Source organism: Crinia signifera, chromosome 2 (genome assembly GCF_055691185.1).
Source record: "Crinia signifera chromosome 2, ASM5569118v1, whole genome shotgun sequence".
NCBI classification, from domain to species: Eukaryota; Metazoa; Chordata; class Amphibia; order Anura; family Myobatrachidae; genus Crinia; species Crinia signifera.
In genome coordinates this window covers 47,950,153-48,094,331 of record NC_139218.1, presented here as the reverse complement: position 1 = coordinate 48,094,331, position 144,179 = coordinate 47,950,153, and the positions used below count along the sequence as shown (strand labels likewise).

At 45.9% G+C, this 144,179-nt stretch overlaps 3 protein-coding genes across 3 annotated transcripts; 2 read left to right on the top strand and 1 right to left on the bottom strand.

Moving 5' to 3' along the window:
• Nucleotides 1–24,570: 24,570 nt before the first annotated feature.
• Nucleotides 24,571–28,098, bottom strand: LOC146058392 (uncharacterized). Its single transcript, XM_083170675.1, has 3 exons — nt 28,080–28,098; nt 26,059–26,312; nt 24,571–25,206 (listed from the first exon to the last, which is right to left on the bottom strand). The coding sequence occupies exons 1-3, from the start codon at nt 28,096–28,098 to the stop codon at nt 24,973–24,975; spliced, it is 507 nt and encodes a 168-aa protein (XP_083026801.1). The 3' UTR covers nt 24,571–24,972.
• A 31,229-nt stretch (nt 28,099–59,327) lies between these two features.
• On the top strand, nt 59,328–115,854 carry LNP1 (leukemia NUP98 fusion partner 1). Its single transcript, XM_083171991.1, has 5 exons — nt 59,328–59,631; nt 81,129–81,389; nt 85,656–85,700; nt 106,586–106,678; nt 115,538–115,854. The coding sequence occupies exons 1-5, from the start codon at nt 59,473–59,475 to the stop codon at nt 115,622–115,624; spliced, it is 645 nt and encodes a 214-aa protein (XP_083028117.1). The 5' UTR covers nt 59,328–59,472; the 3' UTR covers nt 115,625–115,854.
• A 3,395-nt stretch (nt 115,855–119,249) lies between these two features.
• TMEM45A (transmembrane protein 45A) lies at nt 119,250–143,727 on the top strand. Its single transcript, XM_083171990.1, has 6 exons — nt 119,250–119,494; nt 131,756–131,968; nt 132,394–132,606; nt 134,106–134,290; nt 140,748–140,893; nt 142,778–143,727. Exons 2-6 carry the CDS (start codon nt 131,779–131,781, stop codon nt 142,869–142,871), a joined length of 828 nt encoding a protein of 275 aa, XP_083028116.1. The 5' UTR covers nt 119,250–119,494; nt 131,756–131,778; the 3' UTR covers nt 142,872–143,727.
• The last annotated feature ends 452 nt before the right edge of the window (nt 143,728–144,179 follow it).

The following is a 144,179-nucleotide window of genomic DNA, read 5'->3' as shown; positions in this document are numbered from 1 at the left end:
TGATAGGCTGTTGCCAGCGTTCTGACACTCCCCACAACCAGGAAGTTTGTGGGGAGAATATTTAGAAGAGAGCAGCGTGTTGAAAGGATTAAATGGGTTCACTGTGATGTGAATGGTTCTTAAACGGTATTTAAAACGGTAATCTACTGCAATGTGAAGGCTAATACCGTTTTAAATACCGTTTAAAAATACCGGTTCTTTAAATGACTTGGCAGTGGGAAAGCAGCATAAAGTTGATTCAACTATCTTGATCTGTGTGCCTCATTCATAAGCATATCCTGCAACATGAAGCAGCCGCGTACAGTACTGGCAGCTGAGTACATTTTATACCGCAGTCAATTATGCTTTATTAGCGGACTTTGAAATGTAGGGCTAAAGTCCAGATCTCATCCTGTGCTCGCTGTAGTCTTGCATGTTGTGGTTCCTTATGTTTAACTCTTGTATATCTTAAAATAACTTTCCTTTGGGGCCGATTCAGCCCCGTTCGTTAGATTCCAAATTCTGCCCAGTTTTCGATGGTGGGGGTCTGCGCATGTGCAACCCCCCTGTGCTAACGCCTTTGGCGAGTATTACACGCACCGTGGCATTCACTCAGTAAGGTTGGAAGGGACCGGCAGGTGTGGTGATGCCTGCTTGGGGCAGAAGGCTGGAAAAATCATTAGATGGTGGGTGACCTTCGAAAGATTTCTCCTCTTAGCAGCCGCATGAGAGGTGATGTGCTACCGTACTCACATGTTACAGAGGAGATTCACTTGGAGGGGGGCATTTGGCAGGGCGGCGGGTGGTGTTTACCTGTTCGCTAGCTCACACAGCCGCTGGCCATGCCCCCACAGCGGCCAAATGGGGACGTGGCCATGTCCCCTTGTCACTAGGCCATGCCCCCCAAATTCCGGCCTTGCAGCTTTCATCAGTTAAAGGAAAAAATGCCCGTGTGCACCCATTATCGATATGCCATACTTCTGCCATGGGTGAGTTGCTTTATAGAACGTGCTTTGAAAATAGTACACACACCCTTTAATGGATGCTCACCACATGTAACCCTGCTGAAGTTAAGCAGATTTATGGAGGCTGTCCAATTATGTAACATAACTACTGAGGTAACTGCTCTGGTGATTTCAGTAATGGTGACATTTACAATCCACTTAGGGCCTGATTCTGGTTCACTCACAAAAGCAAATGATCTCTCTAATGGACAAATCCATGTGCACTGCAGGTGGGGCAGATGTAACATGTGCAGAGTTAGATCAGGGTTGCCAACCCTCCCAGAATGGCCGGGAGGATCCCCCTCCAGGCCCCCCGGAAAGGTGGGCAACCCTCTCCCCCCCGCCCCACCTCATGTAACTGGTGGCGGAAGCTTTAAATTGCCGCGACTCACGGCTTTTCGGCGAAAGGGGCGGGCTAAATATGCAAATCGCACTTATTGCGGTATTTGCATTACTGGGGGCAGGGACTGATGATGTTTCGATCAGGCCCCGCCCCCAGAAGTGATGTTGACAGTCTCCTCTCCGGGGTTCTCCCAGAGAGGAAACTGTAAAAGTCGGCAACCCTGAGTTAGATTTGGGTGGGGTTTATACTTTGTACAAACTGATATCTATATTGCAGTGTAAAAATAAAGCAGCACAGAAACCAAGTAACACCCAAATGTAACTCTCTCTGCACATGTTACATCTGCCCCAGCTGCAGTGCACATGGTTTTGTCCATTAGTGAGAGAATTTACTTTTTAGTGTAAGCGGTACTCTTTACCTAGCACAGCGCCCGCGATTACAATCGCGGGCGTCGGGGGTAAAAAATCGCGGGCATCGCGGGCATCGCGGGTAAATCAAAAACGGGTGCGACGCGATGCCCGCGATGCCCGCGATTTCCCCATAGGGATCAATGTTAAAAGTCAGATTGGTCGCGATTTTAGCGTTAATTGGCTCAATGCCCGCGATTTTTACATAGGAAACAATGTTAAATGGGCCACAGAGCCCTAATAGTCCCCCTGAAGTGTGAAATGGCCCCCACAATTTTTAACGCCACCCCACAAACAACGTGAACCCGAAGCGTGGCTAACGCAGCGAGCCCGCGAGGGGCGGCGGTACGCGTCCTCCGACCTTTTCATACCCCCACTATCCACGTCGGCGTGGAGTTGAGAATAGAATAGTGTGGCGAGCGCAGCGAGCCACCGAGCCCGAAGCGTGGCGAGCGCAGCGAGCCCCGCGAGGGGACGCGGATACCTTCACAGTTATACGCGTCCCCTCACGGGCTTCACAGGTGTCCGTGGCAACGCGGACACCTGTGAAGCCCGCGAGGGGACGCGTTTACCTGTGAAGGTATCCGCGTCCCCTCGCGGGGCTCGCTGCGCTCGCCACGCTTCGGGCTCGGTGGCTCGCTGTGCTCGCCACACTATTCTATTCTCAACTCCACGCCGACGTGGATAGTGGGGGTATGAAAAGGTCGGAGGACGCGTACCGCCGCCCCTCGCGGGCTCGCTGCGCTCGCCACGCTTCGGGTTCACGTTGATCGTGGGGTGGCGTTAAAAATTGTGGGGGCCATTTCACACTTCAGGGGGACTATTAGGGCTCTGTGGCCCATTTAACATTGATTCCTATGTAAAAATCGCGACCAATCTGACTTTTAACACTAAAATCGCGACCAATCTGATTTTTAACATTGATCCCTATGGGAAAATCGCGGGCATCGCGGGCATCGCATCGCACCCGTTTTTTAGTGCATGCGATGGTCGCGATGGTCGCGATGGTCGCCGTGCTAGGTAAAGAGTACCGTGTAAGCCACTAATACACACACATGTTCGGCCATTGGGGATAAATAAATTTCGAGCAAAGTGTAAAAATGTGTAAAACAGCAGGTTACAGAGAATACACCTACAGTATATAAGATGGCGTATGTGCCATCTTACAAGTGTAGACAACAGTAAATTAAACTTATCAAGAACAAATAAATTATTCAATATTACACATGGGCAGAAGAGCGGCTCTCATTGTAATATACCAGAATCTCTTCTAAGACAGTTAAAAAGTAATCTGGAGCTGCTGCCAGTTGTTATATTTTGTAGTTTTCAGCCTCTGACATATATGTCCCGGTCCCAGCTATAAATGTATTTGACACGATGGTGGACTGTCCATTCTGCTGTGTCGTGCAGCAGGATAGGACTGTGAACTCAGAAATTCAGATTCTGCTGTTGAAACATGCACAGTTTTGCTGTCAGATACTAAGGGGCAAATTTAACTAGAGGTGAAAAAATTAAAACCTGCGCCCCCCACTACGAAGGAGTGTATGTGTGTGCATGGGGGGGGGGGGGGGAGGTATAGTCTATTAGTGAAATAACAATAATATCATTTATAGGAGTACTACAGATCCCAGCAAGCCTTTCCATGTGGGTACTTGGACCTATAGTACCGCAGAAATATTAAAATAAAGACAGGACACTGAAGCAGTCTGGCCACTGTACACGATCCTGGCCAGCGGTGTTCCCCTCTGCCAAGCCTGTCATGGCGTCCAGGGCATATGTCTCTCTTGTCCTGTCTTTGTTACGCCACTTGTACTAAGCCTTGGAGCTAGCTAGTTAGTGGTATTACATCTGCTCCTGCCACTGTTGACACAGTCTGCAAAAAATATCTAGTTTTGCACTTGCATTCAATAGACAGGGTGGCAAATTCTGTGATTACTTAATCAGTAACATAATAAGAGTAACCACTAGATGGCAGTGTGATGCCATACACTACTGCTGCACTATCACCTTGTGCCATACTTGCCTACCCTCCTGCATTCTGCAGGAGACTCCCTGAAATAGCAGCAATCTCCCTCTCTCTCTCATTAGTCTAGCAATCTCCCTCATTTCACCTCGCCCACATTACACTGTTACATTTTTGGGGTAAAAAAGGAATTAGAGACACTTCCGGTGGGCGGACCCAGCTGATGGCCGCATCTTAAAGAGCTCTCCAGCCCCAGACATATAGAACTGTCCAGAAAGGGCGGAAAAACGAAACGGAGGAGTCCCAGGGCTCTGTGGACCCCCGATTAGGAGATAGAGGTGGGCAAGAGGTAGATACCCGGCTCCCCACCACACAAACTACCCCGGAATCAGCGCTGAAGCAGCGCGCTATAGGAGGACGGGCGCCATCTTGGAAGCGCCCAGAACACACTGCCGGCTACTCACCGCTAAAACGCTGACCGGGTGAGTCCAGCTGACCTGACCAGACGACCGCTGGAGACTTGAGCGGCGACCCCACCACATAGAAGTGAAGGCTGAGCGGCGGAGACCGGGAGATCGTGCTCCGCTAGATCGCGGGCGCCATATTGGGAGAGGCGGCGGCAAAAGGCACACGCAGCAACCAGGCAAGTGACCAGAGGAGGGGGAGCAGGGACACCTCAGCAGGCTGGGCTTCCCAAATACCCCTCACCCGACCCCACAACTGCCCTAACCTCCCCACACCCGCTTAAGGCCCACGAACTTTGCTTGCAGAGCACAGATTCAGAGAGCACCGGACGCCATCTTGGTGCAGGCACACACGCAGATGGTATCTGCCTGTCAGGGAGAAAAAACGCTGCAAAGACTCTGCATATACAGTAAGAAGGCTCATACCAATCACTCTACAGAAATATACAATTAATACTAAATACAACAAACCCTGCAGTACTGACAGGCGGCAGTGCCATATCAGAACAAACTGCATTAAAAAAGACCAGACACCCAGAGGACTGAACACTAACCTCAGGGCTGCCCTGAAGCAAATAACCAGGAAAAAGGTGTTCTGACCCCTACATCGCTTCTCATAACATAGCCCCAGAAGACAAGAAACAGCACTTTCGTGCTAAACCTGAAGTGAGTCACAAAATCATTAAAACAAGCCTACACTGCCTCCCTGTGGAAAGTGGTGAAACAACACACCCATCAGCTGCCCCATCTACATTGATATAAAGGAAAGAGAACTATCACAGCCTGCGAAACTGAGCACACATGTCAGATATGGACAAATATGTTGGAAAAACGCCGAGAGGCGGGAGGAACGCGCCCTCTGTGAAAAATAAAGATAAAAGATCATCACCCGCGCACGAGCCTACCCCTCCAACTTCACCGGCTGACAAAAGAGCATCACGGGAAATAGGTCCCCCTACAGAGGGCACCTCCTCCATGCTACATGCACAGGAAATTGCGGCCATACTCTCACCCTTACTTGACGAGAAGCTATCTGGTATAAAGGAAGCCATAGAGTCAGTGGTCTCACAATTGGGCGAATACGGCTCACGATTCGAAGAAGCAGAGCAACGCATCTCTAACGTGGAAGATGACCTCATTGCTGCAAAGAACACGATAGCATCACAAGAATCCACCATACTAGCCATCCAAGATAAATTAGAAGATATGGAAAACAGGAATCGCAGGAATAATCTACGCCTCATTGGCCTGCCAGAATCGGTGAAACACCGTGAGCTACTACAGCTAGTTTCAAAATGGCTACCAGAGGAACTCAAATGCCTGCCACCTGCGGGCATGATACAGATCGAAAGGGCACACCGCATAGGCCCTGACAATCAAGACAAAAGGAGAAGACCGAGACCTGTTATCTTTAAATTTCTCAACTATCTGGACAAGATAACAGTGATGGAAGCATACCGAAAAATGGGAGACCTACAATACCAAGGTGAACGTCTGCTACTATTTCAGGACTTCTCCTATCAGGTGGCGATGAAGAGAAGAGAATTTGCCCCCATATGTACGTCATTGTTCGAGGCAGGAATCAGGTTCGCACTGCTGTACCCAGCAAAATTGCGCGTTCAGCGTGATGGAAAACAACACTTTTTTGACACTGTCGCTTCAGCGCAGAACTTTCTGGACTCTGTTGTGAATAATGCTTCTCACCTATCGGACGCTGACTGACTGTCGCTGACATATACTTGCAAGTATACACCCATAGAAATAGCGTAAAGATGTTGTTTTGGTTAAAACATTACTGGATTCAATCAGTGATACTTACTCTTGCTGCCCCCCAGGGGCATGTTACCCAGTTGGTGTCAATAGGACACAAAGTCCCCCCCCCCCCTAAACAGTTATCTAGTCAATTGTTATAGTATCGTTCACAACAGGCAAAGTTGGCCTGATCACTGGGTTCGTAAAAATATAAAAATTATAAGAACTGTTCGATATTTTCAAGGAATGCATAGTGGGTCACACTATAGGATTAGCTATAAAACTAGTTTCGTGGCCAGGCCCCAGCTCGCTGGGACTGGGGTCCCCACGGGACAGACGCTTACACGATTTGACATGATTCCCTTAACAGGTATTGGTTAAATGAGCGTACAAGTCGCTGATATGCTTATCACACGCACACATATACGATTCCTATCATGGAACATAGAGGGTTTGAACACTCCTCTTAAGAGGAAAAAAGTCCTGCAACACCTGAAACGTCTGAAACCGGATGTGGCAGTGTTGCAGGAAACACACTGGAGAGAGGGAGACCTTAATACTCTTAGAGATACTTGGTTCACGGAGTTTTATGCAGCCTCCTATACGAGTAAGAGGCGAGGAGTCCTCATCATTATCAACAAGTCCCTGAGACATGAAGTGATAGACACCCAGAAAGACCCCGAGGGACGCTATATGTTTTTGAAACTAAAAATAGAAGGTGAACTGTTCACCCTCGCAACAATATATGCTCCCAACGGCCCCAATACTGTCTTTTACACAAATCTGTTTGTCCAACTACAGGGCTGGGCTGAGGGTCCTGTAATCTTAGGAGGTGATTTTAATGCCACGCAAAAACAGTCACTGGATAGAAATAATAATACAAGTGGTGACATGCCACCCCCTGCCCTGGGTTTATTGATGAGCTCTCTGGATATTACAGACCCCTGGCGCTACCTGCATCCAGTTGAGAGGGACTACACATTCTACTCTCATCCCCACCACACCTCCTCGAGAATAGATTTTTGGTTACTACCCACACAAATGCTAAACAGGGTCAAAAACGCCCATATTGAACCCATACTGATTTCGGACCACGCCCCTACATGGTTTGAATTGGCCTTAACCACACCCACACAACACTCTTATAACTGGAGGTTCCCCTCATATCTGGCAGACTCCCCCGACTTTCAGTTAGAATTAAAGCAGCACTTTCTAAATTATGTCGATGACAACTTTCAACACTTAGACAACATTAACCTATTCTGGGCAGCGTCCAAACCAGTGATACGTGGACATGTAATATCATACACCTCAATCAAGAAGAAAAAACTAAACGCTAGATTCCTAGAACTGAGTACGGCTGTTTCAGACTCATATGAAGCTATGCTAAGGGATGACTCCTCAGCCAATAGACAATGCTACACCGACACCAAAGCATTATACGACAGTCTGTGTACGGAAAAAGCACAGTGCACACTGGACTTTCAAAAGCAGCGATACTTCAGGTGGGGAAACAAATCTGGCAAGCTGTTAGCTACCATTGCCCGTGGACAGCGCCCACAACACCATATAAATAAGATAATCGTAGACCAGGGACAACTCACTGAAACAACAGACATAGCGGACTCTTTTTTAAATTACTACAAAAACCTATACTCCTCCCCTAATGACCATCCAGCACTAGGAATGGATTTCCTTAGGAGGGCGTCGCTCCCAACACTAACTCAAATAGAAAGAGAAACTTTAACAATGCCCATCACAGATTTAGAACTAGAATCGACCATAAAAGGTCTCCCAAAAGGGAAGTCGCCGGGCCCAGATGGCTTAGGAGCAGACTACTACAAAATTATACTGCCACACCTCAAAACACATTTACTGTCACTCTATAATTCTATATTAACTGGACATGCCGCACCCCCTGACTTTAACCAGGCAAGGATCATATTGCTACCAAAACCAGGCAAAGACCCTACTCTGGTTGGCTCTTACCGCCCAATCTCCTTGTTAAATCAAGACTTAAAAATTCTGACCACCATAATGGCCCGCAGGTTGCAGGGGGTTTTACCGAAACTACTTCACCCATCCCAGACAGGTTTCGTTAAAGGTAGATCATCCGTACATAATATTAGGCAAGTAGTGGCGGCTCTAACCAAATCTCAGTCAGTGAAACAGGGGGGTTCACTACTAGTGAGCTGCAATGCAGACAAAGCATTCGACAGGGTATCCTGGCCCCATCTCTTAAGGGTGCTCCACACACAACAATTCGGGGTTAATTTTATATCTTTTTTTCGAAAACTTTATAGTAGTCCTACAGCAGTCCTTACTGTAAACGGTCTAAACACAGCTAACTTCGTATTAGCCCGAGGCACCAGACAGGGATGTCCACTTTCCCCGCTGTTATTTAACCTGGCCATTGATCCCCTGATACGGCTATTTCACCAACAGGGTGATTGGCAGGGAATAAAATGCGGAGGAACGGAACTGAAGGTCTCGGCATACGCCGATGACTTACTACTTTACTTCACTAATCCGCAGGAAGCATTCCCAGGCTTCTTAAAAACGTTAAGAGAATTCGAGGAAATATCAGGCTTTGTGATAAATAAAACCAAAACTAAAGCATTGGCATTGCACAGAGGGGCTAAATCTAGATGGCATAACGAGTTCCCATTTATATGGGCAGATAGATCTTTAACATACCTAGGACTGGAAATACCGGTGGACCCGACCCAATTATACACAGTGAATTACCCCCCACTCATAACAAAGTTGTTGACAGACCTAAAATCCTGGAAGTCCTTACCTTTGTCCTATTTGGGAAGATGCCACATGATCAAAATGATTTCCTTCCCACGGATATTGTATACCATCCAAATGCTCCCTCTTTTAATATCTGAGGCCGATTTACGTACTATAAATTCGGCAATTAGCAAATTTATCTGGGACGGAAAAAAACCCAGGATCTCTATGTTTAAATTGTCACAACATGTGTCTTTGGGAGGCATTAATTTACCGTGCATAAAAAGCTATATGTTGGCAGCTAATTTCAGATATGCAATTGACTGGATACATTCCACGAGCAACTATGCTGACACAGGGCTTGAGCAAGCAATGAGCCCGCAGGTACCACTGCCGAGTCTCCTTCACATGAGACCAACGGATTATCCACCTGAAATAGCAGGGAATCTATTATTCACCACGACATGTAAAGCATGGAGAATGACACGCTCTAGACTTAAGCTATCCACACACGACACGATATTCAACTCAATCCTTTATAACACTAACACTAATGGGCAGATAATCCAAAACACCAGACTGACCAGATGTTGTGAAGCAAAGGGTCTTAGACTACTGTACCAATTCATAGGAGATGGAGATGACCCCATCATGTCTTACCAGCAAATCTGTGATAAATATCCAGAGGTGAACCTGCCCATCTATGTATATTATCAACTGAGAAGTTATGTATCCAGCCAGGTTAAAAGAATCCCGGCAACTGACAAGAATGCTGGTATAGACATTATGATCAAGCATGCTCATAATAGACCGTGCACCACCTCCCTACTATATTTACATATAAAAAGATGCATAGATGTAGACACATTAGACACAGGCATGGCAAAATGGACCGTGGACCTGCCCAACATAACACTACCCTCCCTCCTGTCTGCCTTTGTAAGGTTAAATAAAACATTGATATCGGCCTCCTATATGGAAATGCAGTACAAATTACTGCATAGAACCTATTACACTCCAAAGCGAATGTTACAAATGGGTACTGCAGAAGACTCTTGTTGTTTTAAATGTAAAATGCCTGAAGCAGATACTCTGCATTGTATGTGGAGTTGTCCGGAGGTTCAGAACTTCTGGGGTAATGTATGTACCTATATTAAATCGCAATACAATATTACGTTTACCGCCACCCCTGAGTGGGCACTATGGGACATATACCCAACCCCCAACAACATCCGCCAATCAGCGGGGCAACGAATATTCCTATCTAAAATAGCTGCAGCGGTACGTAAAACCATCCTATCGCAATGGATCCAATCTAATACTCTATCCATACCCCTATTAGTGCCCCGGATATCCCATCTTTTCCAGATGGATTGGCTGGAGATGTCACTAAATAAGGACGCGAAGGCAAAAAAATTCTTTGCAATTTGGATGCCATATATAAAATCCCTACCAGAGTCTACAAAAATTAACCTTAGGAAGGCTGTCCAACTAACATCATGGTATAATCTAATGCTACTACAACATAATACACCACCCTTCTGAAAGAACCCTCACTTGTTACTGTAACACCATTAAGTGTGCATATCAAGATTTGCTGCCATAAAATGGTGCGAAAATGACCCACTATAAGGAAAGATGTCTATGCTACAAAGAAAACACCTGACACATTGTTGTTGTGATAAAAGCAAATTTATTTATTAGAAGGTTTCTTTTATTATTTGTGTAAAAATTCATGCAAATGATCTTAAAAAACAATGTATTACAAAAAACAATGTATTACAAGAGCTTAACAATTTTGTACTGTACAGTTCTTTAATAAAAAGTTTAAAAAAAAAAAAAAAAAAAAAAGGAATTAGAGACAGATATTTACATTGAATTATCAGTGCCATTTCCCAGTAGCTCTTACTAACTGCTTTGGGGCTCATCTACATTTGGATATAAGTTATTTTAAAAGATTCCTCTCCAGGGCCGGCTCTACCATTAGGCAGCTTTAGGCAGCTGCCTAGGGCACCAGGATCTGGGGGGGCGCCACCAAGTCTGCCTATCAAAAAAATCAATGATGTCTATGAGGATCCTTGTTGTACTTAATGCAGGTGGTGGCTGTGGAACCTCTTAAGACTTCACTTCCATATTTTCCTTGGAGCATTTTTCCCTACCTTGCTGCCCCCTCCTCCTTGTACTCTGTTGTGGGTGGCAAAGGGGGGCCTACAGGGAAAGCAGGAGACATATCCACCTTCCCAGGGGGCTGGCAGGACCACCTGATTTCTGGGAGCCTCACTGCCATTCCAGAATGTTAGGCAAGTATGCTTTAAGGGGTTGGAAATTGGGTATCGGTGGCAGTATGGGGGGGCAGTAGGTTGAACTTTTGCCTAGGGTGCTAAAAGCCTTGCACTGGCCCTGTTCCTCTCAGATGTAGCAGTACACAACCACGCTTCTAGGTGCCACGTTCACAATTTATTTTCACAATCTCTCCTTATATGGAACTAGACCACCTTTGGGTGGAGCCTGACACGCCCCCTTAATGGGGTGCAAAATTCTCCTGCAAACTATAATCTCCCTGAAATTAGTTTTCAAAGGTAGGCAAGTATGCCTTGTGCACAGGTTCTCAAACTTTGGGGTTGATTCTGTTTGACCCGCAAAGCTGTAAAATTTGCATTTTTGCAGGTCCTCCAAACGCCACCTGGCACCCACACTAATGCCTGCCCCCTCCCCTTGTACGCCTATTCCCCTGCATGCATGCAAATGGATGTTTAGCATAAACGGTAGTTGTTTCCAAGCACGGCGCCCATCGCATACCATACTTAGTGGTGTGCGATGCGATATTCATGTTAAATTAACAGGAGTGCTTGTACAATGAAATATCGCATAGCATTGCATGCCAGCAAATGGCATGTGATGCGATACGAGTTTTAATTGTACAAGCACCCTGATGGGTGCTTACAATGTTAAATGCCCCCCATTGTCAATGCCACCCCCCACTATCAATGCCAACCCGAAGCATGGTGAGTGCTGAGGGGCGGCAGTACGTGTCCTTTTCATACCCACACTATCCACGTCAGCGTGGTGTTGATTTTAGATAGTGTGGCGAGCGCAGCGAGCCCCGTGAGGGGATGCGGAATACATGTAAAGTGATCCGTGTCCCATCGCGGGGCTCGCTGCGCTCGCCACGCTTCGTGCTCGGTGTCTCGCTACGTTTTCCACACTATCTAAAATTAACTCCACACCGACGTGGATAGTGGGGGTATGAAAAGGTCGGCGGTCTCGTACCGCCACCCCTCGCGGGCTTGCTGCGCCAGCCACGCTTCGGGTTGGTGTTGATAGTGGGGGTGGCATTGCCAATGGGGGTGCATTTAACATTGAAAGCACCCATCAGGGTGCTGGTACAATTAAAAATCGCATCGCATGCCGCTATATTGCATGCGATGTGATTGTATAAGATGTACTACGATCAAAAGATTGGGCGCCGTGCTAGGAAACAAGTACCGATATACATCCATTCGCAGCTTGCATCCAGGGCCAAAATCATTCGATGGTCGCCCATTTCTACAGCGCTCGCAGATCTAAGACACCTCTCTGGTGTCTTAGATCTGCGGTTCCCTATACGGGAAGCAGGCGGGCAGCTGACATCTGCTGAATTCAGCTGCCCATCCCCCGCACCAGTGTCACCAGTGAATTACCATGGGAACACCCAGCATTTTAATGGGAATGCCCATCAAATTCTAGGCATTCCCATGGGCGCACCCATGTCCCGCCGCCTCACGCCCCCCACCTACACTGCTGTGTGCAAATGGCCGGCGAATAATCAATTCCCCATCGCTGCTCGCACAATGCGGCTGCACATGCGCAGAAATGTTTAATCCTCGCTTCCCTGTGCGAACACGCAGGGGAGCGATCAAACTGGAATCAGGGCCTTTATCCTCAGGATGCGACACAGTTCACGTTTTCAAGGTCACCTGTAGATTTTTTTAAAATGTGGCAGTTGGTGATACACAGCACTCCTGCCCGGTCACCTGGAAAACGTGGCCTGTGTGGATACCTGAAGACAGAGTTTGAGAACCACTGACCATTATGATGCCAATCGTTTGTTTACATATTTCTCAAGGTAATATTTGCTCATGTTATTTAAAGGCATAGAATGATTGCAGTTATCATACAGTTATCACTTGAAAAATGGCTCAACTTGATAAGGTGATTTATTTTTCTTGTTGGTATATTCAGAGCAGTTGGTGCGTCTGTTTTGATGTGTCTATTGAGAGATTAGCTTCTGTTCAGAATGTAAAATGAGGACTTTGTGTATTGCTAGGATTACATCTTCGGCTTCCAATGCACAAATTTCTGGCTATATGCTGTAAGTATGCAGCATGCCACAAATAGGATATTATTTTCTCTCATACCATCTGCCACATGCTACACAGCAAAGCAACTGATAAGCAACTAAATGTGTTCATTTGTATACATTTTCTGTAAAACATTTATTAATAAACTATACTAAACTGTCCTGGGGATACTGACGTGCAGAGGTTAAAGTGAGGGGGAACGGGGTGGAACTGAGTTCCACCACCTCTAATGGTGAGGTGGAACATTTTAACCTCCACATTGGCCCTGCACAGTAAAGCCCCGTACACATGGGGGAGATATATTGCTCAGTGTCTCCTTTTCATCAGCGACCAGAGATGGTCGCTGATGAGAAGGAACCTCTGCCGGGGGAGCCGCAGAGGTAATCAGCTGGTCGCAGGAGCAAGCTCTTGCGACCAGCGATTAGAATGGGGCTGAAAACGGGAGTGCACTTTATCGCCGGGGCACACTCCCATCACTGGCAATATGGTCGCCAGCGACCATATTCCCAGCGATTTCAGCCCCTATCGCCCCCGTGTGTACACAGCTTAATTCTCACAGAAGAGCATTCTAATTTGCATGGGGATGCCAAAAACCCTACCACCGGCCCAGTCTCTGCCTAATGGGGGGTGGGGAGGGGGTATTATTAGGTGGCATAGAGAAAAGAGTTCCCCCACCTCTGCATGACCACTTTACATATAATAGCAATAATAAATATACATGCACATACAGAAATGAATGTACAGATGTATGTATATATGAATCTGTTGTTTCAACAATAAAAAGTAAGACAAGTCGATCAGTGTCTGATGTGTTATTTCCCACTTACTAATGTGAATGTTTCCCATTGTACTTCTGTATTGGTCTGACCCATATTCATGTGTAATAAATAATAGGTGTGGTAATGTAATGTATAATAACAAGTATACAGTAGTAATTGTTGCAGTACTGTGGGCTATGAGGATCTGTGCAGATACACTGAGAAAATTCAGCCAATCAGCTTCCGGACAGTCTTTTCAAATTCAGCAGCTTCCCATCCCGCCGCATATAGATAGCGCTACAAGCTGCTGCCAGTATCGGGGGCACTGGGGCTGCCGCTCTCAGGTGAGACGTGGCTGTCAGACCCAGGCTCACAGCGGCCTGCCACCATTAGAGGGAGAACTCCCCTCACCTCCTGGGGGTGGGCAGAGAGTCGTGCCACACAGCCTAATTTCTCCGGTGATCCTGTGCTGCTGCTGGAAACAGAAGTGATGACAAAGTTGATGGTAGAGCAGTGACTTTCCCTCGCCATGAGCCTGGCAGTGGCGGCAGTTCCCTGTCTCCACCGGCTCCCTGTCCCCCAGCTGCTGAGAATGCTGCTCCTGTGAGGACCGACACATCCATGTGCCATGGCAAAGCTCAGGGTGGAACAAAAAGAGGGGGGTGAACAATCGCACTTGCAGTGTTTATAAGGTAACCCCTTGTTTCAATCAATACTCATAGACTTTATTATGTGGGGTGTGCTGTCACTTCAACAGTAATTTGAGCAATAACAAGGGAAGAGAAGAAAGACTGTTATGTACGTGACGCACTGTTAGGACAAGAAAAATTTAAACAATGTAACCTTTAATTGTTTATTTTAAGATTTGCGACATATAAAAACAATTGCCAAGGAGGCAAAGAGGAAGAAACAAAGTGTTTTTAAAAAAGGGGATATAGATCCTCTCAAATTGAACCCCAATGTCCTGTTCCCAGTGTAATTGCTAGATTAGGTATGTGTTGCTGTTTATCTTACAGTGTGTACCCACTCATGAAATGAACAAATCTGTTACAATTTTCACTTAATTAAGTTACTTTTGTTTAATATTAGTTTATAACACAGATTGCTCCCAAGGACTGTGCAGATAAATTAGGACAGCAAAGTAAATATGTCTGTTTGGTCCTTTTAAACATCAAAAAAGGGTTGCCGCCTAGTATCTGCACAGATATTGCGCAGTGTGTAGCACAGTCTTAAATAATAACAGACTACGGGGCCGGCTGGTAGTATACGTGCCGTATTTCACATCTAAAGTGTACCCGTTAGATCTGATATTGGGAACACAAATCGGCTGTTAGTGTTCTCCGCCATTTGTTTGGTTCCTCTCCGCAGGGAAAGTGGCTTGTACGTATGCCACTGTTCCCGGCTGTGCTGGTAGTGCGTCGGTGTCTGTGGGGAGATCACAGTCAGTGGTGAGGCTGTGATTCTCCAACTCGCAGACCCGCGTCGCGCTCCGTCACTTGACACTGCGCCTAACAGAGGGACGCACCGGCCGGGTGCTGTATTTGCACTGGCGTGCTGTAATCACATCTGAGTCTTGGGAGACCGTGGTCAGGTTCTGACCCCACAGCTCCTATCAGATGCGCCCTCTGTGAGTGGATACTGTAACGCCCTATACATCAATCAAAATACATTTCATGGGGGAAGGGGACATGGGGATATTTCACATACTAAGTGTGTCTGGTCAACGCGTGTGTCGCCACCAGCTTCATCAGGACCAACAGAGGGCGCATCTGATAGGAGCTGTGGGGTCCTGCGAGTTGGAGAATCACAGCCTCACCACTGACTGTGATCTCCCCACAGACACCGACGCCAGGGGGCGGATTGGGAATTAAAACCAGCCCGGGAAAAATCTTGAATTTTTAGGGGGTGTGGCCTATCAATATGGGGGTGTGGCCTATTCCAACAAGGCCACGCCCAATTTTTGCCGCTGTGAGGGGGGGGGGTGACAGGGGGTCTCCCAACACAGTAGAGTGGCAGGGTGGAAGAGGATGCAGGGAGGGAGGGGGGGATGGAGGGTGCCGTAGAATGCTGGGAGGGGAGATGCAGAGTGGCTGAGAACGAAGGGAGTGAGGACTTACACAGGGTGGCACAGGACGCAGAGTGTGAGGGGGCATGGTGGCACAGGATGCAGGGTAGGAGGGGGGATGCAGAGTGGCAGGGGATGCAGGGAGGGGAGTCACAAAGTGGTGGAGGAGACAGTGATGCCCATTATAGATATGCCATACACCGTGATGCCCATTATACATATGCCACACATCCTGATGCCATTATACATATGCCGCACACCGTGATGCCCATTATACATATGCCGCACACCCTGATGCCCATTATAGATATGCCGCACACCCTGATGCCATTATACATATGCCGCACACCCTGATGCCATTATACATATGCCGCACACCGTGATGCCCATTATACATATGCCGCACACCGTGATGCCCATTATACATATGCCGCACACCGTGATGCCCATTATACATATGCCTCACACCGTGATGCCCATTATACATATGCCTCACACCGTGATGCCCATTATACATATGCCGCACACCCTGATGCCATTATACATATGCCGCGCACCGTGATGCCCATTATACATATGCCACACACCGTGATGCCATTATACATATGCCTCACACCGTGATGCCCATTATACATATGCCACACACCGTGATGCCCATTATACATATGCCACACACCGTGATGCCCATTACACATATGCCTCACACCGTGATGCCCAATAAACATATGCCGCACACCCTGATGCCATTATACATATGCCGCACACCGTGATGCCCATTATACTTGTGCCGCACACCGTGATGCCCATTATACATATGCCACACACCGTGATACTCCATTATACATATGCCGCACACCGTGATGCTCCATTATACATATGCCACACACCGTGATGCCATTATACATATGTCACACACCGTGATGCCCATTATACATATGCCGCACACCGTGATGCCCATTATACATATGCCGCACACCGTGATGCTCCATTATACATATGCCCCACACCGTGATGCTCCATTATACATATGTCACACACCGTGATGCCCATTATACATATGCCGCACACCGTGATGCCCATTATACATATGCCACACACCGTGATGCTCCATTATACATATGTCACACACCGTGATGCCCATTATACATATGCCACACACCCTGATGCCATTATACATATGCCGCACACCGTGATGCCCATTATACATATGCCACACACCGTGATGCCATTATACATATGTCACACACCGTGATGCCCATTATACTTGTGCCGCACACCGTGATGCCCATTATACATATGCCACACACCGTGATACTCCATTATACATATGCTGCACACCGTGATGCTCCATTATACATATGCCACACACCGTGATGCCATTATACATATGCCACACACCGTGATGCCCATTATACATATGCCGCACACCGTGATGCCCATTATACATATGCCGCACACCGTGATGCTCCATTATACATATGCCCCACACCGTGATGCTCCATTATACATATGTCACACACCGTGATGCCCATTATACATATGCCGCACACCGTGATGCTCCATTATACATATGCCGCACACCGTGATGCTCCATTATACATATGTCACACACCGTGATGCCCATTATACATATGCCGCACACCCTGATGCCATTATACATATGCCGCACACCGTGATGCCCATTATACATATGCCGCACACCGTGATGCCCATTATACATATGCCGCACACATGTGATGCCCATTATACATATGCCTCACACCGTGATGTCCATTATACATATGCCACACACCGTGATACTCCATTATACATATGCCACACGCCGTGATGCCCATTATACATATGCCGCACACCCTGATGCCCATTATACATATGCCCACACCGTGATGCTCCATTATACATATGACGCACACCGTGATGTCCATTATACATATGCCCCACACCGTGATGTCCATTATACATATGCCCCACACAGAGATGTCCATTATACATATGCCACACACCGTGATACTCCATTATACATATGCCACACGCCGTGATGCCCATTATACATATGCCGCACACTGTGATGCCCATTATACATATGCCACACCGTGATGCTCCATTATACATATGCCACACGCCGTGATGCCCATTATACATATGCCGCACACCCTGATGCCCATTATACATATGCCCACACCGTGATGTCCATTATACATATGCCCCACACCGTGATGTCCATTATACATATGCCACACACCGTGATGCCCATTATACATATGCCACACGCCGTGATGCCCATTATACATATGCCGCACACCCTGATGCCCATTATACATATGCCCACACCGTGATGTCCATTATACATATGCCCCACACCGTGATGTCCATTATACATATGCCTCACAGTATGAACCTCTCTCTCACACTTTAGTTACCTTAAAATCAAGCTGGCTGGCACTTCATCTACTTCTTCCTTTCATTAGATGTGTGCTCCCGTGTAGCTCCGCCCCCTTCCACTCGTGTAGCCCCGCCCCTCAACTCCGTGTTGCTCCGCCCCCTTTCCAGTCCCTGCTGTCATGACTGATGAGATGACACATGAAAGTGGGTTGGAAGCCAGGGAGAGAGCTCTGTGCTGCCGGCGCTGCTGCCTCTAATGTAGTGTGACAGTGTACTGGCAGCCGGCAGCTACAGAGTCTGAGGACAGAAGCGGCCGGGGATGTACAGCAGGGAGAGAGCCTCCCTGCGCAACCATCCTCACAGTGAGTGCTTGCCACACACAGAACCGCGGGAGCAGCTGCGTGCGGTCGCACATGCGCACCAGCACTCCCGCGGCCATTTTTATTTCTGTAATAGCCGAGGCTGCCCGCAGCCATATTTGTTTGGGGCACAGTGCTGCGGCCACGGCCGCCCGTTAACCGCAGAGATTGCGGTCTGCGGCCCCGCCAATGGGGTGAGCGGCCTTTTAGTGACTATTAGGGGCCGGCCCACCGGGAAATGGCCCGGTTTCCCGGTGGTCCAATCCGCCCCTGACCGACGCACTACCAGCACAGCCGGGAACAGTGGCATACGTACAAGCCACTTTCCCTGCGGAGAGGAACCAAACAAACGGCGGAGAACACTAACAGCCGATTTGTGTTGCCAATATCAGATCTAACGGGTACACTTTAGATGTGAAATACGGCACGTATACTACCAGCCGGCCCCGTAGTCTGTTATTATTTAAGACTGTGCTACACACTGCGCAATATCTGTGCAGATACTAGGCGGCAACCCTTTTTTGATGTTTAAAAGGACCAAACAGACATATTTACTTTGCTGTCCTAATTTATCTGCACAGTCCTTGGGAGCAATCTGTGTTATAAACTAATATTAAACAAAAGTAACTTAATTAAGTGAAAATTGTAACTGATTTGTTCATTTCATGAGTGGGTACACACTGTAAGATATACAGCAACACATACCTAATCTAGCAATTACACTGGGAACAGGACATTGGGGTTCAATTTGAGAGGATCTATATCCCCTCTTTTAAAAACACTTTGTTTCTTCCTCTTTGCCTCCTTGGCAATTGTTTTTATATTTCGCAAATCTTAAAATAAACAATTAAAGGTTACATTTTATTAATTTTTCAAAGCTCAGGGTGGCTTATGAGCACTCAGAAGCCAAAGACAAAAGCATCTGGCTGGGTTTGTTTATGATCATCTGCACATGGGGGGGTCGGTTATGAATGTGTGTGCGTGGCGGGGGGGGGGGGGTTATGTTGAGATGGCCCTGCCGACAGGTGGTATTTGTTAAACTAGGGCTCCCTTTATTGTTAAAAGCAAGATGGAGGAAACTTAAAAATGCATTTTGGCCCTTTTCATGTGATTCCGAGGCATCGGTGCTATATATCACAGGTGATTTCCTGGGAGGCTCAAGGGGGATCGGCTGTAACTTTTCCCCTTGAATAAGTCACAGTAGTGGATGGAGGGCTTTAGGATTAAGGAGAGGCTAGACAGGCCTTTTGTATGAAGGAAAGGGGGAAATGCAGTTGTGTGTGTTTGTGCATATAGAATATATGTGGCAGATGTATTATCATACCCATAACGTTTTAGAAATAACGAGTCCTGCTCCTCCTGCATAATTAGGAGAAGCTGGTACCCATTAATCCTGATGTATTAAGCCCCTCCAAGCCGATAAGGAGAGCCATTATGTTCTGCCTTCACGGCTCTCATTATCGTCGCCCCCGGCAGCCCTGCGCTTGCGCTTTGTAACAGTCAGCTCCCTCTCTCCCCTGGCCGGCTCTCTGGGCATGCGCGAGATCTCGCTATTATTGCAAGATCTCCAGCGCTGCCCGGTCTCAGTAGCAGGGCTAGCATTGTCCCTGCAGTGGGGATAGGACATTGCTAGCACTGAGTTGGCGAAGCCACCGGGGCGATTTAACGCCTTGAAGGACGCGTTTAACCAAGTGGACTTGATCACCTGTCAGCCTGGCGTGTTGTGCCCAGTATACGAAGCAACTTTAATTGACATGCACATCTTCTGGGACTGCACCAATGCACAGTTGTTGTTGGATGCCCTAGAGACTGAATTCAAGGACTCCGTGCCCAGGAACTGTCTTTCATACCTTTCGGTACTGTATGGACTATTCCCAGGCACCCACACATATGGGGCGACCCAGGAAGTCTGGCGCCTTATAAACTGTGTTAAGGACACTTTGTGGTTTGCCAGAAATCGTCTCATATTGCGGAGGGAGAGAATGGCCGTTCAGGACTGTCGCAGGCTGGTTCACAGCCTGCTCAGAGACTATTCCATTCGGGATAGCCCTGAGGAGGAAGAGGACTAAACACCCCCTTCTTCTGGTCCTTTCCCCTTGTTTGGACTGTTTTGTAAGACTTTGGGACCGTGGCCCCTTCCCCCTCACTTCACAATGTCTGTTGTTTTGTTGATGTATTTCTATTTATTGCCCTCCCCTTATATGTGTCTGTCTTGTCAAAAAAGCTTCGGGCATGTGATTCCTCCTCCCTCACCCCCTACCCTACACCCATAGTCTTGTATACTGTTGTGTAAATGTTACCGTTAGAATGCATAGTGCATAGTATAGTCTATAGTGTGAGTTTATCTTGTACTGTATTTTATAATATGTACTATACTTTTTGCATGTGTACTGTGTTTTGGCTGTGCTGCGACACAGTATATGTGTGATATTTGTTATAGTCTGTTTTTTGCATTCTTTATGTACAATAAAGACCTGCTTTTTCAATCAAAAAACTTTAATTGACTAAAAGGACACACTTGTGAGTAACATATTGAATATAGAAGCCGTTTAGTTAGCAGCAGGGCTGGTGCAAGACACCAAAGCTCTCCAGGCGGGGGGGCGCCTTGGCGCTCACCCGCTCCTCTGGGGGGGTGATGCGCCGCCTCATCGCACCCCGGGGGGGGGAGGGTTTTAATGTGGCGCTCCATGAGTGGTATGGTGCTGGGTGATGCGGTGCGGGTGGGCCACCGCATCGCTCCACGGAGAAGGGGTTGCCAGGTGAGGGGGGGGGGGGGGAGTTGCTGCTCACCTCCATCCAGGGGGGACCTCCTGCTCCTAACTTCTGCTCAGCGACCATATTGCCAGTGATATGTGCTGAAATCGCCACCGTGTGTACACAGCTATAGCTACCTACCCTCCTGCATTCTGCAGGAGACTCCCTGAAACAGCAGCAATCTCCCTCTCTCCCTCATTAGTCTAGCAATCTCCCTCATTTCCCCTAGCCCACATAACACTGTTACATTTTTGGGAAAAATAGGAATGAGAGACAGATACATTTACATTGAATCATCAGCGCCATTTCCCAGCACTTTACCAAGTATAGAAGCTCTTACTAACTGCTTTGGGGCTCATCTACATTTGGATATAAGTCATTATAAAAGTTTCCTCTCAGATGTAGCAGTACACACCCACGCTTCTAGGCGCAATGTTCATTGTGAACATTGCGCCTAGAAGCGTGGGTGTGTACTGCTACATCTCTCTATATGTGGAACTCAACACGCCCTTAGGGTGGAGCATGACACGCCCCCTCAATGGGGTGCTGTGCAAAATTCTACTACCAACTATAATCTCCCTGAAACTAGTTTTAAAAAGTAGGCAAGTATGCTCTGACTGACAGGTGTAGCTCCCCTATTTGAATTTTGTACAGAAGTGCAGTCCCACCTCTGCAACTGCCACTGGCAAGGAAGTCCAGGGTCAGAGCATTTTGTCCCTCCTGGAATGGGTCATGTTGGGTGGTATGTCAGGGTTGCCTACTTCTGGGAGAAGCCCGGAGAGGAGATAGTGAGCAGCCCTGCCACCTCCCCCTGAAAAGCTGTGAATCATGGGAAATTGGCGTTGCTATGGGGGAGATGCGGGGAAGGGGAGATATCCAGCAGGGTTGCCCTGGGCAACTTGCCCACCTTTGCTGGGGAGGGGGGGGGACCCGATTTTCATGAGTCTCCCGGCCATTTCAGGATGTAGGCAACCCTGAGGTGTTTTAATATAGCTCCGGGCTTAGAGACATTACCATAGCAGCCAAGGAGCTTCTAGATATCATTTACCATGTATATTCTATGAAACGACGGCTAGAAGCTTATTTGTTGCCTTAGGGAATGATACAACTCCCTCAAAATCTCTAAATGATCTGATAGCAATTCTACATTTTCTACTCACATTATATTTTGTTGACTTAGTAAAACAAAATAGTCCAAGATACGAGTAACACATATGGAAAAGAGTTACACGGCATCATTCCCCTTTCACAGAATGCCTTTCCAATGTGGGTTAGCTTGTGGCAGACAAAAATAGACTCTCCCTAACTGCTGTCAGATAGAATAAACAGAACATGTCTGATGCCCAGACTCCAGTGTCACAGAAATCAACTAGCACCAATGTATTCAATAATGAGTTCAAGACACATGACTTAATATCAAAATGCTACACTCCTCTGTAAGCCAAAGTCAAGCTTGACTTCAAGGGGGCGTCTTAAGTTAATATGCCTTCTCTACGTGGTGAGAGACGGAACATAGCTTGGACAATGAATGTATAAATTAACTATTTTATGAAAAGTTCCAGAGCAGCCAAAGAAATATATAATAGCAATACAAATGAAATTAAGATTACTCAGAAGAGCCATGACAATAGACATTTGCATAACTCAAGGGTTACCAGAGGAGCCCAGAGGCTTAAGGGGCCTGGACTAATTTTTTTTTAATTTACATACCAATTTCCCAGATTTGCCTGCTATGCAATTAATGTAGGGTACACACCAGGACGACCACCATCGTATACGACCAATAGACGACCATGGAACAATTTCCCTTGGACTTCCCGGGAGCTCCCAGGCAGTCCCCAGCAAACGATTAGCAAAAATTGTGTTTGTCTAGATCCGATCCCGATGCGCCCGCGATGGTCGTTAAGACGGTCGGATCTCTGGTTTTTGTTTTTTTGCAAGAACACATGCGACCGTCGTCAGATTGACCTTTGAAATTTGAATGAAGGGGCTGGACTAGCAGAGGGGGATAGGAATAGCAGCAGCCATTTTAAACCAGTGTATTTCTGCTTTGTTACTAGTGAGGCTTGGTTTATACCTGCTGAACGCTGGACATAGCTATTTACACATTACTTTGTTTTGCCTGCCATTACAAAGTGTCTTTTAACCCTGCACTATGGAGAATGCAGTAATGGGTAGTCACCAGCAACAGTACCTGCTCTATTATGCAGTGCTGAAGCTCAGGCGTCAGAGAGCCCAGCGCAGGAGAGAAAGATCATGCTGGACAAAGCAGTGGCTACTTCAGCGTCAGACTCGTTCGCACATGCCACTGCTCAGGGACATCAGGGAAAATAACCCAGACGATTTTCGTAACTTCTTGAGGATGGATGATGCCACATTCCAGGAATTGCTGCGTCTGGTGACTCCCCACATCGAGAAGCAGGATACCAAGTATCGCATGGCTATCCCTGCTGAGGAACGGCTGGTGGTGACCCTGAGGTTTCTGGTGACAGGACGGTCTCTTGCTGACCTAAAGTTTAGATCCCTCATCTCCCCGCAAGCTTTGGGCCTCATCATCCCGGAGACCTGCAAAGCCATTGTGAAGGTGCTGCAGTACCAGTATTGCAAGGTAAGGATTAAAAATACACCGTACACTTTATTGTGCAAACAAAATATTTTTATTTATAATTTAGGCCTAGGACAGAAACAGGTTTTTTAGGCCTTTCATATGTAAAACATGTAAAATAGTAAATAGATTTATTGTGTCAACACAAATATATTATAATACCATATATAAAATATATTGTACAAAAACACACACTATATATAAACATTTAAGTATGTATGACCCAGTTTAAACTTTCCCAATAAGTACGGGCTACTGTGTGGCAGAGGATGTCTGCCGCAGATATGTAAAGGCTGCGGCCCACATGGCGCATGGCGCAGATGCAATGGTCCCGGCCCCATTGATGTGCGCCATACGACATGTGAGCAGTGGCCATCACATACCTGCAGCTGAGACCATGTCTGCCGCACAGTACCCAATACTATTGGCAAAGACAAAAGGGCAATAAATGGAGTTTGCTCTCCAGATTGAGGAGAATCCTGTTCTCCCTCTGGTAATGCAGGTACAGGTAGCAGCATATAAAAAAAAAAAAAGACACTATGGCCCTTGTGTGGCAGAGGATGTCTGCTGCAGATATGCAAAGGCTGCGGCCCACATGGCGCATGGCGCAGATGCAATGGTCCTGGCCCCATTGATGTGCGCCATACGCCATGTGAGCAGTGGCCATCACATACCTGCAGCTGAGACCATGTCGATGGTAAATGATAAAATAGCCTATTTTTTAAGACAGATCCTCAAAAACAGGAGACTCTGGATCTTCTATCAGTAAAGAACTGTAGAATTGACAGTACTGGGGGGGTTGAGAAGGCTGTGTAGGTGTTGACTGGGTATGTGTTGGAATTGTGCTCGACTGGCCTGGTACGGTGGCAGGCGGAGTAGGCACTGGTGATTCTAATGACAGTGGTGTGTCTGGTGCACTACCCATGCCAACTATTTTAGTGCCACTGTTGAGATACCCTAAACTGCCATTATACACCAACTCCATGCATAACTTTTCAAAAGTAAGTTGCTGGTCCGGAGCCATGTTGCGAACACACTCTGCCACATAAGTGAAGTAGTTGTCATGTTTGTCCGGGTTTCTTTGCAGGACTCGCTGTGCCCGCATCATAAATTCTTCGTGTGCTGCTGCTTCTCCTTTTTTTTCCTTTGCCACGCATTTTTTTGGCACGGGGGAGTGGTGGAGTGGGTTCCAGGGTGGGTGGCGGAGTGCGTGCCGGATTAGGAGCTTCGCTCGATGTGCATGCATTATCAGATAGGACAGATAGGTCTGGGGTTGCAGGTGGGTAGTCACCAAGCTGTAAAAAGATTGAACATGTTTACTAATCAATTCTATTTACTTCTAATTTCAGTTCCCTACCAGCGTGAATGAATGGAAAGTCATCGCAGAGGAGTTTGAACAGCGATGGAACTTTCCAAATTGCGGTGGAGCCATTGATGGCAAACATGTCCGCATAGCCCAGCCTATCAATAGTGGTTCCTACTACTTTAATTACAAGGGCTATTTTAGCATTGTACTAATGGCTATTGTTAATGCGAACTATGAGTTTATCTTCCTGGATGTAGGAAGGAATGGCCGTGCATCGGATGGTGGCACTTTCAAGGACACAAAGTTCTACGAAAGGCTCATAGCGAACACCCTTCACTTGCCGTCTGTCCAGGAAACTAAACAGGGGCTTAACTTTGTTTTTGTGGCAGACGAGGCTTTTGGCCTGCACGAGCATGTCATGAAGCCATATGCGCAAAGGGGCCTGAACCATGACAAAAGGATCTTCAACTACAGGCTATCCAGGGCACGGCGTGTTGTGGAAAATGCTTTTGGCATCCTGGCTAGCCGGTTTCGCATTTTCCACACTGCCATTAACCTGAGGGTGGACAAAATTGACTGGGTTGTCACGGCGTGCTGTGTCCTGCACAATTTGCTCCGCAGAAAAGCCACACAGCAAAGGGCTACAGGCACAGCACTCCAAGAAGACCAAGATCTGCCAGAGGAGGTAGTGCAGATATCCTCCTTGCAAACCCCAACACAACACTTCACAGGGAGTGCACGAGCCAAACAGGTGAGGGAAGAGTACATGGCCTACTTTAATGGGGAGGGGGCTGTGGATTGGCAGGAGGAATCAATTAGATAGCCCAACAAATAGACTCACCGATGCAGACTGCGAATTCTCCTCCTCCTGCGCCGTGACTTCTTGGTTTTCCTGTTCGACCATCAGGACTACTCCTGTCCTCATCGACTCCTGGCTGAGGGTGAACGTCAACCTGTCATAGTACCAGAGCGATGTTTGATACATCTCGTCGACTCCAGCACCAGACTTCTTTGCAGCCTCCACCTTCTTGTGTTCCTTTAAGAACACCGTGCGCAGATTCTGAATGCGTTTCCGCACCCATTCTACATTGGCCTCTGGGTGAAATGGGAGACTGTAGCGAGACAAGTCCTCCAAGGCTTGGGTTCTTTTCATTTTGTTCGAATACTCTTTGGATTTTGTTCGCCACAGGCATTCATGGGAACGATATTTCTCAATAAACCCTTCTAAAAATTCTTGTTCCTTTGCGTTGGACATTGGGACTGTAAAAAGATAAAACCATTTTAGTTGTTATAGTTATATCCATGTTTTGTTTCATATTTAAATTTTTATAGTTATAGTTATATCCATGTTTTGTTTCATACTTAAATTTTTATAGTTATAGTTACCAGTTTACCTATGTTTTAAGTATTTAAAATGTTAATAAACTTTTATGAAAACCACTATACATTTTATTGTGCAGATTGCTATTCACACACACAGGTGAATGGGGCCTAGCAGAGAGGAGTGCATGGAATACTGCAATGGTGGACAATGGTTATATGTATATATCTATATATACACAAACACAGGTGAATGGGGCCTAGCAGAGAGGAGTGCATGGAATACTGCAATGGTGGACAATGGTTATATGTATATATCTATATATACACAAACACAGGTGAATGGGGCCTAGCAGAGAGGAGTGCATGGAATACTGCAATGGTGGACAATGGTTATATATATATACACACATGGGGCCCACCCGAGCAAACAGTGACATGGTCGGGTGCACGGTTGACAAACCAGTGCTCTATACACACTATATACATTGGTGGCAACAGTGGGCATGCATAAGAGAGCATTGGGAGTGCAAACATACCAGGTTGTTGTTCTGGGAGATGAGACAAGAAGGAGAGTCCAACTGCTGCGCCAGCACTGTTTGCTATGTGGAAAAACATGGCGCCGGGGGAGTGTTTAGGAAATGCCACTCAAATAGGCTGGATCAAACGACGGACGCACCGACGGACGGACGACGGAGGCGGCAAAAAACACTCACGATCTGCATACGATTGACGGTCGGTCTGCCTGGGATTGCCGGATCCTACCTGCAGCACGTAGGACCAAAGATGCGACCAAACGAGTGGCGTGTACGCGCATCGGATCGGAATCGGATCAAATAAATGGCAAAAACACACAAAAGTACATACAATCTGCATACAACCGGTCGGAATTGGATCTAAATTGACAGAATCGTGCCCTAGTCGTCCTGGTGTGTACCCAGCATAAGTCGGATCCATTGCCCAGCCTTAATTGTGTGACACTACATTTTCAGTGAGAGGAGTGTGTAGAGGACATTACGGTACTCTTTACCTAGAACGGCGCCCATCGCGGTCATCGCGGGTACATCGCGGCCACATTATTGGGCACCCGCGATGCGACCGATGCGATCAATCATCGCGTCGGTCGCGATGTCGGTCGCATCGCGGGTGCCCAATAATGTGGCCGCGATGACCGCGATGGATCAATCATCGCGTCGGTCGCGATGTCGGTCGCATCGCGGGCGCCCAATAATGTGCCCGCGATGTACCCGCGATGACCGTGATTTCTGGCTGTGGAAAAAAGACAAGTGAAAAAAAGACAAAACACAGCAAATGACATGGCATCCCTCAATTGTGAAACAGTAAAAAATACAAAAATACATGCAGATTCAACCTAACACTTAAATGACATAGATAACATTAAAACCGCGCACATATCGCAGTGATTTAACATTAAAACCGCGCACATATCGCGGTGATTTAACATTAAAAGCGCGCACATATCGCGGTGATTGCGGGCACATTGCGGCCATCAGCGATCGTGTTGCGTGTCGGTTGCATCACGGGTGCCCATGGCCGTCATGTGCCCGCAATCACCGCGATGGGTGCGCAAAAAGAAACAAAATACAATAAAAAAAACACATCAAATTACATGGCATCCCTTAATTATAAGACAATGAAATAACACACGACACAGGTTATGAATTTTAAATAATAACTTATTTTTTTATTTTTTGAGAATGGGGGGGGGAGGTCATTCTTCTGGGCGAAGGTCATTGAAAGTTTAGGAGAATAGATGCCTCATGGGAGAAACTGCTTTACAACAAGGCAAATCGGAATGAGGCATACAAAAAATGGGGCTCAATATACAAAAAGGAACCATGATGCAAACATGCACTGGGTACAGAAGAAAATGCAAATATGCGGAACAGTCAATGGTGAAGGCGCAAAACGAGTACGGACAGCTCAAAGTTCAGGAGTCCGATACTGCGACCCTCAGTAACCGAAATTATGGCCTACGAGCTAAAAAGTTCATCTTGGAGCAAATAACAGAGTAGAACAAGGACATTGCTGCATGGCACAATAATTTAAAACCAATTAAAGCCAAATAGATAATTAATTTAAATCGCGCTCTTCACCTGGGAGGGGACTTTGTGTGCTCAACAGAGCACTTGAAATAGTCCCAGGCAAAGACGAAGGGTCTGTGACTGGTGGCAAAGGGGGCCTCGGCGTGTACATAAAAGGGGGAGGAGGAGGCGGAGCATAACCCAACGCACTGTACGAAGGGTAGTGATAGGGGTAGTGGGGCGTTTGGGCCGCTTGCCTTACGATCGTGGCAGATGGCTCTATGTTGCATTCAGCAGAGAGACTTCTCTCTGTTGCACGCATCATAGTGCAATATACCAACCTCTTACATTGCAGGCGCTGGTCTGTCTCCATGGTCCGCATTTCCACGGCAAGATTATTCGCAAAAATTTGACAATCATCAAGGGGAATTTGGGGTGTGAGGTTATCAGACTCACTGTAAATCTGTAATTATATTTTATTAGGTGTAGTAATTAATGTACTATTTTAGTCCGTCTGTACCCTCTTATTCTCCATAGATGTTTCTATCCCCCAAATCTGTGTGTATTTCCAGATCATATAGTATTAGGCTGTAGAACTCCACAGTAATTAATGTACATTTTAGGCCTCTTGTTCTCTGCAGATGTTTCTATTCCCCATATCTGTGTGTACCATAGTATTAGACTGTATATTGCCAAATATGGTCTGACAGGAAATAGCCAGGAAAGAACATTGCATGGATTCACCCATATGTTATGTCCACAGGGGGTGATCCAATTCCCCTGCTATCAACAGGAAGGTTGTTCACAGGGGGTAATCAGGACATAATGTAATCAGACTGTGTTTGTGTCTCTATCTTCAGTTCCTTTGTGTCAATACCAGACTTAGTGGGACCGGGCACCGCAGGGGGTGATCAGCACACAACGTAATCAGCTGGGTATTGTATCTTGTGTTGACACTCCTGTGCATATCTCTGGTCACTAGCAGACTTACTGGAACCGACCCCAGCAGGGGGGGGGGGGGCAGCAGCAGTAGCTGGGAGGGGGATATACCTGACTCTTGAATCCACCAATCAAGATCCACTACAAGCCCACTTTTGGTTTGTGCACCGTGGGAATTTAGAAGTTTTTAAAATTACTTGCACACATGCCAGGAGAAGAGATTTTATGGACTGTCCTGGACTAAGAGGTTGTGCTCTGTCTGGGTATCGTGTGGACTTATCTGCTATCACTGCTGTGTGGAGGAGTGATAGTTTTGTGCTTTGGAACTGCTGCTACAAGGACTGCCATTGGACTGCTACCCGATAACATTTATATGCTACATTTGCCTCTTGTTCCTGTCTTTATCTACATGTGTGTGCTGTGATAAAAATAAACCATATTTTGGTTTCATCTGCTCGGTGTCTGAGTGATTGAAGAACCCGTATCTTCACATTTGGCGGCGGCAGCAGTGGGATCATTCAGACACCAACCATCTAGCACAGAAAGCACAGAGAACAGAGGATCAGATCATATGTAAGGAAACGGAAAATGCACTAAGGTGAAGTTCAGCAAGTGAGCAGGTGTCAGTACTGTGAAAGGGAAAATGTTTCCAAGGAAAGAAAATCGATGCCTCAAGACCCCTGGAGCAGAGGAGCTCAGGGATGGAGGTTCTTCAGTGTATCGGCAGGCTGGGAAGCCGGATCTGTTATTTATTGTCAGAAAAATGCAGTATATCTGGGAGTACTGGGAAGAAGCTCAGCAGATGATCAGCGGGTGGAGAGTATCCAGCATACAGGACAAGTTGTGTTACCTGGGGGATGCATTCCTGCACTGTAAAGGTGAAGCCACCTCGTGGAATCTGCTGGGGGAGCCAGAGTTTGTAGAATTTACAGAGGAAGTGATTGCTACAGTTACCCAGATGCTACAAAGAGGACAATATTCTGAGTCTGAAGGACAAGTCCAGAATAAATTGATGCCCCAGATAGAACCAGAGGAAGGGTCCAGAAGGGGGCTACTGCAATCTGGGCAGACAACCGAGGGGTCTGCCACAGAATTAATTGTTACCGCAAGAGAAGGGTCGTTGTCAGGGGGGCCCCTAACTGCCCTTGAAGAAATGAGTATGGAGGAGCTGATAGCAGAATGTCAGCTGCGAGGTATACCCATCCGATCCTGCACTCGCGGGGAAATCCTTCAGCAGATCCTTCACGATCAGGGAGATCCTACAAATGCATTTGCTGATTATCGGGCATGGATCCTCCATTTCAGTGCACAGTTGAGTGTGTGGGAACAATTGCAGTGTCTGGAGGAGTGCTTCGTGGTGGCAGAGGAAGAGGCGATTGATCGCGGGCTCCTGGATACCCCAGCATGGCAAGATCAGTGTCACCGCGATGGGTGCGCAAAAAGAAACAAAATACAATAAAAAAAACACATCAAATTACATGGCATCCCTTAATTATAAGACAATGAAATAACACACGACACAGGTTATGAATTTTAAATAATAACTTATTTTTTTATTTTTTGAGAATGGGGGGGGGAGGTCATTCTTCTGGGCGAAGGTCATTGAAAGTTTAGGAGAATAGATGCCTCATGGGAGAAACTGCTTTACAACAAGGCAAATCGGAATGAGGCATACAAAAAATGGGGCTCAATATACAAAAAGGAACCATGATGCAAACATGCACTGGGTACAGAAGAAAATGCAAATATGCGGAACAGTCAATGGTGAAGGCGCAAAACGAGTACGGACAGCTCAAAGTTCAGGAGTCCGATACTGCGACCCTCAGTAACCGAAATTATGGCCTACGAGCTAAAAAGTTCATCTTGGAGCAAATAACAGAGTAGAACAAGGACATTGCTGCATGGCACAATAATTTAAAACCAATTAAAGCCAAATAGATAATTAATTTAAATCGCGCTCTTCACCTGGGAGGGGACTTTGTGTGCTCAACAGAGCACTTGAAATAGTCCCAGGCAAAGACGAAGGGTCTGTGACTGGTGGCAAAGGGGGCCTCGGCGTGTACATAAAAGGGGGAGGAGGAGGCGGAGCATAACCCAACGCACTGTACGAAGGGTAGTGATAGGGGTAGTGGGGCGTTTGGGCCGCTTGCCTTACGATCGTGGCAGATGGCTCTATGTTGCATTCAGCAGAGAGACTTCTCTCTGTTGCACGCATCATAGTGCAATATACCAACCTCTTACATTGCAGGCGCTGGTCTGTCTCCATGGTCCGCATTTCCACGGCAAGATTATTCGCAAAAATTTGACAATCATCAAGGGGAATTTGGGGTGTGAGGTTATCAGACTCACTGTAAATCTGTAATTATATTTTATTAGGTGTAGTAATTAATGTACTATTTTAGTCCGTCTGTACCCTCTTATTCTCCATAGATGTTTCTATCCCCCAAATCTGTGTGTATTTCCAGATCATATAGTATTAGGCTGTAGAACTCCACAGTAATTAATGTACATTTTAGGCCTCTTGTTCTCTGCAGATGTTTCTATTCCCCATATCTGTGTGTACCATAGTATTAGACTGTATATTGCCAAATATGGTCTGACAGGAAATAGCCAGGAAAGAACATTGCATGGATTCACCCATATGTTATGTCCACAGGGGGTGATCCAATTCCCCTGCTATCAACAGGAAGGTTGTTCACAGGGGGTAATCAGGACATAATGTAATCAGACTGTGTTTGTGTCTCTATCTTCAGTTCCTTTGTGTCAATACCAGACTTAGTGGGACCGGGCACCGCAGGGGGTGATCAGCACACAACGTAATCAGCTGGGTATTGTATCTTGTGTTGACACTCCTGTGCATATCTCTGGTCACTAGCAGACTTACTGGAACCGACCCCAGCAGGGGGGGGGGGGGGCAGCAGCAGTAGCTGGGAGGGGGATATACCTGACTCTTGAATCCACCAATCAAGATCCACTACAAGCCCACTTTTGGTTTGTGCACCGTGGGAATTTAGAAGTTTTTAAAATTACTTGCACACATGCCAGGAGAAGAGATTTTATGGACTGTCCTGGACTAAGAGGTTGTGCTCTGTCTGGGTATCGTGTGGACTTATCTGCTATCACTGCTGTGTGGAGGAGTGATAGTTTTGTGCTTTGGAACTGCTGCTACAAGGACTGCCATTGGACTGCTACCCGATAACATTTATATGCTACATTTGCCTCTTGTTCCTGTCTTTATCTACATGTGTGTGCTGTGATAAAAATAAACCATATTTTGGTTTCATCTGCTCGGTGTCTGAGTGATTGAAGAACCCGTATCTTCACATTTGGCGGCGGCAGCAGTGGGATCATTCAGACACCAACCATCTAGCACAGAAAGCACAGAGAACAGAGGATCAGATCATATGTAAGGAAACGGAAAATGCACTAAGGTGAAGTTCAGCAAGTGAGCAGGTGTCAGTACTGTGAAAGGGAAAATGTTTCCAAGGAAAGAAAATCGATGCCTCAAGACCCCTGGAGCAGAGGAGCTCAGGGATGGAGGTTCTTCAGTGTATCGGCAGGCTGGGAAGCCGGATCTGTTATTTATTGTCAGAAAAATGCAGTATATCTGGGAGTACTGGGAAGAAGCTCAGCAGATGATCAGCGGGTGGAGAGTATCCAGCATACAGGACAAGTTGTGTTACCTGGGGGATGCATTCCTGCACTGTAAAGGTGAAGCCACCTCGTGGAATCTGCTGGGGGAGCCAGAGTTTGTAGAATTTACAGAGGAAGTGATTGCTACAGTTACCCAGATGCTACAAAGAGGACAATATTCTGAGTCTGAAGGACAAGTCCAGAATAAATTGATGCCCCAGATAGAACCAGAGGAAGGGTCCAGAAGGGGGCTACTGCAATCTGGGCAGACAACCGAGGGGTCTGCCACAGAATTAATTGTTACCGCAAGAGAAGGGTCGTTGTCAGGGGGGCCCCTAACTGCCCTTGAAGAAATGAGTATGGAGGAGCTGATAGCAGAATGTCAGCTGCGAGGTATACCCATCCGATCCTGCACTCGCGGGGAAATCCTTCAGCAGATCCTTCACGATCAGGGAGATCCTACAAATGCATTTGCTGATTATCGGGCATGGATCCTCCATTTCAGTGCACAGTTGAGTGTGTGGGAACAATTGCAGTGTCTGGAGGAGTGCTTCGTGGTGGCAGAGGAAGAGGCGATTGATCGCGGGCTCCTGGATACCCCAGCATGGCAAGATCAGTGTCGCAGGGGGCGTGATGAAAGGCACCGCCTGCAACAGCTTCTCCCACAGCCTAGGGAAGAAGCTGCTCAGTGTTCTATACAGGGGAAGGTTATCCCCAAAATGAAGGAAGTGGGGCCTGTGAGCCAGGCACCCCAGGAGGAGCTGCACTACAGCTTCCCTTTTGCTGAGGTGGGAGATGCAGAATTATTAACCTGCTGCCAGGGGATCTATGAGGACTGCGTCCAAGAGGAGATCACCATGGTTAGAGGAGTATCCGACAACATCCAGGCCACAAGCATACCAGTCGCAGATGATGTCTTGCTTCAGGCTGCCCAGCATATTCAGCTGGGGAAGGAGGTTATCCTGGAGACTGAGGACTGCGCAGAGGAAGTGGCAGGTGAGACCCAGGCTTTTGAGGGGGTAGTACTGGCCTTGGACCAGCCTGCCCTGCAGCCACCAGCGGAATGGTTTCTGATGGAGGGTCCCTCCTCAGCCCTGAGCATTGAGACCAAATGCTGTACTGAAATTTGCCATGCCACTAGTTTGGGTTGGAGGGAGGAAGGATGTGACAGAGTGGCGGAAGTGCCAGGGCCAGAGCCCCTATATTGGCCTGCTGTTGGGCAGCTGTTCCTTGTGCAAGAGGGGGAGGTGGAAAGTGCTCCCTGCCCCATTATGCCAGAGGCAAAAGTAATAGTACAGGTTACAATTTTGCAGAGGGGGGGTACCCAGCATCTGAAGAGGAGGAAATGCTAAATCCCTTGTTAGTTCAAATGTATAACTTAGATTGTGATATTGCCCTTGCTGATTCTGCAAACCAGCCGCCTCTTCCAAGATGGGTTTGGTATGATGTCACTCTGTGGGACTCAGGTGGTACATCCAAACCTCAGATTCTCTGCTCTGCATCCCACTACAGGTTGTTATTGGTTCCTGAACAACTTGGTACCGGGACTAAAATAGTAGGGGAAGGAATGTGAGGTTATCAGACTCACTGTAAATCTGTAATTATTATATTTTATTAGGTGTAGTAATTAATGTACTATTTTAGTCCGTCTGTACCCTCTTATTCTCCATAGATGTTTCTATCCCCCAAATCTGTGTGTATTTCCAGATCATATAGTATTAGGCTGTAGAACTCCACAGTAATTAATGTACATTTTAGGCCTCTTGTTCTCTGCAGATGTTTCTATTCCCCATATCTGTGTGTACCATAGTATTAGACTGTATAATGCCAAATATGGTCTGACAGGAAATAGCCAGGAAAGAACATTGCATGGATTCACCCATATGTTATGTCCACAGGGGGTGATCCAATTCCCCTGCTATCAACAGGAAGGTTGTTCACAGGGGGTAATCAGGACATAATGTAATCAGACTGTGTTTGTGTCTCTATCTTCAGTTCCTTTGTGTCAATACCAGACTTAGTGGGACCGGGCACCGCAGGGGGTGATCAGCACACAACGTAATCAGCTGGGTATTGTGTTGACACTCCTGTGCATATCTCTGGTCACTAGCAGACTTACTGGAACCGACCCCAGCAGGGGGGGGGGGGCAGCAGCAGTAGCTGGGAGGGGGATATACCTGACTCTTGAATCCACCAATCAAGATCCACTGCAAGCCCACTTTTGGTTTGTGCACCGTGGGAATTTAGAAGTTTTTAAAATGACTTGCACACATGCCAGGAGAAGAGATTTTATGGACTGTCCTGGACTAAGAGGTTGTGCTCTGTCTGGGTATCGTGTGGACTTATCTGCTATCACTGCTGTGTGGAGGATTGATAGTTTTGTGCTTTGGAACTGCTGCTACAAGGACTGCCATTGGACTGCTACCCGATAACATTTATATGCTACATTTGCCTCTTGTTCCTGTCTTTATCTACATGTGTGTGCTGTGATAAAAATAAACCATATTTTGGTTTCATCTGCTCGGTGTCTGAGTGATTGAAGAACCCGTATCTTCACATGGGGTGCCTCCGGTACCGACCTGCAACAATGCCCTTGGACATTGCGAGCAGTGCTGGACAGCTGTCTTCTGGGACGCCTCCTCGGGATAGCGGGTGTAATGCTCTCCGTCATTGGAGTACTGTCCACCTCCGCAACTGTCGCAGACTCCTGCTCTGTCTCAGGGGGAACTTCCTAGAAAGGAAAAAAAAGGGCAAATGGTAATAACATGACATTTCACAGTCACTTACATGCAAGACATTTTACAGCAAATACTTACAACGTCCACACTCTCCGCTGCACCGGACGAAGAGGTGTCCTCCGTATCCGTTCCCCCTGTTCCACTCTGTTCTCTCTGCTCCAAGATGAACTTCATCCGCTCGTAGTACCATGATTTCGGCACGTAGACGTCTTCAGCATCGGCTCCGGAACTTTGAGACTGCCGTACTCGGTTAAACTCCTTCACCATGACTGTCCGCATATTTGTCATCTTCCTCTGTACCCAGGCGACGTCTGCATCAGGTTCCCGTTTGCGTATGAGAGCCACCATTTTCCGATATGCCTCATTCCTCTTTGCCTTGTTATAATAATCTTTATTTTTCATCTCCCAGAGGCATCTATTCTCCTTATACATTTCAATGACCCTCGCCATGAAGCTGTTGGTAAGCTCCCGCTTCTGAGACATTGCTGGAAAAAGAAAACACAAACAAAACCATCTATAAGTAATTGATGTCTATACGGTACTTGTGTGGTATCACAACTCCCATGCCATCTTATGTGATGCGATACCATTTTCCCAAAAAATCTTTGTGTATCACCCCCACTATCCACGCGCACCCGAAGCGTGGCGAGGTGCGGCGGTTCGCGTCCTCCGACCTTTTCATACCCCCACTATCCACGTCAGCGTGGAGTTGAGAATAGAATAGTGTGGCGAGCGCAGCGAGCCACCGAGCCCGAAGCGTGGCGAGAGGACGCGGATACCAGTGAAGCCAGCGAAGGGACGCGCTTACCTGTGAAGGTATCCGCGTCCTCTCGCGGGGCTCGCTGCACTCGCCACGCTTCGGGCTCGGTGGCACGCTGCGCTCGCCATACTATTCTATTCTCAACTCCGTGCCGACGTGGATAGTGGGGGTATGAAAAGGTCGGAGGACGCGTACCGATGCGCTCGCCACGCTTCGGGTGCGCGTGGATAGTGGGGGTGGTACACTGGCAAAAAAGGCATTTGGGGTACATTTACAAGTTAATAAGAAGAACAATTTAAGCACAATTTACCTTATTAGGGGAGAAACTTGGTGAATATAATTTGATTTCGGGACAAATCAACGATAACAGCAACTGCAATCCCCAAAAAAAAAAAAAAAAACCATCATTAATCAAAATTCAATGACATAGAAATCCACGCCCACTATCCACGCGCACCCGAAGCGTGGCGAGCGCAGCGAGCCCCGCGAGGGGCGGCGGTACGCGTCCTCCGACCTTTTCATACCCCCACTATCCACGTCGGCGTGGAGTTGAGAATAGAATAGTGTGGCGAGCGCAGCGAGCCACCGAGCCCGAAGCGTGGCGAGAGCAGCGAGCCCCGCGAGGGGACGCGGATATCTTCACAGGTAAGCGCGTCCCTTTGCGGGCTTCACTGGTATCTGCGCTCGTATACCAGGGAAGCCTGCGAAGGGACGCGCTTACCTGTGAAGGTATCCGCGTCCGCTCGCCTCGCTGCGCTCGCCACACTATTCTATTCTCAACTCCACGTCGACGTGGATAGTGGGGGTATGAAAAGGTCGGAGGACGCGTACCGCCGCCCCTCGCGGGGCTCGCTGCGCTCGCCACGCTTTGGGTGCGCGTGGATAGTGGGGGTGGTACACTGGCAAAAAAGGCATTTGGGGTACATTTACAAGTTAATTAGAAGAACAATTTAAGCACAATTTACCTTATTAGGGGAGAAACTTGGTGAATATAATTTGATTTCGGGACAAATCAACGATAACAGCAACTGCAATATCCAAAAAAATAAAAAAAACATCATTAATCAAAATTCAATGACATAGAAATCCACGCCCACTATCCACGCGCACCCGAAGCGTGGCGAGCGCAGCGAGCCCCGCGAGGGGCGGCGGTACGCGTCCTCCGACCTTTTCATACCCCCACTATCCACGTCGGCGTGGAGTTGAGAATAGAATAGTGTGGCGAGCGCAGCGAGCCACCGAGCCCAAAGCGTGGCGAGCGCAGCGAGCCCCGCGAGGGGACGCGGATACCTTCACAGGTAAGCGCGTCCCTTCGCGGGCTTCACTGGTATCTGCGCTCGTATACCAGGGAAGCCCGCGAAGGGACGCGCTTACCTGTGAAGGTATCGCCACGCTTCGGGCTCGGTGGCTCGCTGCGCTCGCCACACTATTCTATTCTCAACTCCACGCCGACGTGGATAGTGGGGGTATGAAAAGGTCGGAGGACGCGTACCGCCGCCCCTCGTGGGGCTCGCTGCGCGCGCCACGCTTCGGGGGCGCGTGGATAGTGGGCGTGGTACACAAGGGAAGGGGGCCATTTAAAAAATTAGGGTGGGGCTCTGGGGGCCATTTTACATAGTACCCTAGGTAAAGTTATGGTCCATTGGATTGATCTGCTTTTTTTGAAGAGAATTTCAAATTTTACACTGTAAATTAACATTGAAACGGTGGTTGCTATGTGTAAAAAAGGCATAGCAACATATGTCACCAACTGATAATCAGTTGGTGACATATGTTGCTATGCCTTTTTACACATAGCAACCACCGTTTCAATGTTAATTTACAGTGTAAAATGCTGGTTGCTATGTGCAAGAGTGCATAGCAACACTTGTCACAAACATAATATATGCAGGTGACGTATGTTGGTATGCGCTATTTCACATAGCAACCAGTGTTATCCACTGTAATTTTAACTGACTTACATTGGTTGGTATGTGCAATACCATATAGCAACATAAGTCACTCACTGATAATATGGTGACGTACATTGCTATGTGCTAGTGCACATAGCAAGCAGTGTTATGTGCAATTTTTGTTATACTGACATTGATTCCCCCTGGCCATCTCACCTACTCCTCTGGCCCACTCCAACTGCCCCTGGGACCCCCTCCTACCCTTCTTCCCCACAAGCCATCTGCCCCCCTCCTCTCACCCCCCCCTCCCCCCCCTTCCCCCTCCCCCCCCTTCCCCCCCTCCCGGGCATCGCGGTCATCTTGTACCGCAAATAGCACCCGCGATGCCTCAATGACCGCGATTTTCAATGGGGCCGATGAAAAACTTGAGGAATCAATGGCATCGCGGGCATCGCGGGCATCTTGTAAACCCAAATAACACCCGCGATGCCTCAATCACCGCGATTTTGCATGGTGCCGATGAAAAAGTTGAGGCATCGCGGACATCGCGGTCATCTTGGACCGCAAATAACACCCGCGATGCCTCAATCACCGCGATGACCGCAATTTTCGGCCCGACAACCGCGATGAACATCGTGGGCGCCGTTCTAGGTAAAGAGTACCGACATTACATAGGTAAGGGGCAATGTAATGGGGCGCACTGTGAACTGGAGGGCACTAAAGTGTCATAATCGCATTGTAATGTAGAGGGAACTATAAAGTTACATAATAAGAAATGGGGCACTTTAACACAGCATACTTTGACCTGTAGGTAACTCTAATGTGGCACAGTATGACCAGGTGGCACTGTCATGTGGGGACATTAGGGGCAGGATAATCTAACAGCCGCTGCCTCTTACCACCCCCCTCTGCCGGCTACCGCACTGATACTAATGGCATATGCTCCAACATATGCGATTTATATCGCCAAGGGCCGCTTTTGTGATAAGAGCTGCCTTTTGCAAAGCAGCCGGAAGGGGTGAGCGGGTCCCCGCGGCTCTCCCTAGGGATGGTCATGAGTTCATGACCGATGTTGAATAGTTTTCCCATCGATGGGGAGAACTAGATGGTTTCCCACCATCGATGTCAAGCTTAAACGACTAGCTTTGTTTCTGCTTTTTCCCCAAGGTGCCGGGACACGGAGCATAGCTCCGCCCCTGGCACCCACAAAGCCCCACCCCCGTATTTTGATTGTTTTAGTTAATCCAGTGGCGTTTTAGACCTGGTAATTGTAATTTGTTATCGCCACTATTTGTGGCTATAAAAATTTACAGGAAAGTATAAAAAACCGCATGCAGGGACATGTCAGGCATTAAGTGATCACACTAGCAGTTACTTTACTTCCGGCATTACTGGGCATGCATGCATGTACATTTGTCAGAGATGAACCCTCTCCCGATAATTGTTGCATTATATAGTCCATAGGCTACAGCGCTACTTGTTGAATCCTTTTCTATGCACTCATTATCTCTCACATTGATTATTGCAATAGTCTCCTCATTGGTCTCCAAGAACAGACTCTCACCACTGCAATTTTGAATGCTGCTGCTAGGCTGATCTTCCTAGCAAGACGCTCATTGTCTGCTGATCCGCTCTGCCAGTCCCTCCATTGGTTGCCTGTATATTACCTTATTCAATATAAAATACTACTCGCATATAAAGCTATTAACCAAACCACACCAGCTTATATCTCTTTACTTATCACAAAATATCTCCCAACCCGCTCTCTCCGCCTGCGCAAGATCTGCGTCTCTCTTCTGCACGGATCACTAGCTCCCACTCACTATTACAGGACTTTCATCAGGCTGCTCCCATCCTATGGAATGCCCTTCCATGCACAATAAGACTCTCTACTAGCTTCCAAACTTTCAGGCAAGCCTATCAAATTTAGGTACCACCCACATAACCCTCAGAGGCACTTATGTATTATATAGCTTCCCTTCTGGACTGCTATGCTATTACTGGTGCCTGTCCTTGTGTTTCCCTCCTATTTCCCTATAGATTGTAAGCTTGCAGCAGGGACCTCCAACCTCTGTGTATGTCTGTTTTACCCAGTTTGTTCTATCAGTGTTGTCAACATTTGTAAAGCGCAATGGAATCTGCTGCGCTATATAAGTAACTGTAAATAAATAAATAAATTATATTTCTGTGCCGGGTCCTAATTGTTCTTATGAAAATAAATGGATAACTAATTAAATTACTTGTATAAAGTTCATGTCGGCTTACACGTCTGCTGACATTAGCCCTTGCATTCCAATAGAGCATTAGAAGTGCCAACATGCATATCTTTTATCACTGGTTATGTACCACTCTGGGCGTGAGAATTCCAACTGATTATCAAACTGTACAAAGGGGGAATGAAGACACTGAGCCACATATAACCTCAAACACAAACCTCTACATGACTCTAGATCCAGTACGAATGACTATTTATGCTATATTTTAAGCTTTTTTTGCATATCTAATCTGTTTGTTTTTTTGTATATGATTAATGTGTTCATTAACACAACGTTGCTGTGAGCGATAATCACAATATCCTCTAAAAATGCCAGAATCAAGCACAGCAACTGTTCTTTTAGTATAGATAAATACAAATACAGCAAAGTCAATTCATTGAAGTTTAGTTAAATATTGCACCCAAAAAAATGAACAATCGCTTGCTTGGCAATTTTCACAAACATTTTGACAAATTCCCTTGGCACTCAAAGGGTTACGTTAAGAACTGACAAGTAATTTAGTATTATTCATTATTCAAATAAATGCCCTATATCTCCAGATATCAGACTAAAAACTCTCACATACAGTCCACAACTTAACCATTAGTGCTGACTAAAACATCTCTATGTTAGAACAAAATGGGCAAAACCATGATGCACTGCAGGTGGGGCAAATGTACCATGTACAGAGAGAGTTAAGGTCCATACACACTGGGCAATTATGCCCAGCGTGCATGTACAGCGATGACCGCTGTCATCGCCGGGGAGCTTAAAACCGTCCACAAAGCCGCTCATCTGCTGGTAATACCAGGAGTTGAGCAGCTATCCCGATCCTGATGCGCTCATCGCCGGGCCATACACACTGGGCAGCTTTGAGCTGAAATCCCCTCAAACTTGCTGTTTTGAGAGGCTTTCAGCCAGGGGCGTAACTAGAACTTAATGGGCCCCATAGCAAAATACTGAAAGGGCCCCCTCCCCAGGAAGGAGAGTGAAGGAGGGACAGCGAGGGGGATAGAGACATAAAAAACATAATTGGAATACTGTAATAGTTAGAAAATTCTACACACACTTATATTGCCTCAATAAATCCCTCTGGCCCTCCTACCACTGTGGGGATTTGGAAGGGTTTGGAATATTGCCACAATACCAGGGTAGCAGCAGAATGGATGGGACTCCAGCGCTCAGTGGGACCTGTCTGATGACTGCAAGTCACAGTCAGTGGACGGGGCCTCTAACGCTAAGCGCTGGAGTCCCGTCTGTGCTGCTGCTGCCCTGGTATTTCTGATCCCTGGCACTTCCACCCTACTACGACCTCACCCGCCCCGCTCAGCTCACCTGTCCAGGTCCTCCTTCCCTGCTGGCTGCCGTTTCATACTTGCAGCACGATCATTCCCTGAATTGCGCGTGGAGAGCGGGCAGGTGGGTGCCTCCCTGTCCAAAAACCCTCCACGCTCCTGCTGTGCTGTAGACTGCTCTGGTGTGACAGAGTGCAGGGGGAGCAGCAGACCGGTGGGTGAATCCCTGCACAGACTGCAGACATGCCGGCGCGGAGCTTCAAGTGTTCATGACGTCATGCAGCAGGATGTCAGCGTAAGCATTGTCTCCTTTCTCTGAATCAAAGCAGAACTCAGTGGCCTCATGGGATTTGTAGTTTATCGTTAACTGCCCAAAGTGTGACCAGTAAAAATAAACTACAGTTCCCATGATGCCGCTGTGCCTGCTTCTCTGGCTGGCTGGGTACCTCTGACAGGTAACTGAAGCTGCATCCCGGCGGCGGCCTTCACACTGTGGCGCTCTAAGCGGCACCCATGTAATGGTCGGGCTGGGCCTGCTGGTGTCACAGGGTGCAGGGGGAGCAGTGGGCCCTTCAAACTGCTCAGGCCCCATAGCAGCTGCACCCCCTGCACCCTCGGTAGTTACGCAACTGCTTTCAGCTCAAAATTGCCCAGGTTGTATATGCCTTTAGATTTAGGTGAGTTATTTTGTTTCTGTGCAGGGTAAATATTGTCTGCTTTCTTTAACACTGCAAATTAGATTTCAGTTTGACCGCACCTCACCCAAATCTAACTCTCTCTGCACATGCTCCATTTGCCCTACCTGTAGTGCACATTGTTTTGCCCATTTTGAGAACAAACTTGCCCTACAGGGAGGAAGCTGGGGACTACCCAGCTTCTTGGCGAAAGCTGGACACTACCCCAGAAATTATAAAAACAGGGGACGCAGTGCTAGGCTTTTTGCCTGAGGCCAAGTCCATCTGGCATGTAGCTCCACCCATTCTCAGGACAGGGATGCCTTCGGGAAGGTAGGTCCCGGTTTTTTAAGACACCAAAGTTGGAAGTTATGCATTGGGTAAAGTTCATTGTAGCAATCTCAGATTGGTTGATCCTGACTGTTTTCCATCAGGGTGGGGGAATCAATATTTGTAAACATGTTTAATATTGCCAATCCCACAACAATATGTTGCTGATGTATGGTGGCCTTAAGACATCTTACACCAACGACCACATTTGCAGAGCCAATTGCCCCCTCAGCGACCACTCCGCTCAATATCTGCGTCTGTCATCTGCAGGGATCACCAGCTCCCACTCACTATTACAGCACTTTCATCGGGCTGCTCCCACCCTATGGAATGCCCTTCCACAAACAATAAGACTCTCCACTAGCCTCCAAACTTTCAAGCGTTCCCTGAAAACTCACCTCTTCAGGCAAGCCTATCATATTTAGGTACCACACACATAACCCTCTGAGGCACTTATGTATTATATAGCTTCCCTTCTGGACTTGCAACTTGGTGGGACTGCTATGCTATCACCGGTGCCTGTCCTTGTGTTTCCCTCCTATATCCCTATAGCTTGTAAGCTTGCAGCAGGGCCCTCCTACCTCCAAGTCTGTCTGTTGTTACCCAGTTTGTTCTATCACTGTCTACAATTGTAAAGCGCAACGAAATATGCTGCGCTATATAAGAAACTGTAAATAAATAAATATATCAATGCAATATTTATATCGCCTCTCCCTTCTTGGGGGGGGGGGGGGGGGTCACTGGAATTTTTTTGGCAGGGGGGAGAAAAATTTCTAGCTACGCCACTGAGCCCAATGGTGACCATCAATGGTTGGGAATATGCCACTGGAAGTCTGTGGATGAAAGTAGATGCTAATGGTCAACAATGGTCATAACTGGTGTTGCTGAGTGCTGCTGCAGGGAACCGATGTTGGTTATCCAATTATTGGAATCGAAGATGTTAACCTATGTTGCAATCACTAATGTCAGCAGCCGACGTTGTATGTACCAATGGTTATACCTATGTTACAGGCTCCACTGGTGATGACCGAGGTTGCCGGTTCCGGTGATGGTAAATGATGTTGCAGGCAAGGATAGTGGAGAAACGATGGAGGTAGTGTGTCGACTGGAACCGATGGAGATTTTAGCAGGAATTGGCTGGAACTGAAGGAGCCAGGTGGTAAACTTGCCCCAAGTTCACTAAAAGGAAGGATTTCCACAGGAGCTCTGCACAGCATGCAGCTAGCCTGAGGACATCATTGCACTGGCAATTTGGGAGTGGTTTTCTGACTACCCTTATAGGAACTAGTGCTAGGTGATTGGCTGCAGTAGGCAGATGACAAACAGGAAGCGCAGGATTGGCTATGGATAATCATGTAATGGAATGTAAGATGGCTGAGCCCATGTTTGGATTTTGGAGGGAAACCTGGCTTGGTAATGACTGTCCAGAGACCTGCAATGATGGCGGAGGAGCAGAGTGCTGCAGGTAGCTGGGACCTGTTTCCGGTAATGGCAGAGAGGTGGCAGTGTGAACAGAGCTGGGGATTGCTGAGAAGGCATATTGAGTGCCGATCTCTACAACTTCAGTGCAGTGCTCTTGCTTTCTCTCACATGACATTAAGAAACCAAAACCTATCTGCCTGATTCTGACATCATCCAGCTGGGTCCAATCAGCCCCTCCCTTATTCCTATAAGTATGCTGGGAAAATGGTCTGGAGTTGTCAGTGCAATGGTGTCTACAGCCTAAGTAGCATCTAAGGATCTGCTCCTGTGTTATTCAGCCTCCAGACCAGTGCTATTGTCATCTCCAGCACAGCCTGACTCCTAGCAGTTCTTCTGCATTCTCTCCTGCTGATTCCAGTCAGTTCTGCTCCTGCAGTTACCACAGTGTCTATCTGGTTCACCATCGGTTCGCCATCGGCTCACCAACGTTGTCATCGACCACTGCGCTTCCCAGCCACCTACAGCTCTACTACCCGGTACCATCTTCTATTACCAGACACCCTTCAGAGAGTCATCATCGATTACAGCCACCATCGGTGACCTAACATCGAACAGCTATCATCATCGGTGTACTTTTTTTCAGTGACTGTGATATTGGTACTATCCCGAGCTACATACTTACCTGCAGTGCTCCATTGTTGTCTCCGACACGCCATCGATGGTCAATATCGGTTTTTGCCAAGTGAACCTCCAGAATCCAGATCACTGTGATATTGTGTTATTGAACATTTCTAGTTACTGTGTTGCTGGCTCCAGTCCAGACCTCATCATCTCAGTGATGTTTTGCTTATCTCCAGTCTTCTGATATTACTTACCTGTCGATGTGTGCAAAATTCATTAAACAACCAAGTTTTCATTTTACCTAAGCCTCAGTGTCAAGTCAGTCCTCAAGTGTGACGGTACCGAAGACACATCCCCTCGCATGTGTCCACTGCAAGGTCAATCAATGGTCGCCAACCACCAAATGATTTCTCCTGGGCTAGCAAAAAAAGTCAGACATTTATTTGTGTGTGCTAGGACGAAGACAGGGCGGCGGCTGACATCCTTTGATGTTATGCGATGGGTGACACCCGACCCCGCCGGAATAGAATCACCCCCTCTGTGAGAACAGCATAAGTGACCTTGAACGCAGAGAGAGAAGATGTAGCAGATGGCTGAATTTCTCAGCAGTAAAAGAAGTAGCGCTGTTATATCGCCATATACAGCCGAATATTTAGATCTTACCATTTACATTAATGGCAACATTTGCACTAAGACTTATCAAAAACTGACAGATTCGATGGCTTATATCCATGCAGACAGTTGTCACCACAAGACAATTGGTTGAATGGAATCCCAGGAGGCCAATTCAAACAAATTACGAGAAACCGCACTAAGAAAAGCACTTTTGAAGAACAATCAACAAAGATGAAAGAAGCATTTGAATCATGCGGCTTTGGACAGAAGAATATAGTATGGGGTCTAGAAACAGCAAGAAATATGGAAAGGGATGATTTACTTCAACCACAATCCAAAGTAATTGAGGAGAATGATCAAATAAAATTGGCATTTATTACAAAATACAATTCTCAATACCAAGAAAAAGTATTTAAGAAGAAATGGCCCATTTTAAATCAAGATCCGATCCTAGGAGAATATTTGCCGGAAAAATCATAAAATGTGAAAAACAAACTAGTGCCGAGCCTATGTCCTGGAGATTCATCTAGACAGAGCTATAATAGATCCATAGGCTTTTACAGATGTGGACTTTGTCTAGGATGTCAGAATATCCCTAATCGCCAACTGTCAAAATTCTAATCTGTCACCATAAATGGGCAAAAAACAAAAATAGGAGAATTTATTACCTGTAACACGTCTAATGTCATTTACACTGTAGAGCGTTCATGCAATAAGTTTTACATTGGACGTACATCAAGGCCACTCAAAATAAGAATTGGAGAACACTTGATAAACGTGAGACAGGGCCATTAAACTCATTCCCTTTCTGCATATTTCAAGAAATATCATTGTTCTGTTAATGAAATACAAGGTTTTTGGGGCATGTAATTAATGAAAAACACAGAAGGAAATAAAAATATACCAAAACTTTAAGCCAAATTAAATTAAATTAATTTTTAACTTTAAAACATTGACCCCTGTGAGATTGAATCAGGACTTTGAAGTCAAGTGGTTTTTATAATTCATCATAGTCTTGTATTTTATCTATTCTGTTTTTATTCAGTTTATAAATTTCATTATTAATTCTCTCTTTGTTTAAAATAATATGACCTACCGATGCTTCTACCCGCTATTTGATAAAGATGCGGGGAAGACTATTATAGCGGAATATGACTACCGGAAACCGTAGAAAGATTCAGACCTTACAACATAGAGACATGGAGACCAGACTTCTGGAATGACGCAGCATCCTGACTAGGATCATGTGATCCAGTGCATCATCTAGGAGGATCACGTGACTGGTGAATCACAACAGGAAGTACCGGAAGGCACATGACCGGAAGAAGAACAGCAGGCCATGGCAACATGTAAAGCGCATAATGCGCTATCAACAGAACATGGGAACTTGTTCTTTATACAGTATTAGTGTAAAGGAGGGATTGTTAGGAACTCCTGAAGTGAATATTGCCAAAAAAGATCCACAAAGGATCGAAACGCGTAGGTGGGAACTCTCTCTGCAAACACACCAGTGGGGACCCATTACAAGAAGGACGGAAAGGATTTTGTTTTCTACTTGGACCCAGAAACGGGGCCCAGGATTGTTCCTTGTTATTCAACACTTTCATATAATGACCGGTTTCCTCTAAATTAAGTGGCACCACTGTGTTTTTTATTATTTTGTGAAAATAAAGGATACCTGTTTTTATCATATTACAGTATCCCTATTCATTTCTTTTTCCTCATATGGGCTTTTTAGCCCCACCATATATTGGAAATTAAGGAAAAGAATAAGAGAATACACGAGGAGAAAGACCCATCCGATATGCTATTATTAAATAGCTCTATGTGAGTAATTTGATTAGGGGTTTTACCCCAACACATTGAAATCCACTGTGGTTCCTGGTACACCTCTGGGGGTGTGATGTGCACTTTCAGTATATAAAGCTTGTGAGTGTCTCTTAAAGGGTATAACACCCCAAAAAAAAAAAATAATATATATATATATATATATATATAGGAACAATGTCGCCCGGCACTCCACAAAACGTAGCTTGATTTAATTACCCGGTGCCTTTCTCTCTGGACCCGTGGGACCCGGTATATAATAGATATCGATCAGGCGGCACTCTCGGAGTTTGGTGAAAAAAAGGTGAGGTTTATTTCTCCAACATGTTTCGGGCTATTGCCCGTCCTCAGGGAGCAACCAAATACACTCTGTGATACAAATATATAGTGCAGTGCAAAACGAAAAAGCAACACCCCCTTCCGGTGAATTCCCGCCATATGACACTTACCAGCGGCTTCCCCAGCCTGTATCACCCTTTCCGCCATTGATACGCCGTGCTGCGCTGCGGGGAATCGTTCAGGGGCACACCATCACTTCCGGCTCTGTCAGTTCAGCCCTCTGACGAACTTCCCCCGTCCTGCACTGCGCTCCAGGCTTCCGGGTTCCAAGCCTCGTTGTGGATGCCGCTGTCAAGTGACAGCTACGCGAATCTGTGCAAATACAAAACCATACATTAAACATCTGCTTAAGACATCTGAATAATAATACCATCAAAGTGTTCTAAAAACTTTAAGAGGCTCAGCATGAGCCATATAAGAGGCCAGAATGATCTGACCATTAAAAAATGTGCAAGCAATTTAAAGACATACATACTTCAAAAAATACGTGAAAAATTATTATAAAAAAATGTTAAAAAGTACAGAATACAGATCATCTTGTTATCATAGTCATGAATACATTAGGATTATTAGATATATCATTTAATTTCTACTATATACCCAAGAGATCTGATATACAACTGCATGTTACCCAGATATTAATTTATTAAATGTAATTAAATTTTAATTATATCTTTTTTAAAGGAAGCTTTGTAGACCATGTTGTTCATTAAGGCCTCTGGGAGCAATTGCGTCTAATCTAAAAATCCATCTGGCCTCTGCCTGTAACAGGAGCCTACCCCTATTACCTCCTCTTATTGTAGGTGGGATGTGATCCACTATTTTTGAACGGATGCTAGCAATGCTGTGTTTAAATAGCGCACAGTGTCTTGCCACTGGTTGATCGCTAGTGCCAACACTCAGTGCCTGTCTAATTGCATGGCGATGATTTGCCATGCGTTCTTTGAATTGACACTCTGTCTTGCCCACGTAGTATAAACCACATGGACAAGACAGGAAATAAACAATATATCGTGTAGAGCAGGTCACCGAGTGTTTTATGGCTATTTTACTGCCATTATGGGGATGATTGATAGTGCCCCCTACCAGCATAGAGCTACAGGTGGTACACCCCACACATCTATAACAGCCTTTTGGGCGTGTCATAAAGTATGCTGGTGCCTTCTTCTTATTAAGATTGGTCACATCAACCTTTACCAGGATGTCAGCTAAATTTTTCCCTGCCTTTGGTGGCCACCGATAGGGATTTAAAAAGCTTGAAAGATTCCAGGATTATGCCAGCCTATAGAAGAGGGAAAAATTTAGCTGACATCCTGGTAAAGGTTGATGTGACCAATCTTAATAAGAAGAAGGCACCAGCACACTTTATGACACGCCCAAAAGGCTGTTATAGATGTGTGGGGTGTACCACCTGTAGCTCTATGCTGGTAGGGGGCACTATCAATCATCCCCATAATGGCAGTAAAATAGCCATAAAACACTCGGTGACCTGCTCTACACGATATATTGTTTATGTCCTGTCTTGTCCATGTGGTTTATACTACGTGGGCAAGACAGAGTGTCAATTCAAAGAACGCATGGCAAATCATCGCCATGCAATTAGACAGGCACTGAGTGTTGGCACTAGCGATCAACCAGTGGCAAGACACTGTGCGCTATTTAAACACAGCATTGCTAGCATCCGTTCAAAAATAGTGGATCACATCCCACCTACAATAAGAGGAGGTAATAGGGGTAGGCTCCTGTTACAGGCAGAGGCCAGATGGATTTTTAGATTAGACACAATTGCTCCCAGAGGCCTTAATGAACAACATGGTCTACAAAGCTTCCTTTAAAAAAGATATAATTAAAATTTAATTACATTTAATAAATTAATATCTGGGTAACATGCAGTTGTATATCAGATCTCTTGGGTATATAGTAGAAATTAAATGATATATCTAATAATCCTAATGTATTCATGACTATGATAACAAGATGATCTGTATTCTGTACTTTTTAACATTTTTTTATAATAATTTTTCACGTATTTTTTGAAGTATGTATGTCTTTAAATTGCTTGCACATTTTTTAATGGTCAGATCATTCTGGCCTCTTATATGGCTCATGCTGAGCCTCTTAAAGTTTTTAGAACACTTTGATGGTATTATTATTCAGATGTCTTAAGCAGATGTTTAATGTATGGTTTTGTATTTGCACAGATTCGCGTAGCTGTCACTTGACAGCGGCATCCACAACGAGGCTTGGAACCCGGAAGCCTGGAGCGCAGTGCAGGACGGGGGAAGTTCGTCAGAGGGCTGAACTGACAGAGCCGGAAGTGATGGTGTGCCCCTGAACGATTCCCCGCAGCGCAGCACGGCGTATCAATGGCGGAAAGGGTGATACAGGCTGGGGAAGCCGCTGGTAAGTGTCATATGGCGGGAATTCACCGGAAGGGGGTGTTGCTTTTTCGTTTTGCACTGCACTATATATTTGTATCACAGAGTGTATTTGGTTGTTCCCTGAGGACGGGCAATAGCCCGAAACATGTTGGAGAAATAAACCTCACCTTTTTTTCACCAAACTCCGAGAGTGCCGCCTGATCGATATCTATTATATATATATATATCTCTCTTTTTATTGAAGGATTTATGTATTTACTCTGGTAAAAAGACAAACTGAAAAAACGGTACTCTTTACCTAGAACGGCGCCCGCGATTAGCATCGCGGGCGTCGGGGGTAAAAAATCGCGGCCATCGCGGGTACATAAAAAACGGGTGCGACGCGATGCCCGCGATGCCCGCGATTTTCCCATAGGGATCAATGTTAAAAGTCAGATTGGACGCGATTTTAGTGTTAAATGCCTCAATGCCCGCGATTTTTACATAGGAAACAATGTTAAATGGGCCACAGAGCCCTAATAGTCCCCCTGAAGTCTTAAATGGCCCCCACAATTTTTAACGCCACCCCACGATTAACGTGAACCCGAAGCGTGGCGAACGCAGCGAGCCCGCGAGGGGCGGCGGTACGCGTCCTCCGACCTTTTCATTCCCCTACTATCCACGTCGGCGTGGAGTTGAGAATAGAATAGTGTGGCGAGCGCAGCGAGCCACCAAGCCCAAGCGTGGCGAGGGGACGCGGATACCTTCACAGTTATACGCGTCCCCTCACGGGCTTCACAGGTGTCCGTGGCGACGCGGACACCTGTGAAGCCCGCGAGGGGACGCGTTTACCTGTGAAGGTATCCGCGTCCGCTCGCCACGCTTCGGGCTCGGTGGCTCGCTGCGCTCGCCACACTATTCTATTCTCAACTCCACGCCGACGTGGATAGTGGGGGTATGAAAAGGTCGGAGGACGCGTACCGCCGCCCCTCGCGGGCTCGCTGCGCTCGCCACGCTTCGGGTTGACGTTGATCGTGGGGTGCCGTTAAAAATTGTGGGGGCCATTTCAGACTTCAGGGGGACTATTAGGGCTCTGTGGCCCATTTAACATTGTTTCCTATGGAAAAATCGCGGCCATTGAGGCATTGAACACTAAAATCGCGTCCAATCTCACTTTTAACATTGGTCCCTATGGGAAATCGCGGCCATCGCGGGCATCGCATCGCACCCGTTTTTAAGTGCATTCGATGGTCGCGATGGGCGCCGTTATAGGTAAAGAGTACCGAAAAAACATTACTATACGAGAAGAGTTGCTCTTTTTCTCCCTTTTTGTCATTTCATATATTAGATGGAGTAACCAGATTGAAGAAGGACATCTGATCCACCGGATTTACAGGGGAGTACTAGTCTCTTATTAGATGCTCCCACATTCATGTATTGAGATTATTTTTAGCTACATAATTCTATTTTTAGGGTTTTCAGGTGGTACCCTTTCATCTCAATTAGAATACAGGCTGCTTCCATTGCGCAGATAGATTTATACCCCATTTCTCTATTCAAGTAAAAGCATAGTTGCCTACCCTCCTGCATTCTGCAGGAGACTTCCTGAAATAGCAGCAATCTCCCTCTCTCCCTCATTAGTCTGGCAATCTCCTTCATTTCACCTAGCCCACATTATGTAGCTGTTACATTTTTTGGAGAAAAAAAGGGTACTTGTGTACTTTCACGGCTCCCATCGCATGCCAAATGTAGTGGCATGCGATGGGATGCGATTTTTGCAGGTTGTTAGCATTTTTAAAAATCGCATGCGATCGCATCACATGTGATCGCATGCAATTTTTAACCGAAATGCATCCAAATGCATTGAAATTAGTATCAAACATGTTCAATGGCCCCCAAATGTCATTTTTGAGGCTGTACCACCCCCACTATTAACGCAAACCCGAAGCGTGGCGAGCGCAGCGAGCCCGCGAGGGGCGGCGGTACGCGTCCTACGACCTTTTCATACCCCCACTATCCACGTAGGCGTGGAGTTGAGAATAGAAAGTGTGGCGAGCACAGCGAGACACCGAGCCCGAAGCGTGGCGAGCGGACGCGGACACCTGTGAAGCACGCGAGGGGACGCGGATACCTGTGAAGGTATCCGTGTCCCCTCGCGGGGCTCGCTGCGCTCGCCACGCTTCGGGCTCAAAAATGCCATTTGGGGGCCATTGAACATCTTTGATACTAATTTCAATGCATTTGGATGCATTTCTGTTAAAAATGCGATTTTTTCCTATACGATGGACATCGTGGGAGCCGTGATTGTACACAAGTACCAAAAAAAGTAATGAGAGATAGATACATTTACATTGAATCATCTGACTTTTCTTTAGCAAGTACAGTATCTCTTACTAACTGCTTTGGGTTCTCATCTACATTTGGATATAAGTAATTTTAAAAGATTCCTCTGAGATATAGCAGTACGCACCTACGTGTCTAGGTCTCTCCATATATGGAACTAGACACGCCCTATGGGTGGAGCATGACGCCCCACAATGGGGCGCTGTGCAAAATTTTACTACCAACTATAATCTCCCTGAAACTAGTTTTCAAAAGTAAGCAAGTATGAGTAAAAGAAGTAGCGCTATGTCATATCGCCATATACTGCCCAATATCGAGCACAGTTCAAGCACATGAAGCACACTCTGTCCTCATTACAATTTAAAGAGGAATAAGGGAGTGGCATGTAGTCCAGATGGGTTTATTTCTGCGTTCATCTATTCAAATCACACTTTACTTATAAATTCCTACCCAGACATACTGCATTTGTCATTTTTATAGTTATAATAACAAACAGAAAGAATGTATGAGATAGAAGTCCAGTCATTCATAACTTTAATGATCTGTTCTCTGCCAGGGCAATCTGTAGAGCGGAGCATGTATGTAAACCTGTTCTGTGTAGGAATGCAATTTCCTGTATAATGTATGTGTGAGCAGGGAGCATAATCTTAACATATCTTTATTGCCTTTAGCTGACAATTTTATGTCACAGAATTTTTTTAACACCAACTAAGGATCACTCATTAACATGGAGAATAAAAATTATGCCTAGCAAATAATAGGGGCAAAATTTACTGAGCTGCTGTGTTCCAGTGGAGTAAAACTCGTCTGGCTACGAATAGGATTGGGTCTGTTTTGTGTTCATAAAAGCAGCTTATTTGCTAAGCTTCCCCGTTCTCAGGATTCGTCTTTTCCGATGGTGAAGTGATTCGTGTTTGGCTGCTGAGTTTACCAGCAGCCAAACACGGCCGAACATGAAGCACTGACTGGTTCATGTGATGCTTCTGTATGTAAAATAAAAAGTTAAAATAAAAACAAAACAACGGCGTAGGTACCCCCCCTCCTAAGCATAATCAGCCCCGGACTCTTGGACCGGTCCTGGTTTCAAGAGTATAGGGGACAAAAATGTTGGGGGCCCCTTTATTTGTAAAATTGGCACCAGGCTCTGCAGTGGCGTAACTATGGTCCCGCAGACCCCGCGACAGCTTGGGGGAGCCATCTGTGGCAGGGACTGCTGGGAGCGTTGCTGTGCCGGGAGCAGTATGCCAGACTCATCACTGGTACCGCGCGAGACTCCCTTCTCCCTGCGCTCTCCATTGCGGTGTGTGGCATATTGTAATGGGCCCTTTTTTTTGGGAATGTGTACATTATTTTATATATATATATATATATATATATATATATACATATATATTGGAGTAACACATTTTTAAGGGGGTGGGGGCAGAAAACTTTCTTCTTCTTGGGGGAGCAAAATTTATAGTTACGCCACTGAGGCTCTGCTAGTCAGTAAGGTAATGCCACAACCTGGGACACATTTATATTGGTACCTGTGGCTGTGGCATTAACCCCCCAACTAGTAAGTCTTGGCCAGGGTTCCTGAGGGAGTGCCCTCTCCAGGACACCCAAGGCTATTCCCAGCACCCCTGGGTGGTGGGTGCCACGTTGATAAGAACCAGCATGTGGGGCATTAAAGGGCCCACTGATACTTGTAGTTACTCTTGTAAAACAAATATTCAAATAAAGGGGTTAGTACTTGTGGTTCTCCAAGTCGGGGGGTTAATGCCACAGCCGCAGGGACCAGGGCTTAAAGTGGTCAAGCAGAGGTGGGGGAACTCATTTCTCTATGTCACCTAATTATCCCTCCCTTTTCTACAGAGACAGGGCCAGGGGTAGGGTTTTTGGCATCCCCTGCAAACTAGAATGCTTTTCTGTGAGAATTACTGTGCAGGGCCAATGTGGAGGTTAAAATATTCTACCTCACCATTAGAGGTGGTGGAACTCAGTTCCACCCAGTTCCCCCTCACTTTAACTACTGGCAGGGACTGATATAAACATGTCCCCCGGCTCTGGCATTGCCTTACTAACTAGTGGAAACTGGTGCTGGTTTTAAAAATACGGGGGACCCCTACAGCTTTTGTTCCCATACATTTGGAACAATTAAGTATTTTTCTCCCCTGTACAGTATTTTTAGAACCAGTACTGGCTTGAAGAGATGACGCTGGTTATACCCCGTCTCTTTGGCCCTTATTCTGATCGGTGCGGCCAGAGCCGATTATGCGGCTAGAACCGTGCGTGCGAAACCCCGCCTTCCATACGGATCGCCAACTCCGTCCGTATGCGGTAAGAAGCTGGCCGAACGGACCGCACGTGTATTTTTCACGGAATACGCCTCCTCCATCTAAGGGAACCTCCCCCATCATTCGATGGTCGCAGATCATCGAATGCAGGACCGAGTGGTCCACCAGCTCCCGCAACCTCAGACCACATGGACATTTTTCCGTGCAAAAGCAGGGATCTGGGCGGGCAGCTGACATCCGGCGATGTCATATGTCCGCCCCCTACACGTGCGTCACGGCCGCATTACCATATGTACGCCCAGCGTTTTCATGGGAACTCCCATGAAACGCGGGGCGTATGCATATGGTAATGAGCCCAAATAGCCCTTCACGCCCCTCTCCACCCCCTGTTCGGAGTGTTCACATATCATGCGGGATTTGGCCGTACGCCCCGCTCGCACATGCGCAGAGACGCCTATGCACATGCGCAGACACAAAACATCGGCGGGCCGAACGCACGCGGATATATCCGCACCGACCAGAATAAGGGCCTTTGAGACCACGCCATTTAAAAATGTATTTTTTTTGAACGCTTTGTTTTACTTTTACATACAGAAGCACTGCTCAGATCTGACTAACCCGTGCATGCTTCTGCAAACTCGGCTGCGGAAAGCTGGTCTATTTGACATCATATTTTGAGCTGAATTCTTGGTTGAATTTGCTGATATGATTGAAAGATTATTTCTGTGTTGTCCTGTGCCTATATAAAGTCCTGTTGTGTTTAGCCAATGGTCTGTTGCACTTGTGTTTGTTTTTTTTCAAACACGTTTTATTGAAATGGTCACAAAGTATATTTCTTTACATCAAGGCGACAATTCTTTCCTTGTTTGACAGAAGTACACCACGCAGGGTGACCATATTTTTTCATTTTTTCAAAAAATTACAGACAAACATAAATATAAGAGAAAAAGTAATAAGAAACATGAGAATGTATAAAGCTTTAAACCTGTAAAACTGTAAATCACACATGATGCATTCATATGGTGGCCTTATCATGATTAGTGCGGATGTACAAAAGTCCTTCAATTGTAAGTCACTTCTGAGAGTGACTATTAGCCTTTAGGTCAAGTAATTCACCATTGTACTGCATCACTTATCAAATCATCCCATTAATATCAAAAGTAGAAAGTAAACTAAATAGGTCAGACAAGACAAAGGAAAGGTACGGGGAGGGATAGGTAGTGAGATATCTATTTCAAGCTTCCGAAAGAAGGTCCAGTGGTGGTGTTATATACTGCATGTGGGTTATAGGCTTTCTCTCCAATCAGTTACCTCTATACGGATTCTCATGAAGAGCTCAGTTGTCGTACCATATACCATGAGGTGTTTTCATAGAGGCGTAAAATATGCGTTTGGGTAGTGCTAGGCAGGGTCTCGATATAAGGTCCCCATTTCTTATAGAACCGCATTACTCCCGACTCAACATCAGGTAAGGTGGCTTGTCTTTCCATATACAAGGTAGTTAGGATTGCGTTTTTTGTTTCCATTATTGAAGGGGCTGATTTTTTTATCCAGTGTGTCATAATTAATCTCTTTGCTATGCCCAGGATTGCTGTCATGACCGGTAATAGGGCTTTTTTCCTACCTCCCCAATCCCAGTCCACCATTACCAGCAACAGGCATGCCGTAGGGTTTTTTATTACCTTTAGGTGGAAGGTGCTATTTATGAATGCTATCAGCCTATTCCAATACGTAGCTATCCTGCCGCACTGCCAAAGGTTGTGAAAAAAGGTAGCTCGTCTCTGCCCGCATTTAACGCAGGAGTCTGGCTCCCCAGGTATCATATGAGCCCTCTGTATTGGGGCTACGTAAGCCCTGTGCAATACTTTCCAGTGTACTTCCTGGAGAGATGCCGAATGAAGGTGTTTCATAGTCTGTTGGCAGTGCTTCAGGACTACCTTGCATTCTGGCATTGATGGAATATCTGATTTCCAGGCCGTTAATGTTCGATTCCATTTCTTTCCCCCCCTGTAACCCCTGCCTCCACATAATAGTACCTCAGCCTATAAATCCCAGTATGAGCCAGCGTCATAATGGTGTTAATTGAGTCAGTTTCCGCTCCCTCCGGGCCAGCCGGGGGCAGGGACTGAATCATGTGCCGTATTTGTAAAAACATGTAGAAATGGCTTTGTGGTAACTGATATTCTTCTATTAGATCTGCAAAAGACCGAAGGTGACCCCCCGGATCATAAACATCCCTGATTGCCGCCAAACCAGCTTTCCTCCAAACCAAGAACTGGGGGTTATCTAATCCAGGAGTAAACCTGGGATTGCCCCAGAGTGTTATAAAGCGAGAGACCTGGGGGGATCTTTTCAGTGTTTTATTTGTGTATAACCATGCTCTGTATGTGTCTTTAAATAAAATGTTGTTAAATATATCCTGCCTGATCATTCCTCTAGGAGAGTGTAATAGTGCTGTCGGTGAATATGGGGCAAACAATGCTTCTTCTAAAGAGCGATTAGTAAAGATAGAGTGTTGCCAGAACCAGTCCGTTATATAGCGGAAGCAAACTGCTCTCACTTGTGTTTTTTACTGTGATTTGTATTTTGGGGATGCCGACGGTGAAAAGACCAACCCTGCAGGGCCCTGACAGGGGGTCCATAGGCACCGTAAACCTCTCTCCCCTTACCTAGCCTTCCATTGTAGCAGCCTAACCCTAACTCTCCCTTCCTGCAGCCTAACCCTAACCCTAAAATCAGCAGTGTTATTTTTTTAAACAATAGTGGTACAATACTTATATAATATATACAGCAATGCGTAATGGGTTGAGAGTAAATACAATAATTGCAGCATTTTTAATGAGGACTAGGAGATCTGGGGATGCAATTTCAGATGTACTGTAACAGCAGTTGGTAATGTTAGGGGTTGTCTGTTTATAAGTGGTGGTGTGATGCCATAACATTGCATTGCGCATACGTAGAGAAGCAGCAACGAGCACAGCCACCATACTCCATTGTCTAAAGAAGACCCAGTTGTGGCCTCCATAGTTAGTGCCATGGTGGGAATCAAACCAATGTCCTCAGTTCATGGCAGACATGCTAACCATTTTACCATTAGGAATTGGAACCTTACCAATTAGGAAAGAAAATATATTGCTTATTCAGTATCTTTCCTAAGGCTCCATGAGGTCTAAATCCACCTCTGAGTCCACTGGGCTCTCAGTTGTTTGGTTTCGGAGTCTAAACTGCCAATCCAGTATTCATCAGCACTAATGATCGCCATCAAACTTGTCCAACATTTTGTGGCATCAAGTCACCCAAGCCTCCTTCTGCTCTTGAGGCCACCAGTATGCAAAAAGCCAAGCTGAAGTATCAAGTGTATGGATCCCAAAGCATTGAGTATCAAGTGGATGGATCCTGATGAGATGCGTATCTCCTTCTCTGACTGGGCAACGGTCACCCTGGTGTTCACCTTAACTAAGGCCCACATGGAAGCAACGTTGTCCTCCATGATGGTGGACATAGAATGGCTGCAGAGATACTTGTCATCCACGGTCCGTCTCCTTCACAGAAGTTTCAGTGGTCTCTGTTGAGCTCTTTAACGAATTTGTAAAGGAAGTGAACATTCAAAATACTTTAATGTGTGGCGCTGCTTATATACGTCCTGTGCCTTGGCATTTCATAAGAACTTTAGTCAGAGATTCCACTTCACAACCAGTCTGATTGTGTCTACTCTACCTATACACTGCTCATCTGGAATGTTATTGATCACCTTCCCTAGACTAGGTACAATTTATATACAGCTCCTAACAGGTGGTACTGTAGCAGCATACGCTTCATTCAACTGTGTGACAGCCCCACTAGGAGTACGCTAAGCACCTGCCATTTGAATTTGACTGAGTCACTAAAAAAAGTGTCACTGCTGATTACATTGTGAGCCAGATTACTTTTTATGCCTATTAATAACACGCAAATCGAGCGAGGGAGAAGGGAAGAGGGGCTGCTGTTTGTCTCTGTGCAGCACGTTTCATATGAAGTTTTATTTAGAACGCTAGTAATAGCTGTCACAGCAGCCGGGCACTCATCTGCGCCTGTTAAACCTCCATAACAACTCTGCCAGTTTCTGGCATTTGTCAATACGTCCATTCCAATTTTCATAGCCGCTGCCTCATTGAAATCATAGCACATACTGTACCTTGAAGGCATGTTCTTGTCTGCTTAACTTGACAGCTATCGACAGTTAGATGATGCAGCGGGCAGCAGGGAAGCTGGACCAAACAATGCACTTGCAGTTAGCACCCTTTAGGCTGTGTGACTTTGGAATCAATGTAATGGAAAGATTAAAAGACCTCTCCCAGCCCTTCTGATAAATAGATTACAAGGGATTGGCTTATATAAAGACTGTGGCTAGAACTGCTGCTTTGTTGGGTTTTTTTTCCCCTCCTTAAAGTCAGCTTAAGAGGGGGGTGGTTTAAAATGATCTAAACCTTTCACTAGCTAGCAGCTCTGTAGTTGTCAGGAACACTCCACAAGTTACCCTGGCCTTTCACGGAGCTGGTGGGAGATTCCCTGCTTTGGGACAGTCCTATATGGAATACGAGGAGGACGATGATGACATCCTCTTCGCCAAATGGATGAGTAGTTATTGGGGCCACAGCGGGATTGGTGAGCATGAAAAAGATGGCAGGAGCCACAAGAAGCGCCAGTCTAGTGCTCTTTCGGAAAGGCGAGCATCCCTTCCTTGCCCGGTATGTTCAGTCTATGCTTTCTTATATAGAACCGTCACACCGAAATGTCCAGGGAGCTAGCACTTCAAATGTTTATGTGCTTTTACAGCATAAAGCCCCCAGATCTGATAATTGTACCTAGATCTTATTTTCATTTGAATTAGGAACGTGGGACATGGAAGGCAACTAAAGTTTTCTCAGGCAACAAATTCCACCTCATATGTTCTTTTGGGTGACAAATGAAATAAAGTAGTTATAATGTCTACAGAAAATGATCCTGTTAGGCATCTGAGGAAGGCAAGTATAGTAGATGGTGAATAATGAGCTTGCCCTAGGAAAACCTGTATATATGGCTACTTGTATTTCATATGATCTGCTATCTATCACATGCATATTGGAATTCCTAAACTTCTATCACAACTGCAGAGACGATATAACATGTATATATAATATTGCTGCTTTAGTTTTTTATCCATCTTCCTTCTCAGACTGTGCTCGGAATATTTTATTCTCTATCTCCCTCCTGTACCGTGAGTGCCTCATTGTCGCAGTTAGGATCTGTCATAACAAGCTACATAACTTAAGCTGGCCATACATCTACAGATTGATTGTCAGATTGGGCCGGTTGGAACAAACACCTGGTAATATTTGAATGACCGTTTGGCAGTTTTCCAGCATTTCAAAGCAAACGGGCAACTGTCATTTGCTTTCATCCATTACCAGGATTTTGTTCCAACCAGCCAGATCTGCCAATCGATCTGTATGCCCAGCTTCAAGCTGGGCATACTCTAGGCAACTTCTGGTATACGGTCATGAAGTCGACCCATATTAGTTCGACATGCATTGGGTTGACCACTGAAGGTTGACATGGCTTAGGTCGACACATGAAATAGGTCGACATGGCTAAGTTCGACAGGGCATTAGGTTGAAAATGGGAAGGTTGACAGTCAAAAGGTCGACATTAGTTTTTCCCGTTTTTTTTTTCCAGCCGACATGTGCCGACAGGCGGTATTTCATGCCCTTCTATCCACTAGGGCATGGAGGGCAAATAGAATAGTGAGGTGAGTGCAGCGAGCCATGCGAGTGGACGCGGTACACATTGACGGTGTCCATGTCGACTCTGTCGACATTCAGAACAAAAAAACATGTCGGCCTTTTGATTGTCGACTCTGCCATTGTCAATCTAATGTTTGTGTCGACCTTTAGCCCTGTCAACTTTAACCATGTCGACCGATTTCATGTGTCGACCCAATACATGTCGACCTAATATGGGTCGAATTAATACCCATACCCCAACTTCTCCCCTCGAAGAAGTTGCCTTGAGTCCCGGTTGTCAGGTTTGCATGTAATATATCGGCTCGAAAACAATCTAGCGTCAGACCTGCTGTCAATCACATGCAATTTGGGCACTTTTCATGCGATTGGTCACCCAAATTGCATGTATATTGCCTTGGTGTATGGGGGCCTATAGGCTCGGCTTAAAAGCAGTTTGTTTACATTTTTTTTATTGATTTTTTTAAATGTTTTCTTTGATGTGTGTTTTATTTATCTGAGATACAACTGCAGGTACTTGTTTCCTAGCACGGCGCCCCCGATGTCCATCGTAGGGCATCTGATCGCATTGCATCGCATCGCATGCCATATAGCCGCATACGATGCATGTGATGCGTTTTTTAATTGTACAAGCACCCTGATGGGTGCTTACAATGTGAAATGCACCCCCACGCCACCCCCACTATCAACGCAAAGCTGAAGCACAAACCTGAAGCGTGGTGAGCGCAGCGAGCCCGTGAGGGGCGGCGATACGCATCCTCCGACCTTTTCATACCCCCACTATCCACATCGGCGTGGAGTTGATTTTATATAGCATCCTAAGTGTCCTAAGCGTGGCGAGCGCAGCGAGCCCCGCGAAGGGACACGTATTACTTTACATGTATTCCGCGTCCCTTCGCGGGGCTTGCTGCGCTCGCCACGCTTAGGGCTCGGTGGCTCGCTGCGCTCTCCACACTATCTAAAATCAACTCCACGCCGACGTGGATAGTGGGGGTATGAAAAAGGTCGGAGGACGCGTACCGTCGCCTCTCGCCATGCTTCGGGTTGGCGTTGATCCTGGGGGTGGCGTTGACTATGGGGGGCAATTTAACATTGTAAGGACCCATCAGGGTGCTTGTACAATCAAAAATCGTATACCATCGCATCGTATGCCATTGTATGGCATACGATGCAATATTTTATTGTACAATATCGTGTCGCATACCATCGTATACCTTATTTAGTGTAATGATATACAATGCGATGGGCGCCGTGCTAGGAAACAAGTACTCAACTGCACAAACCAGTAAACCTATAGGGGGTGCGGCTGCGTGCGGGAGAGGAGGGATCGCAGCAGGTATCGGAGATTACTGCTGAGGTCCCTTCTACCTACATTTGGGATACTTAATATTTGTGGCGAACCCCTGAAAACACCTCCAAATATTAAAGGATAAGAATATTATTGTTACGTAGATAAGTCGGTTGTTAGATTGACCTCTTCCGCTAGGGATAGGACTAGTACAAATGCACAGTTATAATGATGGTAATGAACCAAGCAAATAAATAAATGGAAGCAGTTTGGTTACATAGATATATACACTTCATGTATTTGTGTTCTGCTCTGCATTGGTCACTCCCCATGTTTGGTTATATATATTTAGCACATAATCTTTGTCATTTCATTGCTTTTTAGTGCAAATGCACAGAACCAGGTCGCCATGCCCGATAGCCAAGCTTTGTGCTCCTTTGTACTTATCCTGTAATGAATAGGAGTCATTTTGCAATGTTTATTCTTGTATAAACTTCAGCTACATTTACACTTGGGATTATTAAATAAAGTCCTCATATATATTCTCCCTTAAAGGTGGAGGATGTAATGTTTAACGAAGATGCAATGGATGTAGGATGTAGAATTACTAATTTATAGTATATTCACTTACCACTGCCATGGTCAGACAACTGCTTTTGGATAAATATGATACTAATTTACAGGAGTTTTACTGCTTATGTTGTCTTTTATTGAGCATTAGAAACACATATAATCAAGAATTTAGTTTATTAAACTTTATTGGCTGTGGGATGTTATTTGTATCCATTGCATTATTATATATGAGTTTTTAGTGCTTCACAGATTCCTAAGAATTTTGCAATTCACACAAATAATTGTTGCTAGTCCTTAACTACACTACACTGTTATAGTGACACAGAACAGAGCTACTTTATGTTCTAACAGGATTTGCAATCATTATGGTAATGTTCTAATTAAACTTTACTAATGATTAAAGTCCTTAATGCCCATTGTTACTACATACAGTTATGAAATAATTTCTAGTCTTGTTGGGTGATGAGGTGATTTACTGACATTAACATTTAACAACATGTAGTTTGTAGCAAAGGTTACGTTAACACTCCTATGCTGTAATGAAGGACTTTTTTCATTTTTACTAATTTTGGCTTCATTGTAAACGGAGATAGATAGATAGATAGATAGATAGATAGATAGATAGATAGATAGATAGATAGACAACATGAGCTTTTACCATACTTATTTTTAATAAGGCACGTAAATAGTATTCACACTGTTCCCGCAAGGCTGACCCACTCATTTTATGTTGTTCAGGGTTCCCTGAATCTATAGACCATTGTACTGTATATGTTCGATTTTCTTTCTTACTAGAATTAAACAGGTCAAACCATACACTTCAAAGCCGACTAGTAATATTTCCTCTAGTGTTCTTGTTTATAAGCAATAAGTTACATAAGCAGCACAGTTGGGGAGGGACAGCACAGATGGTGTAATGGTTAGCATTACTGCCTCACAGCAATGAGGTCACGGGCTTGATTCCCACAAGACCCTAATTGTGTGGACTTTGTGGCATTTGCATACTGGTGCTTGCAGTGGCATAAGTTCGTCCCAGTTGCCCGGAGGCAAGATGAATATTGGTGCCCCCCACACACACGCACACACACAACGTTAATCAAAATATATATAGTCTGTTATGAAATATACATTATATACTGTATATACTGTATATACAGAGAGAGAGAGAGAAACACATATATATTTCAGAACTCACAGAACCACAGAAGTGGTTTTGATGGCTTTCAATTAATGGATTGAAACTGGCAGAGGTGAAGAGGTGCCCCCTTGAGAGCAGGAGCCTGGCGGCAGGTGACTCCATTGCCTCCCAGAGTTCTGCCTCTGGGTGCTTGTGTTGGTTTCCTCTGGGTACTCCGGCTTTTCCCCACAATCCAAAAATATACATGTCGGACAGACATGAAACTAGGATTTTCAGTACCTGGTACAAGGCACATATGGGTATCATATCCAACACCAGAGGCATGCGACTAGGTTGGTAAAACCTGGGATCGCCAGGATCCCAGGATTTGGCCTCAAAATTGCCAGGATTTCAATCCCAGGATTTAGGGATTAGGCTGCACATGCGCAGACTAATGGCAGGCGGCATCTGCGAACCCACTCAGACGCTGCCCAGCTGTTCCGGCTCTGCACAGCGTGACGCCTACTTCCGCCATCACCCCAGCATCCTTCTGCACTCTCTCGGCGGCACCCCGCACCGCCGCACACCCGACCGGTGTTCCCGACCGCTCTGCCCACCGCTGCACATGTAAGTTAATGTGCGGCACAGCCACTTTGGGGGGTAGGGCAGGGGCATTTTTTGTTAAATTAGGGAGGCCAATCCAGGGATCCCGGGAATCCTGGAATTGAGCATTTTTCGATCCCGGGATCCTCCCAGGTGATTGGGGAGATTAAGCAAGTTTTTTTTATTTCTGTAGATGTACAGACCTGATCGCTGTTTTGCGTATTCGCAGAGTGGCCGATTATCGATTAACATCACATGCATACGGATCGTAGCGTACCTGTCAAACAGCAATAAAATAAAGCGTCTATTTTATCGCTAGCCGTACACAAGTTGATTGTCAGTAAGCTGCCATTAGCGGGTCACACCTGGCCTTTTCTAGGAGTGTCAGGAAAATGCAGGTGTGCCCAGGTGTTTCAAGGGAGGGTTTGTGACGTCAGCTCTGGCCTGAATCATCCTGCTTCTATCGAGTAGGTTCGGGGTTACGCACAGTCTGCACACACTGGAAAATCATTGGATGGTGAATGGCGAAAGGATTTGCAGCTAGACACCAGTCGGTGTGATTTTCACAAGCCATTCACAGACTTGCACGTGTTGGGTTTTCACTCTGGTGGGGGTGGCCACTGCCTGATCGCAGGGCTCAGCAAAACCGCGCAGCATTGATCAGGTCTGAATTAGGCCCATTATTTTATCATAGATCAGGGTTGAGCAATGCATGGCACTCCGTAATGCCCTGACACAGTTTTTGTGAGGGCAATGTTTCCCAAACTTTCTTGAATCATGGCCCCTTACAGTAGAAGCACCCGTAAAATAAATTTGGAAAGAAATATTTAATGAAGTCTTCCTTGGATACAGTTGGGTGGTGGTCTATAGTTGTGTTACTGATTGTCCATGTGCTTTATGAATGACAGCCACTAGCAATGGTTTTGACTATGACTCTGATGATAAATAATTTAATTTGGTCCTGGAACACCAACCCGAGACACCCTGCAAGAGTGTAGGGGCACCCCAGGGTGCCTAGGCATGCCGTTTGTGAACCACTGTGTTATGGCATATTTGCCTATCTTTAATAATAATAATAATGATATTTATATAGCGCTTTTCTCCCAATAGGACTCAAAGGGCCTTATTCTGGTCGGTGCGTCCGGATCCGATTATGCGGCCAGGACCGTGCGTGCGAAACCCTGCCTTCCATACGGATCGCCAACTCCGTCCGTACGCGGTAGGAAGCTGGCCGAACGGACCGCACGTGTATTTTACATGGAATACGCCTCCTCCATCTAAGGGAATCTCCCCCATCATTCGATGGTCGCAGACCATCGAATGCAGGACCGAGTGCTCCACCAGCTCCCGCAACCTCAGACCACACGGGCATTTCTCAGTGCAAAAGCAGGGATCTGGGCGGGCAGCTGACATCCGACGATGTCATATGTCCTCCCCCTACACGTGCGTCACGGCCGCATTACCATACGTACGCCCAGCGTTTGCATGGGAACGCCCATGAAACGCGGGGCGTATGCATATGGTAATGAGCACAAATAGCCCTTCACGCCCCTCTCCACCCCCTGTTCGGAGTGTTCACATATCATGCGGGATTTGGCCGTACACCCGCTCGCACATGCGCAGAGACGCCTCTGCACATGCGCAGACACAAAACATCGGCGGCCCGAACGCACGCGCATATATCCGCACCGACCAGAATAAGGGCCAAAGTGATGTACCATTGTCTTTACAGCTCGAAATATAAAACAAGCTTAACAGTGGATGTCAGTGAAATGCTTGAGTAAATAGGTACGTCTTTAGTCTATTTTTAAAGGATTCTACAGTGGGGGCTTCTCGCACTGTGTGAGGAAGAGAGTTCCATAGAGTTGGAGCAACAAAGTTGAAAGCTCGACCCCCAGATGAATTCATGGACATTCTGGGTACTGTTAGTAGTCCTTCTTTGGTGGATCATAGTGATCAAGTAGGACAGTAAGGAATCAGCAGCTGCTGCAGGTACCTCGGGTCCTGGTCATGTAGGGCCTTGAAAGTGAGTAAGCCAATCTTGAAAATGATTCGCCATTTTAAAGGTAGCCAGTGAAGGGCGTAGAGATTGAGAATGGGAGTTATGTGGCAGGAGCGGGGCTGGTTAGTTAATAGTCTGACGGCTGCATTTTGTACCAGCTGCAAGCTGTGCAATTCTTTTGCTGGAAGACCCAGGTAGAGAGCATTGCAGTAGTCTAGTCGTGATGATATAAATGCATGTATGACTTTAGGCAGGTCTTCTGAGGGAATTAAGTGCTTGATTCTGGCTATGTTGCAGCAGGATACATCAGGGGGCAGGTTAGTGATGTCATCAGGCCCCATCCCCAATATTGGCAATGCTCGTCGTGAGTCGTGGACCCTCTGGTAGGGGACAATGCTAAATGTGTGGGTGCATCTTTTTGCTTCTCCCCTCCACACAGCTCCTGAGTATGTGCTAGTAATTTAATCCCATGCTGGGAAGTAGGTGGGATGCGGAAGAGTCACTGGCTACCCCAAAAACAGGGAGTATCCTGCAGCTTGCATGAGGTTAGGCAAGTATGTGTAAGGGTATGACTAAACTGTGGCAGGGCAGGCTGAGCTTTGTAGTTACACAGCAGCTGGAGGGTCATACATTGGATATCCCTGCCATAGACTGATTCACAGATATATAAATGTACGTGTTACAAGCAATCATACATTACAACCAGGAACACTTTCACAAACTGGATTTTTTTTATTCTGACTCTGCTTCCTGCTGCTTCTGACATGTTTAATGCCTTCTGCAAAAGATGTGTTACAGGAGCAGTTTTTGTCACAGGCATCCGTATGGGATAGAGACCTGGGTAGTTCCAAGTGTAGCCATCTACGTGGAGCGCTGGTGACATAAATAATCAGAGAAATACATTCTGGTGTATTATTTGTTATTGTGTGTGCTGTGAACATGAAACTATTATTACATGACGCAAAAGCATCACGTTATAGTATAAATCACAAACATTATAGTATAAATCACACACTGGACCTTATTCTGGTTGACTCACACGGCTGCGAATTCGCAGCCTTGCGAGTCCCCTAGACGCCGCCCGCCGAATGCCTGTCTGCCTGCCCCCCCCCTCGCACGCCAGGTTCATTTGCATGGCCTGCGAATGGATGTTTAACATAAAAATCCATTTGCAGCACAGGGGGAACCACATCATTTGATGGTCGCTGACCATCGAATGATGTGGAAGGTGCACGCATATCTAAGTGACTCTCGGGTCACGTAGATGTGCGTGCACACTCGTCCGGAACTGGGCTGGCAGCTGACATCCAGTGATGTCGCGTCCCCCACAGCCCCGTCACCGGGCAATTTTCATGGGAACGCCCAGCGTTTTAATGGGAACCAGTGGTGTAGCTATAAATTTAGCTCCCCCCTGCCAAAAAATTTGTGGCGCCCCTCCATCTTCTTTAGTAAAACATGACAATGGTGCAGACTGGTTACCTGGGCCACTGTGCACCGCCATGTGTAGTGCTGCAGCTCCCCAGGAGTGACGTGCGCCCATGCGGCGTAACAGGGAGGACATTCCGTCTGCTGACATACTGTAGCCTTCCATCACCAAGGACCGACCGGTCCCCCAGCACAGAGGAGGCGAGGAGACTAGGGAGGGGGGGGCGGACTGTCACCTCCTGTACACAGCTACAGTACACAGTTACTGCCGCCCACTACTATTGAGTGACAGCAAACTGTGTATTCGTACAGGACAGCAGGTATTTTTCAGTGTACCCCGAGACCGTTGGCTCCCCCAAGCCACAGCTGGGGCTGCCACACTATAGTTACGCCACACTGATGGGAACGCACATGAAATGCTGGGTGTTCCCATGGACGAATCCCTCGGCCCGCCGCCCCAAGACCCCCACCCGCAGTCTTGGGTGTGTACGCCCGGTGAACAGTCTGTTCACCGTGGCCACGTGCACCCAGCGCATGTGTAATTCATAAACATTGCGCTAGCATGTGACCGCATGCGAGTGTGTCATTCAGAATAACCCCCACATTGTAGTATAGATTACATACGTAGTATAAATTACACACGTTATAGTATAAGTCCCACGTGGAATAAATCACAAATGTAGTATAAATCACACACATTGTAGTATCAATTACACACGTTAATAACTTGTTGCTATTTTAGTACATCATGAAGCTAGTTTATCAACCTGCTAGAAATTATTCATGCAAGGGCTGCCGAGAGGTATGCAGGGCCCGGGTAAATTGGGGGTCCCTAATTGTGGGAGGAGTGGCCTCATCCTGCATTAGGCCACACCCCAAAATGTTTAGAGGGGGGTGAAAAAACAATCTAAAGTCGAGGTAGTGGTGTTATTGTGTCTCCCCCCCCCCCCCCCCCCCCCCCCCCCCCCCTCAGCAGCAGCACACACCTACAGCATGTGCTGTGCTGACAGCAGGTTCAGCATGAGCTCTCACGCTGTCATTGAGATGCTCATGCTGAGGCTGCTGTCAGCACAGCACATGCTGTAGAGGCGTGTGCTGCTTCCGTGAAGGGGGGGGTCGGACTAGGGCCCCTACCGGGCCCCTCCAGCAAGCCCAGGCCTGGGTAATTAGTACCCGCTCCCCCCCCTGTCTCGGCGGCCCTGTATCTAGCAGTTTCATGTGACCGGGAAAAAATGATATATTTTCAACATTTCTTTGCACTTGTTGCTGTAAAATACTCCTTGCAAATAATCATCAATATTTGCAGCACAGGGGACAACACATCATTCGATGGTCGCTGACCATCGAATGATGTGGAAGGTGCACGCATATCTAAGTGACTCTCGGGTCACTTAGATTTGCGTGGACACTCGTCCGGAACTGGGCTGGCAGCTGACATCCAGTGATGTCGCGTCCCCCACAGCCCCGTCACCGGGCAATTTTCATGGGAACGCCCAGCGTTTTCATGGGAACCAGTGGTGTAGCTATAAATTTAGCTCCCCCCTGCCAAAAAATTTGTGGCGCCCCTCCATCTTCTTTAGTAAAACATGACAATGGTGCAGACTGGTTACCTGGGCCACTGTGCACCGCCATGTGTAGTGCTGCAGCTCCCCAGGAGTGACGTGCGCCCATGCGGCGTAACAGGGAGGACATTCCGTCTGCTGACATACTGTAGCCTTCCATCACCAAGGACCGACCGGTCCCCCAGGCACTGAGGAGGCGAGGAGACTAGGGAGGGGGGGGGGGGCGGACTGTCACCTCCTGTACACAGCTACAGTACACAGTTACTGCCGCCCACTACTATTGAGTGACAGCAAACTGTGTATTCGTACAGGACAGCAGGTATTTTTCAGTGTACCCCGAGACCGTTGGCTCCCCCAAGCCACAGCTGGGGCTGCCACACTATAGTTACGCCACACTGATGGGAACGCACATGAAATGCTGGGTGTTCCCATGGACGAATCCCTCGGCCCGCCGCCCCAAGACCCCCACCCGCAGTCTTGGGTGTGTACGCCCGGTGAACAGTCTGTTCACCGTGGCCACGTGCACCCAGCGCATGTGTAATTCATAAACATTGCGCTAGCATGTGACCGCATGCGAGTGTGTCATTCAGAATAACCCCCACATTGTAGTATAGATTACATACGTAGTATAAATTACACACGTTATAGTATAAGTCCCACGTGGAATAAATCACAAATGTAGTATAAATCACACACATTGTAGTATCAATTACACACGTTAATAACTTGTTGCTATTTTAGTACATCATGAAGCTAGTTTATCAACCTGCTAGAAATTATTCATGCAAGGGCTGCCGAGAGGTATGCAGGGCCCGGGTAAATTGGGGGTCCCTAATTGTGGGAGGAGTGGCCTCATCCTGCATTAGGCCACACCCCAAAATGTTTAGAGGGGGGTGAAAAAACAATCTAAAGTCGAGGTAGTGGTGTTATTGTGTCTCCCCCCCCCCCCCCCCCCCCCCCCCCCCTCAGCAGCAGCACACACCTACAGCATGTGCTGTGCTGACAGCAGGTTCAGCATGAGCTCTCACGCTGTCATTGAGATGCTCATGCTGAGGCTGCTGTCAGCACAGCACATGCTGTAGAGGCGTGTGCTGCTTCCGTGAAGGGGGGGGGTCGGACTAGGGCCCCTACCGGGCCCCTCCAGCAAGCCCAGGCCTGGGTAATTAGTACCCGCTCCCCCCCCTGTCTCGGCGGCCCTGTATCTAGCAGTTTCATGTGACCGGGAAAAAATGATATATTTTCAACATTTCTTTGCACTTGTTGCTGTAAAATACTCCTTGCAAATAATCATCAATATTTGCAAGTAGTGTCTGTGTGTCACCAAAACACTGCCATCTGTTGGCAGCAAGTGAAACTACATCCATTTCTCTCTTTCACGAAGGCAATCATGTACAATTAGCTGCCTCACTAGCTTTGGAGGCACAACTTTACACCACCACATATACGACGGTAAGGATGAGAGGTAGGCAAAATTTACTTTGTTTACTATTTTTTTCCCAAAATGTATAAATAAACGTTTATCCTGGGGCTGCTGTGAAATAAATGCTGATATTCTAGGATGCCATGAATTCAAAAATGCAGAGTGTGGTGTCACTCAGTGCGCACTATGCAATTGTCACCACCACCACCACCGCATCGGGGGAGTGGCTACCTGGAAAGGACGTGCCCTAATGTGAAGTGGGGATGGCATTGTGGGAACCCCATTTTCATTACTCTAGGGGCCTGTGCAGAGATGTTGGGTGCCTCAAAAGCGGGGCTGTCTTCAGTGCGGGTACCTTGGTGTTACCCATTTTGAGAGTGATACCCAGGTGTGGGCCACAACCCCAACACGCGGGTAGTGACATCACTGAATATACTACAGGTAGTGCATATGTCACAGTGTGATTTGTATTAGTTATATTTTCATTGGAACTAGAAAAGCTAAATTTGTCATTTATATGCGTAAAATACTGTAACTTAATCAGTTGACATCCATGATACCAAAATGATCAGTCAGTTCTACGTGGTTTGGATGGAATTTGTTTAGGGGATTAGTGGCCATGCAGTAAGTACCCAGATATACTGTGGAATTGCGGCATTTGCTCATTCCCCCTAAGGTGACAGTATCATCAGGAACCACTTGTCTAATCTTCCCTAGGGAGGCTTTCTCTGTGTCAGTGCTATTATGCTTTACTGTAACCGAGATATCATTGCAGAATGCCATGTTGCCAATGTTCTAAATCCTTCTATACAAAAATGACATACTACATTTTTATCACTCGACAGTTTAGTGTTATCTGCCAAGAGGATAATCCTTAAATCTTGTGCTGCTCTACTTACAACACCAATGAGATCTTAGTTTATTCTTTCAACTGGCCCCTGTTTCATAGCTCCGCTGAGAGATTGAAAATAAGAAAATTACGTTTGTCAGATTAAAACAATCTCTTTGCTTTGTGTGCACAATGATTCTGCTAAGGGATTTCCGGTATAATATTGCATTTCTTTCAAGAGAGAGACATATGAATGGGATCGTATTATATAAGGTGCCTGCCACGTTGTTTTTCGCCTTTACACGGTTGTGCTGTGATCCATATGTGGCAAATGAGCTACTTTCTGAACATTGATACCTATGAGAAACTGAAATTCCTGGATGTTATCGATAACATTCATGATTTACTGGATAACACATGGATATTATCAAATAATAATTATCAGGACAATGTAGCACATACTGCATTCATGACTGTGTATACTTATTTCAATAGAGTATATCGATCAATGTTCCCAATTTGAAGGTCAGCTTGCGCTTTATCCTCAGGCAGTGCTACAAATACCTGTGTGTGTGTGTTTGTGTGTGTGTGTGTGTGTGTGTGTGTGTGTGTATTAGAAGTCTGTTATCATGCAATGATGTTCCAGAGCAACTTATACCCCTTTTACCCTGCCACAAAAACCCGGGTCAGACCCGGTTAGTGGTAGTGTAAATGGGTCACACCATGTCTCTTTACACGGGACTTCTACCCAGGTTCTGATCTGAGTAGAACACAGCTAGGACCTGGGTAGAGGGCGGTGTAAACGGGTACTCCGGTTCATCTGACCCAGCTCCTGTTTACATCAATGGGGGCCGGAAACTTGCGCACCGCAGCGTCCGCAGGTTGGACGAGGGGCACACACAGCCTCCGCTGCTGTCTGCTGTACTCTGCAGACAGCAGCGGCGGCGGCAGCGGTGGAGGTGGATAAATGCCTGTGTGCGGCATCCATTCACCTCGCGGATGGGGGCTGGGGCAGCCTAGCAGCTTACCTTAGTGCTGGGCTTGTCCACGGCGGCGGCTCAGGAACCGCCTGCACTGGGTGGGGGGTTGCACTGGTGTAAAAGGTAACAAACACCGGGTCATACCCAGGTTGAAGCTGGGTCCAAAAACCCGGGTGCGACCTAGTGTTTTGGTATAAAAAGGGTATTACAGAGGAGTGTGTGCTGGGCTGGGGAAAGAGGCTGTGCTGCAGCCTGTCGTCTCTTGTACCTCTGCGGAAAGAAAGAAATTAGGCAAAACACTGCTTCCAGTTCTGTGTGTCAGAATATAAAAATGCTCACAAAATGTTGTATCATTGACATCTCGTTCGCCTAAATTACATGAATTCTCCCCAATAGTTGCCGTATGGTTGTTGTATAGGATGTTTGCAAATGCCAGCATGTGCAGCCTGGTACCTAGTAGCATAACCCTATACTTCTGCCCATTTGGAGGAATATTAGCACTCTAAGGGCCCAATTCAGGTTCATTTGTACGGGCTGCTAATTTGCAGCTTGAGCGATAATTTGAATGCACATGCACACGGTGCTCAGGGCGCATGTGTGAGCCATGTGTGAGCCATCCACCGCATGTGTGAGCCATCCACCGGAAGACAGCAAGCGAAGGGGGTGTGCCGCCGGAGTGCCCCAGAAAACGCAGGCATTCCCCAACCGTTGGCTCCTCACAATGGCGAAGAGCTGTCAACAATACAGATTTCTCCTGAGATGACCCTACCCACTACCATAGTTCACCCAGGGGGAGATGTATCGGATTTAGAGAGAGAGAAAGTAAAGAAGTTGTCCACAGCAATCAATTATCTTCTGACAATTTATAGCCTGTGCTAGATAAATGATAGCTAGATCCACATTGGTTGCTATGAGCAATGTCTCTATATCTGTCTTAAAGGACTGATACATCTCCCCTTCAGTAGCTAAGCACGGCCGGCACCATCCCACCTGATCAGCAGGGCTGTGGTCTGGCTGATCTGCCTCTTATTTGTAGACTCTTTCTTCCTGTGGCTATTGCTTTCAGTTGCACCCATCCATGTTTAATCAACTTCTGTAGTAACTTGCTGTTGTTGCCATTATTGCTGTGAGCTGTTACACCTTGTACCAGAATTTCTCGTTCTGTACAACGATTAAAGCTCTATACACGAGAAAGTAAAAGATATTGTGACAGGAGCCCTTGTAAGTGTGGACGGTATGAAGACGTACCTGGATCTGGTGATGGCAGGGAATTCGGGTTTCTTCACGGCCCTTGATAGTCGATGACAGACACAGAAGGCAGGACACCCCGGGAAAGACCCACAAAGAAGGGATGGCAACCACGGCTAGCAGCAATGACTATTTATTAATAAAAGACGTAGTGCAGTTGCTGCGATACTTTTCAAATACTTTGTGCAAACATCAAACAAAAGAAAGACATTTAAATATTTCTATCTGAATTTAGTAGCCAATGAACACCTCAGAAAAATCAATGGCCAGTCTGCAATGCTCATTTATGATTTCTTATCCAAAGACAATAGCATTCACCTGTTGTATATGCAATGACATAACATAATGACTTCAGAAAGATATTACCATAGAACATAGTTAAAGAAGACTATCTGAGAAAGAATGATGCCAATAAAGATAGGACTAGCACTTAGCCACGCTACTGTAACTAAACTGTTGTACCTCCAAATGTCCGCCAGGTGGTGCTACACCTTACACATATAGATGCTGTAATCTCAGATACAACACACAGTCACTGAGTTCAAGCAAAGGTCCCACAAAGATAAATCCTGGAGTAGGCCCTACCTTAGTGTGCACACTACTATAAATAGGCCAGAACAAGTTAACAGTCCCCTTTTTAAAGAGGTACAGGCGAGCTCCCGTTACCTAGGGTAACTCCCTGCTGTAACTGCAGCGGTCTGTCAAGGGAGTCTAGACAGAACAATTACCTCTGAGGAGGGACAAGCAAGTTCCTGTTACCTAGGGCAACTCCTTGTAGTAAATGCAACAAAAAGACAGTATGGAAGTCTTACTCTACAATGAGCCCTGTGATGGGGTCTATGGCCCTGCTAGTGACTTATAGAAGCAATGGGGTCCCTCAATGGCCTCTCCTTGGCCAGGTGTGTGGAGCCCCTACACTCAGGGGGTCTGTGGGGCTGCGACTGAGGGCGAAGGCCCACCTTAACAAATGGCTGGTGCGGAGGTAGTCATAGGGCAGTCCGTGATTAACAAGGGAGGTAAGGCTGAGTGGCCTGTTCACGGTCCCGTTCCCTGGGTATAGCACACTGTCCTGTACAGGGGCTGGTTAATGGGACAGGTGGGCCGGTGATTCAATGGGGTGCCCTGGGAGGCTTTAGGCCACCTTCGGTGAGGTCGAACCCTTGGTGCCTGTTGCTTCAGCTTACAGATGCCGGCTCCGGCCGGTAACGATCCTCCCGGCTACTGGCTCCTGCAGTGGCACCTCTCCTGCTCCCAGGTCCCATCCTGTGGCTCTGCTGTCCGTGACCGCCTCCTAAGTCTGTACGCGGTCGGGGGCCTCATTCACTTCCCGGCTCTGCTCAGCGACGCAGCCCGACTCCCTCTCTCCGCCCGGTTTCAATCATCAGCCCGGACTTCCCTGCTGGTCACCGGTTGCATGCTGCTCCTCTCCAGACGCCCGCTGTGCACCGCTCTGCAAACAGGTTAGCCACGCTTCTCCTCTTCCTTGCAGCACGCTTCCTCCTCACGCTGCTCAGCACTGCAGTCTCGTCACCTCTGACCTCCCATTCTCTGCGCTCTCCAACCGGCCAATCTGGAGCAAGGCAGGCCTCTCTTTCACGTGAAGGAGAGCTGGGGCGCTCGCTGGGCTGGTTAACCCCCTCAGTACTGGATAGAAGGAACAGGCAGCATTGGCCACCATTGCTGAGCTCCATTTGGGTTGCAGGGATAGATCAGGGGCACCACTGCAGTGGGGTGCCACAATATCGCTTAGAAGGGCCCTTCTGAACAATATCTATTACAATCTTGTCTAGTCTGTACATACACCCAACATGGCTAACGATGCACGCTCCCATGCATCACTAATGACCCTCTCCCTCACTTGAACTCTGTAGTGTGTCCTCCCCTGTCGCTCCCTCCCTGCCAGCATCGGCAAGTGGTATGCACTTGATGATGCAGGCAGTCCACCTGGTCCCCACTGCCATCAATATCGGTATCAGCAGGGATCGTGTAGTGTGTATGGTGCTTAAGACAACTGTTTTCACTCCAGAAAAGGATGGACCCTATTGTGGAATCTCTCCTTGGCCGAGATGTACTAAGCCTTGAAAAGTGAAAAAATAGAGAGTAATAGGCTGCCATATTTCAAACAATGCCTGTATGACAGGAGCTGAATGGTTGTTACTTTATCACACACATATTAAGGCTCTGACTTACACCATCTACTTCTTACAACCTGTGCTAACCATAGTTGTTGGGCTGCACCCTGGTTCACCCTGCAATGTGAATATCTATTGCAGAGCAGCAGTAGTGACACCATCCAACCTATTCACTCAGAGGTGAGACAGCAGGACAGTGGGGTCCCACACAGCTGCTCATTCCAGTGGTTTATGCTGCAGAAAATGGATTTCCAGGACCGGTGTCCCCAGCTTTAAGCATCTCTGCTTCCTGTATTGCAGGTGTCCCCAGCTTCAAGCAAGCCTGCACACCTGCATTGCTGGTGTCCCCAGTAAGGCAGGCTTTCTTGAAGCTGGGGACACCAGCAATGCAGAAAGAAGGGTTGTTTGAAGCTGGGGATACCAGCACTGCAGAGAGCAGGCTTGCTTGAAGCTGGGAGTGCCAGCAGGACAGCCGGATTTCCTAAAGCCAGGTGAAGCTGCAGATGGAACTCTATTGTCTCTTTAAGGAGCTTGAGAATGGTAGGAGCTGTCCTTAATGAACACCTGGAGTTAGTGAGTGCTGAGGCTGGTAATTGCACTGTGTCTTGGAAACAGAGATAAGCAGGAGCTTACTACAGGCTGATAGACAACAAAGCACTGACAGGGTTCTGTACCCTGAGCTGGGCTTTATACCTCTTGCTGCAAGATGGCATTTCCCTGCAGGCGAATCAGTCTTGACTGGGTCTTGCAGGGTCAGATGACCAGGAAATGCCATGGCGCTGCCCATGGAGGAGAATGGCACCAGGGCAGGCGTGGTGGGCCCGTGGGGATGTGCAGCAGGATGCCGGGCCGCTGGGACAGAATGCCGCAGAGGAAACAGCGGGACGACCAATGTTTCACAGAGCGCTGCAGGTAACACAATGTGCGGTTGGGGATCTCTGACAGTCTCTGCTTTGTGACAGTCTGTCTGCCCCTATATTCCACTTTCAACCTTTTGACCATGTGGACATTTTGACAGTTGACATTTTGAACACATCGACCTTCTGACCGTGTCAAACTTTTGACTGTCAATCTTTTGACCCTGTCTACCTTTTGATAGTGGTCAACCTGTTGATTGTCTACCTAGTGCTTGTCTTTTTGAAGCCTGGATACCTGGTTGCATACCACCCCTATACATCATGTAGGGAGGAAGAGGACATTGCTTCTGCAGCTAGAAGTATGGTGCTAGTTGAGAACTCCTGCTACCCCAGTGCGTCAAAAAGCTGCCCAAGATGGAAATCCTCCTGAAATGTCACCACATTTCAAAAGGACACAATGTAGAAAAAGGAAATTGGAGGATTTAATACCTCAGGCGCTCTATATTATACAGTGGATATTCAGTGGCGTAACAATAGCCCCGCTATTGTAATGCCCCCCCATCCCCCACAGCAGCTTTACCTGTATTCTCTGCGGTGGTCCCGGCTCCCCTCCTGGCTTCATTCTGATGTTATGGAGACAGACCATCATAAAATGTCCGCCCCCGTATAGCAGACAGTTCTCAGAAACTGTATGCCCCATATAGCAGATTCTCCGCATGGGCGGCCAGGGGGGGAGTGGGCGCTGCTTTATTATCGGGGGGGGGGTGCGTAAATTATAGTTACGCCACTGTGGATATTCGAGACTTAAAGTTCATGTACAAATACTGTATGTGGGCTGCCTAGGGAGAGTCCAATCCAAGAAATTGACCAAAGGAAAACAGGATAGAGGTGAGTGTAAAATACACGTAGTATGGTCCCTACACCAGCACCTTCATGTTAAATGATAAATGGTACCGTACACCCCTTTTAGGGTTGGACGTCTCCAGGGCTGGTGCTAGGGTGTCCGGCGCCCTCCTGCAAACCGTAAATTTTGCGCCCTTTCACATTGCCATTGCAACAAGCAGCAGCCCTATTGTGGGAGCGTATGCAACATGCGATCCTATGGAGGATCTCGGGTGCATGTACATCTCAGTGCTGTGTCCAGTGGCGTAACTATAGTCCCGCAGCCCCCGCGGTGGCGGGGAGGCGCTAGGCAGGTGTGGGCGCCTGGGGGGTCTGCAGGACTATTGTTACCACCTGGTTCCGGCTCCCGACTCCTGCCCTCCCCCTCCTTACCCCATTGCCGCCGGCGCCGCTGCCTCTAACCCGACACGCAGATCTGTTTCGGGTGACGGGCTGCACCCGGCTCCGGCTGCAGTGCTAATATAATAAGAGACACTCGGAAAATGGCTGCCCCCATAATGCAGTATGGGGGCAGCCATTTTCCGAGTGTCTGTTATTATATTAGCACTGCAGCCGGAGCCGGGGACCGCCCATCACCCGACACAGATCTGCGTGTCGGGTTAGAGGCAGAAGCGCCGGCGGCAATGGGGACGGGTAAGGAGGGGGTTAATATTTCGGGGGGGGGTGTGCCCGAAATGTCCGGCGGGGGGGCGCAAAAAAAGTAGTTACGCCTCTGGCTGTGTCCACAAAATGTTGCAGGCACTAAAGGTGCCCATACACACTGCGAGAATCCCATACGTTATGTGCTAGATCGCATCGCATGGGATGCATGCAATGTGTGTGCGATGCGATCCGAAAGCAGTACAAAAAGTATGTGCAGCACATACTTTTTGTACTGTGCGATGCCGCATGAGCACACATCGCAGTGTGTATGGCCACCTTTAGGAACATAACCCAGCCCATTATATAAAAAGTGTCTAAATTAATATAAAAAAAATCTACAATTATTAAAAAAATGTGTTATTAACATGTATAATAAAAGACTCACTGTTCTTTTTCTGTTTAACTCTTGTGCAGACCCTCCTCTTCTATCTGCGTAGGCAGGACGCTGAGGACGCCATTAAACCCCTCTCGTGACTGAGGGGGAAAGGAGGGGAGAGAAGGAGGAGATAGAAAGAGGGGAGGAGATAGAGGGGGCGGAGTGTTGAGGACTGGCAGTGGCACAGGCACAGCACACTGAGAAGAGGGAAGGAAGGGGAGGCGGTGCTGCTGCCTGTTCGTCATTTGATTGACAGCTGACAGGCGCAGGGAGCAATGGGTAGGGGACGGATACGGACATGACATGTCATCCAGGCATTCACAGACAGCACTACATGTGTCCGTGAGGAAGAGGGGTCAGGTCGCATGAGGAGGACAGTGTGTGAGCAGTGCAGGGAGCTGCTCAGCCTCTCCATACTGCTGCCCGCTGTCAGACAGGCATTGCGGGCGGCATGCAGGCTGTGTGCACTCGCGGTGCAGGGAGCAGCTCTTTATACTGCTGCCCGCCTGCTGTCAGACAGGCGCTGTGGGCAACGTGCAGGAGGCAGTGACAGTGAGGGCTGAGGCAGCTTTAGCAGAGCAGGCAGGGAGACAGCGCCTTTTCAGCATGGTGCCTCCCTGCTTTGCAGGAGCTGCTGAGTGGGTAGCGCCGGCCCTGGACGTCTCCTCTTCCCCGACTTAACAATATATTACTGGTCATATAAAATGGGATGTTCTTATATGGATCCTGGGTAATACATTAGCTGACAGTGACACCCATGTGGTTCCATACATTAAAATAGAGGAGAAAAGGTATATGGTGTAATACCATTATCATCCAAAATAAATACAATAGAATTGCTTAAAATCCCATAAAAGGCAACATGATAGGTTTGGGTCTTTGGGTCAACCAATATTAGGTCAACATGCATTGGGTTGACCACTGAAGATCAGCATGGCTTAGGTCGACATATGAAATAGGTTGACATTCCTAAGGTTGATGTGGTTGGAAGGTCGACACAAGCATTAGGTGGACAATGGCTAGGTCGACAGTCAAAAGGTTGACAAGGGTTTTTTACTTTTGTTTTGTCCTGAATATCAACATGGTCAACATGATCAACATGGACACCGTGCACTGCATCCCTTCGTATTGCTCACTGCGCTCACCATGCTTCAGGCACACTATTCTATTCTCCCTCCATGCCCTTAATGTCCAAGGAAAGCTTCACTGGATACACACGCCCTCACAACAGGGTCCACACAGCTCCGCTCCATTGCGTTTCAAACCCGTCCTGGGTTCTTTATCAAAGAGATGGTGAGTGACTAGCTCACAAATGGACATGAGTTTATAAAGCATGCACAGCCAATTGGGATCCTCCTTCCAGGATTGACTTCAGGCCAATCACGGCTCTCTATTACGTTTCCGCAAATTCTGCATGCCCCACTTCCGGTATCGGGATGCCCCACTTCCGGTCACGTGTTCCTATGTGTTTCTGTATGTTTCTAGACATTCGGGATGGTACAGGGATGGACTGGATGGTCCCTCTTAGAGAGACAGCTGCAAGAAAATTCTCTTCCTGCAGCCACCCATGCAGTTTATGACCATGCCAGACCAGTGGTTAATGATCAGATCCAACATTTAAATCACCAGCAATTACCTGACATATAACCAGCGGCGTAACTATAGTGCCGCAGACCCCACAGTAGCGGGGAGGTGCTCAGAAAGTGTGGGCACTAGGGGTCTGTGGGGCTATTGTTACACCACTGCCACCTTCCGCGTCTCTGGCCGGGACCCGCAGATGTACTTGTCTGCGGTCCCGGCTCTCCTCCTGGCTCCTGCTACTATTAAATATTGACATTCAAAAAATGACTGCCCCCATACAGCAGACAGTTTTTCAGGATGCTAGAGGAGGCGTTGGCCCCGTCTAGCATCCTTAAAAACGGTCTGTATTATGGGAAGCCATTTTGTGAAGGTGAGTTTGAGGAGTGCCGGGACAGCAGACAAGACCGACTGGGGATGCCGCACACGGAACAATAAGGCAGGGGAGGTTAATTTTACTTTGGGGGGGGGGGGGGGTGGCGGGTGGCGATAAATTTGTAGTTACGCCACTGCATATAACATGTTGCTTCCAAAATGCAGATGTGTCTCGAGTACTGTGGTGTTAGAACAACATTCCTTCATTCTGATGTACCTGATAGTTCCACCATTTATTAATTCATTACACACATCTCCTTAAGATTGATCACTCTAGTCTTATTACCATAATTTGATCTATTTGTATCATTGTATGCAGCGAATATGTTGGTTAAATAAATAAACACTATCCAAACATAGTAGCCTTCGAGTTTATCATCCGTGCGAGATTCCGTCTTTTTTTTAAAGGGTAATCATTTACAAGCCATGGTTTTGCGCCCCTTAAAGAACCCTTTAAAAAAGCCTCCGGACTCTGAGGCTATTACGTCCATTGTGCTGCATATAATAATTCTATTTACTGTCTTACAATTGATGTACTCTATGCTCCTTTTCCAGGCCCAGCTGTCTGCAATGCACGTCACCAGATTCCATATGGTTTCCAAGGCACCATCTCCGGTATACCTGAAGGGCTACAAGGAGCCTCGAGAGGATAAGGACAGCAAATGCAACAACCACACCAAAATAAGCAAAGTGTCCTCGGTAGACGCCTCAGTGCCTGAGAGCAAGGGACAGAAGAAACGATCAAACTCCATACAAGAATTCTCAGAATCATTCGAAAAGCAGCTGCGCTTTAGGACAAAACGCTCCACGTCCCTGGTAGGTGATTTTCCATGATGTGACAGAGCTGGCAAAAAATACTGATTTGTAGTAAAACATTTTGGAACCGATGCAGATATTAGTCACTACCAATGCTGGAGATAGTGGAATGTACAGAGATTCACAGCCACGCACATACTGTAGGTCACACACGGATAAGACACTGCAAGTGCAACTCAATCATTATCAAATGTGTACATACAGATGGAGTGCCATGTATGTATGTATGTATGTGTGTATATATATATATATATATATATATATATATATATATATATATATATAGCTGTCTGTGGGCGGCGGCACTCGGTCCAATAAGGAATAAAAGTCAGGAGACCGTGTAGTGGAAACCAACGTTTCAAACCTCTGCGGGTTTTTTATTTAAAGACACTTTTGCACACCTTGATAAAAAACACACAGAGGTTTGAAACGTTGGTTTCCACTACACGGTCTCCTGACTTTTATTCCTTATTGGACCGAGTGCCGCCGCCCACAGACAGCCAGATACAGACAGCCAGATACAGGTGTAACACACGGAGGGCACCGGGGTTCCCATCATTTGCTATACAGCACCAGACCGGAGTGCGGCGCGCATGCAAATCTCTCTCTCTCTCTCTCTCTCTCTCTCTCTATATATATAATTTTTTTCCCCTTCTATCTATATATTGATTTGTAAATGCCTCCCAGAGTTTTAGAACTACAAGTCCCATCATGCCTTGCCAGAGTTTTGCTATAAGGGAGTGATAAAACTATGGCAAGGCATGCTGGGATGTGTAGTTTCACAGCAGCTAGAGGGCCACAGTTTGGCCATGCCTGTAGTTGGCCCTTGAACATTTTCAGCTCCAGGCACATGAAACCTTTCATCCGGCCGTGGGTTATGTTAAATGTCACACTAATATTTTTAGTTTATTTATTAATGTAAGTCAACCTAGGAACTGGGTGCCGGACGGGGTCCCAACAGTCAGGATCCCGACAGGCATTTACCCGACGTCGGAATCCCGACTGTCAAAACACAGACAGCCAGGTTCCCGACGGCCGCCGGCTATTTTCCCTCGTGGGGGTCCATGACCCCCATAGAGGGAGAATAGAATAGGTGGCGAGCGCAGCAAGCCCGCAAGAGGCTTAGTTGTGCTCACCATGCTGTCTGAGTCCGGCCAGTCGGGATAATGACTGTAGGGATCTCGACTGTCGGACCCCTATACCACACCCCTAGGAACTGCACCTCATAAATAGAAAATTACAATCCACTAGTTCTAATATTGGCTCACAACTAGTATAGAACTTGTTTAGTAGTAGTAGAAGTAGTAGTTCGTTTATTTATAAGGCACCACAAAGTGTCCGCAGCACCGTACATAGCAAACGAAAAAACAAATTACAGGGTAACGTACAGGGTGTGTAGATAAAATACAGCATAAATAGGGGGTATAGCTGGTAGAACTAAAATCAGCATCAGTTCTGAAGTAGGTGTGGAAATTGTCGAGGAGACTGAAGATGAAGTAGAGGAAGGGAAGAACAGGACAGGAGCACAGGTGAGGTAATGAGGTAGGGTGAGTACGTGAGGAAGGAGGGCCCTGCTCATAAGAGTTAACAGACTAAAAGGAGGTGGATGGATGGACTAAAAACAATAGGAGAAGTAGGAACGTATGGGAACAGATGGAGGGGTAGGGTAGGCAGGATAGGAGAAGTTTAAGCATAATATATGCCTTAATAGAATCATGGCAATGGTCTGGGAAGAGATGATTGTCAATTTTGTATGTTTGAAACTTCCAATTACATTTAGCAATGCTCGAGCAGGGCAAATTTGTACCTTGAGCCAGTCCTGCCTTCAAATATGTGACATCAGCGCCACCGCCACCAGGAATTATAGCACTGCTCAGACTGTACTTCAAATGATCTGGGTGGCTGTTTCGGCTGCAGCAGGGATAGCGGTTGTGTTGGTTTTCTAGGCAATCTACAAACCAAATGCGGGTGTAGAGGGGCAGTGATGGCACCGTCACCAGAGCCCTGCTTCATGAATGATGGCACCGCTTGTACACCCCTAACTGTGCTCATAAAGGTGTGTTTCCTTCAGAAATAACCTTTCTATATATAGCAAGATTTGTGTGCATGAGTAAAAAACTTGGAAACGTAATTTGTTTGTATACTATGTGTGTGCCATCAGTCATTAAAATGGCCGCAGAAAGCAATTAGCTCCAGATCTTATCAATAGGATTTTCCATTATTTCGTGCTTTGATCTGACAATTTAGAAAGGGTTTAATTATCCCTTTGTATTGGCATGGATGTTTTTTTAAAGCCACCCAGTGGTGATCGATGTGCATCCATGAAGGCTGCTTAAAGAGTTGTCATATCTACAGCGGACACAAGTAGATGCAAGAATAATTATTATCATAAAAATATGTTATTGCATTGTGAGTAGAGATGTGAACAGGACCATTTTTGCTGGTGTTGGTTATAATACGTCATCCAGTTTTTGTTTCGGTTTTGCAAAGTGCAGTGATTTTTCGTTTTGTGTTGACTTTTTTTTTTCTAAAATTTTTTCAAAAAGAGCAAACTTTTTGGTACTTGTTTCCTAGAACGGCGCCCGATTTCACTACGTATGGTACCGTAGTGAAATCGCATCGCATGAGATTTTTGCGTGGCATGCGATGCGATTTTCCTATGTAATTTATTCACTGCTCTCTGGCAGTGAATAAATTACATACAACGCATCCGATATAAAATCGGATGCGCTCGCATCCAATATTGGATCCAATTTTACAGGGTGCAATGGCATTTTATGTACTATACAATTAGATGCATACAATGTCATTTATTAATGTGATTTAGGCCCCCCTACTATCCACGCCACCACGAAGTGTGGCGTCTTCCCGACCTTTTCATACCCCCACTATCCACGTCGGCGTGGAGTCTAATTTATATAGTGTGGCGAGCGCAGTGAGCCACCGAACCCGAAGCATGGGGAGCGCAGCGAGCCCCACGCGGGGACGTGTAATACATGTAAAGCTTTGGGCTTGGTGGCTCGCTGCGCTTGCCACACTATATAAAAATCAACTCCACACCGACGTGGATAGTCGGGGTATGAAAAGGTCGGGAGGATGCGTACCGCCGGCCCTCGTGGGGCTCGCTGCACTCGCCACGCTTCGGTGTGGCATGTATAGTGGGGGGGGGGCCTAAATCACATTAATAAATAACATTGTATGTAATTTAATTGTATAGTACATAAAATGCCATCGCAGCCATCGATGATTTTATATCGGATGCGATGTATGTAATTTATTCACTGCCAGAGAGCAGTGAATAAATTACATAGGAAAATCGCATCGCATTGCATGCCATGCAACAATGGCATGCAATGCGGTTTTCTTACGCAGAATAGCCCACTAAGCTATTTGCTTAGTGGGCGCCATTCTGGGAAACAAGTACCAACTTTTTAAATTCTGTTAACAAATTTTTTTGCTCTTACCGTGTTATTAACCTCAATAACATTCATTTCCAGTCATTTCCAGCCAATTTTGACCACTTCACAACTCACAATATTGTTTTCATCATTTTGGCCAAAGGATGTAGTGAGCTGGCTGGTTACTAAGGGGATACGGTCGGTTGGTCAACCTAAAGATGGTCGACAGTCATTAGGTCGTCACCACTAGGTCGACATACTGCAAGGTCGACATGGGACAAGGACGACAGGTGATAAGGTCGACACAAGCATTAGGTTGACATGGTCTAGGTCAACAGTCAATAGGTCAACACTGGGTCTTTCACTTTTTTTTGAGCCGACATGTGCCAACAGGTGGAATTTCATGTCCTACCATCCACTAGGGTGTGATGGCACAATAAAATAGTGTGCCGAACGCAGCGAGTAACCGTGCCCAATGCATGGGGAGAGCAGCGAGCCATGCAAGGGGACGTGGTGCACATAATCCTGTGTCCATGTCAACTGTGTCGACATTCGGGTTAAAAAAAACAGTGAAAACCCTGTATTGACCTTTTCATTGTCGACCTAGACCATGTCATCCTAATGCTTGTGTAGACCTTATCACCTGTCGACCTTGTCCCATGTCGACCTAGACCCACGTTGACCTTGCAGTATGTCGACCTAGTGGTGTCGACCTAATGACTGTCAACCATCTTTACGGTCGACCATATGATCCTATTCACTCTGCTGTGAATTCGATGACATTTTAAAAGCTTTGTAGTCCTAAAGATAAGCTTCAGTTCTACTGTTAACATTATTGATTTTCCCATTTCTTTGTCTTCCACAATAGGGAGAGCATTCAATACCCAGGAGGAACTCGTCCGGCAGAGAGAAGGTAGGGGATGATGCCCCAAATTACTTCCAAGTTCCCCATCAGTCCCGTAAAGAAAAAACATTCTTTTTTTTCAAAGAGAGAAAAAAAAGTGACAGTGCTACTTAGAGGCCAGCACAATGGAGGAATGATACATTGTGTGTCCATGGAGTCACCTTCATGAAATGAAATCTATCATACATAGATTGTTCTATATAATGTAATGTAATGCACTGCAAGGAACACAAAAATAAATCCTGCTTCTAAGTGTTATTTCATTGCCTGTGAATGTTGCCATGAATCCAGCATATGCCATATGGCAATGTTTAATGTACATATAACCTTTCAGCTGGAGCCTGGAGCCACCAAATAGTGGACTTACTTTATTGGGGGCAGCATGGATGGTGTAATGGTTAGCATTACTGCCTCGCAGCACTGAGGTCCTGGGCTCTATTCCCACCAAGGTTTCCTCCCACACTCCAAAAATATATTGATAGGTTAATTGGCTCCCAACAAAATTAATCCTAGAATGAATGTGTGTGCAAGTACATGTGATAGGGATTGTAGATTGTAAACTCCATTGGGGCAGAATATGTGTGCGCTATAGAAATAAATGTTAATAACTATACACCATGGATACTGATGGGTACCCCTGGCTGAACTGAAGGACTGATTGAACCAGGAATTGAAGAAGAGGGTGTCCTGTGATTGGATCTATTATGATCATGTGACCATTTGTAATGTTAGGTCATGGGTCTTCAAACTGCGGCCCTCCAGATGTTGTGAAACTACAAATCCCAGCCTTGCCACAGTTTTAACACTCCCGTATAGCATGAAGACCCATGTGTTAGGTGTTCCCCCACCTAGGGATTGCCATTGCCATCGATGGCAATTCTGCAACTGGCCATCGATAGTGCTAAACTATGCAATGGATAATCATTGATATTTTTACATATCGATGGTCATCCATTGTGTTTGATTGATTGGCCTGCGAGCCAATCAAAAACCGGGGCGGGGCTTCGCGGGTGTCGAGGGCGGAGCTATGCTCCATGTACTGGCACTTTGAAAAAAAATAAGCAAAACATCGTTTTGCTTCAATCGATGGAGGGAAACCATCTGGTTCTCCCCCATCGATGGCAAAAGTATTCGACATTGGCCATGAACCATCGATGATTTCGAATCATCGATGGTCGATGGCCATCCCTACCCCCACCTCTCTCAGCATATAAAAAAATCGGTACTTGTGTAGTTTCACTCGCCACGCTATCTAAAATCAACTCCATGCCAACGTGGATAGTGGGGGTATGAACTATCCATGTTGGCATGGAGTTAAGTTACTTTATTTTAGATAGTTTGGCGAGCGTACCCAACCCGGAAGTAGCACCATGCTGGCGCCGTGAAACTACACAAGAACCAAAAAATCATTTGGTTGGGGGTATCCATCACCTCCAACTAGAGAGTTATTACCAAAGCTCCTGAGGATTAGTAAAAACAAGCAACAGAACAGAAATAGGATTTAAATAATAATAATATTCCTTTTATATCCATTCTAGCTGTTTGTCAGTGTACTGATGTTTGGTAACGCTATCATTGCAGTTTTACTATATGTAATAGCATCTAAGGTTCGTCCGAGGTGCGGGATTCCACCCGAACTCAAACATTATTTTGTAAAGCGGCAATTATTTACAAGGCATGGTTTGCCGCTTTAAAAAAGTCGTATTGTATAGTACATATGCCCCTGATGTCAATTGGCCCTGATTTAATGTCAAGGGATAGTCTGCATGTTGCAGGAAGAAGCGAGATGTCTGCAGTTTAGCTGCTATAGCTGAAGTGCAAGTGCAGGTTGTTTTTACATTTTTTTTAACCCTTTCAGTGCCAACGTCTCTTTGAGAGATGTTCAAAATATCAGATGAAAATGGCAGCGTCGCTGACCTTTGTTATATAACTGCAAATAAAAACTGAAAAGAAGTGCTGAAAGCTGTACATGCATGCCAACAATCCTACTGGGAATTCAGGGACCCCTATATGCACAAACCATGCACATTCCGGGTGATTTTTCTGTCCATTTTCTCTTCACTTTTGGATTGGTTTCACTAGGTTACAGCGGACCTTTTACTTGCTTGCTCCATTTTAGAAATAGTCTCTAAATATAGGATATGACCTTGTAGCTTAGGGTACCGCACTTCACGTTTTAATGTTAAAAGTTATGGCTAGTACTTTATATTTGATCTAGTTACAGTACTTTTTGAACTCTGTATCTGTGCACAGTAGTCAAGTTATCATGGAAAACTTTCTGACCATGTAAGGTCGGGTGTGGTATGGGGTTCCGACAGTCGGGATCCCGACAGTCATTAGCCCGACGTCGGGATCCCGACTGCCCGGACTCAGACAGCATGGCGAGCGCAAAAAAGCCCCTTGCGGGCACGGTGGCTCGGTATGCGAGCCGCCTATTCTATTCTGCCTCTATGGGGGTCGTGGACCCCCACAAGAGAAAATAGCGGGGGACCGTCGGGCATCCGGCTGTCTGCGTTTTGACTGTGGGGATCTCGATGTCGGGATCCCGACTGTCGGGATCCCGACTGGCACCCATAAGGTCTTGACCTTTAGATACATTTATATGGTTCTGCAGGAATCTAGGCAGGGTTGGGTGGGTTTAGTCAGGGTTTGGCCAGATCAGCCAGTTTGGTGACTCATGTTTACTGTTTATTTGGTTCTTATTTTGATTTAAAAATATTGGACACAGTGATGTCTCTGTAATGGGTGCAGGGCCCACACCACATCACCCTGCACCCATTTACTTTACTTGCTGCTGTCAATTTCCCAGAGATTTGTGCATATACAGTACAGAAATCACTTGGAAGATTGTGCAGACACAATTGAATACCGCCCATAGACTGCACACAGACCTCCTCTAATTTTATTCCATCCCTGCTCATAACTCAGGATTGCATTTTGTAAATTGAACCAGAATTCATGAGAATGCAGTCTCTTATTTCACTATATTTTTTTTGTACCTTATGACTCAGTTCTGGCACTAGTACCTGTATGTCTCAGTGATGTCACTACGAGCTAGTGCTGCATGTCTCGATTGTGTCACTAGTTCCTAATGCTGCGTGTCTCAGTAATCTCACTAGTTCCTAATGCAATATACATTTGTCATGTCACTAGGAAGTAGTGCTGTGTGCCCCAGTGATGTCACTAGGAAGCATTGCCATGTACCTCAGTGATGTCACTAGGGATTTGTGCTTTGTGCCTCAGTGATGTCACTAGGGAGTAGTGCTGTGTGCCTCAGTGATGTCACTAGGAAGTATTGCTATGTGCCTCAGTGATGTCACGAGGGAGTAGTGCTGTGTGCCTCAGTGATGTCACTAGGTACTAGTACTGTATGTCTCAGTGATGTCACTAGGATGTATTGCTGTGTGCCTCTGTGATGTTACTTGGAACTAGTTCTATATGTCACTGTGATGTTATTAGGAACAAGTGCTGTGTTCCTTAATGATGTGCCTAGGAACTAGTGATGTATGCCACAATGATGTCACTAGGAACTGGTGCCTTATACCTCAGTGGTGTCTCTATGAAATAATTAATTTATAGGCTGAATATCCATTCGGCCCACGCAAGTCTTCCGTCCATTTTGTGTAGGTAACAGGTACGCTGTAAGCCACACTGCTATTTTAGCATACCTCACGTTTTAAGGGCACATTCCTGTGATCCTGCAATCACATTGTCTATTCTGCGAAGGAGGAATGGTATTTTTTTCCATAGAAAAATGGGCCTAATTCACGTGTGTATTCAATTCCAATTTTAATTTTCTAAGCTCACTGGAGTCATCACAACCTCATTCGCAATTGCGTACACATTGCTATTGGAGGTGTTGACCTAAGCCCTGTGGACCTTCAGTGGTTGAACCAATGCATGTCAACCCAATGACCCATACCCGGAACATACATAGCTTACAAGGCGCTCGTGCATGGTAGCAGCATGGGTCTGTAAAAAAGAGTAAAGTTGGCAGGAGTGCGATTGCCAGGACAGGCTCGTATTGTGCCCATGTTCTGGTGATTTATATTAATACCGTTAAGCCAATAAAGAATCCTTATTGTGACAATATGCCCATTGCAACCGATTTGATACTGTTGTTTTTTAAATATATTTTAGGAAACAAAAGGTAATGACTCCTGTTGCTATGGGTTACAATTTACATACTGCTTATACCTGTGGAACAATTTGCAGAAATGTCCCTAACTATATTTATGTAATAAGCACAGATGTACACTAACCATTCAGAAATGTACTTTTACCCCTTGCAACACAGATTTTTGGGAAAAAAATATGATTGGCTTAGGTGCGTTGCTGCACATTTGCTAAGCCCCATACACATTACACATTAGCTTCTGAGTCTACATGGAGCAGAAGCAGGGATCCCACCTCCCACCGAAGGTCATTGGTGCAGCTGCCGCGTCCCCTCCCAGGCAACTCCCAGTAATGCTCTGTGGGTGACCCGTAGACTGCAGGATGGGCAACAGCAGCGCAACAATGGTTATCAGGGTGATGGGTGCATTGTGGCTAGGGGGCCCTTTATGACAGGGGTGGGTGTTAGTGATACAGGGTGCAATGGGGGGGGGGGGGGCATGGGCCTTGCCTACGGAGGGTGGTAGGCTTTGGGCCCCTAGTATTTTGGGACCCCTGCGCAACTGCCCTTCCAGACCGTACGTTAAGACGGCCCATGAACATTGTCCATTGCATACAAACATGAATGAGTCCAGATACATATAAATTTGTGGTCCACTTTATTACACATCCCCAGATTGTTTGCATTTGGAAGAACACAAATAGGGTGTATTATTTTAGAGAGCGTGAAAGGGATTCTGTCATATATACTGTACAGTATAACATATGGTGTATTAGCATACTGTACGTTATTTGACAGGTCAAGTTATTGCCCCCTCTGTATACCCAACCACACTTTCCTATGGGTCCTTCTCTCAGGATCCCATTGGGCATGTCGGACCTTGGAAAGAGCTTCTACAGTTATTATATTGATCAACATTTAGCAACTCTCACGTGTGCTAAGGATCCAAGGGAACTATCACGTGTGCTAGGGATCCTAGGGAACACTCACGTGTGCTAGGGATCATAGGGATCTCTCATGTGTGCTAGGGATCCTAGGGAACTATCACGTGTGCTAGGGATCCTAGGGAACTATCACGTGTGCTAGGAATCCAAGGGAACTATCACGTGTGCTAGGGATCCTAGGGAACTCTCACATGTGCTAGGGATTCTAGGGAACTTTCACATGTGCTAGGGATTCTAGGGAACTCTCAAGTGTGCTAGGGATATCACGTGTGCTAAGGATCCAAGGGAACTCTCACGTGTTCTAGGGATCCTAGGGAACTCTCATGTGTGCTAGGGATCCTAGGGAACTCTCACGTGTTCTAGGGATCCTAGGGAACTCTCATGTGTGCTAGGGATCCTAGGGAACTCTCACGTGTGCTAGGGATCCTAGGGAACTCTCACGTGTGCTAGGGATCCTAGGGAACTCACACGTGTACTAGAGATCTCTCATGTGTGCTAGGGATCCTAGGGAACTATCACATGTGCTAGGGATCCTAGGGAACTATCACGTGTGCTAGGAATCCTAGGGAACTATCACGTGTGCTAGGGATCCTAGGGAACTCTCACATGTGCTAGGGATTCTAGGGAACTCTCACATGTGCTAGGGATTCTAGGGAACTATCACATGTGCTAGGGATTCTAGGGAACTCTCACGTGTGCTAGGGATATCACGTGTGCTAAGGATCCAAGGGAACTCTCACGTGTTCTAGGGATCCTAGGCAACTCTCACGTGTGCTAGGGATTCTAGGGAATTCTCACGTGTGCTAGGGATCCTAGGGAACTCTCACGTGTGCTAGGGATCCTAGGGAACTCACACGTGTGCTAGAGATCTCTCATGTGTGCTAGGGATCCTAGGGAACTCTCATGTGTGCTAGGGATCCTAGGGAACTCTCACGTGTGCTAGGGATCCTAGGGAACTCTCATGTGTGCTAGGGATCCTAGGGAACTCTCACGTGTGCTAGGGATCCTAGGGAACTCTCACGTGTGCTAGGGATCCTAGGGAACTCACACGTGTGCTAGAGATCTCTCATGTGTGCTAGGGATCCTAGGGAACTATCACGTGTGCTAGGGATCCTAGGGAACTATCACGTGTGCTAGGAATCCTAGGGAACTATCACGTGTGCTAGGGATCCTAGGGAACTCTCACGTGTGCTAGGGATTCTAGGGAACTCTCACATGTGCTAGGGATTCTAGGGAACTATCACATGTGCTAGGGATTCTAGGGAACTCTCACGTGTGCTAGGGATATCACGTGTGCTAAGGATCCAAGGGAACTCTCACGTGTTCTAGGGATCCTAGGCAACTCTCACGTGTGCTAGGGATTCTAGGGAATTCTCACGTGTGCTAGGGATCCTAGGGAACTCACACGTGTGCTAGAGATCTTTCATGTGTGCTAGGGATCCTAGGGAACTATCACGTGTGCTAGGGATCCTAGGGAACTATCACGTGTGCTAGGAATCCTAGGGAACTATCACGTGTGCTAGGGATCCTAGGGAACTCTCACGTGTGCTAGGGATTCTAGGGAACTCTCACATGTGCTAGGGATTCTAGGGAACTCTCACATGTGCTAGGGATTCTAGGGAACTCTCACGTGTGCTAGGGATATCACGTGTGCTAAGGATCCAAGGGAACTCTCACGTGTTCTAGGGATCCTAGGCAACTCTCACGTGTGCTAGGGATTCTAGGGAATTCTCACGTGTGCTAGGGATCTTAGGGAACTCTCACATGTGCTAGGGATCTTAGGAAACTCTCACGTGTGCTAGGGATCTTAGGGAACTCTCATGTGTGCTAGGGATTCTAGGGAAGTCTCACATGTGCTAGGGATTCTAGGGAACTGTAACGTGTGCTATTGATCCTAGGGAACTCTCACGTTTGCTAGGGATCCTAAGGAACTCTCACATGTGCTATGGATCTTAGGGAACTCTCACATGTGCTAGGGACCCTAGGGAACTCTCACGTGTGCTAGGGATCCTAGGGAACTATCACGTGTGCTAGGGATATCACGTGTGCTAAGGATCCAAGGGAACTCTCACGTGTTCTAGGGATCCTAGGCAACTCTCACGTGTGCTAGGGATTCTAGGGAATTCTCACGTGTGCTAGGGATCTTAGGGAACTCTCACATGTGCTAGGGAGTTTAGGGAACTCTCACGTGTGCTAGGGATCCTAGGCAACACTCACGTGTGCTAGGGATCTTAGGGAACTCTCACATGTGCTAGGGATCTTAGGGAACTCTCACGTGTGCTAGGGATTCTAGGGAAGTCTCACATGTGCTAGGGATCATAGGGAACTCTCACGTGTGCTAGGGATTCTAGGGAAGTCTCACATGTGCTAGGGATTCTAGGGAACTGTAACGTGTGCTATTGATCCTAGGGAACTCTCACATGTGCTAGGGATTCTAGGGATCTCTCATGTGTGCTAGGGATTTATCAGGTTTCTGCCCTGAAATATAACGATTCTTTAGTTTTAGCAATGCTTGCTTGCTGGGACATCACTTCTTAACTCATTGAGTGCAAAGTGAATTTGTCAAAATAGGTGTGAAAATCGCCAAGCAAACCTTTTGTATTCATCATAATGACCTGTAATGTTTACCTTGTATAGGAAATATAATCTTTTTTTGCACAACATCTTTTATTTGAATTTATATAACCCATGTGAGCGATGCTGGCATTTTTAGCTGGTATTTTGAACATCTCCCCTAGAGATATTGGCACTCAAAGGGTTAAAAGAGACTGTACTGGTGATGCATTGTTCTTATTGTGAAGATTTTAAGGATTAGAGCCGCAACATTTGTACATTTGTAATACATACACTTTATTTTTTTTAAATTGACAGCAATGGTAAAGTCTCCAACAGAGTTAATAGTACAAAAAATTTACCAAAGACAAAAAGTTATTTCTGATTTCCCATTTTTCAGAGTAAATTTACTAAAAGTTCTAAAAGTGAAAAGTTGCCACGAATCGGATTCTAGCTCTCCTTTCTCTTTTGCATCCTAGAAAATAATAGGCAGAAACTGGTTGCTATGGGCAACATCCCCACTTTCTATTTTTAGAAGCTTTAGTAAATGTACCCCTTCATTTGAGAAATCATTGTGTAACCATAACACATACAGTAGGTGGACTTCTTCTATTCTGTTGGTCTTCTGATTTATTGCAAACCTTCCAAAATCATCTCTGTCACCATGATGTCCACAATTCTCTGCTTCAATTCTCCCATTCTACTATCTCCTATATATTTGGCTACATCTGTCACTCAAAGTGGGTGTCTGTGTCTATAACGCTCTGTTCCTGGACTTTCCTCTTAATGTGTGATTGCCTTCATCTGTGCTGAACACCTTTCTGAGAAATTAACCTGTTTAAAACAGGTGATGGCAATCATACATTAAGGGGAAGTCTAGAAACAGAGCATTGTGTCCCTCCTGGAGAGGGTCATGTTGGGAGGTATGTGACAGAGAACCAGCCCAGTGAGCCCACAGACAGTGCCAGACACCCACTGCCTTCCCATGTTGCCCAGCACTGCTACTCCACAGCCACCAGGTGAGCGCCCCCCTCCCGCGATTTGCGGCAAAACCTCCCCCCCGCGCGCCCCCCCCCCCCTCCCGCGATTCGCGGCAAAAACACCCGCTCCCCTGTGCCCCCCCCTACCACGATTCGCAGCAAAAACACCCCCCGCAACCCCCCCTCCCGCGATTCGCTGCAAAAAGAACCCCCCCACGACCCCTCCCGCAATTCGCGGCATAACCACCACCCCGCGACCCCCCCTCCCACGAATCGTGGCAAACCCTCCCCCGTGACACACCCCCCCCCCCCGATTTGCGGAAAAAACACCCCCCCCGCGACCTACCTCCCGCGATTCGCGGCAAAAAGAACCCCCCCGCGACCCCCCCTTGCACGATTGGCGGCACCCCCCCTGCCACCCCCCTCCCGCGATTCACGGCACCCCCCCCCCCGCAATTCGCAGCAGCCCCAGGATTAAATGGCACGAGCAAAACACTGACATGGCTATGGCCGACAATGAAAAAGGTTGACATGAGTTTTTGAAGATTTATTTTTAATTTTTATTTTTTTTTCATATTCATTGTCATGTGTCGACATGGACACCAATGAAGTGGCACACTTATGTCAACATTTACATGTGTTGACCTTTCTGTGTTGATTTTTTCTTGTGGCGATTCGCGTCACACCCCCCGCAACCCCCCCTCCCGCGATTCGCGGCACCCCCCGTGACCCCCCACCTCCCGCAATTCGCGGCAACCCCCCACGGTACCCCTGTGAACCCCGCCCTCCCGCGATTCGCGGCACCCACCCCCGCGACCCCCCCCTCCCGCAATTCGCGGCACCCCCCCCGTGATTCGCGGCAGCTCCAGAATTAAATTGCACATGGAAAACACTGACATGGCTATGGTCGACAATGAAAAAGGTTGACATGAGTTTTTGAAGTTTTTTTTTTCATTTTTTGAATATTTTCATATTCATTCTCATGTGTCGACATGGACACCAATGAAGTGCCACACTTATGTCAACATTTACATGTGTTGACCTTTCTGTGTGGATTTTTTCTTGTGGCGATTTGCGTCACACCCCCCCTCCCCCACAACCCCCACTCCCGCGATTCACGGCACACACACACACACCTCCCCCGCGATTCTCGGCACCCCACCCCGTGACCCCCCATTTCGTGATTCACGGCACACCCCCGCGACCCCCCCTCCCATGATTCGCTGCAACCCCCGCCCCGTAACCCCCCCTCCCGCGATTCGCGGCACCCACCCCCGCGACCCCCCCTCCCGCAATTCGCGGCACCCCCCCCCCCCGCGCGATTCGCGGCAGCTCCAGAATTAAATTGCACATGGAAAACACTGACATGGCTATGGTCGACAATGAAAAAGGTTGACATGAGTTTTTGAAGTTTTTTTTTCATTTTTTGAATGTTTTCATATTCATTCTCATGTGTCGACATGGACACCAATGAAGTGCCACACTTATGTCAACATTTACATGTGTTGACCTTTCTGTGTTGATTTTTTCTTGTGGCGATATGCGTCACACCCCCCCCCCCACAACCCCCACTCCCGCGATTCACGGCACACACACACACACCTCCCCCGCGATTCTCGGCACCCCACCCCGTGACCCCCCATTTCGTGATTCACGGCACCCCCCGCAACCCCCCCTCCCATGATTCGCCGCAACCCCCGCCCCGTAACCCCCCCTCCCTCGATTCGCGGCACCCACCCCCGCGACCCCCCCTCCCGCAATTCGCGGCACCCCCCCCCCGCGATTCGCGGCAGCTCCAGAATTAAATTGCACATGGAAAACACTGACATGGCTATGGTCGACAGTGAAAAAGGTTGACATGAGTTTTTGAAGTTTTTTTTTTCATTTTTTGAATGTTTTCATATTCATTCTCATGTGTCGACATGGACACCAATGAAGTGCCACACTTATGTCAACATTTACATGTGTTGACCTTTCTGTGTTGATTTTTTCTTGTGGCGATATGCGTCACACCCCCCCCCACAACCCCCACTCCCGCGATTCACGGCACACACACACACACCTCCCCCGCGATTCTCGGCACCCCACCCCGTGATCCCCCATTTCGTGATTCACGGCACACCCCCGCGACCCCCCCTCCCATGATTCGCCGCAACCCCCGCCCCGTAACCCCCCCTCCCTCGATTCGCGGCACCCACCCCCGCGACCCCCCCTCCCGCAATTCGCGGCAGCTCCAGAATTAAATTGCACATGGAAAACACTGACATGGCTATGGTCGACAATGAAAAAGGTTGACATGAGTTTTTGAAGTTTTTTTTTTCATTTTTTGAATGTTTTCATATTCATTCTCATGTGTCGACATGGACACCAATGAAGTGCCACACTTATGTCAACATTTACATGTGTTGACCTTTCTGTGTGGATTTTTTCTTGTGGCGATTCGCGTCACACCCCCCCCCGGAACCCACACTCCCGCGATTCACGGCACACACACACCCCCCCGCGATTCTCGGCACCCCACCCCGTGATCCCCCATTTCGTGATTCACGGCACACCCCCGCGACCCCCCCTCCCATGATTCGCCGCAACCCCCGCCCCGTAACCCCCCCTCCCTCGATTCGCGGCACCCACCCCCGCGACCCCCCCTCCCGCAATTCGCGGCAGCTCCAGAATTAAATTGCACATGGAAAACACTGACATGGCTATGGTCGACAATGAAAAAGGTTGACATGAGTTTTTGAAGTTTTTTTTTTCATTTTTTGAATGTTTTCATATTCATTCTCATGTGTCGACATGGACACCAATGAAGTGCCACACTTATGTCAACATTTACATGTGTTGACCTTTCTGTGTGGATTTTTTCTTGTGGCGATTCGCGTCACACCCCCCCCGGAACCCACACTCCCGCGATTCACGGCACACACACACCCCCCCGCGATTCTCGGCACCCCAACCCGTGACCCCCCCTCCCGTGATTCACGGCACACCCCCCGCGACCCCCCCCCCCCCTACCATGATTCGCCGCAACCCCCGCCCCCGTAACCCCCCTCCCGCGACCCCCCTCCCGCGATTCGCAGCATCCACCCCCCCACAACCCCCCCTCCTGCAATTCGCGGCACCCTCCGCGACCCCCCCCTCCCGCGATTCGCGGACACCTAAGTTGCAATACAGGGCATCTTTCATACAATTCTAACCATATTTCTCATATACAAACGTTCACAAATTAAGGGGGCGCAGCCCCTTACGACGGTGTGAAGAGCGCCCGTAGGGCGCGATGAATCACCTAGTTGCAGTAATCAAGGCTGAGCTTATAAGGTCATACGGTATGTAAGGTGCTTAAACCACCTAAAATAAAAAAAAGTAAACATAAAACAATATTAGATGAATTTCAGTGAGCTGGAATGCAATATATTAGTAGTAAAGCTGTTATAATTATTTATTTTATGACTATTATTTGATTTTCTGTTGCATGCAGTATTTTTTGGCTCTGTCATGGTCCCCAATACTTACAACAGCCTCATGCCTCCAATGCTCTGTACTCAGTAATGTAATGATGCTTCTCCGTTGATTTTCCAATCAATTGGGCTCTGCAAGTAGTTCATATGAAGAAATTGCAACTTTGTTGCTTACTTCTTTATTTAACTCAATAAGGACCAGATGTATCAAGCTTCAAAGAGTGATAAAGTGGAGAGTGATAACCAACCAGCCAATCAGCCCCTAGCTGCCACATTACTGGCTGGGTTTGAAAAATGACAGGATGGAGCTGATTGGTTGGTTGTTTATCACTCTCCACTTTATCACTTTTGAAGCTTGATACATCTGGTCCTAAATGCCACCCATTCCAAAATTTTCATCTTTAAATGGTGTTGTCCTTTAGCATCTATTACTGGTAAATAAAACCAAGCAGGAAAGTGAAGCTTGAAAATATGGTTACAAAGGCCGTAGCAGGAGAAATGGGTCTCAATAAAAGTTAATTGGTAACAGTGTATGTGATACATAACAACTGAAACTGTTTACAGTAATTACAAATTCAATTGCATTGAACATCAACATTCTTGGTACATTGTATGCAGTAGTCCTTACTAGTATTCTGTGGCAGTTCCATGTGTAATGTACATATAGGTCTTTGAATTATAGGGTATACTTTTTTGTGAGTTAGTAATACCCTTTCACACCGCACTTGTTAAACGGTATATTGCCGTTTTTTTCCCATTTCAAAATGTTTAAGGCTGCAGTGGGAAAGCGCCAGAGTTGATTTACCGGTTAAAGATAACCGGTATTTCAAAACGTTTAAAAAGCAGAGTCCTACACGTTTCAGAGTCGTTATGTAGTGAGAATGGCTTTGAAACGGTATTTAGTAAAAACAACAGATTACAGACCTGTGATAGGCTGTCTCCTGCATTCTGCCTTGAAACGTGTTCAGGGGATTAAACGGGTTGACTGATGTAAATGGTACTTAAACGGTATTTAAAACGGTAATCTACTGCAGTGGCTCCCAACCCTGGTCCTCAAGTTCCCCCAACTGTGCACGTTTTGCAGTTCTCCACACAGAATCGCAGGTGAGATAATTAGCTCCACCTGTGATCTTTTCAAATGTGTCTGAATAATGAGTGCACCTGCTGGATGACCTGGAAAACGTGCACTGTTGGGGGTACTTCAGGACCAGGGTTGGGAACCACTGATCTACTGCAATGTGAAGGCTCAGACCCCTTTTAAATACTGTTTAGTTTTCGCAGTGTGAAAGCGGTATTATTATATAAACCCAGCTAATAATAATACTGTTCTTTTGTTTACACCACAATTGCCATCTGCTGTGTGTAGCACAGAATATTACCGCTTTCACACTGCCAAAATGTTTTAAAAACCGGTCTTTTTAAACGGTATTTAAAATGGGTCTGAGTCTTCACATTGCAGTAGATTACTGTTTTAAATACCGTTTTAATTCCCGTTTAAGTACCATTCACATCAGTCTACCAGTTTAATCCGCTGAACATATTTCAAGGCAGAATGCAGGGGACAGCCTATCACAGGTCTGTAATCTGTTTGTTTTTTTACTAAATACCATTTCAGAGCCATTCTCACTGCATAAAAAAAGTCTCTGAAACGTGTAGGACTCTGCTTTTTAAACGTTTTGAAATACCGGTTATCTTTAACCGGTAAATCAACTCTGGCACTTTCCCACTGCAGCCTTAAACGTTTTGAAGTGGGAAAAAAAAGGCAATATACCGTTTAACAAGTGCAGTGTGAAAGGGGTATTAGTGTGTTATTTTGGCAGTAGCCTTTAGTCTTTTCAAGAATGATTTGTGTATTTTCCTCTTGTATTATTTTTATATGAACATATTATTTTGTTACCTATTAATTCTGTTCAATTGTTACTATGCAGAATGTTTCTACTGTTTACTGTAATCTTTGAAAACAATAATAAACTTTTAAAAGATATTTGTTTTGAGTCTTATTTAAATACAGTCATATACTACATATATATGCATCTAGATTCTGTTTCCATGTCCCCATATAAGTAATACCCCATTCACACCAGAAGCAAATGAGTTATAGTTATTCAACTAGGTAATTTTCTGAATAACCTAGGGGTTTTTTTGTGTGAAAGGGCCAATCCGGGTCTTAAATTCCGGGCTGTCCACCCTGCTCTTTACCAGGGTCGGCGACGGGATGTAAGACCCGGGTTGACCCTTTCACACAGAAGAAAAAGAGGGTTATTCAGCAAATTACCATGTTGAAAAGCTTTAAACGAAAAAATGCTGGGTAATTGCTGGGTCGGCGGTGCAGTAGCGTAACTATAAATTGGGAAAATTTTGGCTGCCTTCCCCCCCTGTAAAATAAAGCCTGCCGCCGCCTCCTCTAGCATCCTCAAAAAGTGTCTGCTGTAAGGAGGCGGCCATTTTGTGAGAAATAATGATATATGTACTGAATTTTTAAGCAAGGCTATTTCACTCATAGCCAATTTGAAGGTGCCATTGAAGATTTTACTTGGAATAAAGAACATATCGAACCTAAACAAAGAAAAATTACGTTTTCTTTTTCTTAAACACCAGAGAGTTCTTTATTGATTTAAAGCAGCATTTTTCAACCGCCTTGAGCTGTTTTCAAGTGTCCCCCAGATCTAGAGATCTAGTTTATAGCCACCACCATCAGTTCAACTGTTATTCACTGGTCTCGTGTTTTCATGTGAGTGCCAATGTATTTTTATTTTTGTTACCTGTGGGGCCCAGTGTGATTGCTTTTTCATATGAGGCCAATGAATTTGGTTTTATTCCTGTGGGGGGCCAATGTATTTTTGGCCCCCAAGTGCCTTGGCAATTTTAAAATCTTGTTTAGTGTGCCCTGAGTTGAAAAAGGTTGAAATTCACTGATTAGGCTAGTACACTGTAGTCAGTGCCATAGCAGTAGACCTCAGAGACCCCACGGTGGCACGGAGGCAGTGGATGTCTTGTGAAAAATGGGAGTCCTGAAATTATATTGTCAAAACAATATAATTGCCCAGCATCCCCTCCTACCAATACAATGTCCATGACCTTAAATTGAGAGCTCTTTGTTAATCAATCACACTGTCCTTTATTACATTTCAAGAAGCTTATATACCGAAGATTCTAACCCATAGCCTGTGGCATTGCAGTTAACCACTCTATTCATTGAGCTATCTGACCCTACACAGGATGAGCATTCTATCTATTTAAAGCCCACCTTGTACTTTGTGAAAAAATAAGCACCATTGAAGCTGGGCAGATCTATGTAATCTGTGGCTGCACGGGATTGGGTGGGTGGCTGTACACTACATAGATCTGTTCAATTGCAATGCTGGTTATTTTTTTACATACTTATACAGTAGTTACAAAAGTGTGTGTATATATTATATATACTGTGGGAAGGGGCCTCCTAGCATGGGCTTCCTCTTGGATATGTTTTGTCATGCCCTTTCTCCACGTGACCTGCATCTTCTTATATCCAATTGTAAAGCGCAACAGAATTTGCTGCGTTATATAAGAAACTGATAAATAAATATTATTAAAATTATGGGGAGGGGGCAATTATCTGTATGGCACAAGGAACCAAAAAGTCGATTGACTGATCTGATCGCTCTCCTGAGAAGGAGGACTTGGAATCACTTCATGATCTGTCTACTTATATTAGCGTGTTCCTCTTCCTTCCGTGTGCATGTCCAGACTGTGAGCCCCCGTTGGCAGAATTTTCCTTGTATTAATACCCATTATTGTATTTGTATGTTGCAATGTTGTCCTATTACTTGCATGGTGTTTGGTTCTGTATTGTGCTCTGTACTATTGTATAGAAACACAGAAGGCTGAATAAGCCTGAAGTGACATAAACCACTAAGGGTTCTCACAGGTTACACTCTGCTGTTGGTCACATGGCTATGGTAATGAGGATGGGCACAAGGCCTATCAGAGCAGGGGGAGGGTCTAAGCAGGGTAGGAATGATCACGAGTTTAGAGTGATCAACCCCTGTCCAAGAAGCCCCACCCACCCTTCCCTGTTTCTTTTCCTCTTCGGCGGCGGTAAAGAACGGTCATTCTTTAAGAACTCTGTATGTGTGTAGGTAGTGGGGTGCACTCTCCCTCGACAACGATTGTCATGGGCCACGCTTCTGCCCGGGGGATGGCCGTCACCACCAGGCCTGGAGGCTGACCAGGGAGAGTGGTCATCCAGCGTTGTATGTATGATTAAGTGATCTTTAACCCCACCTTTCCTATAATGACCATTCTTTGGCGCCGCCACCATTCATAGTCTTAGTTTAATTGTCAAATAAATTTGACATTCTGTTTTTGAAACGCCAGCACTTTGTGTCGTGTCTTTATTTTAGGTTAAGTTTAGATAAGGTTATATAAGTTGTATTTAAGTGTATCAACGGACAAGTGGGGCCAGGGGGATACCCGATGGTGAGTTTAGTACCATTTTATAAAAACAATAAGTTTAATTAAGGGAGTGACATTTTCTGATATCATCTACCTTTCTCCCTTCACTTACCGCCCGACTCAGGAGGTCCCAAAGCACAGGCTTCTTCAATGCAGCACCTGCTGGTGAGCCAATCAGAGCTTGTGTACTGGCAACCGCTCTGATTGGCTAATGGTACATGAGCTCTGATTGGCTCAAAAGCCGGTGCAGCATTTTAGTTGGCCGCCGACATCCTGCATTGAAGAAACCTGTGCTTTGGGACGTGCTGAGTCCAGAGGACCGAGCACAGCACAGTGGAGGGTGGCGGTAGGCAAAATGAGCTGCCCGGGCCCTTCAAGATGCAGCCATACAGCCATCCTGCTGCTGTGGAACTACACATCCCAACATGGCCTGCCACAGTTGGCTTTTCCTACTAGAAAAATTGAATATGTAATTCCACATCATATGGAAGGCTGCATGTTTAATACCTGTGATCATAGGGCTAAAGTGCCAGCCCAGCCACTGTTTCCAATGGGGTCTGATGTCCACTCTAGTAGGCAGCCCTCATTTTCAGTTGTAAAAGATTTATAAAGCTTGGAAAGTAAAAGTAAATACAAGTCTGCATGTAGCTATGGGGTATGGACTTTGCTCTTACCGGTGTTTATTTTATTTAAAGCATATTGAGTAGGAGTCTACTTGTTGTATTATATTACACACAATTATCTTCTCACACTTGTGCACACACCTAAACACACATTGGGGCTCACTCAAGAAGCGCAATATATTTAGTGAGCAGGAGCAATTTCCCCTATCAGTACCGTGCACCTTGATGGTCATAGATGACCTTAGATTTCCATACTTAAATTTTGCACCTGCTTTTTGCTGGCAGTGATCGGAGATTGGTAAGTAAGTTCCACCACCTCCCCATGACCACTTTAAGCCCTGTCTGTGAGTCAAATGATGCAAATCGTGTCATTTTAGCCCCGCCCACCGCAGTGCAACGCCTGAAAACAGCATTGCACATAGGGGGCGTGGCTAAAACGGTGCAATCGCTCTAGCCATACCCCCAAACATAGTCACTCCTACTCCTGTGGCTCTGCCCCCACTCCACCGCTTTTCACTCCCGGCGGCTCAAGCCCCCCGCCCTCCCCCCCTGAGCAGTGCTTCAGACAACAATGCTTTTAAATGCATCATTATTGCTTTAGACATAAAGGATAGGATCACGTCTTTCGAAATGTAGGTTTATTAGCATACAAATACATTTTACCTACATTATCAGTTTCAATCCACTCCTGGATTACATGATTTCTTTATAACGATGTCAAGGTTGAACACGTAACCTAGGGAACAAAGCACTAACTTCCGGCCTCAGTTCAGTGCAAGCAATTGCCTCATCTCCTGCTCGATAAAGGCTCCAAATGACTTTCTTATGGGCCTTTTATCAATCCATCTGTTTGCTGGACACCTGGAATGAACAGTTTCATATAACAAGTATCTGTGTAAATCTTTATATCATTGGGCACGTGTAAAGGCACTTGTATTTTAGACAGGGTTGCCGACCCTCCCGGAATTTCCGGGAGTCTCCCGAAAATCGGGTACCCCCTCCCGGCCCCCGGAAGGGTGGGCAACCCTCCCGGATTCAGGGGGGACCCCCGCTGACCCCCGAATTGCGGCATTAAAATGCCGCAATCCTCGGTTCTCAGAGGAGGGGGCGGAGCTAAAACGGCACAATCGCGCCATTTTAGCCCAGCCCCCTCCACGGAGATCACCTAATTCGCTGCTTTAACAACATGGGGGCGGGGCTTAGTGATGTCACTCGTAAGCCCCACCCCCTGAGCGGCTGCTGAAACTCTCCTCTCCGGGCTTCTCCCGGAGAGGAGAATCTTAAAGTCGGCAACCCTGATTTTAGATAACATTTGATACATCAATGATAACGCTACAGAGTCTGTAGAAATGTAGAATGTCCGTTGACTTGTGTTTCTCATGTGTCACGTGTAACATTTCCCCTCTGTATGGCTTTGTTTGTCTTTGTCCAGCAAATGTTATGTCCCATGTGTAAATAGGCCGTTACCTACAACACAGTGGATGCAGCCAATGTGCAGACTGAGCAAACATTGAACCAGTCAGAGGAGACGTGGGATTTCTGTAGAGGTGTTTCAAGAAATAAAATGTTTGATTGGAGACCAAATTTAATACCCCTTTCACAACAGCCTAAATTCCCGGGTTGAGTCCGGGAACAACCCGGTACTAGCGCTGGTGTGAAAGGTTCCCGGGACAAATTACCGGGCTAATTTGCCGGCAATCCAACCCTGCTACGTAGCAGGGTTGTTCCCGGGTTCAACCCGGGGATCTGGCTGGTGTGAATGGGGTAGGGTATATTTACCCGGGTTGACGGTCCTCGGTGTCCTGTCAGGCTGGGATTCCACGCAGGCAGCGGCGCAAATGTTGGGACAGGCGGTGGATGAGGATGACGCAGCTCTCCGGTGGCAGTGAGGGCGCCGGAGAGCTGCGTCATCTTCATCCGCCGCCTGTCCCGTAATTTGCGCCCCCGCCTGTGTGGATTCCCAGACTGCACAGAGGACAAGCAACCGGGGTGAGTATTCTCACCACCTCCTGCCCACCTCCGGTGCCATCCCGCCGACTGCCCGACGCCATCCCGCCGACTGCCCGCCTCCTCCCCACCTCCTGCCGGCCTCCTTCCCGCCCCCTTCACACACCAGAAAATGCCGGGACTTTTCTGGTGTGAAAGGGGCCAAGCCGGGAATGGCCCGACATGATTCCTGGGCCATATTCCCAGGTAGGTCCCTGCATTTTCTGGTGTGAAAGGGGTATAAGAGAAACTTGTATAAGACTGCAATGTACATGTTCTTTGCCGTATGTTTTATTGATAGTAATTAAAGTTTAGTAACAAAGTAATGATGGCACTCACCAATCCAATAAAAATGAAAGGGAAACGTTGGGATTACTCATGCACCGTCTTTTTCATTAAAGGGATTTTTGATACTTTAAACAGACTCTGAGAGCCTCTACCACCCTTCTCTACATATGCATTAAGACAGCAGGCACCGGAGCAATGCTGCACTGGCAGGGAGAGTGCCAATCCGCCCCCCACCCATATATATATATATATATATATATATATATGTATGTATAAATATATATGTATGTATGTATGTATGTGTGTATATATATATATATATATATATATATAAACATGTCACCACATGGCATCACTATTATATCTGATATACATAGTGACAAAAGATTCTGTAGTGTTAGACAACAAATGAGAACAATTATTGAGTTGACATTGTTACGGGAGCCGGTCAACCCTTTAGCTTGGAACCCTACTCCTGCAATCCCCGGTGGGACCTTTATGCCTCAGTGCCAGACTGTTCAGATGGATCATTTACACCAGGGATAGGGCTGGCACAAGTGCACAGTGATAATGGCAACGGATATCAAACCAAAGATACAGATTTGAGCTGTCTGACCGCAGCGGTACATAGAATACCTGCATTTGTTCCATGTGTGCAATGTGGACGCCCTTACATCCGACTTGCATTGAGGACTGCATCAGCCCCACTGTGTGGGAAGCGGTACATCTGTCAGAATGAACTTAGGTCTACAGTCATTAGGTCGACCCCACTAGGTCGACTAGCAGGAAGGTCGACCTGACTTAAGGTCGACATGGGCCAAGGTCGACATGACTTAAGGTCGAATTTGCATAAAGGTCGACATGAGGAAGGTCGACTGGTCATAAGGTCGACATGGGTTTTTCACTGTTTTTTTGATCCGAGTGTCGACACAGTCGACATGGACACAGTTGGCAATGAGAATCGGACCCTCGCATCGCTCGCTTCGCTCGCAATGCTTCGGGCACGGTGCCTCGCTGCGCTCGGCACACTATTTTATTCTCCCACCGCGCCCTAGTGGATGGTAGGGCATGAAATAACGCCTGTCGGCACATGTCGGCTCAAAAAACAGTGAAAAACCCATGTCGACCTTATGACCAGTCGACCTTCCTCATGTCGACCTTTATGCAAATTCGACCTTAAGTCATGTCGACCTTGGCCCATGTCGACCTTAAGTCAGGTCGACCTTCCTGCCAGTCGACCTAGTGGGGTCGACCTAATGACTGTAGACCTAAGTTCATTCTAATAGATGACCGCTTCCCACTGTGTGTAGGTGAGGGTCCCAGTACAACTGGTTAATGCTTTCAACCACAACAACAGCAATTTAGAACTGGGCTCTCATCCAAAGCAAAATCAGACTCATCACCTCCCCGGGCCATTCCCTGTCATCTGTTTCATGTCTCATTTGCCCGTGACCTTGTAAAGCAGAATTAGCATGTGTATGGTAATTATAATGATAATGATTTCTGTTCCTTTGAAGGATGAAGATGAGGACCCATGTGTCATTTGCCATGACGACCTCCACACTGGCAGTGTTTGGGAATTACACTGTATGCACAGATTCCATAAAGAGGTAAAGTGATGGGTCCACCAATAAGCATTGCACGATATCAGCCAGTATGCTAGCATGTTATATCTCATGATGTAGTAATGAACAAAATCTCATTTCATCATGCACCTTTTTTGTAGTTTGCCAGGAACATGTACAATGTGGTGTTGGCAAAGGTTTCAAATACCTGGCTGATTGTAGGTGAAGGTGACACATTCATTAGCTGATTTTTTTATTATTTATCTTTATCAACAGCTGAACACTGACGACATCTGCATATATACCACACGCAGCTGAACATATACCTCCCAACATTTGTTCCCTGCAAGGAGGGACAGTGTGCGCGCTGTATGTGGGCATGGCCTATCGAAAAAGGGCGTGGCCTGTACTCGCAACGCTGCCACGAGGCCACACCCCATTTTCACCGCTGTGGGGGCATACTCAGCAGCACTGTGAGCTGCTGGCTATGCCCCCGACCACTCTGGCTGCAGGAATAGACAATAGCATTCATGGATGACATGGGGGACTCCCAACTGCCCCCCGCGCCACGGGACACTGGCCGGGAGGGACGTAGGAACGTGGCGAGCACAGCGAGCCTTGTGAGGGTATGCGGAACACTTATACGGCGACTATGTCGACCTGTTTTGACATAGACCCACGTGTCGTCATTTTTGACCGTTGACCAATAGTGGTCGACTTTTTGACCGTCGACCTGTACACTGTCGACCTAACAACCCCCATACTCCTCCAAATGTAGTCCTTGCCTTGGTTCTTATGGCTCCTCAAGCTTAAGACCCCTGTTGTAGCTGGATTTACGCTTAACTGAAACTCTTGTTGTGACACAGGCCCCAAATAGAGCCCTTCTGATGTGGGAGGTAACAGTGGCGTAACAATAGCCCCGCAGACCCCACGGTCGTGGGGAGGCGCTTCGAATGTGTGGGCGCCGGGGGACTGCGGGGCTATTGATGCACTTCCCTAGCCCTGCCTTACTCACTGGCTGGCGCTGCTTGTTGTTGCCGCAGCCGGGTGTCGCCGGAGGCTCCTCTAGCATCCTCAAATAGTGTCTGCTTTAAGGGGGGGGGGACATTTTGTGAGAGCTATTTTTACCATTATCAGGAGCCAGATGGGACTGCAGTCAAGTACAGCATATCCCGGCCACACACCTGGTGTCGGGGCAGCACTTTATTTTACCGGGGGGGGAAGGGGGGAGTGCTGCAGATAATGTGGGGGGGAGGGGGGGGGTTGGTGTATTTATAGTTACGCCACTGGGAGGTAATGCTATATTTTTATATTTACTTCTAGTGGAATTCGGAGGATTTTACAGATTTTTCAAAAATACTGCATTGAGACCTAATAGCATATACTGTACCAGTAAAGGATCTGTTGTGCTCCAGTTAGCAAATACTATTAAAGGTACACGGAAATGTAACAGGCTCCAATGTTCTGATCCTGGCAGTTTGCATCATTGGGTCCCTCACTTGGTCGGCCGAGTGAGGGTGTGGGGGAACCTCCCGGTTGTTTTTGGAGAGTAGGCAAGTATGTATTACAAACAACATTGCTTGTATGGTTATGTACTAACCTGCTCTACTATGCAGGTGATAGTCATAAGGGGTTCATTATTAGTAAACATATCTTATGTTGCTATAGGCAACCTCCCGTCTACAATAGAACTCCCATCTTAGAAAATGTATGTTCATTGTGTCTCACTATTGGACCAATATCATGTTCTGAAGAAAATGCTATGAAACAGATTGTAAAGAACCATTGGTACTTATGTAATATCTGGGCTCCCTTTTTTCTTATGAGACCACGTCCCCTCGCGGGGCTCGCTGCTCTCGCCACGCTTCGGGCACGGTGGCTTGCTGCGCTCGCCACACTATATAATATCAACTCCATGCGTAGTTGGATAGTAGGGGTATGAAAAAATGGGGTGCATTTAACCCAGATAATACATAAGTACCGAACCATTAAACTAGCAACTATATACATAATTGAAAATAGCACTTGTATTATTCATTTATGTATTTATTTTAAATAGGCCTTAGTTATAAAGTATTAAGAAAATTGCTATAATTCTTACTTTTATGCATGTAGTGGGGTCCAATTAGGGACCATCATGTTATATAACATGAAAGATTAATTGGTGATTAAAAAAAAAAAAACATGGAGAAGTTTAATAGGGAAAATATAAGTGTAAAGACCAATTAAGGACATGTGTTATTAAAGTAGATATAACGTGGGTCAGAGCCGGATTAAGCCTTCGGGGGGCCCAGGGCACATTAGAAAGGGGGGCCCCCCTCCTACTTATTACTGGCCGCAAACTGCACTGGAGAATATTACACTGTCAAAACACAGAGTAAAAGCAGTATAAACTTGGTCAATGGTCAACAGCAGGGGGGGGGGGGGGTGTGGATTAATAGAAATATTACATATATATATATATATATCTCCTCAGCGCTGCCCCTGATTAAAAACCCTCCCATGACAAGGCAGCAGCTGCTGCTTCTATCCTTCATGGGCTTGAGAAGCATATGATGAGCTCCACCAAGCAGAGCTCAGCACAAGCCTCTCAGCCTCTGATCTCAAAGTGTTATGAGATTAAGTCAACTCCCAGTAATACATTGCACACTTGTGCAGTCAGTGTGCCTTGACTCCTGATGCTCAGCGCCATTAATCATTGTCACATTGGCAGATAGGTGAAGCTGCAGCACTACCCCACTCCCATGCACAAAGCCATTAGCGGAAAAAAAAAGTACATTTTTAAATACATGCCAATCACAAGGGGCCCCTAGATAGAGGGGGCCCAGGGGTATACTGACCCCCTGTGCCCCCATTATAATCCGGCCCTGACGTGTGTACAATTGTAATCCCTCAACAAATGCTGACATAATTCTAGGCTCCGGTGGGAGCTGTCCCACACAATGTATATTGATATTCTAGATACAAAATAATAAAAGTGGGCTAATGTAACCCATTTACAGAATATAAGAAAACATACACGTGAAGATAGTGCTACAGTATATTAACCTAATATATTTATATATATATATATATATATATATATATATATATATATATATAATGTGGAAATGATGGGCGTCACTCCGGGACTTAGTGCAAAAAGGTGGAATTTTATTTCTCCATGCGGTCTACGCCGTTTCGGGACAAACCCTTCGTCAGGACCAGAAATATCAAACAAGTGCCGGACACTGTACTGGTATATATATATATATATATATATATATATATATATATATATATATATATATATGTAGCCAACAGAGAGGTCTGGCACTCCACTTGCCTGCAGGGGGTGGCTGAAATGTATGTGCCCGGGTGCTCACGCAAAAGCCACTGCGTGCTCCAACATAGACATAGAAAGACGCGTCACTCCAGGGGCTGCAACAAACATGAAGTTTATTGGCGCATATCAACGGCGTTTCGGGACATTTCCCGTCATCAAGATAATTGCCTCAAACATACAATAAGTGCATTATATACATACCGGCAAGTGTAGGCTCCCCCCTCCTTCTGGCGGTTCTCCGTCCCGTTCGTCGCTCCAACTTCCGGATCTGGACCCGGAAGTGACGCGTTCCCGGTCGGTGGAACGCACACCAGAGGTGGGCGAGACCTGTGCATGGATACAAAAAACTTTATTAAACATGAAAATGACAGTGTCACTAGCGCTACTTGCTGCTAATGTACCCATCTTGTGTGTTATCATAAAATGATTATAACTAGTGTGACAAGACTCAATGTGTGGCCTCTAAGTTATATGTGCAACAGAATATTTTGTGTGATAAGCAAGGTTGGACAGGGGGATGTGTCTACCGTGTGTCCACCAATTATGTGTATATGTGACACATTGTCCTCAAGGGGCAATGTGTGTCCTCGCTAAACATATGGTGTTTTAATAGTCACCGAGGCCTGTGTGTGGCTACTTGCTACACCCGAGATTTATCTGTGATATTAAAATGAAATACAATGAAATAAGATAAAAATGACATAAATATAAAATATATGTAATCAGGATTTTGCCTGTAGAAGTGTAAAGTGTGTAAGCACTAAGTGTACTGAGTATGGTGTATAAGAAAAAAATAAAAAAAAAATAGACTGTGCCTATATCTGAACAGCCTAAATGAAAAAAAAGTTTATAATAACAGTGCATAAAACAGTGAAAATACATAAAAAAGCAGTCAGCATAATGTATATCTAACATGGAACAGCAGAGGTCTGAATGAGGGTTCAAAGAAAACAGCTATAATTAATGGCTTCATTTAAACCTGATGGATTCACAGTGTTTAATCTGTAAATCCATTCGCACTCACGCCTAAGGAGCATTTTATCTCTGTCGCCACCCCTGTTAGGGGGTGGCACATGGTCTATCATTTGATAGCGCAAGTGTGACATATTGTGGCGTGCTTGTGCGAAGTGGCGTGCCACCGCCTGTTCGCTGGTGCCCGACACAAGGGCCGCTTTGATGGCTGCCCTGTGTTGGGCCATTCTTTCCTTGAACTGTCTTGCTGTCTTGCCCACGTAATGCAATTCACATGGACAAGACAGCAAGTAGACCACATATCGAGCGCTACAAGTGAGGGGATATTTAATTTTAAATGGGGTGCCTGTGTGGGGGTGCAAGAACTGATCCCCTATGGTCAAGTAACCACAGGTGGCACAACCCAAACATCGGTAACATCCAGGTTTCCTGGTGAGGAAGTGGTCAGTGTTAATTTTGGGTCTCTCACTGATATCCATTTTGACCACTAAATCACGGATGTTAGGTCCTCTTTTGTAGCTAGGCATCAACTTTGATTGAAACAGGCTTTTTAACTCAGTGTCAGTATTGGCTATGGGCCATAGAGTTTTTACCTTGGAGACAATCTTCGGGGTTTGGGTTGAAAACTGGGTGACCCATGTCATGGTGTTGGAAGTTTCTAGTGATTTAACCTAGTCTTTCAATAATTCTTCCCGGCTCTTGGCGCAAGCTTTACCTTGGCCTTCCTGAGTTCACTAATGGGGTACCCTCTTTGTTGGAATTTTAATGTCATCTTGTCAAGCTGGGCATTGCGGGTAGTAATCTCACTATTGATTCTGCATACCCGCAAAAATTGCGAGTATGGAAGCCCTGCTTTGGTATGAATGGGGTGAAAACTACTGTGGTGGAGCATGTTGTTCCTATCAGTGGGTTTGGAAAAAGTTGCGTCTTGATCTTCTCCTGTTCAATAATGATCCGCACATCCAAAAAATTAACCATATGGGGATCCACTACATAGGTAAGTTTCACCGGACTGGCAGATGCATTATGCTCCTCCAGCAACTGAGTAAGTATGTCTTGTGGGCCTGTCCAAAACATCAATATATCATCTCCAAGGTAAAAACTCTATGGCCCATAGCCAATACTGACACTGAGTTAAAAAGCCTGTTTCAATCAAAGTTGATGCCTAGCTACAAAAGAGGACCTAACATCCGTGATTTAGTGGTCAAAATGGATATCAGTGAGAGACCCAAAATTAACACTGACCACTTCCTCACCAGGAAACCTGGATGTCACACTTGCGCTATCGAATGATAGACCATGTGCCACCCCCTAACAGGGGTGGCGACAGAGATAAAATGCTCCTTAGGCGTGAGTGTGAATGGATTTACAGATTAAACACTGTGAATCCATCAGGTTTAAATGAAGCCATTAATTATAGCTGTTTTCTTTGAACCCTCATTCAGACCTCTGCTGTTCCATGTTAGATATACATTATGCTGATATAGATATAACGTGGGTCAGAGCCGGATTAAGCCTTCGGGGGGCCCAGGGCACATTAGAAAGGGGGGCCCCCCTCCTACTTATTACTGGCCGCAAACTGCACTGGAGAATATTACACTGTCAAAACACAGAGTAAAAGCAGTATAAACTTGGTCAATGGTCAACAGCAGGGGGGGGGTGGATTAATAGAAATATTACATATATATATATATCTCCTCAGCGCTGCCCCTGATTAAAAACCCTCCCATGACAAGGCAGCAGCTGCTGCTGCTATCCTTCATGGGCCTGAGAAGCATATGATGAGCTCCACCAAGCAGAGCTCAGCACAAGCCTCTCAGCCTCTGATCTCAAAGTGTTATGAGATTAAGTCAACTCCCAGTAATGCATTGCACACTTGTGCAGTCAGTGTGCCTTGACTCCTGATGCTCAGCACCATTAATCATTGTCACATTGGCAGATAGGTGAAGCTGCAGCACTACCCCACTCCCATGCACAAAGCCATTAGCGGAAAAAAAAGTACATTTTTAAATACATGCCAATCACAAGGGGCCCCTAGATAGAGGGGGCCCAGGGGTATACTGACCCCCTGTGCCCCCATTATAATCCAGCCCTGATGTGTGTACAATTGTAATCCCTCAACAAATGCTGACATAATTCTAGGCTCCGGTGGGAGCTGTCCCACACAATGTATATTGATATTCTAGATACAAAATAATAAAAGTGGGCTAATGTAACCCATTTACAGAATATAAGAAAACATACACGTGAAGATAGTGCTACAGTATATTAACCTAATATATTTATATATATATATATATGTAGCCAACAGAGAGGTCTGGCACTCCACTTGCCTGCAGGGGGTGGCTGAAATGTATGTGCCCGGGTGCTGCTCACGCAAAAGCCACTGCGTGCTCCAACATAGACATAGAAAGACGCGTCACTCCAGGGGCTGCAACAAACATGAAGTTTATTGGCGCATATCAACGGCGTTTCGGGACATTTCCCGTCATCAAGATAATTGCCTCAAACATACAATAAGTGCATTATATACATACCGGCAAGTGTAGGCTCCCCCCTCCTTCTGGCGGTTCTCCGTCCCGTTCGCGCTCCAACTTCCGGATCTGGACCCGGAAGTGACGCGTTCCCGGTCGGTGGAACGCACACCAGAGGTGGGCGAGACCTGTGCATGGATACAAAAAACTTTATTAAACATGAAAATGACAGTGTCACTAGCGCTACTTGCTGCTAATGTACCCATCTTGTGTGTTATCATAAAATTAACACTGACCACTTCCTCACCAGGAAACCTGGATGTCACACTTGCGCTATCGAATGATAGACCATGTGCCACCCCCTAACAGGGGTGGCGACAGAGATAAAATGCTCCTTAGGCGTGAGTGTGAATGGATTTACAGATTAAACACTGTGAATCCATCAGGTTTAAATGAAGCCATTAATTATAGCTGTTTTCTTTGAACCCTCATTCAGACCTCTGCTGTTCCATGTTAGATATACATTATGCTGACTGCTTTTTTATGTATTTTCACTGTTTTATGCACTGTTATTATAAACTGTTTTTTTCATTTAGGCTGTTCAGATATAGGCACAGTCTATTTTTTTCTTATTTTTTTCTTATACACCATACTCAGTACACTTAGTGCTTACACACTTTACACTTCTACAGGCAAAATCCTGATTACATATATTTTATCTTTATGTCATTTTTATCTTATTTCATTGTATTTCATTTTAATATCACAGATAAATCTCGGGTGTAGCAAGTAGCCACACACAGGCCTCGGTGACTATTAAAACACCATATGTTTAGCGAGGACACACATTGCCCCTTGAGGACAATGTGTCACATATACACATAATTGATGGACACACGGTAGACACATCCCCCTGTCCAACCTTGCTTATCACACAAAATATTCTGTTGCACATATAACTTAGAGGCCACACATTGAGTCTTGTCACACTAGTTATAATCATTTTATGATAACACACAAGATGGGTACATTAGCAGCAAGTAGCGCTAGTGACACTGTCATTTTCATGTTTAATAAAGTTTTTTGTATCCATGCACAGGTCTCGCCCACCTCTGGTGTGCGTTCCACCGACCGGGAACGCGTCACTTCCGGGTCCAGATCCGGAAGTTGGAGCGACGAACGGGACGGAGAACCGCCAGAAGGAGGGGGGAGCCTACACTTGCCGGTATGTATATAATGCACTTATTGTATGTTTGAGGCAATTATCCTGATGACGGGAAATGTCCCGAAACGCCGTTGATATGCGCCAATAAACTTCATGTTTGTTGAAGCCCCTGGAGTGACACGTCTTTCTATGTCTATATATATATGTATATATATATATATATATATATACAGACAGGGACGCCCGGCACTCCCAAACGAATAAGTAAGTTCCTTGCTCAGGTGCCTTCTTAGGTCGTTAGACGGCCAATACAGGAACAGGGAATAAGCGGCACTCAGGAGACTTCTTTGCGGTGAAAAAATAGTAGACTTTATTCAAATGTAAAACATGTTTCGGGTACAAACTGTCATCAGGGATTATATATATATACACCATACTTGCCTACTTTGATTTTCACCTCTCCGAGAGAAGCCCGGAGAGGCAACACGCCAGGGGGAGCGGGGACAAAGCTGACATCACCTGGCCCCACCCCCATGCCATAAAACTCCCTGATTTGCAGGCCGAGGAGAGGGGGTGGGGCTTACATGACGGGAAATGCAGCTACCGCATAATTTTACCCCACCCCAATTTGCTGTAAATGAACCAGCTGGGATGGGGGTTGCGAGTGCACTGGCCAGCAAGCGGGAGACTTGCCCACCTTCCCAGGGGGCCGGGAGGTGGACCTGTTTTTTGGGAGCCTACCGCCCATTCCGGGAGTGTAATTTTGAGAAAATGTAGACTGCAATGAAGGGTGAAAATCTGGACCTGTTTCCGGCTTTTAAACGCTGTGGGAACGGCACCTCGCACATTTTGCAATGAATAGGATGGACCACTATATATTTTCAATATACAAACACATATCAAAACATAATTTAAGACTTCAATTATTTATTCAAAGGTTTTTATGACTCTTTTGTTTCCCTCTACAGTGCATAGGAAAATGGCTGTGCAAGAAGCAGACATGTCCCACGTGCCGCGTCCAGGTTATCACATCTGCCCGGATGAACGTTCCGTGAACAATGAACATTCTACAGACAATTACCAATCACTTCTCTACAAGGAGTTAACCAACCACTTTTGTAACCAGACCACTGTACAGTACACAGAGATTTTCTTTTTGTATTATATCATCTTATTTTTACAGTTAAATAATAACACTTTCGGGACATTATTATCTAGATTTTACATTTCAGATCTAGGATTTATCACACAGCAGCCCTGTAAATAAAGTCACTTATTTCTAAATATTTGAATTTTTTTTTATTGTTATCTTTGTCACAAATCAGCGCTCACCACGTCTATGATTTCAATATTACAGAACGGCTTAAACAGAGTTTCGGTACTCACCTATCACCTATGAGGAGTTCTCACTGTCACCCCAATGCAGTTATCTCACATTTAAAGATGTATGAAGTGATAAAAGTGGAAGCGTAGACCGGTGGATAAGTTGTCCATAGCAACCAATCAGTTTTGAGGTAGAATCTATTGAAAGCATTCTGTAAAATTATAGGTATAACCATGTCGTGGGTAACTTCACCACTGGACCATTTTTTCACTCTTTTTATGGTTTATGGTCAACGGATCTACAATGCCTAGATCGACCGTTTTATGGTCGATCACCCTTATGCTGGGTTCACACCAGGACGACTAGGGCCCGATCCCCACAATCTCGATCCAATTCCGATCAATTGGATGTAGATTGTGTGCTGATTGGGCACTTTTCTGACCTGCTGTGGACCGATACCGATCGGATGCGCGGTCCCGCGGGTCGGTCGGTCGTTATTGAGATCCTACCTGCTGCAGGTAGGATCTCAATGACGACCATACAGCCGGGTGCGGGTCGCCATCGGATCAGACCCGCTCACGGTGCACATCGTGAGCGGGTCGTGCCCCCCGGCGTCACCGTGAGCGGGTCGGACGAGACACTGATGACCCGCTCACGATGTGCATCGTGAGCGGGTCGTCCTGGTGTGTACCCTACATTAGTCGAACCTGGACACCGAAACGTACCACCGCATCCCCTCGCATGGCTCGCTACGCTCGGCACACTATTTTATTCTCCCACCATGCCCTAGTGGATGGTAGGGCATGAAATACCGCCTGTCGGCACATTTTGGCTCAAAAAACAGTAAAAAAAAAAAACCATGATGACCTAATGACCCTGTCAACCTAACCCATGTTGACCTAAAGTCATGTCAACCTAAATGCATGCCGACTTAATGGTGTTGACCTAATGCTTGTCGACCATCATGCTGGTGACCCAATGACCGTATCCCGTGGACATTGGCGCTTATTCAGATCTGATAGCAGTACCAATTTGTTCTCAAAATGGGCAAGACCATGCTGCACTGCAGGTGGGGCAGATGTAACATGTGCAGAGAGAGTTATATTTGGGTGGGGTGTGTTGAAACTGAAATCTAAATTGCAGTGTAAAAATAATGCAGCCAGTATTTACCCTGCACAGAAACAAATAACTCACAGAAATCTAACTCTCTCTATAACATGTTACATCTGCCCCACCTGCAGTGCACATGATTTTGCCCATTTTGAGAACAAGACGCGATATCGGCCGATGTTGGACAATGCCATACAATTCGATGGGATGCGATTATAAATTGTATAAGCACCCTAATGGGTGCTTACAATGCTTAAATGCACCCCCACGCCACCCCCCAGTATAAACGTGAACCCGAAGCGTTGCGAGCGCAGCGAGCCCGCGAGGGGTGGCGGTACGCATCCTACAACCTTTTCATACCCCCAATATCCACGTCGGCGTGGAGTTGATTTTATAAAGTGACGAGCGCAGCGAGCCCCGCGAGGGGACGCTTCGGTCTCGGTGGCTCGCCACACTTTATAAAATCAACTCCATGCCGACGTGGATAGTGGGGGTATGAAAAGGTCGTAGGACGCGTACCGCTGCGCTCGCCACGCTTCAGGTTCACGTTTATACTGGGGGGTGGCGTGGGGGTGCATTTAAGCATTGTAAGCACAAAATTGGGGTGCTTATACAATTTTATATCGTATATGCGTTAAAATCGCATCGCATGCCATCGGGTGTATGGCATGCGATGCGATTAAAAAATCGGGCGACTAATTATTGGGGCGCCGTGCTAGTACACAAGTACCCAAATTTGTACTGCGATCAGATCTGAATAAGGGCCATAGAGTGAGATTATAATAGTGTGCCAAGCATAGCGACCACCACGCTCCCGTCGCTCTAACGCTGGCATCTAACTTCCGTTACTGTTGGCTATGTTTAGATGTCTAACTAGACGGGTTCGGTGAAAGGTGGTCGACTGTAACATGGTCTATCTAGACAGCGTGGATCCACTATACCATAACCTCTTTCACTGCTTCATACATTTCTCCCTTAATCCCTGATGCCACCTATTGGTATAATGTAAGACTCTAGTCTTGGCCTGATTCAGAGATGTATATACTGTTACGCACATTGTGAATAAGTCCTCACCGCAACCGCCCTTGCAATACTATGATGGCATATGCACAGTGTGACTTTTATGCTTATATGCGCATGCGCAATAGCAAATAAAATCACTCCACTGTGTACAACAATGACATGCGTACATCTATGAATCAGGCGCTCTAAGATACAAATATGTACAGCAGACAGCAGAGGAGGCTGCACACTGCCCCTGCCCAATCTCTGGACTGACTGGAGGATGCTGTGGTCTGGAGGCATGGGCTCCCCCATTGGTGGAATCGGGTCCCTGTTTACACAGCCCCTGACAATGCCCCTAGTCTAACCCTGTGTTTGACATCAGGTCCAATGCAATGCGCGGTCCCGTGAGCATTGCTTTAGAGCCTGAAGATCGCACATGCTGCATTAGATATATCACATCGCCAAGAATCTGGCTGGCATGGCTGTGATTGCATACAGTAATACAGGTGGTTCAAGGTAGATCATGGGTGACTTCTGCTTTAGTAAATTTACCCCAAGGGGTACATTGACTAAAGTTTCTAAAAGTGAAAAGTACATAAATAAATGAACACACTAACACAAATTTTCCTAATTTTGTCTCTGCAAAGCTGGAAACACACCATAGTCACGTGTCGATTGACCCATCCATCGCACCAACTGAGCATCTGATTCATTTACGCATATATGCTTACCAATTGGCTGCTTGATATGCCCTTGCATATGTCCTGATTGACAGGCAGAGATGTTAGCGGGGAGGGAAGGGGGGCTGGGGTGGTTGGCGTTCTAATAAATGGAGGTGTGTCGCGCATCATTGCTCACCACTGACCGCTGGCCCATTTTCAGCAGAAAGCTGCTTTCAGCTCAAAATCGCCAAGTGTGTATGGACCTTAAGTTGTTAATTAAAGAGAAGATATTGGGGGTATCCATTTACCCATGGTAACTTCCCGTGGGTAATTGTATTGCCAGGGTCTTTCCTATTAGCCCCGATACTGATGGGGGGGGGGGGGTGGACCTAACTGGATACCCCCAAAGCCTTTTTACGTGGGCAGTCTGTCCTATTAAACATTTTCAAGTCAGAAAAATAATATATATAATCACATTTTCCAGTGCCTCATCTCACTATATGGCTGCAGTACCTAATACCTGCCACATGGGGGAGAAAGACGGTACACGTGGAATGTACTGGCCATAAGATGGACAGCTGTGGGAGCCTACCAGAGCACACGGGTGTTTCTCCACCCAGCGTGTTTTCACCAATGTATAGTGCAAATCATGTTGATTTACTGTACCGTACTGTTAGAGGCTGGCTGGCAATGCATCTAGGACCAGTTGTAGGTTGCTGTCCCCAGGGAAAGTTCAGAATAGAAATGTTCCTTATGTGTGTACAGAGGAGAGACCCGGGGACGTGGTAGAGAGCTCCAGTTCCACAACTCCGGACACCAAGCTGGTGAGTAAACTTGTTACTTTTATGCAGGATGGAGAGTGTATCAAATCCTGCTGCAATAAACAGATCTGTATATAGTGAATTATTATATGATGCCAAGTAACTCATAGACTTTTCCTTTGTCAGCTCCTGTAAGTTATGTTCATGTTGCTTTGCATATTTGGTGAATTGCCTGGTATTAGTCTGCACCTTGATGCCATTCTGGGTGTTAGTGCATGAATCAGGCATGGGTGCAGCCACATATGCCACATACTACATATGTGTGCTGTGGAAGGTGTGTCTGCCCTGTGGACACACAGTCACTGACTTTTGTCACGTACATGATGCCGGGAATCACTTCCTAGGGATGTTCCTACAGCCCAGCTACTCAGCTCTCCATAGACTTTGTTATGTAACTACCTTCATTCTATCTGCGGTTGGGTTACACATCCTATGGGGCAGATAGATGTCAGTTTGCGTACGTGGCGGCAAAATGCGTAACCGAGGTATACGCAATTCAGTTCAAATTTTTGGCTATTTGCAGGCACCCCATTTACCATCATTACAGCACCTCTACATACTTGTCCCAGGTCATTATAGGTTGAGTATCCCTTATCCAAATATCTGTTATCCAAATTTATCCGAAAACCATACTTTTCCATACCAGAATGTCATTTTTTTTTGTTGCTAAAAGCACTACTGGGGACATGATATGTAACTGGCACTACTGGGGACATCTAACTGGCACTACTGGGGACATGATATATAACTGGCACTACAGGGGACATCATATGTAACTGGCAATACTTGGGACATCTGTAACTGGCACTACTGGGGACATGATATGTAACTGGCACTACTGGGGACATCTAACTGGCACTACTGGGGACATCTAACTGGCACTACTGGGGACATGATATATAACTGGCACTACAGGGGACATCATATGTAACTGGCAATACTGGGGACATCTGTAACTGGCACTACTGGGGACATGATATGTAACTGGCACTACTGGGCACATCTAGCTGGCACTACTGGGGACATGATATACAAATGGCACGACTGGGGACATGATATGTAACTGGCACTACTGGGGACATGATATGTAACTGGCACTACTGGGGACATCTAGCTGGCACTACTGTGGACATGATATATAACTGGCACTACTGGGGACATCATATGTAACTGGCAATACTGGGGACATCTGTAACTGGCACTACTGGGGACATGATATGTCACTACTGGGGACATGATATGTAACTGGCACTACTGGGGACATGATATGTAACCGGCACTACTGGGGACATGATATGTAACTGGCACTACTGGGGACATGATATGTAAATGGCACTAAATATGTGCAAGAAAATGATTACTTGGCATGTAAATTCAGAAATTGTGCAAAAACATGTGCATGTTTTAAAACCTTTTTTCATGCACAAATAAAATATATTTGTGTGTATTTCATGTGGTTGATGTGTTTATTCAACTTAAACGCAAGATACCTCATTGAAATATAAAAATATTCCAAAATACAGAATTATCCGCTACCCAAAATGCTTCTGGTCCCAAGCATATTTTATAATAGCTACCAAATCTGTACATCCATTTTTAATGGTTCTGCTCAGACATTTTTAACTTACAATAAAGATTTTCGCTTGTTTTTTTTTTTTCATGCAAATTTACAATTGGGATTTTGAAATTGAAAATTAAATTCATGTTTTAAATTTGCCTTGAAAAGGACTTGCAGGACCCAACTTGGTCTTAATTGAATTGAATGCCTATATGTACTGAATACAAAATGGGAGATGTATGAAGCAGTAAAAAAAGAGAGGGAAGTGAGCCAATGGGGAAGTGAGCCAATGGCAACCATTCAGCTTTAAAGAAACATTTATCATGTGCATTCTTTAAAACTGTACATAGCAGCTGATTGGTTTCTCACTTCTCGTCTTTTCACTGCTTGATACTAGATGTATGGCCCTCCCATAGGGCATTATTCAGTCACCACCAAAGAAACATCGAGTAGCAAAAAGGGAAGTTATTTGAAAAAATTTCCCCCTGTTTCTCTGATATTTTATTGCTGGCTATCCAATTTGGTTTCCTGGGGGGAAACATTTTCACCTGAAAACACAAAGTTTTGTGAAACCTGTGTGTTTTCGCTAGAAACAGCCCCGTTTTTGTGTTGAAAACGGGTTGTTTTCATGAATTTCCCCAAAATAGCAAAAAAGCAGTGGATCCTACCAGATTATCAGTGCTAATTGAATAGCCCCGTGGCAACTCATTTACCTGCAACCAATGATCACAGATAATGGAATACCGGCCATAATGTCTAAGATTGTTTAAAAAGGTTTTGAGCACTCCATTACTTTTAGGTGGTTAATATATATTGGTTATTTAATATAGTTATTTAAGCTTCACAAAGTGATAACATGGGGCCTTATTTTGGTTCATTCTTTCTGACAAAATCCTTCTTAGATGGGCAAAACCATGTGCACTGCAGGTGGGGCAGATGTAACATGTGCAGAGCGAATTAGATTTGGGTGGGGTTTTACTTCAAAGTGAGATCTATATTGCAGTGTAAAAATAAAGCAGTCAGTATTTTCCCTGCACAGAAACAAAATTACTCACCCAAATCTAATTCTCTCTGCACATGTTACATCTGCCCCCCCTGCAGTGCACATGGTTTTGTCCATCTAAGAAGGATTTTGACAGAAATAATGAACCAAAATAAGGCCCATGGAGAGTGAGCGCATATCGGCAGCCAGATAGAGAGGGCAGGCAAGACTATATAGTGCAGATCTGCACTATATAGTCTAAATTGTGCCCCTCTATCATGCCATGCGATGCGAGTCCCGATGCGATCTGATCACGTCGGGACGGAATCGGTACATCTGTCAGAATGAACTTAGGTCTACAGTCATTAGGTCGACCCCACTAGGTCGACTGGCAGGAAGGTCGACCTGACTTAAGGTCGACATGGGCCAAGGTCGACATGACTTAAGGTCGAATTTGCATAAAGGTCGACATGAGGAAGGTCGACTGGTCATAAGGTCGACATGGGTTTTTCACTGTTTTTGATCCGAATGTCGACACAGTCGACATGGACACAGTTGGCAATGAGAATCGGACGCTCGCAATGCATCGGGCACGGTGGCTCGCTTCGCTCGCCACAGCTTTAATAACCTCCTCCACGCCCTAGTGGATGGTAGGGCATGAAATACCGCCTGTCGGCACATGTCGGCTCAAAAAACAGTGAAAAACCCCATGTCGACCTTATGACCAGTCGACCTTCCTCATGTCGACCTTTATGCAAATTCGACCTTAAGTCATGTCGACCTTGGCCCATGTCGACCTTAAGTCAGGTCGACCTTCCTGCCAGTCGACCTAGTGGGGTCGACCTAATGACTGTAGACCTAAGTTCATTCTAATAGATGACCGCATCCGTCGGGACTCGCATCTCACAGCAAGATGTGTCGTCTGTACACACCATTATTGTTCAACAAGTTGGACCTGATTGACTCGAGATTTATCCTATGTGCAGGAGGATCAATCTCTTGCAATCTCTTGGTTATTCCCAATGGCACAGGATTGTACATTGTGTCCTACACATCAGATCTTGTCAGACAGGCACATCAGATTTTGTCAGATAAATTGACTCAATCCACCTGAATTGGGTAAAATCTCACAAAATCTCACAAGTGTAAGCAGCACTGGATCATACCAGATTATCAATCAAGCTGCTTACACTTGTGAGATTTTGTGAGATTTTACCCAATTCAGGTGGATTGAGTCAATTTATCTGACAAAATCTAGTTAGATTGACAGTCAGGGCCATAGTTCTCACCAGAGAATACTGGCCCTGACAGATCGCTCAGCACACATCGCTGTGCAGCACTGTGTGCTGAGCGATCTTGCTGAGCAATCTACATTGCTCAGATCTCTCAGCAGTGTTTCCCCGTGTGTAGGCCCCATTACAGCACCAACCCTATTTATTCAACTCAAGCCAACCAAAAGCAAATCAATTTCCGATACATCCTTAAAGTAATATAATCAGAAGACATTGCAAAAACATGGTGGGAATTTATGAAGAATCAATTTCGCTTACATTTTTTTATTTTGATTTAAGAAACTCTAGATTGCTTAACCCTTCGAGTGCCAACATCTCTGTCAGAACTGTTCAAGATATCCGCCAAATATCCCAGAGTCTCTCACATTTGTTATAAAAATTCAAATAAAAAATGTTGTGTAAAAAAAAAAAAAGATTATATTTCCTATATGTAAGTAAACATTACAGGACATTATGATGAATTAAAATGTTTTCTTGGCAATTTTCACAACAATTTTGACAAACTCACTTGGCACTCAAAGGGTTAAAACCAGTTAGATGTAAAAAAAAAAAAAAAAAAAATGAATGGAGCCTTTCCAGTACATTTCAATGGCCCATTCATTTAAATTTTGCTTGAAGACTGTGTGCTACACGTAAAGATCCAATTCCTCCCAACTGAACTGATTTCCGCATGGAACAGCTTTGTCCCAAAAGCCCATAGAGCTGAAGGATATGTTCCTTTCTCAGCTGCTTTCAGTACTCTGGTAGGTTATAGATAAAAGCTCTGAAGCTCAGCGCAGGGCTGGTAGAGTTGGGACGGTCGGGGTGATGGAGATTTGGGTGCTGTTGTTTTACAGGACCAATCCCGTTAATGCAGGGGTGGGCAACTATTTTTGCTGTGGGGCCGCTTAACAAAACCAGAAAATATTCGAGGGCCGCACACATATCTTGTATATACGATACAAATCACACACATACATACATACATACATACATACATACATTTATACATTATAGATTACACACAAACATAAAATAATATAGGCCCAACAGGCACTAGCTTACTTGAAATTTTTAAGGGCCGTGGACCCAGGATATAATAATAAAAAAATGAAATTGATATATATATATATATATATATATATATATATATACACACACACACACACACACACTGTGTGTGTGTGTATATATGTGTATAACTTTTGATATATGTGTGTGTATATATATATATATATATATATATATATACATATAGACTGTGTTTCAGGGAGCTTGGGAGGGGACGTGGAGACACTTTAATACTGCTGCCATTTATACCTGACTGTGCCTGATGTGCACAGAATTTCTTTGAGCCTGGGAGGGGATGCGGTGACACTGTTAAAGTACTGCTGCCGCCGCCGTTAATGCCCTCTCTGTCTGTGCATGCCGCGCACAGCATTACTGGGAGCGTGGGAGGGGATGCAGTGACGAGGCAGCGCCAACCAATGGCAGGGAGGCGGCTGCCGGGTCATCGCGTCCCCTCCCACGCTCCCAGTAATGCTGTGTGCGGCGGGCACAGATGGACATTAACGGCGGCGGCGGCGGCAGCGAAAACACAGTAATCTGGCAATGACAAGCGGCTATAGTCGGGCCGCTTGTCATAGTAAAATATGTCAGCCCGCAGGCCGCCTGTTGCCCACCACTGTGTTAATGCATCAATGTTTCCTATTATAGCAAGGGTAAACCACTTTCGTGCTCTCCTTGTTTATGTTGTAGATACTTGTCCAAGCTGTCTCCTGCTGTGGTTGGATGAGGACTGGTAGGGGTGCTGCACGATGCACATGGTTTTATTTATTTTCCATTCACTATGGAGCTTTCCAATTACTTTCAATAGCCCATGCGGGGATATCCATTGAAATGAGTCAAAAAAGCATTATTAATAATAATAATCATTGAAATAGCGCTCTTTTGCCTATAGAACTTCAATAGGAGTGATGGTCTTTTGAACTGTACGGGGAAGCGAGTGACATAGGGGTTTATTCACTAAAATGGGAGTTCTATTGAAGATGTTGCCCATCAGCAACCCAATCAGGATCTATGTATTATTTATTTAGCGCCTTCTAGAAGATAATAGATTAAATCTGATCGGTTGCCATTAGCAACATCCCATCTTCAATTGAACTCCAATCTCAGTAAATAAACCCCGTAGAGTCCGAGCCACATGTCTTGTAGCTTGAACACCAGATGAATTCTGGGAGATTCTAGGTACCGCTACAAGACCTTCATCTACAGACATCAGTAATCAAATGGGGCCATATGGAATCAGAAGATTCATCGGGACCTTGGGCCCTGGTCATGTAGGGCTTAGAAAGTCATAAAGCAAAACTTGAAAATGATTTGCCATCTTGTAGGCAGCCAGTGGAATGGGGGTTATTCTTGTCCTTTGATGTTGAGGTTCTATCTTAAGGACCTCTTTATATAATCCGCAAGATCTTATTATTTTATGCAGTGGTAACATGTATACTGCAAAAAGCAAATATATTTCTACAATGTATAACATCTACAGAAGGGGGACGGTTTCTTCTAAAAGATACAATTTATTATAATTCTGATATATAAGACATAACTCACTTAAAATATATTATGTAAAAGTCATATGAGTAGATCTGAATACTAGAAGGAAGGGGGTGGGCAATAGGAATAAATTGGTGCAATGCTGCCTAGGATGGGCGAACTACCCTGAGGTGTCACCACATCGGGCGCAAACTATAGTGCTATTAAAACATAAATGTGATACAATTGTGTTAAATATTACGTCTCTTCGTTTCGAAATTGAAGCATCGAGATCGGCAAAGGGATAAAGTTCAGTGTTGAGGTGAATATTAAAACTGACAAGAAAAAAAGAATGATTGCACTGATTATTCATGAAACAAATATGTCATTTTTGTCAACTGAAGATGGGATTAGGAGATTTCTTTAAAATCTTTGTGTTGCGCACCAAACTCACAGTGCGTAGATGAAAGGACGGACACGTAGCGGTTTCTTTTTTTGAAAATCTGGTCCTGTTCTCTCTGTAATGTTCTCCTGTTCATCCTTTGATGGTTTTTCCAGGGGAGCATGCTCCTCCAACCAGCCACCATTAGGGGGCTGAAAACGGAAGCGCGCACCCGGCGATGTATCGCCGGTGCACACTCCAATCGCTGGCAATATGGTAGCTCAGCGAACATATTGCCAGCGATTTATGCCCGTGTGTACACAGCTTAAGATTGAACAGTCACCTCTGTCTCTTGCCATCAAAAACTCATTAAAAAATACATACTTGGGCAGATTCAGTGCTATGTCTTCTCCCGAGTCCTGACTGCAATGGATCCTAAATATGATGGGTTGTCTGCGGGTTTACAGTAGAGTTGACACATATCCTTTATCAGTTTAGTCAGTTTAGTCTTCCTCCATAGTCTACGACCCCTTTTCTTGATCTCAATACTGTGGTTTGTGATGTTATGTATGCACAGGGTCAATTATATCAATTAAATCACACAGTTGTGGTAAGTGATGGGATGATGTACTGTACCACATAACAAAACTGTGCTACTTCCTGCCACCCCTCCCTCTTTCTCTCTCTCTCTTTATTTGTGCCTCCCCTCATGCCTCCTTCTCTCTCACTGCCTCTGGTCCCTCTCCGAATGTGCCCCCCCCTCTCTCTCTCCATGCCCCTCCCCTCATGCCTCCTTCTCTCACTGCCTCTGGTCTTTCTCCACATGTCCCCCCTCTCTTTCTCTCTCTCTCTGCCCCTAGTCTCCAACCAAAACCTTGAAAACTCCCACGGACCACACACCCAGCCAATGGTGTCACAGGCGACCTGATGCTTATACCAGACACCTCCTGCTGCGATCACATATAGTGCCACACTACTGCTTCATCCATTCCCCATCTGAATCAGACCCATTGTTACCACCTGACCATGACGCATAAGGGTTTGTTAGAGTATCCTTATTACTTTAAGGCAAAATCTACCCAGGTGACATTTATTCATGTTACAGAACCATGAGAGCTATAAGAAGGTTCAAGGTTGCCATAAAGATTACTAATCTGTATGATGTCTGACAAACATGCATGCAGAGATCACGTGTCTTGTGGAGATGGGGTGATGATGTCAGCTGCCTGTGATATGGGGCCCCATTCAGACCTGCTCGCTGAGCTGCTAGTGTTCGGAGTCCAGCAAGCAGGTAGCCGCTGCTCACCAAACTCACTCCTCCGCCCCAAACGCATACGCAGTCCTGCGCACAGGGGGAAATCATTTACCATCAAATGTTTTTTCCCATGCTTGCAGCGTTGAGTGCGCCAGAACTTACTCGGTGCCGCGGAAGCCAGGTGGAGAAGGAGGCCGCTGATGACGTCAGCCACCCTCCCTCACTACGGCAGGGGAAAGCCTGCGTTTCCTGAAGAATGGACAGAAAACGCTGCGCATGCGCAATGTTTAAATAACGTCCGCAGCCCGGCGAGCAGGTCCGAAAGACCCCCAATGGCTGTTATGTAATAGAAATCCTTGCAATGCATGGGGGTGATTCAGATCCACTGGCTGCGGGCCACATTCACTCCCCCCGCCGTTGTTTGGGGTTTAAGCATGGGCATACGCCTTCGCCGAGTTTCACACCCGCCAAAGAGTTGGCTTCAGGATGGGCGGGCAGGGGACAGAAGCAGTGTATTTTATGGGTCTACCCATAGAAACGCCGGGCATACCCCTGCGAACGCAGGCACGTCGATGCCTGCTTGGGGCGGGCGGCTGACAACACATGACGCCAGTGCCCGCCCCGAATTCAGCCATCTCCGGACAGAATAAAAGTCAGTCTCTACCGACCTTTATTAGCGAAGAGGCAAAACACACATTTGATGGTGAGCGACCATCGAAGGATTTCTCCCGCGCAGCCACATCTGAGCGTATTTGTGCGACTGGGGGCGGGCGTTTAGTGGGGTGGTAGGCGGAGTTTACCTGCTCGCTAGGTAAACCAATATACACTGCCTAGCGAACAGGTCTCACATTCCCTCTACGCCCCGTCCCCGGGCTCATCAAGCAAAGCGGGGAAGTGGTTTCTACACAGACGGTAAATACTTTAATTCATCGGCTGAATTATCGCTCCATGGTTCGGGTAATGTCAGGGTTAATGCACAGAAGTTAGAACATATGATTTGTTTGAACTCTCATTTCCCAGTTGTTCTAGTTCATCGCTCATGAATATTCCTCCTGGTTCGCATAGTTCTCTTTGATGTACGTGCGCAATGGCTGCTCTGTATGGATTAGAATAAGAAAAGATAATATCAGTGTCATGTTTAATATTCCATTGTGCCGGCAGGGGATCATTCACATGCATCCATTTGTTCTGTCATTGCAGAGGGGGAGATTTATCAAATCTTGGACAGAGACAAAGGGCCCAATTCAGACCTGCTCGCTAAGCTGCGTATATTCACTGCCTCTGTTCATTGTGAAAACTAAGACAGGACTTACTTTGTAGATTAATGCTTTCTGACGAATTGGGGGCGGACGCTGGTGCCATGTGACATCACCCGCCCGCCTTGAGCAGCTAGGGACACGCCTGCATTTGCTGGAGTCTGCCCAGCATTTATATGGGCGGCGGCCAACGTTTTTCTGGCCAATCACCGTAGGTGCTCGCTGTGAGGGTTTGCACATGCTCATTATTGCGCATGTGCAGACCCCCACTATCGGGGATGGGGCCAAATTTGGACCTGTGCGAACAGGTCTGAATCAGCCCCAAAGTGCTTACCCTCCAAAAGGACCCATTCAATTCGGTGCAAAAAGTGCTCTGACTTCCCTCTTACTATGTGACTGCCATCACCTGTGGGGAGCTAGGTAATTGATAAGAATGGTGTCTCACCACAGCTGACAGCAATCATACAGTAAGAGGGAAGAACAGGAGCAGAGCATTTTGTACCTAATGGAATGGGTCAAGTTGCGAATTTGCTCATAGCAACCAATCAGCTTCTGTCTTTTTGGTACTTGTGTATTATCACGGCGCCCACGATGTTGATCGTACTGCAGCGCATCGCATGCAATATAGCGGCATGCACTGCGATCAGATGCGATTTTTTATTGTACAAGCACCCTGATGGGTGCATACAATGTTAAATGCCCCCAGAATGTTAAATGCCCCCCCCCCACCATTGTCAACGCCACCCCCACTTTCAAGACCAACCGGAAGCGTGGCGGTACGCGTTCTCTGACCTTTTCATACCCCCACTATCCACGGCAGTGTGGAGTTGATTTTAGATAGTGCCCGAGCCCGAAGCGTGGCGAGCGGACGCATATTACTTGCGTCCACGCTTCGGGTTGGTGTTGATAGTGGGGGGTCGCGTTGACAATGGGGGGGCATTTAACATTCTGGGGACATTTAACATTGTATGCACCCATCAGGGTGCCACCGAGCCCAAAGTGCGGAATACACGTCAAGCAATCCGTGTCACTTTACGCGGCTGCGCTCGCAACGCTTTATGCCTGCAAATCGCCCGCTAAATCGTATGCGATATCGTATACGATTTAGATAAAATCGGACGCCGTGATAATACACAAGTACCGAATTTAACCTCAAGGCCAGAGCTTAACTTTGGAATTCCATTGGGATTCTGACCGTCGGGATCCCACTGTCGGTATTTAGACTGTTGAGATCCCAACCTCTAGCATCCTGACTTCATCCTATATGTGTTGTATACATGGTATAAGGATCAATAAAACCATCAGTATTTTTGTGGAGGATTAGACCTCTCACATCTTTGGGCTTATTCCTAGTCTCAAAAGATGGAAGTGAAGGGCGAGTTTGTCCATACAGAGCATGTGCAGATGTGAATTTACACAACTTTGCATATGTCCGTCCTGTCCTATCCCGAGACTGATAGGCGTTTGAGTGAATGAAGGTGTTGTGACAGTAAGTAGGGATGGCCATCGACCAACGATGGTTAGAAAACATTGATGGTTTATGACCGATGCCGATTAGTTTTGACATCGATGGGGGAAGTAAAGTTTAAACTAATAGTTTTGTTTTGCTTTATCCTGGGACACGGAGCATAGCTCCACCCAGGACACCCGTGAAGCTCCGCCCCGTATACTGATTGGCCCACACACCAATCATTCAAAGACAGTGGATGACCATCGATATGTAAAAACAATGATGGTCATCCACTGCATAGTTATGCACCATCGCTGGCCAGTTGCACTTTTTCCATCAATGGCAAACATCGACGGCAAAGGCAATGATGGCCATCCCTAACAGTAAGAGCTCTGTGCAAGTCACACGAACAGGGAAGTAAAGCCTTTTTTTACTGATGTCTTATCCTTGACATGGGGCTGGAGCAAGTGCAGTTACTGGTAATGCTAGTGGTTTTGGTGGGCAGTGTAAAATCCACTGTCAGCACTTAGGAGTGCAGTAAACACATTCCATTTGCAGACGAGCCCCCACATTACTTAATCGGATACCTGCATTAGCATAAGTTAGTAAATCATGGGCTGCCTACAAATATGCAGTTTCTTTGCAACACAACTCATTGGTTTCCTCAAAATATCACTCACTTAGATCAGTCCTTTTTGCCATACAGAAGATAAATGAATGTCCTAGGGCTTGGTTAGATCACTCCTGAGGCATTGCAGAGGTAAGTATTGTCCTTCTGGCTACTGTACCTAGTAGTAGTAGTAGTAGTACGTTTATTTATAAGGCGCCGCAAAGTGTCCGCAGCGCCGTACATAGCAAACAAAAAAAAAAAAAAAAAAATTACAAGGTAACGTACAGGGTGTGTTGAAAGATACAGTATAAATAGGGGTATAGCTGGTAGAACTAAAATCAGCATCAGTTCAGAAGTAGGTGTCAAAATTGTCAAGGAGACTGAAGATGAAGTAGAGGAAGGGAAGAACAGGACAGGAGCACAGGTGAGGTAATGAGGTAGGGTGAGTACGTGAGGAAGGAGGGCCCTGCTCATAAGAGTTAACATACTAAAAATAGGTGGGCGGACGAACGCAATACAATAGGATAAGTAGGAACGGAGGGGAACGGAGGCAGGATAGGAGGATCAAAAGAGGTTAGGAGGAGGGATAGGCTAGTCGAAAAAAGTGGGTTTTGAGGGAGCGCTTGAAGGAGGTAAGGGAATCAGATAGCCTGATGGGTGGCGGGAGGTTGTTCCAGTGCAGGGGGGCAGCGCGAGAGAAATCTTGGACACGGGAGTGGGAGGAGGTGATTAGGTGAGAGGTCAGTCGGCGGTCAGCGATGGAGCGAAGAGGACGAGAGGGAGTGTGGATAGAGATCAGTGAAGAGAGGTAGGGAGCTGTGGAGGAGGAGAGAGCCTTGTAGGTGGTGGTGAGGAGTTTAAAGAGAACTCGGAAAGGAATGGGGAGCCAGTGAAGAGAGGAAAGTCAGCAACTGGCAGCAAATAGTCATGCAGCCCTTTAAATCAGTTCTCTTTCGTAATTGCAGAGTTTTGAACCGCAGGGAAAACGATGGCCAACTTTAAAGGACACGCATTGCCAGGAAGCTTCTTCCTCATATTTGGTCTTTGGTGGTCTGTGAAATACCCCCTGAGGTACGCCTGTAAGAAAAACAAGAAGATCTGTTCCTTTGGCTCAAAAGTTGGATTCCATCGTGTGGAGATAATCGAAGGAGCAGTCAAGGCAGCTTTTGCTTTCATAGGTAAATTCATTTATTGTAGTTATTTTTTTACCTTTTCATTGAAAGCAATGTCAGCGTGCCCGGACCAGAAGTCATAAATAGTCCTGCTCCATTGTGTTGTCATATGACAAGAGTAGAGTTTCTGTTGCGTGAATGGTAGAGGAAAAGCTTTGCAGTGAAAGCAATATACTGTAGGTAATATGAGACATCAAACCGGCCTGTCCTGGCCATTCCCCACATAGGGCACCTGGAACCTTTAATCAGGCCATGGAGATAGAGAATGCTGCATAGGCCTGGGATCTCACTTTTAATTAAAATAGCTATAGGCCTGTTCTCAATAAATCATTGTAGTCAGTGTTCCAAAACAAATGGTCTTCAGACAGATTCATTTCTCATATTTTCCTCCTTGAAGGTAGTAGCCTGTATCCTCGCCTCGTCTCTTTCAGGGATGTTAGCGGAACAGTTCGTACCAGATGGGCCGCATCTCAAGCTGTACAATCACGAGGAGAAGCAGTGGGACCATCTAATGAACTGGCAACACTCCACCATGTACTTCTTCTATGGCATCTCCGGTGTGGTCGATATCATTACTCACTCCACGAAAGCTGTCCCTCTGGCCATGGATAGGATGATGCTCTCAATTGCCGTCTTTGTTGAAGGTATTTGATCATAGTACACAAGTGACAATATATAATTTATTGAAAAGTTACTTATATTTATAGAGTGGTGATTTCACAGGTGTCCTGTGATGTACAAGTGTCAGTGATGTAAAGCATACAACGTGATATTAGTGATCCTTCCAGGATCACAGCAGGGCAGGGGAAAGGGGACACTTTGAATGCAGCAGCCTGTGCCCCTATGTCACAAATGTGGGCGGGGGCAGCCCACCGACATCACTATTGTGGGCCCGTCTCTGTTTTGGGCGTGCCCGGCACCTACTTAGGTGCTGGGCTTCCCCCGAGCGTGCCGGACAGTGGCGGCGGAGACATGGCAGGCCCGTTTGTTTGAGCAGGGCACTGCTAAATGGGCAGGGCGCATTTTGCCCTTTTAAAATCGGGCAGAGCACGGCACCCTTCTAAAACAACCTAGAGTGAACATTAGATATGAGGATCAGCTCATACTAAGTTATTGGGCACTTGGGTATTACAATAATAATAAAAATATAATAAAACATCTTATAACAAAAACTTATTTTAGAAGTCAGCTCCGGGTTCTGTGTCCCGTATGAAAGCAGAAGACCATGTATAGTTATGGAATGCCCAGTTTTTCACAAATAGGCAATTTTACTAGAAACTATAAAGGTCCAGCAGAGAGCTGGATTTACAAACTTCAATTTAAGTAAAGACATTAAAGTGTAAGGCACATATGCAAGTGTCTACTGATTCGCCCTCATACATTATTGTTGCTGACTACCAAAGAGCCCCTCTCGGCGAGTGTGACAATGGGCAGTATTCAATGAGGCTAATTCGCCATGTTTGACGGCGAATGTGTGCTATTTTCGTGTTGGAAGGTGATTTTTTAGGGTCAAAAAGCGAATCCCCCTATCCATTGGCGAACAGTGAATGATGGACAATTCGCCATCTGTTAGTCGCCGCAAATCGTCGTGCCTTGTCAATCGCTGTGATTCGCCATGAGTGTATACAATGAGAAGATTGCGCACAGATATGTATATGAAATTAAACAAAACAGTTTTCTGGTGCGTCATAGTCTCACTGCAGGTAAAAAGACACAAAAATAACAGCAACAGAGTAGCACGGGACCTGGTGGATCAGTCTCGTCAGGTGTTTCATGTCACATGCGTACTGGGGCTAATTGTATGAAAACATCTTTGCATCTAATTTTAACAAGTATGCAGCATATTCTAAAAAGCTATTGTTGTCTGGATAATTAGTACAAAATAGGGGTGTACATATCTAGTCAGTTGGGAAAGTTCTACCAGAAGAGGTGAAGAGCGCACTACACCTTTCATACAGTCAGTACTGGAGGTAGCTCATACTGACAGGCAGACCACTACCATGAACAATCAGTATATCCTCCCTCCGCAGCCTCTGTCAGTCACTGTTGTTCCCACTGTACCTATAATGAAGAGAAGTGATCCCGACATTCTAGAACAGTAATAATGATAAAATATATTGTGAGACTTTTTTTCTTTTTTCAGGATTCCTGTTTTACTACCATGTCCATGGCAGACAGGAGCTGGACCTTCACATTCATCTGCTGCTCTTATTTGCGGTATTTGGGGGCGCTCTGTGCATCTTCCTGGAGGTCTTCTTCCGCGGAAATATCATTCTGGAGCTCTTCAGGTCAAGCCTGTGTATATTACAGGGAAGCTGGTTCTGGCAGGTGGGTGAGGATCTGAACAGTTTCAGCCAATGTGGGATCATTCCACATTCGTTCAGCAGGTAAATACTAAGGAGTCTAATTACTAAGCTTTGGAAAGAGATAAAATACAGAGTGATAAAGTACCAACCAACGAGCGCCTGCCGTTTTCATCAAACACAGCCTGTAAAATGGCAGTTAGGACCTAATTGGTATTTTATCTCTCTCCAAGGCTTAGTAACTAAAACTCCAAGTCACTGGGGGCCTGATTCTGAGCCAATACCGAATGAGGGCTGTCACGTTTCGTGAAGCACCAGCTGAAGTATAACGGAGGCTAGGTGCTTTAATATAGGGATGTTGCATGAACAACAAAAGTGATGAAACAATGCTGTAAAATAAACCTTATTTATTAAGGTACTGTAATACAGGTTGTAAATGATGGCACAATAATATACTGAACGTTTGTGAAATGATAAAAGTCAATAATATAAGTCTCTATTGAAGAAGATGAAGGATGCTTGACAATTGAAAGAAGTATTGCAGGATTGGTTGAAGAATTGGATGATTGGTTTCCAGGTTGAAGGATTGGATGAATAATTGGATGATTGAAGAATAGGTTGAATGAGGATTGGATGATTGGATGAAAGATTGGATGATGGATTTAATGGTTGGATGAATGATTGGATGGTTGGATGAAAGATTGGATGATTGGATAAGGATGGGATGATTGGTGATAAAGTCTGGGAGTCCTTGCTGAATGTGATCGTGGCTGCTGAACCAGAAGTAACCGTGGAGATTAACCGTCAGGAATTAGGATGAAGATAATACACCTTTGGGGGGCTAACCTTGTCCAGTCCGTATTGGCGGCAGAAGGTTACTTGGTGTTCAGGTAGGCAGTAGACGATCGGCAGGAGAAGAGAAGACTTTCACCGGAGGCACAAGAACTGTAGTATTACCACAGACAGCCAGGAGTGAGCAATGATGTTAAGGCATGGACATCATTATCCTGACTGCCGGTCTGTCCGGCCAGTCAGTACTTAACAGGTGATCTGTGCGGCTAGTGGACAGCCACTTGACAGGCGGAGGTGGAGCCGCACAATACTGGATGGAGAAACCAAAAAGATGGCGGCCGCCAGCGGAGGCGACAGAATCCAGCCGGCATCGAGTGTGCGCAGTCAGCCGGCGTTTCCAACCAGGGCCTAACCAGGAACGGACACACAAGGGGCGAGATTTAGTGGGTTTATCGTTTTTGAGAAAATGCGATTTTTTTCTCAAATCGTCCTATATCGCCATTTTTTAATATCACATTTTTGCAGCGAATTCTCATATTTAATGAGGTGTGTATTCCAGCATGAAAAGTGCGAGAAAGTGTGATATAGGGCGATTTTCGGAATGAAAAAGTGCGATTTTTTAGTCATGAAAAGGTGCGATTTTGTTGAAATGTGCGATTTTGTGATAAAAAAAAAAAATTTGGCATGAGGTCCCCCCTCCTGTACATAACCAGCCCTGGGCTCATTGAGCCGGACCTGGTTCCAAAAATACGGGGGACAAAAAGCGTAGGGGTCCCCCGTATTTCTGAAACCAGCCCGGACTCTTGGACCGGTCCTGGTTCCAAAAATAGGGGGGACAAAAAATCTGGGGGTCCCCCGTATTTTGAAACCAGAATCGGGCTCCAACAGCCCGCAGTGTCATGCCACAGCCGGGGGACACTTTTTACATACGGTCCCCCGGCCGTACCATGAGCACCGTGGCTGGTCAGCCTTGGACGGGGTACCTGGAGGAGTGGGGAGTCCGGGGCTGGTTTCAGAAATACGGGGGACCCCTACGCTTTTTGTCCCCCGTATTTTTGGAACCAGGTCCGGCTCAATGATCCCGGGGCTGGTTATGTACAGGACGGGGGAACCTGTGTCTGCAGGTTAGTACATTCAGACAAAAGGATCGCATATTGCAATGTGATCCTGGATGTTAAATGCTGCCCAGATCGCATTGCATATGCGATCCAATAATAGAGGGGCTCCTATATGAGGCAAAGTGTTTCAGAAGATAAAGAATGATTCTATGCTAAATGATAGGAAGTCCAGAGCGCATCAGCCTAGTTCTGTTATATTGTGTCTCTCCTCCGGGCCGGGAGCAGGTGCGAGATCTCGGCAGCAGCAGATAATACAGTGGCTGTGAATGAGTCAAAGACACCTGCAGCTGTCACAATCCATAACTGCGGGTGTCAGAATGGTCAGTGCCACTAACCGTTCATACACGGACTGGGGCATCGGCATGGCGCCAATAATGGCAGGGGCATTTAGAACACATCTTTGCTTTACTACATGGGGAAAAAGTAGTACCAGTGCACATAAAGTGCGCTTATACCAAATCCCCCATACAGTAACTACTAATCATACATCTACCCCTTAGTGTGTTTAAGAACGATCATACGGACAGCGGAAAGCATTGTTCTTTGGAACACAGAGTTTGCTGACTTTACACATGTTATGCGGGTAACACACCTTACATAGGGCCCGATTCAGACCTGCTCACTAGTCTGCATATATTTGCAGCCTAGCAAACAGGTTAACGATACCCCGACGAAAGCACACCCCCTGCCGCCCGAATCCCCCCACTTCACTGCGAGCCAGGACTTACTTTTCAGCTTCACAGTCTTCTGCGAATCAGGAGCTGGCACTGACGTCATGTGACATCATCCGCCCTCCCCGAGCAGGCGGGGGCACTCCTGCATTCGTTGCGGCCTGCCCAGCGTTTCTATGGACGCGCCCACCATTTTTGTGGGCACGCCCATGAAACACCGGGTGCCCACCCCTGAATGCCCCCTGCCTGTCAATCAGGCAGCAAGCGCCCCAGTGAATGAAAGTTTTGCCAAAGCCGCTCGCTGCGGGGGGGTCTGCGCATTAGCGCCTATGCATGCGCAGTCCCCATCGGAGACGTGGCCGGATTCGTCTAAATCGGCCCCATAGCGTATTGATGCCTAAGAACATTCTAGGAGAGCTGTTAAAGTATCAGAAATATGTATTTACCACAAACATTGGCTACAAGGTCTGTACAAGAAACCTGACTGCTTGCATCTGGACATAGCTTGTCTGCATTTTTTGTATGTGACCTATGATATACTTTCCTGGAATAACAGGCATTATTTGTCATTGAAATAGGAATTTACCATCCTAGATAATAAAAAATGTCAGAACACTTCCCCACGGCAACAAAAGACAATGCAAACAAATGATACAACAGTCTGGATATTCATTGACAAATAAAACTTTATTAACTTATGTACAGTATACACATAAGGTGTGAGAGACATTTGTGGCATTTACTTATGCTGAGTTTTAAACGAATACACAGTCACCATTATACAGAGAACCAACCAGAGTCTCTCTATAACAAAATAAAAACCAGATAAAATACATAGAAATATAAAATCACAAACGTATTTCAGGTTTATAAAAGGTTAGCAATGAAGGTTAGGTTTTACTAATTACGTAGACATTTTTCAAATAAGCGTGCACCTAAAAAAAAATATTACTTTAACCATCTCATATATGACTCTGGGATACACCACCAACTCAATATAGCTCTGAATCCCCATATTTGGGTATCTGATATACTACAGTACAATTTGATATATACAAATATATCCTCTTAGCGCCACTATAACCATCTGGGGGGGGGGTGTGTGGAATCAGCGAAGTGTCTAGTGCGGCATTTCCCCATATTTTGCTAGTTCTCAAAAATATCACTGACTTTTAAAAACCATCAGCATGGCAACCACATACAGTAATCACTGAGAAACCGCAATATGTTATATGCACAAAGCCTCAGTATCTATCTGGTTACTCAGCTTTAGGCCAGTGATATCAGGATGCGCTGGGTTCAGGTTCCAGAGCAAAAAGGGTCGGGAATAAGGGGCACCCGTGTCTGGTTCCATGAGAAAGGGGAAATAAGGCACAATAAAATCATTTACGGACACGCGAGCAGTAGGCCTGAACTATAACTGGATCCATTACAGAAAAATTGGCCCCACATCCATACTTAACATAACCTCCAATAGGAAGAGCCGCCCTACAGTTTGTTTTCTGTATACAGGCAGCTGTAAAATGCCTATTCTTCTGTATAATGTAGAGAGAAAGCAATAGAATGCCCATTTCCATGTGTAATCTCTCTGTACATGGAGCTACAGAATGTCTGTTTCATGTGGAATGTCTGTGTACATGGAGCTACAGAATGTCTGTTTCATGTGGAATGTCTGTGTACATGGAGCTACAGAATGTCTGTTTCATGTGGAATGTCTGTGAAAGTTTAAAAATTTGCCAGTTTCATGTGGATTTATGTATAGGCCAATGTGGGTGATTTTTCCTGTGGCCACATTTTTGTTGGGGTTTTTCCCCTGTGGGGGCTACTGTGTGTTTTTTTCCATTTTTGGGTCAATTGTTTTCCCCTGTTAGGTACAGTATGTGTCTGTGCATATGTGGAATGTCTGTATAAAGGGGACTGTAGATGTGGAATGTCTGTGTACAGGAAGCTGCCGATTTAGAATGTGCAATGTCTGTGTACAGGGGGCTGTAGAATGTCTGTTTCATGTGGAATGTCTGTGTACAGGGAGCTATAGATTGCTGCCTGTTTCTTGTGGTGGGTCTGTGTACTAAAGCTGTAGGTGTAGAATGTCTGTTTCATGTGGATTGTCTGTGTACAGGGGGCTGTAGATGTAGAGGGTGACATTTAATGGGATGAGAGTTTTAGTCACTTTCCAAAGTCGCCCATTATCGCACTTTTTAATATCACATTTTTTGCCGCAAAATCGCATATTTAATTATTTTTTACAGGTGGACTACAAGTTCCAGCAGGCCCATTAATGCCCTGCATGCTGGGACTTGTGGTTTGCCAAGTCCCAGCATGCGGACGAGGCCTGCTGGCACTTGTAGTTCACCTGTATAAAGCAATGTTATGTCCTGGACAGGTGAAGCCTCGGGGGGGGGGGGGCCTTTATTGGGGGGTCCCCACTCCCCCAGGTACCCCGTCCAAGGCTGACCAGCCACGGTGCTCATGGTACGGCTGGGGGACCTTATGTAAAAGGTGTCTCCCGTCTCTGGCATGACAGGGCTGTTGGATCCCGGTGATGGTTTCAAAATACGGGGTACCCCAGATTTTTTGTCCCCTGTATTTTTGGAACCAGGACCGGTCCAAGAGTCCAAGGCTGGGTCCAGAAATATGGGAGACCCCTACGATTTTTGTCCCCCGAATCTTTGGAACCAGGTCCGGCTCAATGAGCCCGGGGCTGGTTATGCTCAGGAGGGGGGATCTCACGCCATTTAAAAAAAAAAAAAAAAAAATTAACTTTTACACATTTTTTAAGACAGGACCATGCACAGATCTCAATGATCTGTGCATGGTTCTGGCAAATTCGCCTGTCAGAACCTGGTCTGCATGTGTGGCGAATTTTAGTCACATTTTTCGCATCTCATTGTATACTTTATAATGGGAAAACATCTGGATGCGAATTCCGGCGTTACTAAAAATCGCACCTTCAGAATGTGCGATTTCACGGCAAAATCAGCTGTTTTTGACGTTTTTCTCATGTCATTAAATATGCAATTTCGGAAAAATGTGCGATTTCGGACATTTTTTTTGACAAAAAAATTGCACAAATCAAATTTTCGCTTGTCATTAAATGTCACCCAGAATGTCTGTTTCATGTGGAATGTCTGTGTACAGGAAGCTGCAGATTTAGAATGTGCAATGTCTGTATAAAAGGGGGCTGTAAATGTAGAATGCCCATTTTCAAGTGGAATGTCTCAGAACACACCCATGGGATGCAATATGCTGCCACACTAGGAATTGCGTGTATCTCGGAATCTGTCCCATTATATGAGTGATGTATTATTAAAAAATGAACTTGCACAGCTCACATTCATGAGCACTGCTGCCCTCATGTGGTTAGCAATATATTTGCATCCATTCATGCATTCGAATTGATGTCTGTAGAATGTAGATGCTCTGAGAAGATACTAACAGTAATCTCACTTGTTTTAAAACCAGTCTGGTGGAAACCACTATTTTAGTCTTTAAAAAAAATAGAGGTTCTTCAGTGGCCAATTGAGCTCAATATGACATCCTGTCAGGCATCGCTGCATTGCACAGCTGCACATATTTCCACCATTTGCATAATGATGGCATTGTAAGTTTCCCCTCGTAATACAAGTTTTCCTATTACGGACATCCATGGTAACAAAATGATTTTATGACTCCTTTGGCGGCCAAAGGTTTCTATGTAACTTGTAATAGTACGTGTCCCTTGTAAAGGCCCTTCTGTATTCACACAGTAGTAGTGTGTCATGCGCCTGTGCTTATGTATTTGTAAATGATTTACTTTTACACAACCGAGATTGGTACAGACTAGTGCAGCGCTGTGGGAGAGATGAACGGCTATTACCTTTGTACACAAGCATTTGACAAGCATTGTTCTCCTGTTTCACAGATTGGGTTTGTGCTGTTTCCCCCTGGCGGTGGGCCAGAGTGGAGTCAGAATGACCACAGTAACATAATGTTTATTACAATGTGCTATTGCTGGCACTTTGCATTTGCGATGCTGATTGTTGGTGTGAACTACGGCATAACCACTTGGTAAGTTGTGTTTTATTATATTGTGCACTTAGATGGGAATGCATTTAACAAAGGTTATTACAACTGAAAATATGTTTAACCCTTGGAGTGTCAACTTCTCTGTGAGATGTTTGAAATATCTGGCAAAATTGGCATTGTCACTCACATTTGTTATATAAATTCAAATAAAAAATGTTGTGTAAAAAAAGATTATATTTCCTATATAAGGTAACATTACAGGTCATTATGATGAATACAAATGTTGGTACTTATGTAGTATCTGGGCGCCCGATTTTCTGATTGTATGCCTTACCTTAAGGCATACAATCAGATGCAATTCGACGCGATTTTTGGCAAAATCGCATCCGATATCGCATGCGATTCGATGCAATTTTGCATAGGATTCAATGTTAAAAAGGTCCTGTTCATTTCCCCACTATCCAAGTGGGCATAGAGTTGGATATAAACCTGTGGCGAGCGAACGCAGATTTTTTAAAAAGTATTCTGTGTCCGCTCGCCACAGGTTTATATCCAACTCCATGCCCACTTGGATAGTAGGGGTATGAAAAGGACCCCTTTTTCCCATTGAATTCTATGTTAAAATGGACTCAGACCATTTTAACATTGAATCCTATAGAAAAATCGGAACCATCGCATCACATACGTTTTGGTCGCATGCGATGCGTTGTGCCCGATCCGACCCGATTTCTAAATCGGGCGCCGAGATACTACATAAGTACCCAAATGTTTGCTTGGCAATTTTCACACCTATTTTGAAAAATTAACTTGGCACTCAAAGGGTTAAGCACATAACTGGCTAATATTTGTTTAAAACATATACTGAATGTTTTCTTCTAATCAAATTATGTAAGTAACTGCATTTTAAACCTGATTTAGTATACTTCTATGAACAAATATTTACACTTGTAAATACAATTACACTAAATAAGGATTAATTGCTATTATTATCAGAATTTGATTATTTATAAAACTGATGTAATACAGATCTCAAAAGAGCCTGCAACTCCATTTTCATTTCCATGGAATGCTTCTTCTTCATACAAATGCCCCATTGCTGTGACAGTGATGTTTCAAACACATAATCGGTTGGAATTGTTCTAATTTGCCCATGCAGGCTGCATAGTAGCCTTCACTTTAATTGTAGCAGGAAAGGTTATTTGGACTTTCTTTACTGATGATACTGTTATACCCAAGATTTGAACACATGACTTTCCATATTTCAGTCAGAGAACTTACTTATGGAGCTATTTGGTAGATTATTGTCCTTCAGTCTGGTGTAAAGAAGTGTTTTCTTGCAAGTTACAAGGGAAGCCATTAGAGCCAGATAGCTGTTACTTTAGGTCACAGCAACTGCTTATATATACTGTAACAAGTCCTGCCCATTAAGTTGTCAGAACAGCCATTTATATTGAGGAATAAATGCTGAATTATGCAGATATAAATGCACCATTATTATTCAACTTCGGTGAACCATTTAAGACGGTTCATAAATGACGTACATAATGCTGCATTGCAATTAGTAGGTAAAGAGTTAGTCTCTCTCTTTGTATAGCACAGCAAATATACTGTATGTGTTCCATATAAAAAGGGGTAATAATAAGGCATGTATCATAAGTATTTAATATAAATCTGGTATTAAGGAGACGATTTATAGATGAGTTTTAGCTATTTAACCTTGTTGCGTATGATAGTGGTGATTCAGCCTAACTGTAATGTGTTTGAAACATAACAGTTGGGAGCTGATTGGTTGGAGCACCAGTTTTCCTATGCAGTGAGTTTTAAATAGCTAAAACACATTGACAAATGGGTCCCTTAGTATCTCAGCCGCCATATTGTCAATATTTTATAATGCTGTATAAAACATGACCTATTTGTTTCCACCAGGGTGGTTAATACAAAACTGAAGTGTGCTGAGCCAATGGAGATGGAATTACTAAAATCACGGCAAAAAGACCAAGACTCTGAGGATGATCTATAGTGAAATCTTCTCTTCACCATTATGCATTATTATGACCATATCATATGTACTGTACTCCAGGTTTACAATGTAAGAAATCAACTGTGTAAATTGACCATATTTGTAATCAACCAGTTACCGTACAAATCTCTGCGGCCTTATGACCACCCGGTATGTATACTGGAAATCATGTGGCTTGATCTAAGTGATTCGGGAATAGGAATAATATATTTGGGAATACTACAATATATTTTGATGGCAAATCCTACTCATTGGCCGGAATATATATTTATCTTATACGCCCACTACTCTGGGTGGTCACAACCATTTCACAACACATTCTTATTCTATTTTGCTTGAGATGTCTAATCTCGGTCAGCATCCTTACACCGGCCAGGCCCTGTATGGCATTCCAGAAGGTTTTACTGAAGTATAAATCTTTATGTTGTCAAGTTTTTGTGTTTTTTTTTATTTTAAATTATACTTTTTTAAATCATATTTTAGCTACAGCTAGTAGTTCTCAAATCCTAGATAGTGCAGCACCAGACTGTTATTACAAGAGATAGACTGTGGATTAATTTCAGCTTGTCTAATGGGACATTTGGGAAACTGATCTTGTTCTTTCTCTTACTTGAACTGAAATGAGATGTCACATATATGAGTTACATAGCATGCAGAAATAAGCAAAAGCAATAACGGGTACATTTATTTATTTTTGTAACTATAGTGAGTTTGTGGCAACATTATGCAGTCGCAAAATAAAAAAAATCCAGAAATGTGATCTAAATCAGATTGTCTCCTGGAATAAATCACAAATTGCACAGAATTTGTAAAAATGACAGACGCAAAGAAGTGCACACTTACTGTGTACAAGTGTATATAAAACTGCTTTCTGCAAACTGAAAACGAGTGTGTGCCTTATTATGCTGATTAGTCATATACCCATCATGTTTGAGGACAAAAGGGCTCAATGTGTGCCAGTTGCTATAAATGTGGATGCATTCTTATATGTTCTCAAGTATTACTACAGTCAGGGATAAGACTTGTCAGATGGGTGATTACTCCAGTTGCATTGCGGTACTATAAATGGTGGGTGGGTGTTATATGCGGCTATACAGGTATCTTGGTGGGTGGGAGCTATATGCGGCTTTACAGGTATCTTGGTGGGTGGGAGCTATATGCGGCTTTACAGGTATCTTGGTGGGTGGGAGCTATATGTGGCTACATATTGGTGGGTGGGAGCTATAAATTGCAACTTATTGGTTGCTGGGTGGTATATGCTGCTATATAATGATGAGTGGGTGCTATATAATGATGAGTGGGTGCTAT

What these genes read in the sequence shown, in the direction of transcription:
- LOC146058392 (XM_083170675.1), bottom strand. An exon ending in AGAATTCGCAGTCTGCATCG is followed by an intron (nt 25,207 to 26,058) that starts GTGAGTCTATTT and finishes ATCTTTTTACAG; the next exon opens with CTTGGTGACTACCCACCTGC.
- LNP1 (XM_083171991.1), top strand. Translation starts at nt 59,473, where the DNA reads ATGGAATACGAGGAGGACGATGATGACATCCTCTTCGCCAAATGGATG. An exon ending in GAGCATCCCTTCCTTGCCCG is followed by an intron (nt 59,632 to 81,128) that starts GTATGTTCAGTC and finishes CTCCTTTTCCAG; the next exon opens with GCCCAGCTGTCTGCAATGCA. An exon ending in ACTCGTCCGGCAGAGAGAAG is followed by an intron (nt 85,701 to 106,585) that starts GTAGGGGATGAT and finishes GTTCCTTTGAAG; the next exon opens with GATGAAGATGAGGACCCATG.
- TMEM45A (XM_083171990.1), top strand. Translation starts at nt 131,779, where the DNA reads ATGGCCAACTTTAAAGGACACGCATTGCCAGGAAGCTTCTTCCTCATA. An exon ending in AATTGCCGTCTTTGTTGAAG is followed by an intron (nt 132,607 to 134,105) that starts GTATTTGATCAT and finishes TTCTTTTTTCAG; the next exon opens with GATTCCTGTTTTACTACCAT. An exon ending in AACTACGGCATAACCACTTG is followed by an intron (nt 140,894 to 142,777) that starts GTAAGTTGTGTT and finishes TGTTTCCACCAG; the next exon opens with GGTGGTTAATACAAAACTGA.